We start from the raw sequence: 120,708 nt of genomic DNA on the forward strand, positions 1-120,708 counted from the left end.
CCTTGAGACAATTGAGACATGGATTGTCTATGTGTGCCATTCAAAGGGTGAATGGGCAAGACATAGTATTTAAGTGCCTTTAAGTTGAGTGTGTCAAGAACTGCAACGCTTTCCCGTGTGTATCCATAATGGTCCACCACCCTAAGGGCATCCAGCCAACTTGACACAACTGTGGGAAGCATTGGAGTCAACATGGTTCAGCATCCCTGTGGATCGCTTTTGACACCTTGAAGAATCCATGCCCCGACGAATTTAGGCTGTTCTGAGGTCGAAAGGTGGTGCAATGCAAAATTAGGAAGGTGTTCCTAATGTTTTGTACACTCAGTGTAGCTCATTCATAGGGGTTGTTGTTAGCCATATGTAAGTCAATGGTTGTTACATATTTACAACTTTACAGAGCTTACAAAATAACATTTTAGAAATACTGTACCCACTGGACACAGACATCAGTTTAACGTCTAGTTTAGATTTACATTCGGTTGAGTTGTCAACTAACATGAATTCAACTTGAAATCAACACAAAATGTCACTATGCCATTGGATCTAGGTTAACAGTTGGGTAAAAAAAAAAAAGTACAAAATGCCCTTACATGGATTACTTTTTGCAAAACCAATCAGTTTCCACATTGATTCAACATCATGTGGAAACAATGTTAATTCAACCAGTTTTTGCCCAATGGTTAGTCTGTACACGAGATGTCACTGTTGCCTCTGACAGTTTATGAATATCATGTTCATGCCAATTTCTTTGTGTCAGACCAGATAGGAATTTGAAAACATGTGTACAATGTACCAAATTATTTAACATCTTTAGGAGGGAGTTCTGGTGGGTTTCCAAATATGTGTTATTTTAGTAAGGATTCTAATACAAAACACAGCAGTAAAAATAGGTAGATAAAAAATATATATATACAGTTGATGTTGTAAGTTTACATACACTTAGGTTGGAGTCATTAAAACTTGTTTTTCAACCACGCCACAAAATTCTTGTAAACAAACTATAGTTTTGGCAAGTCAGTTAGGACATCTACTTTGTGCATGACACAAGTCATTTTTTTGCAACCTTTCGGTTACTAGTCCAATGCTCTAACCACTAGGCTACCCTGCACGTTGTTCATAGGAACTTTTCTTTTTTTCAATCAAAAGAGAGAACTACATTCTGTTAAATGTCTCAAATTCGTCAGTGCATTTATTTCAGTAATGCACAAACTGTTAATCTTATTCATATAAAAATGTAATTGCTCTCATAGAGGTAGAACCCCACACATAACAAAACTTGACATGTTCCTAACAGTTTCTGTAATAACATTGTAATACTATTTGAAAAACCTGAGAGAGATTAAATTAATACATGTATGTTATAAAATGACTTAGTTTAGTTCAGTTCACACACAATGTGATATTTATCCCTGAAAAGGGTGTAGGTTATGTAAACAAACTCTACAAGCCCCCTGAAATGTGGTTGTGATTCAGCCCCACATTTAAACAAAGCTGTCTTTTTTGTTGAAAGTATCTCAGTACTCGTCACTATAAAGACAAGCATGTAATCATACCAAAACACAGCTAAATATAAAAACATGTTTTTTTTTTACAATCACCATGTGCAGAGAATATCCTTGCACATACAGATGTAGGATCTTAATTTGACCTATATTGTAACAGCAAAATAATCCTGCAGTAATAGGATTTTAACGTTTAGTCCATAATGTTGCTTGATCGGTGGTTAGGCTATTATGCTGGCCAAAAGTATGCTACATGAAAATCAAAATACTGTTAATATAACCGTTGGTTTTCAGTGAATTTATGTGAACCAAGAAGCTCATCTGCATTTCCTGCAATGCAGGAAAATCTCAGCAAAAAACAATATTGATCAAATTAAGATCCTACATTTGTATGAATGCAAATAACAGATGGGTGAATTTATCAAAATTCACACAAAATGCATACAAACATACACACATTAATGACCTGAGTGGCATTGATTCTATTATCATATAAAATTAGAAGCAAACCACTGGATTGCAGCCATTTCTCAAACTGAGTCACTGCTAAGTACAAAGAAAGGCACTGCATTTTACACTTTCTCTGCATGGCACTATAGACCACATTTCATCACCAAAGCCTTCAAGTTATCTCTTGCAGAAGTTGAATGTTCTTTAGAATATTTTCTGAGTCTTGGTGGTTCCTTTCAGAACAATGTAAGGCAACCCCAGGACCCAGTTGTCATTGGGCCAGTACTGAAGGCTTGGCAGGGAGGAGGGTATCTCATAGTTGGCATCCAGGTAGGCTATCAGGGTGCTTGCGTAGGCTACAGCCATCACAATCAGAATGTGCCTAGAGAGTGAATAGACACATGTCAGTTATACATGGTTTGTTTGTGATTCACAAAATCAAAAATAAAATTGTTCCATCTAACTTCTATTAACATCATTGTTGTTGTCTCCCCTACTCTTACCAGATGCCATGCAGGTAACAGAAATTAAGCTTTTGCCAGAAGCTGCATCCGAAACGATCACTGATCCAGCAGGAGATGGCCAGCACCCACAGGCCAACAGCAGACCAGCATAACCGCAGCACCTTCGGGTCAGTACAGCTGTGTGTGAGGAAAATAAAGGGAAAGACAGAGAGACAGAAAGCAGTTATTTGATAGCAGTTATCAGACAGTGGAGTGATAGACAGTAATGTACAGTGCAATAATGGGAGTTATTGCCTTACATCCTCATCTCCAGACCCAATGAGTAGATGATGTGGAGGGCAAAGCAGTTGAGGAGGTAGGCATTGGCAGTGGGTTTGACAAAGGAGCATAGGGTGGTGACAACAGTTATCATCATGACCAGCCGGGAAAAAGTTGTCCTGCAGGGGGCGAGAGAGAGAGGGTTAGGGGTGGGTAGGAGACATAACATTAACTTGAAGACAGTTGACAGGTATCACACGGCAGCACAGAAAACACTGGAAGGTAAATAAATGGGGACTATTGAACTAGGGGCTAGTTTTATAGTTAAATTGGGATTATCTTCACACTGTCTTAACAGTGTTAATGGGAGAGTCATTCAGAATGCCAGGGAGCCCCTCTCTCCCACTGGCTGGTGAATATAGCACACTGCAGGCTGCTCCTGGCCTGGTTGTCCGGCTCCTGGCTTAATATGGCTTCTGTTTCAACCTAGCGTGCCCTGTAAAAAGATCCTGTCATTGTCTCCTGCCTTATTAAAAGCCTACAGTACGTACTGCCGTTTGGTCCATACAGAAAGAACAGCCGCATGATCCTGTAGCAGGGAGATCTAAACACAGGTGGATGCTGCTCAATGGTTGCATTAAATAGAGACAGGAAGGCAGCACACGGTACCCTACTTCCAATATTCAAAGACAACATTTTGTCTGCAGAAGCCTCGACCAGGAGCAATGGTGACCAACCTGTCCTTGATGAAGGAGGGGAAGAGCCTCCGTGGAAACCAGAGACCATAGCAGAGCCCCAGGACCCACAGGATGGACAGCTCATCCAGCATCTGGCCCATGAAGCTCAGGGTCATGTGGAAGTAGGCAGAGAAGAGACCTGTAGGGAGGGGACACATGTTAATGCCCCGTTCCTAAATGGCCCCCAGCCCCTACCCAGTATCAATTGGGAAGAGGTTAAGAGCTATTATTGAATTCTGAATGAACTGAAAGCACCCTGATGAGGCCACCCTTGAAGTGGAGTTATAACTGAATGAAGGTTGGCCTGCTGTTTGGAAAGGAGAGTGAAGACACACCCACAAAGATCATCATGGTCCAGACCAGGTGTACCGCTAGGTTCCTCTCCCTGGCGTAGGGGTGCAGCAGGTACAGCATGATGGGGGAGATCACGAAGAAGAACAGGCTGCTCATCTGGAGAAACAGAAAGGACTGTTCTAAAATAAGGATTCACAATGTAATGTAGTGTGTGATGCACCTGTCCACTACATCTATCATCATTGTTGTCATACAGGATGGTCCACAACAGATACAATACAAGAGTACAGCAGACAAGTGAGTTGCAATGTAGTTTCAGAAAGGTACATTTCTCAGCTGGATATTGTAAGAAATAAATCATGTACACTTACAGTGTTGAAGTACTCCACTATGTTTTCAGAGTGCCTGTAGTTATCCTCACACCAGTCCAAATCGGAGCTTTCATAGGCGAACAGGCCTGTCATCTTCTCACTAGAATAGAACCCTGTGGGGGAGAAAGAAAGAGGCCGTTATTTTCTGTTGCATTCAGAGCTTCCAGCATAGAGCACAGTATGACTAACCATGTGGATGTAGCCTTTTTCAAAGACTCCACATGCTGATCCACTTTTCAAAGACATGAGGGACTGGCTTTAGTGAAATGTCAGTTGTCTGTTTTTTAAGCAAATATCCAGGAGTGGATGCCTTAGCATGGGCTTCTTCAATCACAGTCACCAAAATGGTTGCTTCAGTGTTGCTTATGTTGTCCTGAATTATAGTGCTACATCCAGCCGGCCTGTTGGAGTGTTAGCAGCATGAGTAAAATGACATATTCAATGATAGTAAATATAATTGAAATCAACTAAGTTGTTCAAATATGACATTTAAATGGGTTACAAACAGAGTAGGATGGCCTGTCAATGCTAAATGTTCTCAGCTGGATATCCATCCATGTTTTATCCATCCATACTGCAATCATGGCATGCTTTAAAATAATTGTCTTTGAGCCAAAGTAAATATTATCTTAACATTGTGTATGCAAGTAGGTTGCTTAGTAGGTGGCATAAGACCTTGCATTGAAAGACTCAAGAAGACAAATCATCATCATGAAATAATGTCATCATCAAAACATCTGTAACCTGTTGTTATAACTTATATATTGTCAACAAAACAGCATGCGTTCATATGGAATGTATGCAGACACTATATGACCACCATCTCAGGAGACATAAATATAGAGCTTACCTGCCATGTTGTAATCCAACTACAACTACTCAACTACTTTCCTCTCCAAGTGGCAGGTGGATTTTAAGTAGGGGACAAATGCTCCAGATCCTGTTGCACGAGTCTTTACTGTGACATCACGCCCCGGTGTGGCAGGAAAAGCCACTGTGAAACTGACATTCCCAGGTGCCTTTGTTATAGTACAACCCGTCAGTTCAGAATTTGGATTAAAGTTGAATGGGAACCAAATGCACATGGGTGCATTTTACGCATGAACGTAAAACCTGATACCCAACCTCAGCAACACGCAACGCATGATCAAACAAATTTAACTAAAACCTACCATATTACATTACCATCATTACATTATTCCTAATTCGCCATCCTTTGTTTGAGATTATAGTTTTAGAATAGACCGAATACACACCTAATGGCAAAAGCTGTGGCTATTCATATTCTCTATAGCCAGGTGTACCAGCGGGCATGGCACAAGCACACGAGCGTGAGGCCACATTGGTCATATGTCACCTCAATGCCCTTTGCTTTTGACGGAAGGCATAGGTAGCCAATCGTTCCTTACCCGCTGTTTGCCATTGTATTATTTATGTATTCTAGAAGCAAGAACATTCCTGACAATGTTAATTGAAACAATTATTTGCTATTTTGCTATTGTGCTATTATGCCATTTTACAAGGAGGTGAGATGGCAAAACTACAAGTCAGTCAAACAGCACAGACACCTGGTATATATATATTAGAAATCAAAACAAATAATGGAAGTCATTACTTCAACATGGCTTAAACTGCATGTATAATCCCCACACAATCCCAACATATTGCTATTCATTAAACAATGAATATAGGCCTATGCTGGTTTGGAATAGGATGAGGGCCAAAGAGCCCAGACAATTCTACAGCTGTATTTTCATTTTAAGAAGTCAGGTTGGTGATATAAAGCTCCATGGGGAATTAGGTCATAGTTGAGACCAGCTCTACTGGTCTGTCTGTGGATCATCAGAATAAGCAGGGGATCCTGCTCAGCAACTACACAGTCTCGTTATTGTGACCTCCACAGGTACTAATGACAATACTCAATTATTAAAGCAGTAGCCTACCATGTATGTTTAACATGTACCTCATAGTATGGCTGTATTCATTGAGTATGTAGTCTGCTCATATGATTTCTTTATTCAGACGAAGGGTACTGCTATGGGATACCCTATGGCTCCTAACTGTGCTAATTTGTATGTGGGTTACATTGAGAAACAGTCCATTGTTAATCCTCTCCAAAATGTTTTCTTGCCTGACATTACAATTTAGAAACCGTACATTGATTATGTTTTTGTTCTATGGAGGGGTGATGCAAAACAGCTCCAGGCGTTCCATGCTTTTCTAAACTCTTCTTCTGAGCACCTGAGATTTACTATGTAATCTGACATGTGTCAATCAGTTTCCCTGATCTTCTGATTTTGTGTGAGGATAATGTTCCAAACACTGATCTTTACAGGAAACCTACTGATCCTAATCTTTTGTTTATGGCTGATAGTTGTCACCCGCTTCCCTTGAAAAACAGTTTGCGCTACAGCCAATTCTGGCGAATCAAACGAATTTGCAAAGATTTCGAAATAAATATGGCTGACACGCAAAGACAATTCAAGGAGAGGGGGTACAAAAATGGTCAGATTAATACTGCCATTGAGAAAACTCAATACAAATCGAGACATGATCTATTTCAAGGACAGTCTGGCAAAAATAAGCATTCTTGCGTTCTTAGGGTGCCGTCTTTCGGATGGGACGTTAAACGGGTGTCCTGACTCTGTGGTCACTAAAGATCCAATGGCATTTATTGTAAGAGTAGGGATGTTAACCCCAGTGTCCTGGCTAAATTCACAATCTGGCCCTCATACCATCATGGCCTTCTAATCATCCCCAGCACGACGCAACCTGGAGTGCCTGGATACAGCCCTTATCCGTGGTATATTGGCCATATACCACAAAACCCAGAGGTGCCTTATTGCTATTATAAACTGGTCCCAATGTAATCAGAGCAGTACAAATACGTTTTGTCATTCCCATGGTATATGGTCTGATTTAGTTGATTGGTTATCCACTGGTTATTCACTAGGTGCGGTGCATTCGGAAATGGATTAAATAAATAAAAATCCTCATCAATCTACACAATCTACCACATCAATCTACCCCATAATGACAAAGCAAAAACTGTTTTTTTTTTTTTTGCAGATTTATAACAAATAAAAAACAGAATTACCTTATTTACATAAGAATTCAGACCCTTTGCTATGAGACTCAAAATTGAGCTTAGATGCATCCTGTTTCCACTGATCATCCTTGAGATGTTTCTAAAAGTTGATTGGACTCCACCTGTGGTAAATTCAATTGATTGGACATGATTTGGAAAGGCACACACCTGTCTATATAAGGTCCCACATTTGACAGTGCATGTCAGAGCAAAAACCAAGCCATGAGGTTGAAGGAAATGTCTGTAGAGATCAGAGACAGGATTGTGTCGAGGCACAGATCTGGAGACAGGTACCAAAACATTCCTGCAGTATTGAAAGTCCCCAAGAACACAGTTACCTTCATCATTCTTAAATGGAAGAAGTTTGGAACCCCCAAGACTCTTCCTAGAGCTGGCCGCCCGGCCAAACTGAGCAATCAGGGTAGAAGGGCCTTGGTCAGGGAGGTGACCAAGAACCCGATGGTCACTCTGACAGAGCTCCATAGTTCCTCTGTGGAGATGGGAGAACCTTCCAGAAGGACAACCATCTCTGTAGCACTCCACCAATCAGGCCTTCATGGTAGACGGAAGCCACTTAGTAAAAGAGGTGCCTTTTACTGTCATGGGAGACTAGTCAAGACTGGGAGACTAGTCAAGACTGGGAGACTAGTCAAGATCGAGGGAAAGATGAACGGAGCAAAGTACAGAGAGATCATGGATGAAAACCTGCTCCAGATCACTCAGGACCTCAGACTGGGGCGAAGGTTCACATTCCAACAGGACAATGACCCTAAGCAGACAACCAAGACAACGCAGGAGGGGTTTTGGGTCTCTGAATGTCCTTGAGTGACCCAGCCAGAGCCCGGACTTGAACGCGGTCGAACATCTCTGGAGAGACCTGAAAATAGCTGTGCAGCGACACTCCCCATCCAACCTGACAGAGCTTGAGAGGATCTGCAGAGAAGAATGGGAGAAACCCCAAATACAGGTGTGCCAAGCTTGTAGCGTCATACCCAAGAAGACTCCAGGCTGTAATCACTGCCAAAGGTGCTTCAACAAAGTACTGAGTAAAAGGTCTGAATACTAATGTAAATGTGGATTTAAAAATATATATATATAAATCTGCAAAATCTTTAAAAAAAATGTTTTTGCTTTGTCCTTAGATTAATGAGGGGGGGAAACTATTTAATCCATTTTAGAATAAGGCTGTAATGTAACAACATGTGGAAATAGTCGAGGGGTCTGAATAATTTCTGAATACAACTGTATACACTTTTCTACTATGCATATTCAACACTTCATATTGTCAAGACATGTTTTTATACAACATAATTGGTCAAAGATGGAACCACCTGCTGCATGCTTCAGTAACTGTTCCAAAAACTACTGCAAACTGCATCCACACATTGAACATTGTAATGGATTAGCATTTCCATTCTTAACATGTAAAGCTCCCAGTTTCAGTCAGTGCTCACCTGCTGGACCAGTCCTCCCAGCTGAAGAAGAATCTGCTGCACCCTCTCCTGACAACACATCATTCATAGCCATAATGAAGACAGCATTCTTCAAGGGTTACGAGACTTTGAAAAACAAGGGTGCATTCCAGGGTTCATTGTTGATAGCTAAACATGATATAAGAATGTTGGATTAGCATTAGCCTTCAAGCATTCAGTTTCATTTAGTTACACATTGCGTCAAGGAGACCAAAAACAGTATATCAATCATTTCTGTATCTATAATAATTGTCTTTATTATGACCACTGCCACATGACAAAAATATAAATTCTCTGTTAATTTGTTAACTTCAAGGTGAAGTTATTTTACAATCCATAAACTAGTTTTGTAACGAATTCAACATAGCATAACTATTATTTGTAATTACAAGTTTATAACAAAATAACCATGTATATTATCATACATCAGTCAAGCGTTTATGCTCAGTGCACATTGACTTGCAAGAATTGAAGACAAGGAAATGGTGCAGTGGCGCCTCCCAGTGGTTGTATAAAGCAGCAATCATAAGTAGAAACAATATCAAAGCAGCCTCCACACCCCAGGTTCGGTAAAAAGCTGAGGGATCAGGCTGGGGAAATGTAATCACAAAAATTCATAGACAGAGCTATGGGTGCAAGGAATGACCATCCAAGATAGAAAAATGATAATTTGAACCATGTTTTGAGGCTGTATAGTGTTTGTTTACATTTTCTTTGTTTACAAACATTTATAAGTTATATTTTTCAGGACTCAATGGTGGCATATCATTAATGTATTAGTCAACAAAATGGATGTAGAAACTGTTGATTGCCCCTTTAAAGGTAGTATTTACTCAAAGACAAAATCAGAATTTCTGGGATGCTTTTTATTCTACACTTGAGGGCATTACATTTGTTACACGGGTTATCACAAAGCAATTTTTTAAATAATATGCATAAAATCATTGCGTCCTATTTTGAGTTAGCACCTCAAAGCTGTCCTCTTTTGTGAAACTGGAAAAAGAAAGTCACGGTTCTCTGTTTCAGCTAGCTTTCCAACATGCATCTTATTCTGTACTCATATTGTTGTGCAGATATTATAAAGAACTGGTGATGATTCTATTGATACGCTTATAAATCAGATATCTCTTGTAATTACTGTTAGGCTTATATGCAATTCACCATTGCTTTACAGTGGATAGTCATGTCTGTTGTATACATTGTTTGTTGGGCCACAGGACAGGCAGTAATCAGATCTTCTCCACATAGTTCCCAGGGAAGAGTCCTTCCTTGCCACAAAACCTGCCTCTCCACCAGCCTGATGCATCTGCAGGGGAACACAGAGATATGGACAGCTGTGGACTCCATACACAGTACAGTCTTAGAACTCATCCAATACAGGTCTGAGCATGAATTGATGCTGTGAGCTTATTTGGGATCAGCACTTAAAGCATAACAGCCCTGGTGTTGTAGTGCCAAGCATCCAACAAGTTCTCTAGTCTCTTCTGCCTCTTTCTTCTCACCCTTTTCCGTTGTTGAGATGGACACAGTTTCTTAACAAATAGAGAATTGAGTACTATTCTATTCCTTCCCTACGTGTTCCTCACCTTCATTGAGCAGGTCGATGATATCATTGGTGTCGAAGCTGAGCTCGTCTGTGTCCTGGCCAGCATACTGGTACAGCGCCCGGCAACGCGGGCCGGTGGGGCGTGGCTGGGCCTTGGGCCGGCTGGATGGGGCCGGGGGTGGCCGCTGGCTGCTGATACTCCTCTTCCTCTGCATTCTGGAGAGGGGGGGGGGGTGAGAGAGAGAGATGAGAGAGAGGGAGATAGTATATGTTGTGAATACCCACTGTGTGCTCAGTTTATTCAGCTCACCCAGACACGCCCTGGTCAGGCACGTTGAGGAAGTCCAGGTTCCCCTGCTGAGTCTGAGCCGAGCCTCGTCTTGTATTCAGGGAGCCCAGTTTGGGGAGGGCGGCGCTGGGGGGCCGGTTCTGTTTCTGGGGGATGGAGTAGGTTTGCTCTGGCTGCTGGGGCGGTTGAGCACCTCTACCTCTGGGTGCACCATTCTGGTGCCCTAGTCAAAGAAGAGGAACACAGATACCATCAAAACACAAGTATACCATTGTATACCATTCATACACTAAGACCTCTAAGATCTCAACATAATTATCACAGTGGTGGTACACAGTTCACAGTAAGCACTGCAAGTCCATGTTCATGAAGTGAGGCCTGCCAATGACGTAGGAACATATCTGGACCAAATAATGAGTTTACCTCTGCTAGGAGGCTGACTCCTGCCCCCTCCATGGTTCTGTGGAGATCCCTTCTTGGTGGGTTCTGACAAAATAAACATGTAGAGTTTTAAACTATGACATATTAGGATTAACAGGTTATATTATATACTTTACACTGTATTGAGTCAGACTTAGTATTATATACATTATCTACTATATCTATGTCTCTTTTCCACTTCGGTATGTGATTTTTTCTGTTCCTGACACTCACTGGAGGTCTTTGGCAGGCCATCTCCCACGTTGATGGTGAGGGTCTTTCCAGCTGGTTTGATCTCTGCCAGGTCTCCCTGTCCCCTCTGGAACACCACAACACGGGTGCCCCCTCCACCCCAGCCCTCCTTCTTCACCCGGAATTCCAGTCTGTAGAGAGCCACAACAGTGGACATGAATGATATGATCCTTTTTACCAGATGCTTTCATCCAAAGTTAACTCGATCAACTAAACTATGGAGACCACACATAGAGAGTCATATATCAAGGCTGTTCCTATCCAGTATGTGTGTAGTCATACCTGTCGTTGAAGGAGAGAGACAGCTTGTTCTTGGTCACCTCTTCATAGCGCTTACAGAGCAGGCTGAGGAACTCAGTCTTGAAGTTGGACTCTAGCAGACTGTCATACTGAGCCTCATGCACGATGAAGAAATCATCCTGTCTCATACTACAAAGAGAGGGAGAAAGGCAGAAATGGAAAGGTTTGAGGGATTGCCGTTGAGAGAAGACAAGAAGTGTCACACACAGTAGGCCGATATAGCAAAGTTCTTTTTTTTTTACATATCCTGTGTGATCAGTTCCTGTTTATTAATGACAACACTGACCACAAAAGTTCCCAATGGTACTGCCTGGAAATACATCATACTGGACTGTTATATGCTATTCTAAGTCGAGCAGGGAGAAAACCCCTTTACCTGAGAGAGACAGAGTGGATGCTCTCAAACTCCAGCTTCCTCTTTAACACCTCTTTTATCTGTCCCTTCTCTGGCCCCTTCTTCACCTTCTCTCTGCCTATCAGGTAGATGCCCTTGGGAGACAGAATCAGGTCCCTCTTGATGGACTGGAGAGAGAAAATGGGAGGGGGAGAGAAAGAATAAGAGTGAGAATGAGTGTGTGTAAATGGAAGATGGAAGAAGTTAACCCCATGTTGTGTTGTTAACCCCGGCATTGGCTCTCTTTTCCTCACCGCTCTGTAGGGGAGGGACAGGTAGACTCACATTGAACCTGCGGTCAAACTTGTTGACAGAGTCTGCAAAGTCGACTCGCTCCCTCTTGGCCAGGAACTGTCTGAGCTCAGGCCTCTGCTCCAGGCCCAGATAATCTCCTACAAAGTTCCTGTTGATGCTGTTCCTCCTCCGCTCCTTAGAGTTGTACAGGATGTCCGAGGCTGCGGATAACATGCGAGAGAGCGGAGTACATGGTCATTTTAAGTAAGAACCTTCAAGGACATATTCATTGCTGTATATTCATTTTCTGTATTTACATTGATTTATGTATATTCATATTTCTTCCTTGTTTCATCCCCACACACCCCTCTAGGATCATTGACACACTTACCCTCCTCCCTCATCTGTTCATATTTCCTCCTGGCGATATACCTTCTCCAGGCTTTCTGGATGGTCCTGGCGAACATGTCGAATTTCCTCTCCCGCATCTCTTCCAATAGGAAGAGCTAGGAGAGACGGAGGGGAGAGGGAATGCTTTGATCAAAGAAACCCTTTTACAGCATATTGATGAATACCTCACACCTTTTTTGTAATACATTTCATATATTCATTTAAACCGGGAAGACCCATTGAGATAAAAGAAATAACACTTTTCTCAGGGAGACCTATGTGGGCCCCTACCGACTCTGGGGCCTTGACAAAGACCTTGGAGCGCCCCATCTGGTACTGATCTGTGTCCATGTTGACAGAGCGGAGGAGATGCAGGACCCCCTGCTGCTCTCCCCCCCGCCAGCACGGCCACGTCTCTGCCGTCAGGATGGCATACCTGTAGGCCACACACAGAGGGTCAGGCACTGGGGGGGGGGACATACACTACAACCCCCCCCCCCACACACACACACACACACTGAGAAGAGGACACAAAGCAGACACTGAAGGACACCCAGCAGACACTGAAGGACACACACCTAAGAGTAAGTAAGACTCACCTCTGTAGGAACTTATTGAAGACTCTGCGGTAGGCGTAGCCGGCTCGACGTACACGGATGTTCTCCCGCAGCCCAAGGTACTCCACCTGGTGCTTGGCCCTAAACTCACACACATAGTTTCATCATCCCCTTTATTCTGATGTTCCATTTCTAATGTTCCAAACTATGCCGTCACAACTTCCTGCTGAATTCTCTGAATGTTCTGCTATTGGATATTTGGTGTCTGTTGGGGGGGTGTAATAGAGACAAACCGGCTCTCCTCCCAGTCCTTGGGTCTCTTAGTCTCGTTGGGTTTGATACATCGGATATAGTGGGGGGTGCACTTCATCAACGTGTTCACCAGATCATTGGCTTGTTTCTGCAGAGAGAACATAAGAAATGGATATACCACCATGTAGCTACTAATAATCTCAAACCTATGGGTGTACTGTTCCAGTCAGCCACTGAACCACAGTGCTGGCAGTAGAGTTGGGACTGTTACCTTGATCTTAGAGCTAGCAGTAGTGGGCCTGCTCTTCTTGTCCGTGTTGAGGTTTTCAGGGAAGAGGCTGCGGATGAAGTCACTGTGGGAACAAGATGGAGGACCACATTTCCCACATTATTTTCAAGCCTTGGTTGTTTTGAGACACGTGTCTGTTAAGGTAAAGATAGAGGCATACGTACTGTTCACTGCTCTGCATGAGTTCAATGAGGTCAGTAAAAAGCACGTCCCGGTTTCTCTCACAGAAGCCATTTATTTCGTAGGAGACCTGAGGTGACATGAGACATCATGTGTAAATATCAACATTCACACCGACCTTCACACTTCCTTCACCCACATGTCTACCTAACCCTAACCCTAACCCTAACCCTAACCCTAACCCATTGGTGGAACATTCCTTTCTACCTCAGCCTAGAAGTGTCTACATCTATGTGTTTTGAGCGTGAGAAGACTTGTCCTCTCCTGGTACCCACCTTGCCTGCATAGTGGTGGATGACAAAGCCAGAGTTCCAGCTGTTGAAGTGTTCGTGAGTGCCCACCGCCGCCGAGAGCTTCTGGAGCAGGGTGCCATCTGCCCCCTCACCCTTGGCATGCATGGTGGCACACACATCGTCCAGCACACTCATGATGCCTGGCGGGTTCTGGAGGGGATTGTTAGACATTTAGCGTGGTAGCCACAAGCAGAATAAAGACATTTGTGGAAATTCCATTGAGATATTGTCATTTTGGGCTCACCAACTTATTCTCGATGAGGTCACACACAACCTTGTTGTTGAAATACTCAATTGGTGTCCACTTGATGCCTTCCTGAACATACTCTTCCTGTGAGAAACACAGAGAGATAGACAATGCCAATATAATTTTCACAACATCCAAGACACCTCGTAAAGAAAATGAAGAGTGTTGATGTTTGAGAGTGGTTTGTACCTGTTCAGCCTTCAGTGTCAGCTCAATAAATATCTGCTGTAGCTTCTCATTGACAAAGTTGATGCAGAACTGCTCAAACCCATTCCTCTGTCAGAAAGCACACATCCAGATTGAAGACAATGTTATCACACAGCTATGTCTGATCTTGTTATCCCATCAGAGATCAGAGATGTACATGTCTATGTATTTAATATACCATTCACCTGAAATATCTCAAAGCCATATATGTCAAGTACTCCTATACTGTATTCTTCATGAGGTTTCTGTATGGCTTTGTTTATTGCCTGGTAATAGGAGAGGAAGAGAGAGGAGAGTTCATTAGTATGAAATGGACGTGTCACCATTACTGTATTTGTGTCTGTGTGTGTATCGTTGCAGTGTATAGTAAACTCAGCAAAAAAATAAACGTCCCATTTTCAGGACACTGTCTTCCAAAGATAATTCGTAAAAATCCAAATAACTTCACAGATCTTCACCGATCTTCATTGTAAAGGGTTTACAATTACAGTTCATAAACAATTAATGAACAACCACCTGTGGAACTGTCGTTAAGACACAACTAACAGACGGTAGGCAATTAAGGTCTACTGACTCTGATAAACACCAAAAGAAAGATGCCCAGGGTCCCTGCTCATTTGCGTGAACGTGCCTTAGGTATGCTGCAAGGAGGCATGAGGACTGCAGATGTGGCCAGGGCAATAAATTGCAATGTCCGTACTGTGAACGCTGAAGACAGCGCTACAGGGAGACAGGATAGACAGCTGATTGTCCTCGCAGTGGCAGACCACGTGTAACAACACCTGCACAGGATCAGTACATCCGAACATCACACCCGCGGGACAGGTACAGGATGGCAACAACAACTGCCTTAGTTACACCAGGAACACACAATCCCTCCATCAGTGCTCAGACTGTCCGCAATAGGCTGAGGGAGGCTGGACTGAGGGCATGTAAGCCTATTGTAAAGGCAGGTCCTCACCAGACATCATCGGCAACAACGTTGCCTATGGGCACAAACCCACCGTCGCTGAACCAGACAAGACAGCAAAAAGTGCTCTTCACTGACGAGTCGTGGTTTTGTCTCACCAGGGGTGATGGTCAGATTCACACTTATTGTCGAAGGAATGAGCGTTACACCGAGGCCTGTACTCTGGAGCGGGATCGATTTGGAGATGGAGGGTCCGTCATGGTCTGGGGCGGTGTGTCACAGCATCATCGGATTGAGCTGGTTGTCATTGCAGGCAATTTCAACGCTGTGCGTTACAGGGAAGACATCCTCCTCCCTCATGTGGTACCCTTCCTGCAGGCTCATCCTGACATGACCCTCCAGCATGACAATGCCACCAACCATACTGCTTGTTCTTTGCGTGATTTCCTGAAGGACAGGAATGTCAGTGTTCTGCCATGGCCAGCAAAGAGCCTGGATCTCAATCCCATTGAGCACGTCTGGGACCTGTTGAATCGGAAAGTGAGGGCTAGGGCCATTCCCCCCAGAAATGTCCGGGAACTTGCAGGTGCCTTGTCGGAAGAGTCGGGTAACATCTCACAGCAAGAACGGGCAAATCTGGTGCAGTCCATGAGGAGGAGATGCACTGCAGTACTTAATGCAGCTGGTGGCCACACCAGATACTGACTGTTACTTTTGACTTTGACCCCTCTGTTCAGGGACACATTATTCCATCTGTTAGTCACATGTTTGTGGAACTTGTTCAGTTTATGTCTCAGTTGTTGAATCTTGTTATGTTCACACAAATATTTACACATGTTAAGTTTGCTGAAAATAAACACAGTTGACAGTGAGGGGACGTTTATTTGTTTGCTGAGTTTAGTTGTCCCTGACCTCCACCAGGTAGTCAAAGAGTCGTGTGTAGAGGGCTTTAGCCAGGGCGTCTCGGGTATAGGTGGCTTGTTCTTGATTGAGTGTCACATCGATGGACTCAGACTTTCCACCCCACTTTGAGTCCATCTTTCTGCTGGTCAGTTTGTCTTGCAGACGCGTTGGGTCAACGCCCAGTAGATAGGCAGGAAAGGCAAGCACTGGGAGGGAGGAAAAACATACAGAACAAACAGAACACCTGAGCAAAATACATGAATTTCTGCTTTCATTATGGCAAAAGTGTGTTTTGGTGTCTATCCCTGTCTAATATTTTTTCACCTTATGGGGACAGTTGCATTGATGCTTACTTGTGCATGTGGGGCTCTGTGTGCATGTGTTCATGTGAACTCTGTGTGCATGTGTTCATGTGGAGCCCTGTGTGCATGTGTTCATGTGGAGATCTGTGTGCATGTGTTCATGTGAAGCTCTGTGTGCATGTGTTCATGTGGAGCTCTGTGTGCATGTGTTCATGTGGAGCTCTGTGTGCATGTGTTCATGTGGAGCTCTGTGTGCATGTGTTCATGTGGAGCTCTGTGTGCATGTGTTCATGTGGAGCTCTGTGTGCATGTGTTCATGTGGAGCTCTGTGTGCATGTGTTCATGTGGAGCTCTGTGTGCATGTGTTCATGTGGAGCTCTGTGTGCATGTGTTCATGTGGAGCTCTGTGTGCATGTGTTCATGTGAAGCTCTGTGTGCATGAGTTCATGTGGAGCTCTGTGTGCATGTGTTCATGTGGAGCTCTGTGTGCATGTGTTCATGTGAAGCTCTGTGTGCATGAGTTCATGTGGAGCTCTGTGTGCATGTGTTCATGTGGAGCTCTGTGTGCATGTGTTCATGTGGAGCTCTGTTCATGTGGAGCTCTGTGTGCATGTGTTCATGTGGAGCTCTGTGTGCATGTGTTCATGTGGAGCTCTGTGTGCATGTGTTCATGTGGAGCTCTGTCTGCATGTGTTCATGTGGAGCTCTGTGTGCATGTGTTCATGTGGAGCTCTGTGTGCATGTGTTCATGTGCATGTGTGTGTATTAGGCATGTTTGTCTTCTCCCACTCACAGTCAGTGCTCTCCACCTGCCCATAGTTGCCTGCCTCTATGAAGCTGATGTTTCCAAGGTGCAGGATTCCTGTTATGATCTGCAGCCCCTGAGCCTGGTAGGCCTCTGGGATCCCAATCACATTCATGGCTTCCTGTGGACAAAACTCAACACTGATGTCTATGGTCCTGTACAGAGCGCCATTACTGCTGGCCCTGACAACACACTAGGACTGGGAATACACAATAGAACAGTATATTTAACTAATATAAGCCTGTATTATGAATATAAATATGAGTGTCAATTTGTTCCCAGTGCTTCTGTGATGTCTCAATAAAGAAAAAAAATGTGTACTCTGTTTTAAGCCCTGATGGCGGAAGGTACCATTGTCTCCTGAAAGTCCTTGCTGTCGTTGGTTCCGTCCACTTTGTATGTCCCAGACTGGTTCAGGTAGTAGTAGTAGTCTGGAGTCATGATGCCCAGGGCTTCTTTCTGCTGGGGGTTGGCTCCTTCTATTAGCTAAATACAACAGTTCAGACAAAACACAACTGAAAGTTATAGCACATGAATTACATATCAACAATTCACATACAATTATGAAACCCTACAGAACCGTTAAATCTGTGCTGTCGGGTGAGAAAGTCAAACACATTGTCATTGTGGGTTGTTAAGTTACTGCTGGCCTAGCTCGGGGCCTGACTGACCTGGTAGTAGACGTGGAAGTTCCTCTCGTTCTCATTCTGGCTCACCACCCTCGACTTCTCAAGAAGGAAGTTGGAGATTTTACCACCGTCCGGCTCTCCTCCTCTGCTAAACTGGATCTCAAAGTACTTACCCTGTTAGATCAGAACACACACAAAAACCTATCACTCAAATTAGACATGGTTCATTATTCTGACTTTGTGGGCAGGTAGCCTAGTGGTTAAGAGCGTTGGGCCAGTAACCGAAAGAGCGCTGGTATCGAAGCCCTGAACGGACTAGGTGAAAAATCTGTCGATGTTCCCTTGATCAGGGCACTATACCCTAATTGCTCCTGTAAGTAGCTCTGGATAAGAGCGTCTGCTAAATGACTCGTATTTAAATGGGAATGGGTATGTGGCCCTATGCATTGGTAGAATGGAATTATCAGAGCAGTGACACGAGATGTACTACTGCTCTGTACCACAAGATGTACCACAAAATAATATATTTACATTACCACACAGCTGTTGACCCCACTCAGGATTTCACCTCAGCTCAGTCTTCTCAAGCTCTTTCATCTCATTGTGTTGTTCTTCTATAATAGAGGCCTACAGTACATACAGCTGGGCACCTCAGAGGCAGGAAACCCCAGAGGTGACATGCACTCAGCCACAAAGCCTGCACTGTTGCATGTGGATGTGGTTAGGAGTTGAGGCTAACATCTCAGGATCTCAGCAGTAGGGAAAGGGGAGAGAGTGAAAGGTGGCTGTTGCATACTGCTGCTGTGGGTATATAGTCTGCAGAATTCAGATCACCTCTGGTAGAGCACAGGAAAAACAACAGCATCTGTGCACAGTGTATTGTCTATAAGAATAGTTAGCACAGAACTAACAGAAATGATCAGTTTACAGTATCAGTCTTACTTTATTAGCCCACACACAGTGTCTAGAGAGGAGGAGAAAGATGAAGGGAGGCTGATTGCTGTACATATCACTCACAAAGCGACTGGAGTTGTTGTTGCGGACAGTCTTGGCATTGCCGAAGGCCTCTAATAGAGGATTGGACTGGAGGATGATGTCCTTCACATGCTGAGAGACACATACAGAGAAACATCACAATACAGCACATCAGTTTCCTTCACCGGCATTAGTAATGGTAATGCTAATAGTAGTAATAGTAATGCTAATAGTAGTAATAGTAATGGTAATAGAAGTAATAGTAATGGTAATGGTAATAGTAGTAATAGTAATGCTAATGGTAGTAGTAGTAATAGTAATAACAGAAGGTAATACCTGCACTTTATCACCTCCTCCTGATACTTTGGAGATGTAACCCATAATGTATTTTGCAGCCACAGTCTTCCCAGCTCCACTCTCCCCACTGGCACAACACACACAAAACATACAGCCATATTAATGATAACCCTCTAATTTACACTGTATCAAAAAACCTTTTTGGGAAACTTGTTGTGAAGGTGATATTTGGCTGCACATGAGTTTCTGTTTCTTTTATACTAAACAAAAATATAAACACAACATGTAAAGTGTTGGTCCCATGTTTCATGACCTGAACTAAAATATCCCAGAAATGTTCCATACGCATATAAAGCTTATTTCTTTCAAATTCTGTGCACAAATGTGTTTATATCCCTGTTTGTGAGCATTTCTCCTTTGCCAAGATAATCCATCCACCTGACAGTTGTGGAATATCAAGAAGCTAATTAAACAGCATGATCATTACACAGGTGCACCTTGTGCTGGGGACAATAAAAGGCCACTCTATAATGTGCAGTTTTGTCACACAACACAATGCCACAGATGTCTCAAGTTTTGAAGGAGCGTGCTTTGGCATGCTGACTACAGGAATGTCCACCAGAGCTGTTGCCGGAGAATTTAATGTTAATTTCTCTATCATAAGCCGCCTCCAACGTTGTTTTACAGAATTTGGCAGTATGTCCCACTGTTTAACGTATACTGTTTACAGGAAACTCACTCTACATCCTTAGATGAAGTTGAGTGGGAAAAGGAACGGGGTGGTGAAATAAATTTCTGTCACGGACAAAAGAATTCAAAGGGTGTGATGATATTAATTAACAAAAATTTTGAATATGAAAATGGACGAAAAAAAGATTTGGCTCATTAATTTATATGGTCCAAATCAGGATGATCCACAGTTCTTCGAAAATATTTATACCAATTTATTGAACTTTTGATCTAATCATTATGGTAGGAGACTATAACACAGTGTTAAGTACCTCAATGGACCGTAAAGGTAATCACTCTACAAACTATCCTCACAGTGCCCTTAAGGAAATCACAAATATTATGGACACATTAAAAATAGTGGATATTTGGAGGCTAAAAAACCCCGACCTAGTGAGACATACATGGAGGAGAATTAATCAAGCTAGTCGTCTGCAATGTCTCATTAAAGATCTAGATAACTTTTCTGTACTCTTTGGACTAAAACCTAATTATGATAAGTGTACAATATTACATATTGGAAGCGGGTGGCAGCGGGAGGAGGCAGGGAAATGGTCTGTCTGCCCAATATAAAGGATCTAAACTGGCAGAGGCAGGTGGCAGCGGGAGGAGGTAGGGAAATGGTCTGTCTGCCCAATATAAAGGATCTAAACTGGCAGAGGCAGGTGGCAGCAGGAGGAGGTAGGGAAATGGTCTGTCTGCCCAATATAAAGGATCTAAACTGGCAGAGGCAGGTGGCAGCGGGAGGAGGTAGGGAAATGGTCTGTCTGCCCAATATAAAGGATCTAAACTGGCAGAGGCAGGTGGCAGCGGGAGGAGGTAGGGAAATGGTCTGTCTGCCCAATATAAAGGATCTAAACTGGCAGAGGCAGGTGGCAGCGGGAGGAGGTAGGGAAATGGTCTGTCTGCCCAATATAAAGGATCTAAACTGGCAGAGGCAGGTGGCAGCGGGAGGAGGTAGGGAAATGGTCTGTCTGCCCAATATAAAGGATCTAAACTGGCAGAGGCAGGTGGCAGCGGGAGGAGGTAGGGAAATGGTCTGTCTGCCCAATATAAAGGATCTAAACTGGCAGAGGCAGGTGGCAGCGGGAGGAGGTAGGGAAATGGTCTGTCTGCCCAATATAAAGGATCTAAACTGGCAGAGGCAGGTGGCAGCGGGAGGAGGTAGGGAAATGGTCTGTCTGCCCAATATAAAGGATTTAAACTGGCAGAGGCAGGTGGCAGCGGGAGGAGGTAGGGAAATGGTCTGTCTGCCCAATATAAAGGATCAAAACTGGAGGAGGCAGGTGGCAGCGGGAGGAGGTAGGGAAATGGTCTGTCCAATATAAAGGTTCAAAACTGGAGGAGGCAGGTGGCAGCGGGAGGAGGTAGGGAAATGGTCTGTCCAATATAAAGGTTCAAAACTGGAGGAGGAATAAAAATAGCATAATTAGGAAAGTATACCAGTTTCATTTGAGGACCAGGATGTTGACAACTGTGCCATACAGATTGCAAAATAGTTGGGAAGAGATTTTTGATGTACTGATTCCATGGTACAGGGAGTATGAGTTGATATATAAAACAACGCAAGATTCAAGACTTCATGCTTTTCAGCTAAAATTATTATATAGAATTCTTCCCACCAACAAAATGTTGAATATTTGGGGCATAAAATCATCGAAGCTCTGCAGATTTTGTTGTGAGGATACAGAATCAATAGACCATTTATTTTGGTATTGCCTTCAGGTAGCCTGTTTCTGGTCTCAGGTTCAGGAATGGCTGAAAATGCATAGCATTGATCTAAAATTGGCCCTAGAAATAGTACTGTTGGGAGATCTAGAGAGACCGGGTCAGTCAATTACTAATACACCAATACTCTTAGTAAAAGTATTTATTTTCATCTCGCAATCTGTGGATTCTATTCGATTAGATAGATTGAAATTGTACATTAAACATCACAGTATAGTTGAAAGATATGAGTTGCATAGAAACCAGAAGTGGGTGGCCAGCAGAGATAGATGGGATGGGCTGAGGGAAGCTGAGGGTTGGGATTGCTGTGTGAGAGATAGAATGATGGTAAAAGATAAAAGTAAAACAAATTAATAAAATAAGTCAAAATAAAACATAATAAAAAGTACATTTGAATGACACTAAGTGGCAGTGTTTTTACAACTAATGCCGGTTTGCATGAGGCTGATGCTGTGTGGGTGTTTGTACACATGCATATACACACACTTATTCAAATGAACACCTACAAGAACACACACATACATGTAATAGTGCCAGACATGCACACAAACATATACAGTTGGCATTGCTGTTATGATTTCAGTTGTCCTTGATGTCCTTTGTTTTAAATGTATTATTATTTCACATTTTGTTGCATTGTTGTTTGCTGTTTTCTTCTGTCTTTTCCTTTTTTCTCTTTAGTTCATTCTCTTGGTTGTTGGTGCTTGGGGGGTTCTTGGGGGTGGGGAATGGAATTAATTGTAATTTTTATTTTGTTTTTTCTTCCTGGGGGGGACTGTGGGAAGAGTCTCGAATGGTTGAGGAACAGTTATTGGGGAACTGTGGAGGGATCGGGTTCGTTTTTTAACCTGGTGGTAGATCGGTCAACATGCCCTTGAGCAGGGCATTGACGCTGGATGCTTCTGTGTGTCGCTCTGAATGGGAGTCTGTTGGATGACTGGTATGATGTAGAGCGGCTTCACTGCAAGTAGTGTTTCGAATATTCAATAAATACAAATAAAAAATAAAAATAAATAATAATAAAGTATGTCCCACTGGCCTCATAACCAACGACCACGTGTAACCATGTCAGCCCGGGACCTCCACATCAGGCTTCTTCACCTGCTGAATAGTCTGAGATCAGCCACCCGGACAGCTGACGAAACTGTGGGTTTGCACAACCAAAGAATTTCTGCACAAACGGTCAGAAACCATCTCAGGGAAGTTTATTTGTGTGCTCGTCATCCTCACCAGGGTCTTTGCCTGACTTCAATTGGCAAATGCTCACCACGGATAGCCACTGTCACACTGAAGAAGTGTGTAGGTATGTATGGTGTCATGTGGGCGAGCGATTTGCTGATGTCAACGTTGTGAACAGAGAGCCCCATGGTGAAGGTGGGGTTATGGTATGGGCAGGCATACGCTACAGACAACAAACACAATTACATTTTATCAATGGCAATTTGAATACACAGAGATACCGTGACGAGATCCTGAGGCCCATTGTTGTGTCATTCATCCGCCGCCATCACCTCATGTTTCACCATGATAGTGCACAGCCCCATGTCTCAATGATCTACACAATTCCTGGAAGCTGAAAATGTCCCAGTTCTTCCATGGCTTGCATACTCACCAGACATGTCACCCATTGAAAATGTTTGGGATGCTCTGGATCGACGTGTGGGACAACATTCCACAGGCCACAATCAACAGCCTGATCAACTCTATGCGAAGGAGATGTGTCGCGCTGCATGAGACAAATAGTGGTTTTCTGATCCATGCCCCTACTTTCTTTTTTTAAAGGTATCTGTGAACAACAGATGCATATCTGTATTCCCAGTCATGTGAAGTCCATTGATCAGGGCCTAATGAATTTATTTTGATTGACTGATTTCCTTATATGAACTGTAACTGAGTAAAATCTTTTAAATTGTTGCATGTTGCATTTATATTTCTGTTCAGTGTAGTTAGAAAGGAAATGACACACTGATTGAGCTTTGGTTCTTTGTTAGTTCTGAGAAAAGTAGTGAGAGTAAATGTTTTTGGGTAGAATGACGCACATGAGAAGGCCTAAGGTGCGTTAGAGAGAGGCACAGAGATGAACTAGGACTACATACTGCCTGCCAGCAGAAAGAGATAGCAGTTATGACACTGGTATAATAACACACCTGATAATAACACACTGGTTCTCCTGATCAATCATCATGTTCCTGTACATGTTATCAGTCAGGGCGTAGATGTGGGGAGGGTTTTCATACTGGGCCTTTACATGGAGAAAGATGGACATAAAAACGAGAGAGAGAGAGAGAGAGAGAGAGAGAGAGAGAGAGAGAGAGAGAGAGAGAGAGAGAGAGAGAGGGGGGGGGGGGGGGGGGGGGGAGTTTAATATACAACTATGAAGGTAAACAAGGAAGTGAATGGGAACACAGTATAAAGACCAAAGTATGTGTTGAACAATAGGATGGTTTACTCACAGCCCCTTGGTAGAGTTCAATTTCCCGGTCAGTGAAGTAGGGCATCTGTTTGAAAGGGTTCACTGATATCAACACAGAGCCAATATAGGTCTGCACATGACGGTTAAGGGTGTTTCTGGTGAAATCACAGAATATGATATTGAAACAATCACAGCGAAATTGTTGATTATGTAAACTTTTCAAAAAGATAAATATCCCAAACCATACATTAGTTTCATCCGGACTGGATTACACACACACATATAATGCTTTTTTTCACACAAAGAATGAATTAAGTCCCGAATGTGCAGTAAAATATGTGCTAAAAACACGGAAGTGTGCTGTTGAGTCACAAAGTGGATCCAAAAGAGGAACAGTGCAGTCCTATTATTGCATACATTCATGTGTGTCTGCGCATGTGAAGAAGTTGAGTGAGTACATATGTGTGGTAGGGGGATGAGGCAAGGATGGTATGTATGTTTGTTATTGTGTTGTTGCTACTGTATGAGTGCAAACATCAGCTGTGCTCACGAATGATATAGAATGGAAGAACCTAATGCTATGGGCCAGTGGAATGACCTCAATGACCTCAATTCTCAAACGGTTTAAAAGCCATTTGTAACAGTTTTTTGTTTGTGTGTATGTGTGTATGTGTGTATGTGTGTATGCCTATAAATACATCCGTCTGAAAGTGTGTGAGGGGGCAGGTCTGCTCTATTTCTTCTGAAGAGACATTTGTGAGAAGTGATGAAGGTCCCTAACAGACAATGAAACAGGATACGAAGATGTAGTCATCCATGTATCTCTTCTTCAGGTTCTCCACGATGGCGTCTTCGCTGATCTTGGACAGTAGCACCATGTCGTCCACACCACTCTGCTTGACATTCTGACTCTGCCAGTGATACTTACTGCCCTGCAGGAGAGAATGGTCAGGGTTAGGGAATGCACACCCTTTGTATGTGTAATTGAGGCAGAGAGAAAAGCAGAGGTAGATCTATAGATGACCTAGTTCATACTGAATGTGAGCTACAGAACATTCTGAGTGGGAATCTACAAACAGGAGGGGTATAGAAAACCAGAGGAAGTATGGGCCAACTGTATTTGGAAGGCATGTGCACCAGCAGACAACAGAGAGAAGTTTCTCAGCAGCAGGGTCTCTCTGTGTGTAACTGTGTCATTAAGAATGTGACTAACTGTGGTTATCAGTACAGGAAGCTGAGGACAGTTACCAGGCAACGCTCTGTAGATGAGGTGAGCATATGCCAATTTGGCCATCTCTGTGAAGTACTGTTTCCCACTCTGATCTACGACAGTGATAACCAGTAGTTGTGGTATCTATTGAATATGCTTCCTATAGGAGTCTGTGGAATGGGAGGGGACTCAGTTTAAAGTATACCATTGGACCACAGATAGAGCAATGAGACAGATATTTCACAGGATGTATAAATGTGAAGCATCTGGTTCGCGTTTCCACTCACTCCCAAATATGGTGATGAGAGGAAGCCCAGTGGAAGGCAGTGGGAGAAGATGGAGCGAGATGGATTCTGGCCAACATTCTGCTAATTTTCTCATTGATAAAACATTTGATCTCGATACAGTTTTCTGTTTCCAAAACTAGAATCTGTTACGAACAGAGTAGGCTAAGTTTTGTAGGCTTTACCCGTTGCCAAAGTTTCAAACAACTGCATTGTTTAGAAGGAGTGCAAGGGCGAATTGAGTTATTGCACACACGCGCTTCACAGAGTAGGCGTTCCCTAAAATAAATATGCAAATACTTGCTAGAACACACCAATAGGCTGTCACTAGCTCTTGCTTATGCTGCCCACTAGGATGTATTTGCTCCCACTGGAACTGACGTCCTGTGGTCTATCTGGGGTTAGTTATACAAATCTGTGATTGGGCCTTCTTTGGTGATTTCTTTACCCAAAATGAACGTGGTGCATTTTAAAGTAACTGCCAAAAATAAGACCCTCTTTTCATTTTCTGCTCCCCTCCCATTCCTATGCCTTCAATATGATGATGACGTCCACCACATCGTGCAGAGAGTTTCCTGACTTCCCTATCACCACATAAAGAGATGAGTTGAACCCGGTTTGGCCAACGATGTTGTATGATATGATCTTAGCCTTGTTTGGGTTCCCAACGCTGTTTTGTTTTGTTTTGATGTGGATCCTGAAAATAGGTCTAACATGATTACTGTGGTCTGAGTCCCAACTCTCTCAACCTTCTAGTGATAGAGGAGAAGGTTCTAATACGAATGTATATTCCAACCCCAGTGAGTCAGTCAACTCTCTGGCCAATCAATCAATGATATTCAATTACAAATAAGCTACCATGAACATTAGATAGTGTAAGAAAACAAGCAGTACTTCAGTCCTTGAAGGCCGGTATTGCATCTCTGTTGTAAAGAATGATACCCACTTTTCATGTGAACAACCTGAGTAAGGCTGTTTGTTTGTCACACCTTTCAGACCACAATCCATACGTATTCTGCTCAGCACTCAGCACTACTCAGCACTACTGTGAGTGAGTCAGCCTGTTGTAGAAAAAAGTTGTGACAATGCATCCAAAATCAATCTATCAATGAAAATAGTCTTATTGTAAGCTTACTCAACTATCTTAGAAAATCTTTTGTGTGTTTGCGCATCCAGCAAGAGGCCGGATCTGTGCTTGGGAGTCTGTGTGGGGAGGAAGTATTGTGTTAGAAACTACAGGCCCCTCTGTCTCTCTGTCAGGGCTGCTGCACTTCCCTTCTCACGGCTCACCACTACATCTTGTGAAACCCTGTCCACTTTTCAACCCGTCACTGCTGCTCTTCCATTCCAGACAATACTACAGAACTTCTTTAAACAGTTCACCCTCACATTTACATTTGAATCCAGAGCGACTTGCTGTTAGTGCATTCATTTTAAGATACAGTGCCTTGCAAAAGTATTCGGCCCCCTTGAACTTTGCGACCTTTTGCCACATTTCAGGCTTCAAACATAAAGATATAAAACTGTATTTTTTTGTGAAGAATCAACAAGAAGTGGGACACAATCATGAAGTGGAACGACATTTATTGGATATTTCAAACTTTTTTAACAAATCAAAAACTGAAAAATTGGGCGTGCAAAATTATTCAGCCCCCTTAAATTAATACTTTGTAGCGCCACCTTTTGCTGCGATTACAGCTGTAAGTCGCTTGGGGTATGTCTCTATCAGTTTTGCACATCGAGAGACTGACATTTTTTCCCATTCCTCCTTGCAAAACAGCTCGAGCTCAGTGAGGTTGGATGGAGAGCATTTGTGAACAGCAGTTTTCAGTTCTTGCCACAGATTCTCGATTGGATTCAGGTCTGGACTTTGACTTGGCCATTCTAACACCTGGATATGTTTATTTTTGAACCATTCCATTGTAGATTTTGCTTTATGTTTTGGATCATTGTCTTGTTGGAAGACAAATCTCCGTCCCAGTCTCAGGTCTTTTGCAGACTCCATCAGATTTTCTTCCAGAATGGTCCTGTATTTGGCTCCATCTATCTTCCCATCAATTTTAACCATCTTCCCTGTCCCTGCTGAAGAAAAACAGGCCCAAACCATGATGCTGCCACCACCATGTTTGACAGTGGGGATGGTGTGTTCAGCTGTGTTGCTTTTACGCCAAACATAACATTTTGCATTGTTGCCAAAAATATCAATTTTGGTTTCATCTGGTTTCCTTCTTCCACATGTTTGGTGTGTCTCCCAGGTGGCTTGTGGCAAACTTTAACAACACTTTTTATGGATATCTTTAAGAAATGTCTTTCTTCTTGCCACTCTTCCATAAAGGCCAGATTTGTGCAATATACGACTGATTGTTGTCCTATGGACAGAGTCTCCCACCTCAGCTGTAGATCTCTGCAGTTCATCCAGAGTGATCATGGGCCTCTTGGCTGCATCTCTGATCAGTCTTCTCCTTGTATGAGCTGAAAGTTTAGAGGGACGGCCAGGTCTTGGTAGATTTGCAGTGGTCTGATACTCCTTCCATTTCAATATTATCGCTTGCACAGTGCTCTTTGGGATGTTTAAAGCTTGGGAAATCTTTTTGTATCCAAATCCGGCTTTAAACTTCTTCACAACAGTATCTCGGACCTGCCTGGTGTGTTCCTTGTTCTTCATGATGCTCTCTGCGCTTTTAACGGAACTCTGAGACTATCACAGTGCAGGTGCATTTATACGGAGACTTGATTACACACAGGTGGATTGTATTTATCATCATTAGTCATTTTGGTCAACATTGGATCATTCAGAGATCCTCACTGAACTTCTGGAGAGAGTTTGCTGCACTGAAAGTAAAGGGGCTGAATAATTTTGCATGCCCAATTTTTCAGTTTTTGATTTGTTAAAAAAGTTTGAAATATCCAATAAATGTCATTCCACTTCATGATTGTGTCCCACTTGTTGTTGATTCTTCACAAAAAAATACAGTTTTATATCTTTATGTTTGAAGCCTGAAATGTGGCAAAAGGTCGCAAAGTTCAAGGGGGCCGAATACTTTCGCAAGGCACTGTAGCTACAGTGCCTTGCGAAAGTATTCACCCCCTTGGCGATTTTCCTATTTTGTTGCATTACAACCTGTAAATTAAACTGATTTTTATTTGGATTTCATGTAATGGGCAGACACAAAATAGTCCAAATTGGGGAAGTGAAGTTACTTGTTTAAAAAAATGTAAAAGAAAAACAAACAGAAAAGTGGTGTGTACATATGTATTCACCCCATTTGCTATGAAGCCCCTAAATATGATCTGGTGCAACCAATTACCTTCAGAAGTCACATAATTAGTTAAATAAAGTCCACCTGTGTGCAATCTAAGTGTCACATGATCTGTCACATGATCTCAGTATATATGAATATATATTTATGAACATTTGAACATCTTGGCCATGTTCTGTTATAATCTCCAACCGGCACAGCCAGAAGAGGACTGGCCACCCCTCATAATCTGGTTCCTCTCTAGGTTTCTTCCTAGGTTTTGGCCTTTCTAGGGAGTTTTTCCTAGCCACCGTGCTTCTACACCTGTATTGCTTGCTGTTTGGGGTTTAAGGCTGGGTTTCTGTACAGCACTTTGAGATATCAGCTGATGTAAGAAGGGCTATATAAATACATTTGATTTGATTTGATTTGATATATACACCTGTTCTGAAAGGCCCCAGAGTCTGCAACACCATTAAGCAAGGGGCACCACCAAGCAAGTGGCACCATGAAGACCAAGGAGCTCTCCAAACAGGTCAGGGACAAAGTTGTGGAGAAGTACAGATCAGGGTTGGGTTATAAAAAAATATCAGAAACTTTGAACATCCCACGGTGCAACATTAATTCCCTTATTAAATAATTGAAAGAATATGGCACCACAACAAACCTGCCAAGAAAGGGCCACCCACCAAAACTCACAGACCAGGCAAGGAGGGCATTAATCAGAGAGGCAACAAAGAGACCAAAGATAACCCTGAAGGAGCTGCAAAGCTCCACACCAGAGATTTGAGTAACTGTCCATAGGACCACTTTAAGCCGTACACTCCACAGAGCCTGGCTTTATGAAAGAGTGTCCAGAGAAAAATAAGCAAACATGTTTGGTGTTTGCCAAAAGGCATGTGGGAGACTCCCCAAATATATGGAATTAGTCAGATGAGACTAAAATTGAGCTTTTTGGCCATCAAGGAAAACGCTATGTCTGGTGCAAACCCAACACCTCTCATCACCCTGAGAACAGCATCCCCACAGTGAAGCATGGTGGTGGCAGCATCATGTTGTGGCAATGTTTTTAATCGGCAGGGACTGGGAAACTAGTCAGAACTGAAGGAATGATGGATGGTGCTAAATACAGGGAAATTCCTGAGGGAAACCTGTTTCAGGCTTCCAGAGATGTGAGACTGGGACAGAGGTTCACCTTCCAGCAAGACAATGACCCTAAGCATACTGCTAAAGCAACACTCGAGTGGTTTAAGGGGATACATTTAAATGTCTTGGAATGGCCTAGTCAAAGCCCAGACCTCAGTATAATTGAGAATCTGTGGTAGGACTTAAAGATTGCTGTACACCAGCGGAACCCATCCAACTTGAAGGAGCTGGAGCAGTTTTCCCTTGAAGAATGGGCAAAAATCCCAGTGGCTAGATGTGCCAAGCTTATAGAGGTATACCCCAAGAGACTTGTTGTTATTTCTTGTTTGTTTCACAATAAAACATATTTTGCATCTTCAAAGTGGTAGGCATGTTGTGTAAATAAAATTATACAAACCCCTCAAAAATCTATTTTAATTCCAGGTTGTAAGGCAACAAAATAGGAAAAATGCCAAGGGGGGTGAATACTTTCGTAAGCCACTGTAGGTGAGACAACAACATATCACATATCGTAGTACATTTTTCCTCAATAAAGAAGTTGTCAGCAAACTCAGTGCTAGTAGGAAAAGAAAGAGCCAGGGTTAGACCTTACCCAGCTCCTCAGGAACAATAGTCCCCTCTACTGCTGGTTTTCACATTTGATAGGACTCTTTTTAATGCTTTTGATCAGTATTGTCATACCTACATGCACTTTCTCTCTCATGTCTTGTTAACGTCATGAGAATACAATCTCTGGTTAGGAGAAAAACAGGTTGTAGCAGCAACAGATACGTTTTATTAACGACTCCATAGTGTACATCACATTCTTACACAAATGTGAGGACATAGGATTCAATCAATGCTTCTTTCCCTCTTGACTAGAAACACTCACCATAACCGGAGTGGATGCTAGCAGGGCTTGTCAGTCAAAAGAGGAAAGGACAGCATGTTCTCCATTTAAGGAGTTAGAGTCTCTACTACTTGATGTCCACTGCCTCCTGTTCTGCAGCACTTTGTTGTATGATTGTTGTTGACAAGAGTGATAGAACACAACAGTTATCCATTTTCCTTTCATCATCTGGACATAAAATGAACACACACTGAACATCACTGTGCTTCCCTGTTGGTTCTAAGTCAGCTGTTGCCAGGCTCCAGAGTGTGATAGGTGCCAGCATCCGGGCATAATGTGAGAGCCCACTGTACAGCTGAGTCAAGTGACCTCAACCTAACATATAAGGCCATGTTCTTCAGAAAGTCTGTGAGATAGAGGAGACCATCACAGGAGGCTGTTGAGGGGAGGATGGCTCATAAGGGCTCATAATAATGACTGGAATTAAATTAATGGAATGGTTTTAAACACAATGAAATCATTTGCTTGATGTGTCAAAGCTATTCCATGAATTCTATTCCAGACATTACTATGAACTCGTCCTCCCCAATTGAGGTGGCACCAGCTGCCTGTGCTCAGCATATACAGTAGATGGAGAGGATAGACGAGTCCTAGTGAGGAGAGTCTTCAATAGTCTAGGTATGTGTGTGGTGTGTTACCATCGTGCCGGCGGTGCGTGTGCCCCTCTTCTCCCACGGTCCTGGACCAGGTGTTCAAAGTCCAGACTGTGTGTGTCGGTAATCCCACACTAGCCCCTTCACAGCACGACCATCACAGTCAGGAAGTCTCCAGCACACACAGTCACACAGACAGAACAGCCACCGAGAAGACTTTAACATTCAAAGCGTTCAAACGTACTTCCTCATACTCCCACAGACCCAGAGCGAAACAAGAACTGCTCTGCCACAGACTTAAGAGGACACACACACATAGATACAGACACACACACACAGACACACAGGTACAGACACACACACACAGAGGCACACACACACACACTCATCCTATATCTATAGGTACCACTTCTACTCTGTTGCATTTTCAATTCTTCATTTAGCCATGGTCTAAATGTTTAGACCTAATTAACAGTCAATGTTGATACTGCTAGGGGCTGTTATATCATACATTGTTAAAGTCCATAACAAACTCAATCTTTGATACAGACAGTATTTTTATATCATGAATAACCCCTCTATAACATACCAATAATTTAACTGATGGCACTTCTGTGTTTAATTTCACTTTACATGACGCTTCAGTTGTTTACTAACTACTCCACCTAGACTGTGGTTAGTCTCTCATCTTTCAAATCTGAAAGGCTTGCAGTGAATGGCACTACACCCATAACGAACTTTAAAACGTTTAATTAAAGAGACATTTTAAAAAGGGGTTTTACATGACATGTTCACCTCTGATTTAGACACTGTCTCCTGTATTCCTGACCCTGAGTTGGCTCTAGAACATGTATCCTCCATGTTAATTCCTCTAGCATATTAACATGCCCATTTTAAACAATACAGCATCAAAGATAGATCTAACTCTTGGTTTTCTTCTGTACTATCTGAGCCCATTTAGATGAGAAATCAGGCCTTGGCCAAGGCAAGAAAAACTGACTCTGCAGTGGACAGTGGTCTGCTAGTACTTCTAAATTTTGGACAACAGTAAATGCACTGATGCATGCAAATTCCTCTTCTTCCCTGCCTTAGGAAGTTCTGTCTGACTCTGGCATCAAACTGAGGAGAAAGTGATAAGTGATGCTTTTAATAAACATTTTACTTCGGCAAGCTTTTTATTTGAAAGAAACTGTGGCTTAATTGACCCTGGTCAGTCAATCGACTGCTCTTCCCTCTGTTCGCCTCTAGCTGAATCGACGGTTAATTGTCAACTTCTAGTGAATCTTTGTTTTCATTTCAACAATTTACTATCTGTGGTGCTAGATGGCTTGCTAAAGATTGATGTAAAAAAAAATCCAATGGGGCTGATATGCTTTTGTCACATTCTGACCTTAGTTCCTTTGTTATGTCTTTGTTTTAGTATGGTCAGGGCGTGAGTCGGGTGGGTTGTCTATGTTCCGTTTTCTATGTTGTGTTTTGCGTTTGGCCTGGTATGGTTCTCAATCAGAGGCAAGTGTCGTTAGTTGTCTCTGATTGAGAAACATACTTAGGTAGCCTTTTCCAACTTGTGTTCCGTGGGTGTTTATTTTCTGTCTTTGTGTATGTCACCAGACAGGACTGTTTCGGTTCGTATCATTCTCGTTGTTATTTTTGTTTTAGCGTTCTGAGTTGAATGAATATCGTCATGAACACGTACCACGCTGCGCTTTGGTCCGATCCTTGCGACTCCTCGTCAGAAGAAGAGGACGAGCGTTACAGCTTTTTCAATTTTTGCTGCAGCTCTCTGCCCCCCTGATTGCTGAATCATTAACCCATATTTTTTTACCTGATGATTATATCTGGTACTATCTCCAAGGTTTGGAAGGCGGCCCATTGTACTCCCCCTTCACAAAGCCGGTGACCCTTGTGACCTAAATAATTATAGCTCTATTTCTAAACTTTCTGCCTAGCTAAAATATTAGAATCCTTGATTAATTCTCAGCTAAGATCTTTCTTATCTTTGAAATGTATCCTAAATTTACATCAGTCAGGGTTTAGACCAGGTCACAGCACTAGCTCTGCTAGATCCCTAGCTATAAATTATGTGGTTAACTGTATGGATAAAAGACAACATTGTGCTGCCCTCTTCATTAACCTGCCAAAAGTTCTCGACTGTTCATCACGCAGAGAATTTCCTCAATTGGCCTAGACCAGGCTGCATGTATTACAAAAAAATGTATTGACCTGAAATTAGTATTGAATGCAGGTAGAACTAAGTACAGCGCATTCAGAAAGTATTAAGACCCCTTCACTTTTTCCACATTTTGTTACGTTACAGCCTCACTCAAATGTATTAAATTTAAAAAATCCTTGTCAATCTACACACAATACTCCATAATGACAAACCGAAAACAGTTTTTTTTTTTATAGAAATACAGAAATACCTTATTTACATAAGTATTCAGACCCTTTGCTATGAGCCTCGAAATTGAGATCAGGTGCATCCTGTTTCCATTGATCATCCTTGAGATGTTTCTACAACTTGATTGGAGTCCACCTGTGGTAAATTCAATTGATTGGACATGATTTGGAAAGGCACACACCTGTCTATATAAGGTCCCACAGTTGACAGTGCATGTCAGAGCAAAAATCAAGCCATGAGGTCGAAGGAATTGTTCGTAGAATGGCGCCGGAGAAGAAGGCAGACGTTTTACGTGTCCCCAACCAATTGTGTTTTTTTGTTTGTAACTTATTTTTTTACTTATTTTGTACATAATGTTGCCACTACCGTCTCGTATGACCAAAAATAACCTCTGGACATCAGGACTGTGATTACTCACCATGGACTGGCAGAATTTTTTTTTTCCTTTAACAAGTCTGATGAGCCCGACGCGAACGATATACTGCTTTCTCGGGAACAAGCCCAGATCCCCGTGATTTGCATGAAGAGGAGGCGGAGAAAAAGAGGCCAGAGGGTGGGTTGCCTTCTGAGAATTCGTAGGCGATCGAATAAACCCCCACTTCCTTCCACTCTGCTAGCAAACGTGCAATCTTTGGAGAATAAAATCAATGACCTATGCGCAAGATTAAACTACCAACGGGACAACTGTAATATCTTATGCTTCACGGAGTCGTGGCTGAACGACGACACCATTAACATACTGGTTATAAGCTGGTTATATGCTGTACCGGCATACTGGCAGGATAGAACAGTGGCGTCTGGTAAGACAAGGGGCGGAGGACTATGTATTTTTGTTAATAACAGCTGGTGCACGATATCTAAGGAAGTCTCGAGCTATTGCCCGCCTGAGGTAGATTATCTCATGATTAGCTGTAGACCACACTATCAACCTAGAGAGTTTTTATCTGTATTTTTCATAGCTGTTTACATACCACCACAGTCAGAGGCTGGCACTAAGACAGCATTGAATGAGCTGTTTTCCACCATAAGCAAACAAGAAAACGTTCACCTAGAGGTGGCGCTCCTAGTGGCCGGGGACTTTAATGCAGGGAAACTTAAATACATTTTACCACATTTCTATCAGCATGTTAAATGTGCAACCAGAGGGAAAAAACTCTGGACCACCTTTACTCCCCACACAGACACACATATGAAGCTCGCTCTCCATTTGGCAAATCTGACCATAATTCTATCTTCCTGATTCCTGCTTACAAGCAAAAATTAAAGCAGGAAGCACCAGTGACTAGATCAATAAAAAAAAGTGGTCAGATGAAGCAGATGCTAAACTACAGGACTGTTTTCTAGCACAGAATGGAATATGTTTTGGGATTCCTCCGGTAGCATTGAGGAGTACACCACATCAGTCATTGGCTTCTCCACAGTGACAGTATGTACATACCCCTACCAGAAGCCATGGATTACAGGCAACATCCACACTGAGCTAAAGGGTAGAGCTGCCGCTTTCAAGGAGCGGGACTCTAACCCGGAAGCTTGTAAGAAATCCCGCTATGCCCTGTGATGAACCATCAAACAGGCAAAGCGTCAATACAGGACAAAGATCGAATCGTACTACACCGGCTCTGACGCTCGACGGATGTGTCAGGGCTTGCAAACCATTACAGACTACAAAGGGAAGCACAGCCGAGAGCTGCCCAGTGACAAGAGCCTACCAGACAAGCTAAACTACTTCTATAATCGCTTCGAGGCAAATAACACTGAAACATGCCTGAGAGCACCAGCTGTTCCGGAAGACTCTGTAATCACGCTCTCCACTGCCGATATGAGTAAGACCTTTAAACAGGTCAACATTCACAAGGATGAAGGGCCAGACGGATTACCAGGACGTGTACTGAGAGCTATGCGCTGACCAACAGGCAAGTGTCTTCACTGACATTTTCAACCTCTCCCTGTCCGAGTCTGTGATACCAACATGTTTTAAGCAGACCACCATAGTGCCTGTGCCCAAGAACACTAAGGTAACCTGCCTAAATGACTACCGACCCGTAGCACACGTCTGTAGCCATGAAGTGCTTTGAAAGGCTGGTCATGGCTCACATCAACAGCATTATCCCAGAAACCCTAGACCCACTCCAATTTGCATACCGCCCCAACAGATCCACAGATGACGCAATCTCTATTGCACTCCACACGGCCCTTTCCCACCTGGACAAAAGGAACACCTACGTGAGAATGCTATTCATTGACTACAGCTCAGCGTTCAACACCATAGTGCCCTCAAAGCTCATCAATAAGCTAAGGACTCTGGGACTAAACACCTCCCTCTGCAACTGGATCCTGGACTTCCTGATGGTCCGTCCTCAGGAGGTAAGGATATGTAACAACACATCCACCACGCTGATCCTCAACACAGGGGCATCTCAGGGGTGCATGCTCATTCCCCTCCTGTACTCCCTATTCACTCATGACTGCATGGCCAGGCAGACTCCAACACCCTCATTAAGTTTGCCGATGACACAACAGTAGGCCTGATCACCGACAACGATGAGACAGCCTATAGGGAGGTCAGAGACCATGACAAAATCCTATTCCCGCTCAGGAAACTAAAAATATACTAAAAATATACTTTGTTTAAAAAATGTTTGGTTACTACATGATTCCATGTGTTATTTCATAGTTTTGATGTCTTCACTATTATTCTATAATGTAGAAAATAGTAAAAATAAAGAAAAACCCTTGAATGAGTAGGTGTGCCCGAACTTTTGACTGGTACTGTACGCATTACCACAACCGTTCTCAGGGATGGCTAACTCTGGAAATTAATTTGGTCTCTCCTGAGTTAACTAAAAGCTGATTTACCTTTCTTGCACCTTACTTGTGGAACAAACTGTTCTTAAATTTGGTGCCTCTAAGCAAATTCAGAAAGCTGATTGAGGACCCTGTTACTGATGAATGTGTTTTTCATAACTGTTTTTCTTTCTGCTTGCGTTTTGTATGTATATTTTGATGTGTCTTCTCTGTCATTTAGGTAATTCAGTGCTCATCTGTAAAAGAGACCGTGGTCTCAGTATGACTCCTGATAAAAAAAACGTTGAATTAAACTAAGCTCTTCGGCTCTTCACTGACAAGTAGAGATTCACAGTGTTACTGCAAGTGCAGTGGGCCTCAGATCAGCACAGTTTAATCATGAGTATAGAGTATATTGCTGAGAGATGGGGCTCCTTGCCTTCAATAGCCTCCTCATTCTGGGTGAACATCAGCATACCCCAGAAGGCCCCAAGTTAAGCTCTGCTATGATGCAGGGCCTGAAACGTAACATGTCAGTGGTGAGGATGACTCATGCCAGGCCTCGGTAACCATCTGCAGATTTCCCCCAATCAGGAAGAGCCTAAAGCAGACATATCACAACCTCAGTGAGGAAACACTAGCGTCATTATTTTCCATGACATCTATGAGATACAGAAATAGATGGATGATCATTTGATGATCTAGCTTTCTGTCTGGGCCAGGGGTTTCCAGAGGGAGAGAGGCTAAAGCACACAATGCTCAATGCATTTATTAACAATGCACCATATTTATTCACTTTAATATGTTCATTTCAATGGTTGTACATGGGGAACGGGGGAATGTTTCTGTAGTAATTAAAACAGTACATATCTGTAACAATAAGCATCTGAAAACAAAACAATATTGTCCCTAATATTTGATAAAATGGTTTGCCTCTGAGGTCACACCATGACCATAGACAGATGGTTCAAAATAGAAAATGTAGCTTACATATTTAGACAGTCAAATAAGACAGTATGTTTTATTAAAACAGTATTGTTATGGTTTTTGTGAGATAGTAAAGTATCAGTCAGTGTGCTGACACCCAGTTTTATAAGAGACTGAATGTTTGGTAACTTATGTCTGTCCCATACTGAGTTACTGTAGGTAAGGAAATAAAGGGTTAACTTCTCCTCTTCTCACAAACTTATGTAGCACCTCAACAAAAGCACTTTATATTCACCAGAATGACAACAAATAATGACAATAATTAGCTAAGAAATAGCACCATTCCAAAGCACCATCAGGAGAGTAATAACAACCTAGTTACTCCAACAGAAACCAGAGCGGTCATATTGCAAGGGCTGGTTCTTGGTGTGAGCTCAGTAGATGGATGGATGTGGAAAAAGGCCTTCGCTGTACATGCAGCATATTAAAAACCGAAGTTAACTGGCTGACCATTAAAGGCGCAGCAGGGCCCTGCTATCAGACAGAAGGACCACTTAAGACCAGAGGACATGTGAGGGTCTCTGTTCCCATCTAATCGGTTGTTGGAAGTGTTTCACTCAGTGATGGACACTTTTTCACTCACTGTATACGTGACTAGTACAGAGAACCATGTACCATTTTTCACATTGATGAGGCCACGGTACATTTGCCTGTATCTAAATGTGTACAGTAAGGGCTACAGTATAAGAGATGTGTTGAGGTTAGCTGCTAGATGTGAACTGAACCGACCATTGACCAGCCCTTGCTGGGTCCCATGACAAGACAGTGGTGAGTAAACGGTTATGAGCATAGACCGGACCGTGGATGGAGAACCTTAGTATTCAGTAGAGTCGTCGAGACAAGTCCCAAATAACTAAACATACAGTATCCTTATGAGTAGCCATACTTTGTGCAAATCAAACCCTTTTCAAAAAGCATAATATTAATAAGAATTCATAAAGATTTAGTTCTGAGACAAAGCATTGACAAGATAACAAAGAAGACCACGTGAGTTGACACCAGCCACCAGATAACTAACATTAACATTTGGTAAGTGATAAAGTATCAGGTAAATTTCATTTGTACAGTGTAGATTGTGTACACATAGAGCAACGTCTGTAAATATACAAGTAAAGGTCCGTATGGACAGTGTCTCAGGGTAAGATTGGGCCACTTAATAAACAGCAGAGAAACGTAACTAAGCTGAACAGAGTACTTTGGCCAGTCCTGTGGCCAGCATGGCAATGGTAGTAGCACCAAACGCTAATAAGGATATAAGGACATAGAAACAGCGGTATCCCAGCAGCCCATCTGGTCTTCACAGCAATGCCCCCACAGCTGGTATCAGTTAGGGCAATTTCAGAGTGGGGGATAAAAGCACAGTTCTCTCTCTCACCCTCCCCTGATGTCAGAGAGGCTGCTCTGTGGTGCGATGGCTTGTCAGTCCCTCCCCCTGTGGAATGTTCAGCTCAGGCGGTCTGGTCTGGTCCCGCTGGGGATGACTCCGAGTATGGGTCTGGTTCTCACTCTGGATCAGGGGTCAATGTCCTTGGCAGGTCTTACAGCACATCTGTCTGAAGTAGGGGCGGCTGCAGAACTTAAACCTGAGCACTAGGGGGCAGTACGCCACTGTGTTCACATCTTTACACTCTGGAAGGGAAAAAAATATTAAAACATCTTAAATGGATATTAAGCTAGCAGGAAAATATAATGAGAAGGTCATTAATACAGAGTTGAACTTTGACCTTCAGGGTCACCCTCAGGGATGTCCATGGGTAGGCTGCTGAGGTCACATTTGCTCTTGCACTGCTGCATGGCTGCCGGGCGCAGGAGGTCTGGGCACTCATTGGACGGCTGGCCGGTGTGTACAAGACACTGCACAGAGCGCATCTCCTGACCCAGACCACAATTGGCTGAGCACTAACATAGAACGGATAGAGAGCGAGAGAGAGAGATAGAGAGAGACAGGTCACAAAACTATGAGGACATAGTAAAGACGGACAATAGAGCACTTTATAAATGTATTAGTAATTTCATTATTTTTTTATTTTTCTCCCCAATTTCACAGTATCCAATTGGTAGTTACAGTCTTGTCCCATCGCTGCAACTCCCGTACAGACCCGGAAGAGGTGAAGGTCGAGAGCCATGTGTCCCCCGAAACACAACCCAGCCAAGCCACACTGCTTCTTGACATAATGCCTGCTTAACCCAGCCACACCAACGTGTGTGATGGGACAAGTACATCCCAGCCGTCCAAACCCTCCCCTAACCCGGATGACACTGGGCCAATTGTGTGTCGCCCCATGGGTCTCCCGGTCGCGAACCAGGATCTCTAGTGGCACAGCTAGCACTGTGATGCAGTGCCTTAGACCACTGCGACACTCAGGAGGCCTACTATACAAATCTAAACAGGAAAGATTAACATTGATGTATTGAAGTGAAGAGGAAATACTAGACAATCAGTCAAGGACCTACATACACTAAATGACCAAAAGTATGTGGACACCTGCATTTCGAACATCTCATTCCAAAATCATGGGCATTAATATGGAGTCGGTCCCCCCTTTGCTGCTATATCAGCCTCCACTCACATAAGGCTTTCCACTAGATGTTGGAACATTGCGGCGGGGACTTGCTTCCATTCAGCCACAAGAGTGTTAGTGAGGTCGAGCACTGATGTTGGCAATTAGGCCTAGGTCACAGTCGGCGTTCCAATTCATCCAAAGGTGTTCAATGAGGTTGAGGTCAGGGCTCTGTGCAGGCCAGTCAAGTTCTACACCAATCTCAACAAACCATTTCCGTATGGATCTCACTTTGTGCACAGGGGCATTGTCATGCTGAAACAGGAAAGGGCCTTTCCCAAATCTGTTGCCACAAAGTTAGAAGCACAGAATCGTATAGAATGTCATTGTATGCTGTCGCATTAAGATTTCTCTTCCCTGGAACTAAGGGGCCTAGCTCGAACCATGAAAAACAGCCCCAGACCATTATTCCTCCTCCAAACATTAGTTGGCACTATTCATTCAGGCAGGTAGCATTCTCCTGGCATCCACCAAATCCAGATTAGTCCAGTCGGACTTACCAGATGGTGAAGCGTGATTCATCACTCCAGAGAACACGTTTCCACTGCTCCAGAGTCCAATAGTGGCAAGCTTTACACCACTTCAACCGACGTTTATCAATGCGCATGGTGATTTTAGGCTTGTGTGTGGCTGCTTGGCCATGGAAACCCGTTTCATGGAGCTCCCGACAATTATTGTGCTGACGTTGCTTTCAAAAGGAAGTTTGGAACTCAGAAGTGAGTGTTCCAACCGAGGACAGACAATTTTTATACGCTGTGCGCTTCAGCACTCGGTGGTCCCAATCTGTGAGCTTGTGTGGCCTACCACTTTGTGGCTGAGACGTTTTTGCTCATAGACGTTCCCACTTCACAATAACAGTACTTACAGTTGACCGGGCAGCTCTAGCAGGGAAGAAATATGACGAACTGACTTGTTGAAAAGGTAGCATCCTATGACGGCGCCACTTTGAATGTCACTGAGCTCTTCTGTAAGGCCACGCTACTGCCAATGTCTGTCTATGGAGATTGCATGGCTGTGAGCTCAATTTTATACACCTGTCAGGAACAGGTGTGGCTGAAATAGCCGAGTCCACAGTTATCTTTCTCTCTCGCTCAAACGTTAAAGCACCAGACAGAATACATTTCCTACTACAGTCGGTCCTACTACTGCGACATTCAAATGTTACATTTTTTTATCTGAAATGCAGCCATACACATCAACATCGTTGTTTTATATACAGTTGAAGTCTAAAGTTTACATACACTTAGGTCATGAAAACTCGTTTTTCAACCACTCCACAAAATTCTGTGTCATTTTTTCAACAATTGTTTACAGACAGATTATTTCACTTATAATTCACTGTATCACAATTCCAGTGGGTCAGAAGTTTACATACACTAAGTTGACTGTGCCTTTACACAGCTTGGAAAATTCCAGAAAATTATGTCATGGCTTTAGAAGCTTCCGATAGGCTAATTGACATCATTTGAGTCAATTGTGGATGCATTTCAAGGCCTACCTTCAGACTCAGTGCCTCTTTGCATGACATCATGGGAAAATCTAAAGAAATCAGCCAAGACCTCAGCAAAAAAATTGTAGACCTCCACAAGTCTGGTTTATCCTTGGGAGCAATTTCCAAGCACCTGAAGGTACCACGTTCATCTGTACAAACAATAGTATGCAAGTATAAACACCATGGGACCACGCAGCCATCATACCGCTCAGGAAGGAGACGCGTTCTGTCTCCTAGAGATTAGAGGTCGACCGATTATGATTTTTCAACGCCGATACCGATTATTGGATGACCAAAAAAGCAGATACCGATTAAAAATGCATTTGTAATAATGACAATTACAACAATACTGAATGGACACTTATTTTAACTTAATATAATACAATAAAATCTATTTAGCCTCAAATAAATAATGAAACATGTTCAATTTGGTTTAAATAATGCAAAAACAAAAAGTGTTGGAGAAGAAAGTAAAAGTGCAATATGTGCTATGTAAGAAAGCTAACGTTTAAGTTCCTTGCTCAGAACATGAGAACATATGAAAGCTGTTGGTTCCTTTTAACATGAGTCTTCAATATTCCCAGGTAAGAAGTTTTAGGTTGTAGTTATTATAGGAATTATAGGACTATTTCCCTCTATACCATTTGTATTTCAGTAACCTTTGACTATTAGATGTTCTTATAGGCACTTTAGTATTGCCAGTGTAACAGTATAGCTTCCGTCCCTCTCCTCGCTCCTCCCTGGGCTCGAACCAGGAACACAACGACAACAGCCACCCTCGAAGCAGCGTTACCCATGCAGAGCAAGGGAAACAACCACTCCAAGTTTCAGAGCGAGTGATGTTTGAAACGCTATTAGCGCGCACCCCGCTAACTAGCTAGCCATTTCACGTCGGTTACACCAGCCTCATCTCGGGAGTTGATATGCTTGAAATCATAAACAGCGCAATGCTTGATGCACAACGAAGAGCTGCTGGCAAAATGCACGAAAGTGCTGTTTGAATGAATGCTTACTAGCCTGCTGCTGCCTACCACCACTCAGTCAGATACTTGTACGCTTGTATGCTCAGTCAGATTATATGCAACGCAGGACACGCTAGATAATATCTAGTAATATCAACCATGTGTAGTTAACTGGTGATTATGATTGATTGTTTTTTATAAGATAAGTTTAATGCTAGCTAGCAACTTACTTTGGCTTACTGCATTCGCGTAACAGGCAGTCTCCTTGTGGAGTGCAACGAGAGGTAGTTGGTTATAGTGTTGGACTAGTTAACTGTAAGGTTGCAAGATTGGATCCCCGAGCTGACAAGGTGAAAATCTGTCCTTCTGCCCCTGAACGAGGCAGTTAACCCACTGTTCCTAGGCCGTCATTGAAAATAAGAATGTGTTCTTAACTGACTTGCCTAGTTAAATAAAGATTAAATAAAGGTGAAAAAATAATAATTCTAAATCGGCCAAATCGGTGTCCAAAAATACCGATTTCCGATTGTTATGAAAACTTGAAATCGGCCCCAATTAAATCGGACATTCTGATTAATTGGTCGACCTCTACTAGAGATAGACACTTGTGTGAAAAGTGCTGAATAAAATAATAAAAAAGACATAAGAAAAATAATTGTAGGCCTCCACAAGTGTGGTTCATCCTTGGGAGCAATTTCCAAACGCCTGAAGGTACCACGTTCATCTGTACGAACAATAGTACGCAAGAATAAACACTATGGGACCACGCATCCGTCATACCTCTCAGAAAGGAGACGCGTTCTGTCTCCTAGAAATGAACGTACTTTGGTGTGAAAAGTGCAAATCAATCCCAAAACAACAGCAAAGGACCTTGTGAAGATGCTGGAGGAAATAGGTACAAAAGTATCTATATCCACAGTAAAACGAGTCCTATATCGACATAACCTGATAGGCCACTCAGCAAGGAAGAAGCCATTGCTCCAAAACCGCCATAAAAAAGCCAGACTACGGTTTGCAACTAACTGCACATGGGGACAAAAGGTCGTACTTTTTGGAGAAATGTCCTCTGATCTGATGAAACAAAAATAGAACTGTTTGGCCATAATGACCATTATCTGAATAGGTCTATCGGACAATTTTCTTGGGTCACTATAACTATATCTATTTTGACAATTGGATTGGTCCCCTCTACCACACGGAACCCCACTAATCTACCGACGGAAACGCATGAGGTGGCTAAAAACAGACCATCCTCTGCTAGCTTGCTACCGATGGCCCGGCTAGCTGTCGGAATCGCTGTGACCCCAACCAACCTCACTACTCACTGGACCCTTATGATCACTCGTATAAGCATGCCTCTCCTCAATGTCAATATGCCTTGTCCATTGCTGTTCTGGTTGGTGTTTATTGGCTTATTTCACTGTAGAGCCTCTAGCCCTGCTCCTATACCTTATCCAACCTTTCAGTTCCACCACCCACACATGCGATGACATCACCTGGTTTCAATGATGTTTCTAGAGACAGTATCTCTCTCATCATCACTCATTGCCTAGGTTTACCTCCACTGTATTCACATCCTACCATATCTTTGTCTGTACATTATACCTTGAAGCTATTTTACCGCCCCCAGAAACCTCCTTTTACTCTCTGTTCCGGACGTCCTAGACGACCAATTCTCATAGCTTTTAGTCGTACCCTTATCCTACTCCTCCTCTGGTGGTATAGAGGTGAATCCAGGACCTGAAGTGCCTAGCTCCACTCCCATTCCCCAGGCACTCTTTTGATGACTTCTGTAACCGTAATAGCCTTGGCTTCATGCATGTTAACAATAGAAGCCTCCTCCCTAAGTTTGTTTTATTCACTGCTTTAGCACACTCTGCCAACCCTGATGTCCTAGCCGTGTCTGAATCCTGGCTTAGGAAGACCACCAAAAACTCTGAAATCTCCATCCCTAACTACAACATTTTCAGACAAGATAGAACGGCCAAAGGGGGCGGTGTTGCAATCTACTACAGAGATAGCCTGCAGAGTTCTGTCCTACTATCCAGGTCTGTACCCAAACAATTTGAACTACTACTTTTAAAAATCCAACTCTAAAAACACGCCTCTCACCGTTGCCACCTGTTATAGACCACCCTCTGCCCCAAGCTGTGCTCTGGACACCATATGTGAACTGATTGCCCCCCATCTATCTTCAGAGCTCGTGCTGCTAGGTGGCCTAAACTGGAACATGCTTAACACCCCAGCCATCCTACAATCTAAGCTTGATGCCCTCAATCTCACACAAATGATCAATGAACCTACCAGCTACCACCCCAAAGCCGTAAACACAGCACCCTCATAGATATCATCCTAACCAACTTGCCCTCTAAATAAACCTCTGCTGTTTTCAACCTAGATCTCAGCGATCACTGCCTCGTTGCCTGCATCCGTAATGGGTCAGCGGTCAAGCGACCTCCACTCATCACTGTCAAACGCTCCCTGAAACACTTCAGCGAGCAGGCCTTTCTAGTCGACCTGGCCCGGGTATTCTGGAAGGATATTGACCTCATTCCGTCAGTAGAGGATGCCTGGTTATTTTTTTAAATGCCTTCCTCACCATCTTAAATAAGCATGCCCCATTCAAGAAATTTAGAACCAGGATATAGCACTTGGTTCTCTCCAGACCTGACTACCCTTAACCAACACAAAAACATCCTATGGTGTTCTGCATTAGCATCGAACAGCCCCCGTGATATGCAACTTTTCAGGGAAGTTAGAAACCAATATACACAGGCAGTTAGAAAAGCCAAGGCTAGCTTTTTCAAGCAGAAATTTGCTTCCTGCAACAAACTCAAAAAAGTTCTGGGACACTGTAAAGTCCTTGGAGAATAAGAACACCTCCTCCCAGCTGCCCACTGCACTGAGGATAGGAAACTCTGTCACCACCGATAAATCCACTAAAATTGAGAATTTCAATAAGCATTTTTCTACGGCTGGCCATGCTTTCCACCTGGCTACCCCTACCCCAGTCAACAGCACTGTACCCCCCACAGCGGCTCGCCCAAGCCTTCCCCACTTCTCCTTCTCCCAAATCCAGTCAGCTGATGTTCTGAAAGAGCTGTAAAATCTGGACCCCTGTAAATCAGCCGAGCTAGACCATTTGGACCCTTTCTTTCTAAAATTATCTGCCGAAATTGTTGCAACCCTTATTACTAGCCTGTTTAACCTCTCCTTCGTGTTGTCTGAAATTCCCAAAGATTGGAAATCAGCTGCGGTCATCCCCCTCTTCAAAGGGGGAACAGTCTTGACCCACACTGCTACAGACCTATATCTTTCCTACCCTGCCTTTCTAAGGTCTTCGAAAGCCAAGTCAACAAACAGATTACCCACCATTTAGAATCCCACTGCACCTTCTCCGCTATGCAATCTGGTTTCAGAGCTGGTCATGGGTGCACCTCAGCCACGCTCAAGGTCCTAAACGATATCATAACCGGCATCGATAAGAGACATTACTGTGCTGCCATACTCATTGACCTGGCCAACGCTTTCGACTCTGTCAATCACCACATTCTTATTGGCAGACTCAACAGCCTTGGTTTCTCAAACGATTGCCTCCCCTGGTTCACCAACTACTTCTCTGATAGAGTTCAGTGTGTCAAATCAGAGGGCCTGTTGTCCGGGCCTCTTGCAGTCTCTATGGGGGTACCACAGGGTTCAATTCTTGCGCCGACTCTTCTCTGTATACGTCAATGATGTCGCTCTTGCTGCTGGTGAGTCTCTGATCCACCGCTATGCAGACGACACCATTCTGTATACTTCTGGCCCTTCTTTGGACACTGCGTTAACAACCCTCCAGACGAGCTTCAATGCCATACAACTCTCCTTCCGTGGCCTCCAACTGCTCTTAAATACAAGTAAAACTAAATGCATGCTCTTCAACCGATCACTGCCTGCATCTCCCCGCCCGTCCAGCATCACTACTCTGGACGGAATACGTGGACAATTACAAATACCTAGGTGTCTGGTTAGACTGTAAACTCTCCTTCCAGACTCACATCAAACATCTCCAATCCAAAGTTAAATCTAGAATTGGCTTCCTATATCGCAAACAAAGCATCCTTCACTCCAGCTGCCAAACATACCCTCGTAAAACTGACTATCTTACCGATCCTCGACTTTGGCGATGTCATTTACAAAATAGCCTCCAATACCCTACTCAATAAATTGGATGCAGTCTATCACAGTGCCATCCGTTTTGTCACCAAAGCCCCATATACTACCCACCACTGCGACCTGTACGTTCTCGTTGGCTGGCCCTTGCTTCATACTTGTCGCCAAACCCACTGGCTCCAGGTCATCTACAAGACCCTGCTAGGTAAAGTCCCCCTTATCTCAGTTCGCTGGTCACCATAGCAGCACCCACCTGTAACACGCGCTCCAGCAGGTATATCTCTCTGGTCACCCCCAAAACCAATTCTTCCTTTGGCCGCCTCTCCTTCCAGTTCTCTGCTGCCAATGACTGGAACAAACTACAAAAATCTCTGAAACTGGAAACACTTATCTCCCTCACTAGCTTTAAGCACCAGCTGTCAGAGCAGCTCACAGATTACTGCACCTGTACATAGCCCATCTAAAATTTAGCCCAAACTACTACCTTCCCCTACTGTATTTATTTATTTAGCTCCTTTGCACCCCATTATTTATATTTCTACTTTGCACATTCTTCCACTGCAAATCTACCATTCCAGTGTTTTACTAGCTATATTGTATTTACTTCGCCACCATGGCCTTTTTTTGCCTTTACCTCCCTTATCTCACCTCCTTTGCTCACATCGTATATAGACTTATTTTTCTACTGTATGTTTGTTTTACTCCATGTGTAACTCTGTTGTTGTATGTGTCGAACTGCTTTGCTTTATCTTGGACAGGTCGCAATTGTAAATGAGAACTTGTTCAACTTGCCTACCTGGTTAAATAAAGGTGAAATAAAAAAATAATAAAAAATTATGTTTGGAGGAAAAGTGGGAGGCTTGCAAGTCGAAGAACACCATCCCAACCGTGAAGCACGGGTGTGGCAGCATCATGTTGTGAAGGTGCTTTGCTGCAGGAGGGCCAGGGGGACATCAAAAAATAGATGGCATCATGGAGGAAAATTGTGGATATATTGAAGCAACATCTCAAGACATCAGTCAGGAAGTTAAAGCTTGGTCGCAAATGGGTCTTCCAAATGGACAATGACCCCAAGCATACTTCCAAAGTTGTGGCAAAATGGCTTAAGGACAACAAAGTCAAGGAATTGGAGTGGCCATCATAAAGCCATGACCTCAATCCTATAGAAAATGTGTTGGTAGAACTGAAAAAGCGTGTGCGAGCAAGAAAGCCTACATACCTGACTCAGTTACACTAGCTATGTCAGGAGGAATGGGCCAAAACTTCACCTAACTTATTGTGGGAAGCTTGTGGAAGGCTACCCGAAAAGTTTGACCCAAGTTAAACAATTTTAAAGGCAATGCTACCAAATACTAATTGAGTGTATGTAAACCTCTGACCCACTGGGAATGTGATGAAAGAAATAAAATCTGAAAGAAATCTCTACTATTATTCTGACATTTCACATTCTTAAAATAAAGTGGTGATCCTAAGACAGGGAATTTTTACTTGGATTAAATGTCAGGAATTGTGAAAAACTGAGTTTAAATGTATTTGGCTAAGGTGTATGTAAACTTCCGACTTCAACTGTAGCTTAATAACACAAGATAGATATTGGTCTCCGCTACGACATACAAGTGTTTCCGAAATGCAGCCTCAGGCTACACCTAAACTATAGCCTACTGTCGTCTAACAAAACTAATTTTGATTATTTTACTCCTGAGGCAAAACTGGTCAAATTAATATCCTACACCTGTAGGAGGTCTAGTTAAATGAGAGCATAGTTCAATACAGAGCAGAGCCCATGTTAACCCCAGCCTTACCTCTCCCCAGGGCCCTGTGACCCACAAGGGGGGTGGGCAGCGCTGCAGGTTACAGCGCACCCTGGTGGTGGGACGCCCATACTTGGGACACTGGGACTCTGGCAGTGTGCCTCCACTCTCCCCCCTCTTACACAGAAGGACACGGTGCCTGAACCCTGGACCACAGCTGGGATTACACTGGGGGAGAGAGAGGGATGAGAGTGAGAGAGATGAGGGAGAGATTATTCAAATCAGAGCTCCAGCCTCTATAGCCCCAGAGCACACCAGAGACCAGTACATAATCCAACCAGCAGGTGGCATTGGTTACACACAGAAATGTTGAATAGTTACAGAAAGTATCGAGGTAAGCAACTTCTCTCTATTTCAAGAAATCTCTAGATTCTGCTTGTTAGTTTAAAAAAAGTTAGATAGGCTTCTGGGGGTATTTTGGGTGTACCTCTGACCAGTTCAGGGCCATCCACTCTGGGGGGCAGGTGTGGTTGTTGCAGGGCTCAGTGAGGGGTGGTCCTGGGGGGGTACAGGCGCCGTCGTCCTGCACCTTCTCCTCTGTAGGAGAGATCTTCCTCTTACACAGCACCTCTCTGGTCCTCAGGCCCCCGTTACAGCTGCGACTGCACTCAGACCACTCCCCAGACCCCCAGCTGTGGGAGACACACAGACAGACAGGGAGGGCTTGTTCAGCAGGATCTCACACACATGTACATACACACATGATAGGTAAAAACTTATTCTGCGTATATAGTCATAAGGGCCCAATCAGAGGAGCTCCAAACACGCAGTGGGACAGATACATTGACACTCACCTTGGGGAGCATGGCTCAGAGTTGCAGCCTCGCTTCTTGTCTTTGGGTTTGCTCTTCTTGTCACAGAAGTGGTTGTAGACCACGGAGTGATCAGCTTGCTTCTTACACACGACCTGCTGGATCTGAGCACCTGACAGAGAGAAGGAGAGAAAAACACATTATAAAACAGCGACAACTCTTTTGATCATTCCTCTGATGCAGCTCACACTGTGTGGCTCAGTTGGTAGAACACGGTGCTTGCAACGCCAAGGTTGTGGGTTCAAATCCCAGTGGACCAGTATGAAAATGTATACCCTCTACTGGATAAGAGTGTGTGCTGAATGATGTAAAAGTGTAGAACTTGTACAAGCACTTTTCCTCTTGCTTGTTTTGCTGACATTAGGGTCAAGGAAATGTGCTTTTAAACAAAGTCAATGAGTTTATATCAAGCTAGTTACTTTGGATCATTTACCCGCAACAGAAAGAAAGCAAAAGAAAGTGTGTGTAACTTCAAAGTTGGCTTCAGCACGAACTCCTGCGGTTTCACCAACCCCACAGTACCTCTGTTCATAAACATTCCATTCCCATGTTTCCCCAGGGTCAGTGTTACGTTAGGAAAACTCTCAAAAACTATTTTATGTACCAGCATGTGTTTGTGTGTGTGAGAGAGGGAATATGAGAAAGCCGTGGAGAAAGTGAGGGTATGCACTGTGCATGTATGTGCCTGAGTGAGTCAGTGAGTTTACTAGAGCGGTCAATAGACTGTCTATATGGAGGACCCAGCCCTGCCCAGCAGATAAATGGATCATTAGTAAAACACAATGGGTGTGTCATGACGACCATGATGGTATTTTTAGCCTCAATAATATGAAATGAACATGGGATAAGAGATTGAACTGCATGAATAAAAGTCTCTGTGCATTTCTGAATCAAATAATATCAATCAAATCAATCAATGAGCAATGATAGAGCCAGAGAAGAGTACAGTACAGAGTTATAGAGCCAGTAGTGGTGGTACCCCCAGCGCAGAGTGCGGAGCAGCGGGACCAGGATGTGTAGTGCCAGGCGTATCCAGTCAGAGGGTCTCTGTTGACTGGAGGGTTGAAGCGGTAGTGGATCCCTGGGTTCTCGTCCCTCACCAGCACCTACACACACACACCAACACATACACACACGCATGTCACGTATGGTATTCCATAGAATAATTACCGTTACACACACAATAACACACACAGCTAGGCCAATACCATGACGATGAGGGTCATGTTGGTGGGCCCCAGGGCCTCCAGGGTCTCAGGCTCATCAGTGGGTCGGCGGTAGTGGAAGGTGGTCCCTGTGATGTCGAACCTACGAGGGGTGTCGATGGTCAGCTTCCCATTGATGAAGTACTGGTCCCCTTTACTCTTCAGCACTATAGCAGAGAAGGAACGAGAGGATGTCTGACTGCAAACGTGTTATATGTTCTAATAGTTCTAATAACAGCGATACTGATGTGCCGATGCACTTACATTTTCATTTCAGTTTGAGTGTGAATGCACACTATAGAATCCAGCATGACAGAATAACACATTGTGTGACACAGAAGAGACATGAACTCTCACCTAGGTAGTTGAGGGAGATGTTGAGCTCCTGAATATGAATGAAGGTAGATCCTTTGGGGATTCTGACCACCTCTTCATAACCTGGGATCACACACACACACACACACACACACAGACAGAGGAGAAAGGCAATGTGGAAGTTTTATTCACTGACATACTGGAGGGAGAATGATGTATAAATAGTGTTTTACTCTGTGGGACTTCAATGGAATAAACAGAGCCTTCGGATTCCAACCAAATTCCTGGGCAGCGTTCAGTAACCATGTTTGAAGCCAGGCTGTGCTGTCCAGCCAGCCACCACAGCCCTGTAAATAACTTCAGTCTCACAAAAAAAAATGTTTTTTAAATAATCCATTCCAATGGTGCGACCGCTGAGGAAAGAAGAGGCTTGACTTTTGACCCCTCTCTGGTGCAGCAGTCAGTGCAGTGAGTAAATTCAGTAACCCGGCTCTGTACTTGCGGTTCCTGGCAGCTGGAGAGGGAGAGGTTTTTCTGTTAACAATCAGGGGCCTATGTGGTAAAGAGAGCCAAAGAGCAATAAACCCCTGGCCCTCAACCCCTGAGTAACCCTCCACCACAACCAAAGTTACAGACTAGACAGACTAGACAGAATGAAAGAGAGAGAGGATAGACTCGACAGATGAAGAGAGGAGAAAAAGAGAGAACCTAGAAAGATAGATGAGAGAGAGAGCGTCTCAGACCTCAGATGGAACTAGTAAGGTTTCAGAGGCAGGGGAGAAAATGGCACCATCGTCACTCTTAGGTGTGAATCTCTAGATAGAACATGCTCAAAACACCAGCCCATCTGCTGTACTGCTTGGTTAGTGAATGACAACAAACACCATTTAAACCCTCCTGGAAGTGAGGATTGGTCTGCACCTCAGAGACTTAAAAAACCCTGTAGACATGACTGCTCTGTGGCTCGTAAATCAGCCAGGAACCAGAGTGTAGGCCCAGGCTAAGGCTGTTGCTGAGCCCAGGCTAAGGCTGTTGTTGAGTGTGGTCCCAGCCACCGAGCTGTGGCCACCCCAGGAGGGTGTGTTCACTCTGAGGGTTGCAGAAGGGATACCACTCCTGCAACCCACACCTAAAACTGCCTGCCACATGCCCCCAAACGGGCACAAGAGAAACCCCACACTCCTTCCTCCCCCGCAGCCTTCCTCCCCCACAGCCTTCCTCCCCCACAGCCTTCCTCCCCCACAGCCTTCCTCCCCCACAGCCTTCCTCGCCAGTGGAAAAGAAAGCCCAAGGTCTCCATATTGTGGTGGCAGAATTTGGAGTGAGCTGTTGTAACTTCACAAGGCATATGTTCAGTGTTGGACTGTGATGTTATGCCTTCCATAGACTCTTGGTATGTCTGCACCCTGACACAGGGCAACTGTTCTGGAACTGTTGCTGTGTTGAAAGAAATGTTGTGTAAACAATATGATAGTATGATCACCTCCCACCATATAAGGGTGGACATGTAAATATTTATTCATTTCAGGTCTTCCTTGTGAAATCAGAGGTGGATCTCCCCTGCAGCTGCTTGTATTAAATGGGTTTCTATAATATCATGAAATAGTCTCTGCCTTAATCTTTGGATGGGGTTTTCCACAACATTTGGTGCTGTGACCCGGATGAGAGCGACCTGACTTTTGATCCGTTTTGCTCGGCTTGGACTCTAGACTTCCCTCTGGCCACAACAAAAATAATTAAGAGACCTTATTTAAACATCTGAGGGATTTTCCAGCAGAGACTTCATGGTAAAAGATCTCGTCCTCCTCATCCACAAAATGTAGGAGTTCAATTTGGCAGAACTATTTTCCTATAATAATGAATCTCACCGGTGGTAGGTAGAACCTAAGGAAACTGGTTCAGGGATCTAAGGAAACTGGTTCAGGGATCTAAGGAAACTGGTTCAGGGATCTAAGGAAACTGGTTCAGGGATCTAAGGAAACTGGTTCAGGGATCTAAGGAAACTGGTTCAGGGATCTAAGGAAACTGGTTCAGGGATCTAAGGAAATTGATACAGAATTGTATTACAATCACATGTAGAACCTAAGGAAATGGGTTCAGAGGATCTAAGGAAACTTATCCATGGTTAATATTGATCAATAGTGGGTATTTGGAGTTTAACCGCACTTTAAAGTATTCTGAGTTTGACTATGCTTTAAAGCCCACATAATCACACGATAGCCTACAGAAAAAGTATTCGGAGTTTGACCGTACTTAAAAATAAACAATATTATTCAAGTGTTTGAGAAGGCATTAGGGTTAGTGCAGTATCATGTACCTGCAGGGTGACGTTAGGCATTATGGTTAGTGCAGTATCATGTACCTGCAGGGTGACGTTAGGCATTAGGGTTAGTGCAGTATCATGTACCTGCAGGGTGACGTTAGGCATTAGGGTTAGTGCAGTATCATGTACCTGCAGGGTGACGTTAGGCATTAGGGTTAGTGCAGTATCATGTACCTTCAGGGTGACGTTAGGCATTAGGGTTAGTGCAGTATCATGTACCTGCAGGGTGACGTTAGGCATTAGGGTTAGTGCAGTATCATGTACCTGCAGGGTGACGTTAGGCATTAGGGTTAGTGCAGTATCATGTACCTTCAGGGTGACGTTAGGCATTAGGGTTAGTGCAGTATCATGTACCTTCAGGGTGACGTTAGGCATTAGGGTTAGTGCAGTATCATGTACCTGCAGGGTGACGTTAGGCATTAGGGTTAGTGCAGTATCATGTACCTGCAGGGTGACGTTAGGCATTAGGGTTAGTGCAGTATCATGTACCTGCAGGGTGACGTTAGGCATTAGGGTTAGTGCAGTATCATGTACCTTCAGGGTGACGTTAGGCATTAGGGTTAGTGCAGTATCATGTACCTTCAGGGTGACGTTAGGCATTAGGGTTAGTGCAGTATCATGTACCTGCAGGGTGACGTTAGGCATTAGGGTTAGTGCAGTATCATGTACCTTCAGGGTGACGTTAGGCATTAGGGTTAGTGCAGTATCATGTACCTTCAGGGTGACGTTAGGCATTAGGGTTAGTGCAGTATCATGTACCTGCAGGGTGACGTTAGGCATTAGGGTTAGTGCAGTATCATGTACCTTCAGGGTGACGTTAGGCATTAGGGTTAGTGCAGTATCATGTACCTGCAGGGTGGCGTTAGGCATTAGGGTTAGTGCAGTATCATGTACCTGCAGGGTGACGTTAGGCATTAGGGTTAGTGCAGTATCATGTACCTTCAGGGTGACGTTAGGCATTAGGGTTAGTGCAGTATCATGTACCTGCAGGGTGACGTTAGGCATTAGGGTTAGTGCAGTATCATGTACCTTCAGGGTGACGTTAGGCATTAGGGTTAGTGCAGTATCATGTACCTTCAGGGTGACGTTAGGCATTAGGGTTAGTGCAGTATCATGTACCTGCAGGGTGACGTTAGGCATTAGGGTTAGTGCAGTATCATGTACCTTCAGGGTGACGTTAGGCATTAGGGTTAGTGCAGTATCATGTACCTGCAGGGTGACGTTAGGCATTAGGGTTAGTGCAGTATCATGTACCTGCAGGGTGACGTTAGGCATTAGGGTTAGTGCAGTATCATGTACCTTCAGGGTGACGTTAGGCATTAGGGTTAGTGCAGTATCATGTACCTGCAGGGTGATGTTACCCACTGCTCTCTAATAGGACCACAAGCCTTCCAACTGTCACTATGATGGAATCGAGACCTCTGGAGTGTCTATAGGCTGAGCCTACCACAATCCCTCGACAACGGCTTGGTTTTCTTGGAGATGGTGATGGCTAATTCTTGTGCCTGGCATCATCTGTAAGCCTGGCTGGGCTGTATCAGTTCCCCTGACATGTTTCCACAGAATTAATCACAGACCATTAATCAGGGCCAAAGTGTTTAGACTGAAATAGGTACTGAAATAAAAGGTCATTATGCACCTACAGGAGGGAGAGAGGGAGGGAAAGGGGTTGGCAGGGCAAGATATTCACCAGTAACTCTATATGATTAACTGGTACAGTATGCAGATCATGCAACTAGAAAGCTTGCATGTGAACAGATAATTATACATTACTTTCAAAATGTCTGAGGTCCACTAACTCACATTGCAAGGCAGTAGTCCAACACATATTTAGCTCATGTCAGAATCCAAATGCATGCACACATTGTTTGAATTTCCATAAAACTATTTGGTTGCATAATCCTTCGATGGATCTCTCGAACTTAACTAAATCTCATTCTCAGAAAGTTGCTGGAGCTCCCTGGTCCAAAACACAGGCCCTTTCTTCTTTGACATTTTATTTGTGTTTTTCAGTTTTATTCCCAAGTCTAATTGAGAGGTATGTGTTATTGGCCTGTTCTAGAAGTGGTGTTGGAGGGAGCAGAGAGTTTGAGGACAGAGAAACGCAGCAATCAGGGTCTTTTAAAGAGAGAGACGTGTCCTGTTGCCAAGTCTTGGAACAGAACAGTCCCCCCAGTGTCTGTCTGTTCACGCCTGCCCAGCCTGAGAGAGAGGCACACTACCACCCTAACTGTAGAGACCATCATTGTGCAGTAAGCATCAAAGAACAGGGTTAAGATTCCTTCCTAGCAGTATTGTGGTGAATAGACTTCTGTTCTGTATACTAAACTGTACCTCCTTCAGGCAAGGAGTCATTGAAGATGCCCTCTATGGCCTCACAGTTGCTCCCGTCACCCCCGCAGATACGGCAGCGGTCCTCCCGCACATCCGAGCCCAGGATCCGGTCACAGCCCACGTGCTGCTGGGAGACAAGGGCCATAGATCAGAGGGTGCAGGCAGAGGCACACAGACACAGACACTAGCCCCTATAGAGAGCAAAGCAGAACGCACACTGTCCTTTCAGCAACAGAAGTGAGGCTGATTGAAATGTTTCCCAGGTGCCTAATGAAAATACTGACACCACAGGATGTCAACAACACACCCTCTCTACCTACAGGAAACATTCCTAAGACACAACCTGTACTAAGCTGTGACATACACACGTACCCCACCAGACATGCCACCAGGGGTCTTTTCACAGTTGCCAAATCCAGAACAAATTGTACAGTATTATATAGAGCCATTATTGTATGGAACTACGTTCCATCTCATATTGCTCAAATGAACAGCAAACCTGGTTTTAAAAAAACAGATGAAGCAACACCTCATGGCACAATACCTCTCCCCTATTTGACCTAGAGAGTTTGTGTGTATGTATTCATATGTAGGCTGCGTGTGCCTTTTTTAAATTGATATAGTTTTGACCTTGAGCTGTTCAGGAAGAGTAGCTCCTGCTTCGGTAACAGCTAATGGGGATCCTAATAAAATACAAAAAAAGACCAAATAGCAACAGAAGGTTCAAGCCAACACAAATGTTGGTCTAAATTAACTCCTGCCCTGTACAGTAACTCTAACATGTGACTGGATGGATGGAGCAACCCTGGGGCACTTTAAACCCTGTTGACCCAGGCAAGTCTAGGTTCCATTAACTATCAATGTGGAAGCTATTTCCCCTTAGTAATAGCAGGACTTGTTCCAGGCCGGGCCCTGGCCCTTCAGTTCAGACTGGGCTCTGGGCCGTGTCCCCTGGTGAGCCTGGGCCAGGCCAGGCAGCCAGCCTGCTGCAGCCTGCGCATGTGTTTCCAAGCACACACACCTCTCTCTCCACTAACTCTCCCTCGCTCGCTTCAAATAAATCTCTTACTCTCTGGATCCTAACCACCATGAGGCTGCAAACAATACTTACATTTTTCTCCTCACTGTTTTCTCCTTTTTATATGCACCATAAATATAAGAGAGAGACAGGGGGATGGGACAGAACCTGGGAGATAGAAACTGAGAAATAATGAGAGAAGGAGAGTATGATAGGGAAAGAAACAGAGTTCTAGAAATCAAGAGATAAAGAGGGATGAGAAGGAAGAATGCCAGAATATGATAGACCCAGAGAGAAAGAGAGAGTGAATAAGAAACAGCGAGTGGGAGAGAGGGGCTGAAGTGAATATATTTAGCAGCCAGCCGTGCAGCCAGCTGAGCTGGAGGGTCACTGAGTTCCTGCTACACAGAACAGAACCAAGTAAGAGAGGAGAGGAGAATAGTTGATAAACAGGCTCCTCTCTCAGTCTGGACAAGCCCAGAGACTTCCACTCACACCCACTTCATGTGCCCAGGCCCTGAGACAACTCCAAACAAAGCCCAAGAGAGGAGAGAGGGATGGCCGTTCAATTGCCTAATGAAATCTAGCTCTGCTCCACATAGCTGCAGGAAACCACAAAACAACAATTCAGATGTTTTGTGGTTTGGTGTCATTCAGCAAGAGTATTTCATTTTTCCCTCCTCCCCTCCCAGTCCAAAGCCACTCTGCTTCTTGACAGGCTCTGAAGCCATCCAAAAACAACAGAATGGGGGAACAATCGGCATTGTTTGTGTGAGCAGTGAGCAACACCATCTGAAAGGCAATACTACTTTAAGAAGACAACCAAGAGGAGAGTTAAATGAGAGGAGAGGACAGAAAGGACGGAGCAGTCTCACCTTGCACTCTCCATTCACACAGACATCGAGAGAGTCGTCCCGACATGGGGTCCCGTCCACCACAGCCGGAGCACGCTCTGTGTAGAAGTTATATCCCTCCGCCAGGCAGTTCAGAGAGCAGGACTTCACTCCACCTGGACAACAGAGCAGCACAGAGAAGAGGAACATGAGACAATAGTTCAATACAAACACAAATAGATCCCGGATTAGATTCTGTAGCAAATTTGGGGTGGGGGGGGGGGGGTGGGGGGGGGGGTAACCTAGAAGTACTTAAACCCACAATCCTACATCTCTTGGTCTACACGTCTCTTGGTCTACACGTCTCTAGGTCTACACGTCAGCCATTATAGAAATAGGTCTTGACTAGATCGCTGGTGTTTTGGCAAGGATGTGACAATATCATCTTGTCAGTTAAGGCTGGGTTTACACAGGCAGAACAATTCTGATATTTTCCACTAATTGGTCTTTTGACCAATCAGATCAGCTCTTTTTCCAATAACAGGGCAAAAGATCAGAATTGGGCTGCCTGTGTAAACGCAGGCTAAGAGCTGTTGGTTTCATAAGTTGTTACGTAATACTCTTGGGTAAACAACAAATACCCAGACTTGACAATACCATCATGTCAGAGGTTTAGAAGAGCTGTGCATTGTTATTTTCATTCATTGTTTGTGATACTCTTGGGTAAACAACAATATACACTCACCGGACAGGTACACCACCACCCCGTTCACGAAAATGGATCGCTCCTACAGACAGTGAGTCACGTGGCTTGTTATATAAAGCAGACGGCCATCAAGGTATTTAGTTACTGTTCGATTGAACATTAGAATGGGCAAAACGAGTGACCTAAGCAACTTGTGCGTGGTATGATCGTCGTTGCCAGGCGTGTCGGATCCAGTATCTCAAAAACAGCCACCCTCCTAGGATTTTCACACACACACGACAGTGTCTATGATTTACCGAGAATGGTGTGACAAACAGAAAACATCCAGTCAGCGGCAGTCCTGTGGGCAAAAACAGCTTTTTGATGAGAGAGGTTGAAGGAGAATGGAAAGAATTGTGCAAGCGGGCCGCAAACAGGCAAATAACTACGCAGTACAAGGCACAGTACAACAATGGTGTGCAGAACGGCATCTCGGAAAGCACAACTCGTCTGTCCTTGTCACGGATGGTCTATTACAGCCGGACAACCACACCAGGTACCACTTCTATCAGCTAAAAACATTGAAGAAGTAGCTCCAGTGGACATGTGATCACCAACACTGCACAATTTAGGAGTGGAAAAACATTGCCTGGTCTGACAAATCCTTGTTCCTGTTGCGTCATGCTGATCGCAGAGTTAGGATTTGGCGTAAGAAGCATGAGTCCATGGACCCATCCTGCCTGTTGTCATCAGTACAGGCTGGTGGTGAGAGGAGCAACTGTGAAGGTCCTATCTAGGATCCCATAGATGGTTGGTGTTTTGGGAAGGACATGAAAATACCATCAGAAATAAGTCAGAGGTTATTGAGAGCTGTATGTTTCATTAGGTGTCAGGTAATACTTTTGGTAAACAACACATACAGTAACATGATTAAGAGCTAGATTGAGTTGACCAGAGAAGCAGCTGGTCCTCTATAGCAGGGGTGGGCAATTCCAGTCCTCGAGGGCCTGATTGGCGTCACAGTTTTGCCCCAGCTAACACACCTGACTCCAATAGTCACCTAATTATGATCTTCAGTTTAGAATGCAATTTCAAATCAAATCAAAGTTTATTTGTCACGTGCGCCGAATACAACAGGTGTAAACCTTACAGTGAAATGCTTACTTACAAGCCCTAACCAACAGTGCAAAAAAGGTATTAGGTGAACAATAGGTAAGTAAAGAAATAAAAACAGTAAAAAGACAGTGAAAAATAACAGTAGCGAGGCTACATACAGTAGTGAGGATATAACAGTAGCGAGGCTACATACAGTAGTGAGGATATAACAGTAGCGAGGCTACATACAGTAGTGAGGATATAACAGTAGCGAGGCTACATACAGTAGTGAGGCCACAACAGTAGCGAGGCTACATACAGTAGCGAGGCTACATACAGTAGCGAGGCTATATACAGTAGCGAGGCTATATACAGTAGCGAGGCTATATACAGTAGCGAGGCTATATACAGTAGCGAGGCTACATACAGTAGCGAGGCTATATACAGTAGCGAGGATATATACAGTAGCGAGGATAAATACAGTAGCGAGGATAAATACAGTAGCGAGGATAAATACAGTAGCGAGGATAAATACAGTAGCGAGGATAAATACAGTAGCGAGGATAAAAGAGTAGCGAGGCTACATACAGTAGCGAGGCTATAACAGTAGCGAGGCTATAACAGTAGCGAGGCTATATACAGTAGCGAGGGTATAACAGTAGTGAGGGTATAACAGTAGCGAGGGTATATCAGTAGCGAGGGTATATCAGTAGCGAGGGTATATCAGTAGCGAGGCTATATACAGTAGCGAGGGTATATACAGTAGCGAGGGTATATACAGTAGCGAGGCTAAATACAGTAGCGAGGATATAACAGTAGCGAGGATATAACAGTAGCGAGGATATAACAGTAGCGAGGATATAACAGTAGCGAGGATATAACAGTAGCGAGGGTATATACAGTAGCGAGGGTATTTACAGTAGCGAGGCTAAAACAGTAGCGAGGATATAACAGTAGCGAGGATATAACAGTAGCGAGGATATAACAGTAGCGAGGCTACATACAGTAGCGAGGATATAACAGTAGTGAGGCTATATACAGTAGCGAGGCTAAATACAGTAGCGAGGATATAACAGTAGCGAGGCTATAACAGTAGCGAGGCTACATACAGTAGCGAGGATATAACAGTAGCGAGGATATAACAGTAGCGAGGATATAACAGTAGCGAGGCTAAATACAGTAGCGAGGCTAAATACAGTAGCGAGGATATAACAGTAGCGAGGATATAACAGTAGCGAGGATATAACAGTAGCGAGGCTATATACAGTAGCGAGGCTATAACAGTAGCGAGGCTAAAACAGTAGCGAGGCTACATACAGTAGCGAGGATATAACAGTAGCGAGGCTATATACAGTAGCGAGGCTATATAGAGTAGCGAGGCTATATAGAGTAGCGAGGCTATATAGAGTAGCGAGGCTATATAGAGTAGCGAGGCTATAACAGTAGCGAGGCTATATAGAGTAGCGAGGCTATAACAGTAGCGAGGCTATATAGAGTAGCGAGGCTAAAACAGTAGCGAGGATAAAACAGTAGCGAGGATATAACAGTAGCGAGGATATAACAGTAGCGAGGCTATATAGAGTAGCGAGGCTAAAACAGTAGCGAGGCTAAAACAGTAGCGAGGATATAACAGTAGCGAGGATATAACAGTAGCGAGGCTACATACAGTAGCGAGGATATAACAGTAGTGAGGCTATATAGAGTAGCGAGGCTATAACAGTAGCGAGGCTATATAGAGTAGCGAGGCTATAACAGTAGCGAGGCTATATAGAGTAGCGAGGCTATAACAGTAGCGAGGGTATAACAGTAGCGAGGGTATATACAGTAGCGAGGGTACATACAGACACTGGTTAGTCAGGCTGATTGAGGTAGTGTTGTAACGGTTTTCGTCCTCCTCTTCTGAGGAGGAGTAGGAAGGATCGGACCAATATGCAGCGTGGTAAGTTTTCATCATTACTTTAATAAACTGAACACTAAATACAACAAGGAACAAAATGTAGATGTAGATATGGTTAAAGTGACTATGCATATATGATAAACAGAGAGTAGCAGTATCGTGTAGCCGTGGCGTAAAAGAGGGGTTGGTGGGCGGCTGGACACAATGCAGATAGCCCGGTTAGCCAATGTGCGGGGGCACTGGTTGGTCGGGACAATTGAGGTAGTATGTACATGAATGTATAGTTAAAGTGACTATGCATATATGATAAACAGAGAAGCAGAATTTGATTAATCAGCTGTGTTTGCTAGGGATGGAGAAAAGTGTGAGACCTGGAGGACTGGAGTTTCCCACCCCTGGTCTATAGGATCCCATCTGCAGCAGCAAGCAGAGACAACACCACCAGACTCAGCATTTTAAATGGCATACACTCTGACTCTCACACCATTTCATTGCTCAAACACATTTACGCATTGCGATTTTGAGCTGCACTGCTGCTGTGTCGAGTTTACAACATTACACAACGTTATCACAAACACGAAAACAAATCGCTTCCACTTCGCTCTTTATTAGCACTTTCAGCCGTGAGGCCTCTTGTTGGGTGAAGACAACACAATTACTCCAGCCATTCCCCTCCATTACTGAGAAAACCCCGGGCTGCTCTAATGTGTCTGCATGGTATTTTAATGGGATTTTGAGTTTTAGGTTCGACACAGTTAGTTTGTTCTCCCACAGCTGTAAGGACTCAGGTGCCAAAGACAGAGAGGAGAGTGGGGAGGTGGAGGGGCTATAGAGGGGAGAGAGCACAGTTTGGATTGCTAACATCAAGAGAACAAGCAGCTGATTGTGATTAAGTCCCCCCTTCACTCCCTCTATCCACACAGACACACAACCCTTTTGTCCCCTCTGCCCCCTCTTTGTCTGTGCCACCCCTCTACCACCTAAGGTCTGGGACTGATCAGGGCTGTGGGTTCTGAGGCTCTTGGTTTCGCTAACAGCACGGTGGGGTCAAACACTCACAACAACAAAAAGGAGAGGGCGCTAACAGCACGGTGGGGTCAAATGCTCACAACAACAAAAAGGAGAGGGCGCTAACAGCACGGTGGGGTCAAATGCTCACAACAACAAAAAGGAGAGGGCGCTAAGAGCACGGTGGGGTCAAACGCTCACAACAACAAAAAGGAGAGGGCGCTAACAGCACGGTGGGGTCAAATGCTCACAACAACAAAAAGGAGAGGGCGCTAACAGCACGGTGGGGTCAAATGCTCACAACAACAAAAAGGAGAGGGCGCTAACAGCACGGTGGGGTCAAATGCTCACAACAACAAAAAGGAGAGGGCGCTAAGAGCACGGTGGGGTCAAACGCTCACAACAACAAAAAGGAGAGGGCGCTAACAGCACGGTGGGGTCAAACACTCACAACAACAAAAAGGAGAGGGCGCTAACAGCACGGTGGGGTCAAACGCTCACAACAACAAAAAGGAGAGGGCGCTAACAGCACGGTGGGGTCAAACGCTCACAACAACAAAAAGGAGAGGGCGCTAACAGCACGGTGGGGTCAAATGCTCACAACAACAAAAAGGAGAGGGCGCTAACAGCACGGTGGGGTCAAACGCTCACAACAACAAAAAGGAGAGGGCGCTAACAGCACGGTGGGGTCAAATGCTCACAACAACAAAAAGGAGAGGGCGCTAACAGCACGGTGGGGTCAAACACTCACAACAACAAAAAGGAGAGGGCGCTAACAGCACGGTGGGGTCAAACGCTCACAACAACAAAAAGGAGAGGGCGCTAAGAGCACGGTGGGGTCAAACGCTCACAACAACAAAAAGGAGAGGGCGCTAACAGCACGGTGGGGTCAAACGCTCACAACAACAAAAAGGAGAGGGCGCTAACAGCACGGTGGGGTCAAACACTCACAACAACAAAAAGGAGAGGGCGCTAACAGAAACAGTGCAACTCTCAGCAAATTCCCTGGGAAACTGGAATGTGGAAATCCTGCAGACTTGCAGAAAAACGGACAGGGGGAGAGGAAAGAGAGGGAGAGAGGGGGGGGGGGGGGAGGGACAGAGGAAAGAGAGGGACGAGAGGAAAGAGAGGGACGAGAGGAAAGAGAGGGACGAGAGGAAAGAGAGGGACAGAGGAAAGAGAGGGAGAGAGAGAGAGGAAAGAGAGGAAAGAGAGGGACAGAGGAAATAGAGGAAAGAGGGAGAGAGAGAGAGGAAAGAGAGGAAAGAGAGGGGGGGAGGGTGTTATTTGTGCACTGACAGGTGCTCTCATTTATTCCATATTCCAGAGCATGCCAGCGACCACACTGAGCTCTCTTACTGGCTGACAAGGCCAATCAATGTCTCAGCACAGAAACGCCAGCACATCTGCACTATGGGCCGACCCAACACATAGCACAAACACGTACACAATGCAACACACATACATCACAACACAGCCATTGTCTCACTTTACTTACCACCACCCTTTAGTCAACACAGTTTCCATGCTTTATAACCTGGCCAGGCTCTGGTCATGTGAGAGTAGAAATAAGTGTTAATTGGGCAAAATTCAGGACCAGGCAGGCAGCACAGTGGAACCAGCTGACAAGTCAGGACCAGCAGTCAAGACAGTGGAACCAGCTGACAGTCAGGACCAGGTAGGCAGCACAGTGGAACCAGCTGACAAGTCAGGACCAGCAGGCAAGACAGTGGAACCAGCTGACAGTCAGGACCAGGTAGGCAGCACAGTGGAACCAGCTGACAAGTCAGGACCAGGTAGGCAGCACAGTGGAACCAGCTGACAAGTCAGGACCAGATAGGCAGCACCGTGGAACCAGCCGACAAGTCAGGACCAGTAGGCAGCACAGTGGAACCAGCCGACAGTCAGGACCAGCAGGCAGCACAGTGGAACCAGCTGACAGTCAGGACCAGGTAGGCAGCACAGTGGAACCAGCTGACAAGTCAGGACCAGCAGGCAAGACAGTGGAACCAGCTGACAGTCAGGACCAGGTAGGCAGCACAGTGGAACCAGCTGACAAGTCAGGACCAGCAGGCAAGACAGTGGAACCAGCTGACAGTCAGGACCAGGTAGGCAGCACAGTGGAACCAGCTGACAGTCAGGACCAGCAGGCAAGACAGTGGAACCAGCTGACAGTCAGGACCAGGTAGGCAGCAGTGGAACCAGCTGACAAGTCAGGACCAGGTAGGCAGCACAGTGGAACCAGCTGACAAGTCAGGACCAGATAGGCAGCACAGTGGAACCAGCCGACAAGTCAGGACCAGTAGGCAGCACAGTGGAACCAGCCGACAGTCAGGACCAGCAGGCAGCACAGTGGAACCAGCTGACAGTCAGGACCAGGTAGGCAGCACAGTGGAACCAGCTGACAAGTCAGGACCAGCAGGCAAGACAGTGGAACCAGCTGACAGTCAGGACCAGGTAGGCAGCACAGTGGAACCAGCTGACAAGTCAGAACCAGGCAGGCAGCACAGTGTAACCAGCTGACAGTCAGGACCAGGCAGGCAGCACAGTGGAACCAGCTGACAAGTCAGGACCAGCAGGCAAGACAGTAGAACCAGCTGACAAGTCAGGACCAGGTAGGCAGCACAGTGGAACCAGCTGACAGTCAGGACCAGCAGGCAAGACAGTGGAACCAGCTGACAAGTCAGGACCAGGTAGGCAGCACAGTGGAACCAGCTGACAGTCAGGACCAGCAGGCAAGACAGTGGAACCAGCTGACAGTCAGGACCAGGCAGGCAGCACAGTGGAACCAGCTGACAAGTCAGGACCAGGCAGGCAGCAGAGTGCCTTTCCACTGGCCTCCCATGAAGCCTCTCGCTTAGCCAGGGTGCTCTGGCATCACAGCCCACAACCCCCCTGTGAGCTGGGAGAGCAGCCCATAGTCTAACATATCACTTTATAGGCACATAGCACAAACACGTACACACAATGCAACACACATACATCACAACACAGCCATTGTCTCACTTTACTTACCACCACCCTTTAGTCAACACAGTTTCCATGCTTTATAACCTGGCCAGGCTCTGGTCATGTGAGAGTAGAAATAAGTGTTAATTATTTGGGCAAAATTCAGGACCAGGCAGGCAGCACAGTGGAACCAGCTGACAAGTCAGGACCAGCAGGCAAGACAGTGGAACCAGCTGACAAGTCAGGACCAGGTAGGCAGCACAGTGGAACCAGCTGACAAGTCAGGACCAGCAGGAAAGACAGTGGAACCAGCTGACAAGTCAGGACCAGGTAGGCAGCACAGTGGAACCAGCTGACAGTCAGGACCAGGTAGGCAGCACAGTGGAACCAGCTGACAGTCAGGACCAGGTAGGCAGCACAGTGGAACCAGCTGACAAGTCCAGACCAGGTAGGCAGCACAGTGGAACCAGCTGGCAGTCAGGACCAGGTAGGCAGCACAGTGGAACCAGCTGACAGTCAGGACCAGGTAGGCAGCACAGTGGAACCAGCTGACAAGTCAGGACCAGGTAGGCAGCACAGTGGAACCAGCTGGCAGTCAGGACCAGGTAGGCAGCACAGTGGAACCAGCTGGCAGTCAGGACCAGGCAGGCAGCACAGGGTAATCAGCTGGCAGTCAGGACCAGGCAGGCAGCACAGTGGAACCAGCTGGCAGTCAGGACCAGGCAGGCAGCACAGGGTAACCAGCTGACAGTCAGGACCAGGTAGGCAGCACAGGGTAACCAGCTGACAGTCAGGACCAGGCAGGCAGCACAGGGTAATCAGCTGGCAGTCAGGACCAGCAGGCAAGACAGTGGAACCAGCTGACAGTCAGGACCAGGCAGGCAGCACAGTGGAACCAGCTGACAAGTCAGGACCAGGCAGGCAGCAGAGTGCCTTTCCACTGGCCTCCCATGAAGCCTCTCGCTTAGCCAGGGTGCTCTGGCATCACAGCCCACAACCCCCCTGTGAGCTGGGAGAGCAGCCCATAGTCTAACATATCACTTTATAGGCTGTGACAAATCATCTAATACTGCCACGGCTGTGTACAAGCCAAGTATACCCATTTCCAGCTAGTTCCACTGTTTGAAAAGTTGTTGAAATCTCTTTTGGGCTCTGTTTGTGCTGGCACCGCTGAAACAGGTACAGTATGTGCTGCCTGTGAGGCTTGCGGATAACAAAGCTGTGGGATGATGGAAAACTCAAACTCCCATGGTACTGTGCTTTGGCAGGCTTGCCTCCAGTCTGAAGCTAAGCAGGTTTGTAGGCTGGATGGCTGACTGACTTGGGGGGCCTGCTGAAGGAAGGCAGCCTGCGAAAGTTGTTGGACCAAGCGCAACAATGTGGATGGCTTATGCCTCAGAAAAAAAATGTATGTGACTGCTAAAACGCTGCACGCTTTTTTTAATGAACTATCCTTGGCTGTCTGAGCCGAGCCCGATGGTCTGCTAGAGGTGTCCAACTACAGGACAGACGGAAAGAGAGAGGCAGCAGAGAGGAGAGAGGAAAGAGCAAGAGAGAGGGGGAAAGAAAGCAGAATAGAGGGAGAAATAGGGAGGAATGTAGAAAGAGAGTGAGTGAGTAGAGAGAAGGGGGCTGGGATGTGTGATATGGCCCTAACGCAGGGCAGACTGTGGCACAACTCGTATTTTAACAGCTGCAAGGGATTTCCATTGTAAAATCAGCTGACTTGATGAAAGGAGCACTTGTTGCCTGGAGTTGGAGAGGGCCCCTCTGTAAGCCATTATGTTATTGGACTGGTAGATTAAAAGCAGCTATGTCGTCGAAAGTATTTATCTTTCGCATCCAGAGCAGCGCTCATCAAGCACAGGAATTCTAGCCAGACAGGAGATTGTCTGCAGCTTTCCCCTCTCCTCGTCTCTCCCCTTCTCCTCTCTTCTTTTCAGCTCTCCCCTCTTCCCTTTCTGGGCCCACGGTCTGGCAGCACTCTCCCCTCTTCCCTTTCTGGGCCCACGGTCTGGCAGCACTCTCCTGCTCAGCTCTCCCCTCTTCCCTTTCTGGGCCCATGGTCTGGCAGCACTCTCCTGCTCAGCTCTCCCCTCTTCCCTTTCTGGGCCCACGGTCTGGCAGCACTCTCCTGCTCAGCTCTCCCCTCTTCCCTTTCTGGGCCCATGGTCTGGCAGCACTCTCCTGCTCAGCTCTCCCCATGTGCTGCTGCACTATTCACTCTCTGTGAACTCCCAGGCAGATGTGTCAGCTTTCTCCATATCTGCAGACTGTCTACAGACGTTTTCAACCTGAAATGACCACCGAGCAGACAGTGTAGTTACCTCTGTAATGATGTATCCCAGTCTGCTGTGGAGGAGGGTGGGACACACACTTACTGTACGCACCTCCTCTGTAGGGTTGCCAGGTGTAGAATTTCCCCCGGAAAGGAACGTTGTCGAAATCGGCGCACTGAATCTCCCGGAAATCCTGAGAGCCTGCAGGACACTCCTGATGACAGACACACAGAGGGGCAGTCAAATCTCAGGCCTCTCAACATCAGACATCCACTTTATCCCCTCCCCTGTCTCTTTTGCTCCCAGCAGTCATTTAAAGTAAGCCTCTACACTCCACCAAACACACACATCCACACACACACACACACTGAGGGAATTAGTTCTGGGCTGGGCAGGCTGCTGTTAATTAGGTCAGTCTGAGAGCTGTAGAGTTGGACCGGGCCAGGATGAGTATGGTGATGGTACTGTAGGCCTCTAAGAGGGAGCTACTTCTCCACTCTGCTCTGCTCCCCCACTCACATCAATATTGCACGATCTGAAGCGCTTCCTCTCTCCCAGACAATACTTTCCACCAATCGTTGGCCTGGAACCAGAAAAGCAGAGGCAAAACACATCTGAGTACAATTGAACAATAACTCCCCAATCACACTGGGCTCTATTCTCCTCCCGCCTGGCTAGCCTCGCTCTACCACCCTGCTTCAATCTCTGACAGTCTGTATTTTTATTACTCAGCTATCCAAGTCAATTAGACTAACTCCTCAGTAAAAACAGAAAAAAGTCAGTTTGCCACGGTCTATGTTGATATCCTTTAATACGGCTGTCATTGTTGCACGTGGGTGATTATAGTGGGATGTTAAAATTATTGGTGGTAGACTGGCATCTATCATCCTCCACAAACAAGTTAGGAAGAGCCAGCCAGACACAACCCAATGGCTTTACAGTTCTACAGTGGCTGTGAATTCACTGCCTACTGTCCGTCCTATGGCCAGAGTTGAGATCCACATCCCCATCCATCTGCAGCACCACTCACCTGGGGCTGTCACAGTGGCGGATGGAGGAGGACACTCCTCCCCCACAGGTACGGCTGCACTCCTCCCAGGGGGTCCAGAGACCCCACCCGCCGTCCACGCCCTCTGGCCGGGTCCCGTAGGCCACACACACCCTCTTATAGCACCACTGTAACACACAGAAGACTAATGAAATAAAAACCAAACACCACCCCCCCCTCATTTCTGCTGATCATGGAACATTCCAGTGCTTACCCCTTTCTCTATGGTATTGGTTTGACAGATGGTTCCTTCTGCAGCGGGTATGCTGCTGGTGATGCAGCGGTTGCTCTTGCTCATGCACCACAGCTCACTGCAGACTTCCTGCAGACACAGGGAGAGCTGTCAGAGTGTGTCCATTTCAGACCATATAGAGACAACAGGCCCTGATGAGCCCAGCCAAGAGGGCCCACTGACCCGGAGCAGACGGCACCAGTGGTTGGTTCAACTACTTCTGGGCTCTGTGGTGCTAATGTATTTAAGGCTTTTACAACGGTAATAACTTATGGCACTGTATTTTATTGTACTGACTGCATAGTATCAATGATAATGACACTATAAAGTACTATTTTGTGCCAGATGTCTGTTCACTCAGCTGTCGGGCCAATAAAATAGACCATCTAATAAAAAGATGTCATACAATAAAGATAGCACAAGACTTCTTCATAAACTCTTCAACATGGGGCCAAAAACCAATGGGACTGGTTAAAAAGAACATGTCAACTCTAGCTAGGAGACAAATAAATAGCAGTATATCCAGTGGCTACTCTGTCTGCCTTCATGCTGCACTGATCACAGTGGGCAGAGAGCCAGAGATATGCCAGAGAGGAGAGGAGAGCTGGCCTACAAACGGAGGAGAGGAGAAACGCATGTCTGCTCTGGAGTAGGGGAAGGCGGGAGAGGACATACGGTGCATGTGGTACTGATGGATCAGAAGATTTGGGTCAGTATAATTTCTACATGGTCATACACATAGTACTGAATGGATCTGTCCATTCTGTCCATTAAAATGACCATACAGCCTTATCAGGCGAGTTAGAAGAGGAAGGTGAGTAGGTACCCCGTATTTACACTGCCGAGACTTCACTCCGTACTGGAAGCGGCACTGCTCGTCTGCATCGTAGGCCTGGCCGGGGGCCGTGGTGGGGTACACAAACTCCTGCTTCGGTGGGACGTTGTTGAGGCATGAACCCATACCTGAGCTGTAGGGAAACAAACAGGAGACTAGAATGAAAACAGGCCCAACAAACATTGACCTCACCCACAATGTACTTAGCTAGTTAATCTATCCCACTGTCCACACAAACCCAGCAACTCCCTTTAATATCCTGTGTATTGGAGGTGAGTGTCAGACTCACTCCAGGAAGTTGGTGATGTAGTCTCGGCTGCAGGCGGACCAGACGAAGGGGTTGGTCTTCATGGTGATGTGTGCAGCCATCAGCTTGGCTGTCTCCTGACTGCGGGAGCCACAGGCGTTGCCCACTCCGTCGTGGTTCATCCCAAACCTGCAGGGAGACAGATGGTACTGCGTTGATATATCTCCTGGGTGACTGAGCATGAGTGCAAAAGTTATTGTGGGTATTGGTGATGTATCGAGTAAAAGGAAATGTTTTGCTCAAACATCCTCTCCCTGTTAAAATCATATTAACACCATGAGTGCGGAACTGGGCCTGTGCAGATTTTAACAGGCAGCAAAGTGTCTCTGTGCTCTGCTCTCTCTGTCTGACACAGACTTCCATATGCACTGTAAAAGACAAGGCCCACCGTCTAGACAGCCCCAGGGTACAAGCACCCCATCCAGTTCAAAGGTACCTGGACTAGCCATTAGGGGGGAGCACCAATGGGTTTGCCACCTGTGAAAATACCTCAGAGGCCTGTGTCCACACGTAGGTAAATGGCACACTCAATTACTTAGTGGACCTTCAAAAATGATACCAAGTCATGGCTTTTGAAAGTAAAATATCAGAGCAAATCTAACAGAATCCTCTTTCATGGCAGGGTATGAAGAGGTTTGGAAATGACAAGCATGTCTAGTGGAGCATGTCCGTTGTTACTCAGGCATACGCCTAGATAAATATGTATGCATGACTAAGTGAGGCAGATCGGCTGGTACGCCAGGCCAGCAAGTAAAACAAAGTGTATTGGAGGGAAGGCACAAAAGCCATGCCTACTGCCAGGCCCGGAGGTAGGCCCAGAATGATAAACGGTACCAGCCACACTCGTAACTTGTTCCACTTGTTATAAATATGACAAAAACAAAGCTATTAACAAGATGTGTATTGATGGAAATAACTCATAGTTATGTAGGTTCTCCCTCTGGTACAGCTCTAATCTAATAGCAAGCTCACACTGAGGCTGGGCCAGTTTAGCCCAGGTCAGCGCAGGGGTGGGGGGTATGGGTGAGAGGCTGGGCCAGTTTAGCCCAGGTCAGCGCAGGGGTGGGGGGAATGGGTGAGAGTCTGGGCCAGTTTAGCCCAGGTCAGCGCAGGGGTGGGGGGAATGGGTGAGAGGCTGGGCCAGTTTAGCCCAGGTCAGCGCAGGGGTGGGGGGTATGGGTGAGTTGGGTGAGAGGCTGGGCCAGTTTAGCCCAGGTCAGCGCAGGGGTGGGGGGAATGGGTGAGTTGGGTGAGAGGCTGGCCCAGTTTAGTCCAGGTCAGCGCAGGGGTGGGGGGAATGGGTGAGTTGGGTGAGAGGCAGGGGCAGAAGCCAGGATAGGGGCAGGGTTTCCTATGATGGGTCACAGGTAACACCAATGAAAGAGTGGTTTATTGAAACAGCCAAGGTCCATAAAGCAGAAGCTGAGCCTAAAGACCAAAGGGTTTGTCAAAGGTGATGAAGACTATAACTGTTACTGGGGCCCTGAATGTGTTCCTGGTCAGGGACAAGTCAGGGCCCCAGTGGTGAGGGACATTAGGGTGATATAGGTGACGTGGGTGAGCGTCTTACGTGTGTCCTATCTCGTGGGCGATGGTGAAAGCTGTGGCCAGCCCGATATCTTCGTTGATACTGCAGCTCCTCTCTGGCTCACACATCCCCCCCACTGGAGCTAGACCTGGGAAAGAGCGACACACAATACGGTCTCTAACATACATGTCAATTCCAATTCATGCATTCTGAAGCACATACAGGGGTGATACAAGTAAAAAATACATACATTTACATGCTTAACTAAAACCTACAATTCTGCATCTACATGTCATTTGAAGACTGTGCTAGTCAGTCATGCAGGTCAGTCATGCTGGTCAGTCATGCTGGTCAGTCATGCTGGTCAGTCATGCTGGTCAGTCATGCTGCAGCAGAGATATGGTAGGTAGGTACTTAATAGGGAGGGAGTGCAAAGTCCAAATGAGGGCAGTTTCCTGAGTCACATCCCCTCCCCTGGCATCGCTAGATTATATACAGTCTGACACTGAAGCCCAGTGCTTCCCAACAAGCAGCCTGTGTGTGTGCAGTGTGTGCCCAGGGTTAGCCCTCTCCTGGGCTGTGCGGGCAGGTTTAACCAAAGGTCCTACCTAGGGTTCCACATGGCTTGTTCTTGTAGATGCAGATGTCGTACCTGGGAACAGGAAGGAAAATAAACCGTTTACTAAAATGAATACTCTGGCAGTCGGTGCGTCCACACCCTGACACGCACTCACACTAAAACATACAGTGGGGAGAACAAGTATTTGAAAACCTGCAAAATCGGCAGTGTTTCCTAAGGTTTGCACACACTGCAGCATGGATTTTGGCCCACTCCTCCATACAGACCTTCTCCAGATCCTTCAGGTTTCCGGGCTGTCGCTGGGCAATACAGACTATAAGTTCCCTCCAAAGATTTTCTATTGGGTTCAGGTCTGGAGACTGGCTAGGCCACTCCAGGACCTTGAGATGCTTCTTACAGAGCCACTCCTTAGTTGCCCTGGCTGTGTGTTTCGGGTCGTCGTCATGCTGGAAGACCCAGCCACAACCGATCTTCAATGCTCTTACTGAGGGAAGGAGGTTGTTGGTCAAGATCTCGCGATACATGGCCCCATCCATCCTCCCCTCAATACGGTGCAGTCGTCCTGTCCCCTTTGCAGAAAAGCATCCCCAAAGAATGATGTTTCCACCTCCATACTTCATGGTTGGGATGGTGTTCTTGGGGTTGTACTCCTTCTTCCTCCAAACACAGCGAGTGGAGTTCAGACCAAAAAGCTCTATTTTTGTCTCATCAGACCACATGACCTACTCCCCTTCCTCCTCTGGATCATCCAGATGGTCATTGGCAAACTTCAGACGGGCCTGGACATGCACTGGCTTGAGCAGGGGGACCTTGCGTGCGCTGCAGGATTTTAATCCATGACCGCATAGTGTGTTACTAATTGTTTTCTTTGAGACTGTGGTCCCAGCTCTCTTCAGGTCATTGACCAGGTCCTGCCGTGTAGTTCTGGGCTGATCCCTCACCTTCCTCATGATCATTGATGCCCCACGAGGTGAGATCTTGCATGGAGCCCCAGACCGAGGGTGATTGACCGTCATCTTGAACTTAATTGCGCCAACAGTTGTTGCCCTCTCACCAAGCTGCTTGCCTATTGTCCTGTAGCCCATCCCATCCTTGTGCAGGTCTACAATTTTATTCCTGATGTTGGCCATTGTGGAGAGGTTGGAGTCTGTTTGATTGAGTGTGTGGACAGGTGTCTTTTATACAGGTAACGAGTTCAAACAGGTGCAGTTAATACAGGTAATGAGTGGAGAACAGGAGGGCTTCTTAAAGAAAACCTAACAGGTCTGTGAGAGCTGGAATTCTTTCTGGTTGGTAGGTGATCAAATACTTATGTCATGCAATAAAATGCAAATTAATTACTTTAAAATCATACAATGTGATTTTCTGGATTTTTGTTTTAGATTCCGTCTCTCATAGTTGAAGTGTACCTATGATAAAAGGAGGGAAACCTGCAAAATCGGCAGTGTATCAAATACCTGTTCTCCCCACTGTACATTCAGCAAAATGCACTCAAACATGTCATCACAAACACGAAGACTCTCACACATACACACTCTCCTCTCTCACTGTCGCTTTCTCCCTCCCCCCACTCTCTCTCTCTCTGGCACTAAGCCCTATGGACACATAGCAGACCTGATAAGTAACTGATACGGTCTGAACAATGGCAGGAAATAAAAGGACGGTCACTAAAAGGATGGTTACTTAATTTTCCATCCCTCTTTGATAAAAGTCTTCATATAAAGAACCTGTTCTCACAGACCAAACATCCCAAGATACTCCAAGCTACTAGGAACAGGGGCCCATGCATGGGCAGAGGAGTGTTTTTCAGTGAGTAGTGCTCTGTTGTATCTCTCTGCATGCAGTATTGTGTTTCCACTGCTGTTTCCCCCCTAAATAGAGTGCCTCACTAAACTGCACTTTGCTTCCTTGGCCCAGCTCTTGACTGTCAGATTCAAGGCAGCTGTGCTCTCTCTCTCTCTCTCTCTCTCTCTATTCCATCTCCAGATGCTCAGTTGAACATAACAGCCTAGGTTTTGTCACTCCAGGACCAGACACTAACGCACACTTGGCGAAAATGACAGGCCATGAGGCAAGGAAGGTGTCAGTGAACTTAGAGGCATCTCGAGGGCAGAATATTGAGTCAGTTCTTACTAAAACCGTAAATAAGGATTTGAGCACAATATATTTTGTTTGTCCAATAGACACAGTGGTGGATCATTAAGGAATTAGGCTAGAGAGGTTTCATTATGTGCATCGTTAACCTACACATTCAACACCCGTTCCGCCAATCACATTCTGTTAAAGGGACCCAAAGCACACACATCCCTGGGTCGCTACTCTTTTCAATTCACTGCAGCTCGTGACTGGAACGAGCTGCAACAAACTCTCAAACTGGACAATCTACTCATTCAAAGACTCATGAACACTTACTGACATTTGTGGCTGCTTTGTGTGATGTATTGTGGTCTCTACCTTCTTGCCCTTTGTGCTGTTGTCTGTGCCCAATAATGTTTGTACCCTGTTTTGTGCTGCTACCATGTTGTGCTGCTGCCATGTTGTTGTCATGTTGTGTTGCTGCCATGCAGTGTTGTCATGTGTTGCTGCCATGCTATGTTGTGGTCTTAGGTCTCTCTTTATGTAGCATTGTGTTGTCTCTTGTTGTGATGTGTGTTTTGTCCTATATTTTTATTGAATTTATTTTTAATCCCAGCCCCTGTCCCTGCAGGAGGCCTTTTGCATTTTGGTTGGCCATCATTGCGTATAAGAATTTGTTCCTAACTGACTTGCCTCGTTAAATACAAATGTAAAAAGTCAATTGACAATGCTAGAGGGTGCCTTTCAGTACTTAGATCAGTATTCTGTCTTGAGATCTGTGCACTTCTCTTCAAATTTTCACAACATTTTCCCATTGGCCTCAATTAATGCTTTACGCGAAAGTCAAGAGTTGTGAACACTGAATCACTAAGAATGTTCCGGTGCTGTAAGTGCTGACCTGGTGATGAGCACGGCAGTGTCGTGGTGAGCGATGCCGTTGTCTGGGATGGCGTTCCCATTGCCATTCCGGTTCTGGATGGATTTCTGCCACTTACAGAAGCTGTCCAGGGACTTCCCTGCATGGTGGTTGATCTCTAGAGTCGGCTGACAGAGACAGAGAGGGAATACTGAAATCAACATATTCAGGAACAGAGTACAGTGAAATAATCAAATTACAGTATGACCACTTTTACTATCTGCCACCACCTGACAATCATTTATAAGCCAGAGGGAGTAATGAGACAGACATTCCCCAGGTGGTACAATAATTAATTTCCCCTACATAAACAGAATTGATCAGTACAACCATAGCTGTGCAATGAGCCTAGTATTGGGCAGCCCAGCCCTCTGCCACGAGGCTATTGAACTGGACTGATGAGGACAGGAGCTTCTACTGCTTTGCTGTCCCTCTGCCATTAGCCGCCCTGGCAGGGGGAGGGAATACTCTCCTGGCTGCAGCTGAGTATGCTCGTAACACAGGAATGCACATGGTGATGACATAACTAGTAATTGTCATATCCCACAATCCATCTCTGGGCTCAGTGGGCTGGCTGGCCTGTTTTGTTTTCCAAGGGCAGTTTTCAGCTGGAAGTCTCTGCTCTGGGAGACAACTTTTGGTGTTACCCCAACTTCAACAGACCGAACGGCAAGAATAATACTAATACTACTGCTAATGATCATGACACTTGTTTATTTGTCAGATGACATACTGTATACTCGGGGCAAATGTCAGGGGCTTATTTGCAGCTATCTGGTATGAATCAAACAGGTTGTTAGCCCCTTAAACTCGTGGAAATGGCCCATATGAATAGGGCCAAAATGAAATGTTTCTTACAGAAGAAATATTAAAACCATATGCATGACCATGGTAGCAATTGGTGAAATTATCAGACCAAAAGGTGAGGACACAACAGTTCACCTGACAAGACTGAGTCCAAACATTACACTGTTGATTTTATGTGCATTTGACATTTACTGTACTTTTCACAGCATTTGTCAATAATGAAATCTTAAATACCCTGGATACATTCAGCAAACGTAATAAGAATTGAATATACAGTTTGTACTAGGTAAGAAAAAACAATTACAAGGGTTTGAGTGAGAGGTCTCACTGGTGTCTCCAAGTGGCCACACACCTCTCCAAACTGCACAGTTCCTAAGTCATTGCATTGCACTTTTATGGCTCAAGGAAAGAACCTTCCACTCTAAGGCTCTTTATTTGTAGCTCTCCTAGCTTTACTATTGAGGAACTGAAGCAAGAACACTTATAGATTTTTGTTTGGAACACAGACCTGCGTCCCCACCATCACACGATTACTGTTGTTTACACAATCCAAACATTTTCATTATACTATAAATCACAGTCTGGGTCAAGTGGGCATCATTTGAAAGCTTACCCTATTGTCAACATGGCTATCTGAGTAATAAAATGCAATCTTACAGTGTTAGGCTTTCAAAAGGCACTTTAGACAAGCAGATTGTAATTTTGGTGTGCATAGAAAGGAGTCAGGAGTTCATTCAGGTGCGTGTTCCACCTCAAACTTTCTTCACAATAGGACAAAACAAACTTTTATACAACGGCTGGGTCTAATGCTGAATGCTGATTGGTTAAATGCGCATTCCAGCCGGTGTCTATTCCACAAGTTACCACCACTATGACATTAAAATGCCTATTTACTCTGTTCCATCTGACTGCGCAATCCACTGTCTCATCAGCCCAGCCAGGCACTTTATAAACTTGATCTCCACTATAAAAAGCATCTAGACATTATCTCACATGTCTTTTAGAGTAACATTTAGTTTTCAACAACGGAGATTTGTAAAAACCTTGCAGTCTGTCTCTCCGACATTCGCAACATTGTTTCAATATTTAAATTCGATCTCCTCTCCCGTAGTAATGAACATGTAGGGGTCAGGGTTCGGGAAGAGACAGATAGGCAGGCAGCGTTTCTCAGCCAGTTGAAATCCTGAATCAGCTGGCATCATTTTTATTGGTTATATACAAAGAAATGTCAATTGAGAAAATGTACAATGAAACAAAGTGCAGCTAGTTTGCAGTCTTCCCAGCTTCAGTTTGAAAAGATGTTGTTAGATGTGTTGTTGGCTAGCTCCTCTGAACAACAGTATGACGAGAGAACACATTTTCTTTGCCAGGCGAAATCGTGCCTCATTACCTCATTGTTATGGATGTGTCAGCTTAAACAAATGCAGCTACTGTGGCAATGGAACGGTTTGCCAGCCCTCGACCTTGTCTCGGGGCTAACAACACCCGTACCAGCAGTTCCAAAAGAATATTTACTAAATAAACTAAAGTAAAAATATATATAAAATACATCTCTGTGAAGCGGAGAAATTGAGCTCTGATGTCATGTGTAGCATGTACAGCCATTGTCTTCCAATTAAGGCGCTAATCAATGACTAAATCTATCAATTTCAACCTGGGCATATACAGGATGACAGGGGCTGTCAACCGGAGCATATACGAGATGACAAGGGCTGTCAACCTGAGCATATACGGGATGACAGGGGCTGTCAACCTGAGCATATACGGGATGACAAGGGCTGTCAACCTGAGCATATACGGGATGACGTGGGCTGTCAACCGGAGCATAAACGGGATGACAAGGGCTGTCAACCTGAGCATATACGGGATGACGTGGGCTGTCAACCGGAGCATATACGGGATGACAAGGGCTGTCAACCTGAGCATATACGGGATGACAGGGTCTGTCAACCTGAGCATATACAGGATGACAGGGGCTGTCAACCGGAGCATATACAGGATGACAGGGGCTGTCAACCGGAGCATATACGGGATGACAAGGGCTGTCAACCTGAGCATATACGGGATGACAAGGGCTGTCAACCTGAGCATATACGGGATGACGTGGGCTGTCAACCGGAGCATATACGGGATGACAAGGGCTGTCAACCTGAGCATATACGGGATGACGTGGGCTGTCAACCGGAGCATATACGGGATGACAAGGGCTGTCAACCTGAGCATATACGGGATGACAGGGTCTGTCAACCTGAGCATATACAGGATGACAGGGGCTGTCAACCGGAGCATATACAGGATGACAGGGGCTGTCAACCGGAGCATATACGGGATGACAAGGGCTGTCAACCTGAGCATATACGGGATGACAGGGGCTGTCAACCTGAGCATATACGGGATGACAAGGACTGTCAACCGGAGCATATACGGGATGACAGGGGCTGTCAACCTGAGCATATACAGGATGACAGGGGCTGTCAACCTGAGCATATACGGGATGACAAGGGCTGTCAACCTGAGCATATACAGGATGACAGGGGCTGTCAACCGGAGCATATACGGGATGACAAGGGCTGTCAACCTGAGCATATACGGGATGACAAGGGCTGTCAACCTGAGCATATACAGGATGACAGGGGCTGTCAACCTGAGCATATACGGGATGACAAGGGCTGTCAACCTGAGCATATACAGGATGACAGGGGCTGTCAACCTGAGCATATACGGGATGACAGGGTCTGTCAACCTGAGCATATACGGGATGACGTGGGCTGTCAACCGGAGCATATACGGGATGACAGGGGGTGTCAACCTGAGCATATACGGGATGACAGGGGCTGTCAACCTGAGCATATACGGGATGACAGGTCCTGTCAACCTGAGCATATACGGGATGACGTGGGCTGTCAACCGGAGCATATACGGGATGACAGGGACTGTCAATCGGAGCATATACGGGATGACAGGGGCTGTCAACCTGAGCATATACGGGATGACAGGTGCTGTAAACCGGAGCAAATACGGGATGACAGGGTCTGTCAACCTGAGCATATACGGGATGACAGGGTCTGTCAACCTGAGCATATACGGGATGACAGGGACTGTCAACCTGAGCATATACGGGATGACAGAGCTGTCAACCTGAGCATATACGGGATGACAGGGTCTGTCAACCTGAGCATATACGGGATGACGTGGGCTGTCAACCGGAGCATATACGGGATGACAGGGGCTGTCAACCTGAACATATACGGGATGACAGGTGCTGTCAACCGGAGCATATACGGGATGACAGGGGCTGTCAACCTGAACATATACGGGATGACAGGTGCTGTCAACCGGAGCATATACGGGATGACAGGTGCTGTCAACCTGAACATATACGGGATGACAGGTGCTGTCAACCTGAACATATACGGGATGACAGGGGCTGTCAACCTGAGCATATACGGGATGACAGAGAAGGTGAGTTGGAAAGGTTATTAGACTGCCACAGTACCTTCACTGCAAACGCACTAGTAATACCCTTTCTAATGCCCTTTGAAGCTTATAATGTTCACATTAGGCCAGAGAGTGTAACCCTGTCCTGACCGCATGCCGTTAGCAGCACAGTGCCGTGGCCTGGCTGACCTGCTGGACTGGACAGGGATCAAGAACATGACGTGACATTCATGTCAACCACCAGGCAGCAGGTGGACAGAACACTAGACCACAGTGACGCCCGCCTGCACCGGCTTCATATTTAGCTTTTTATTTGCACTTTTCTAGGGCACTAATGTACGTCATAGCAACAGCCCGAGAGGTCACCAGCAACAACAAGTGCAGTCATGGCTGGGCCGCCTGGCAGGTCACTCTCTCTCCACCACCGCAAATGGCTCCACTTACAAGACATTTTCTGCTGGGAGCAGGGGAGGAAGGACACTTAAGCCAATAATTTGACACAAACAAGGAGCTCATAGATGCTGGCCTAGACAACAGGCTGGACTGAACTAGGAGTGAGATGCAGAGGGGAGGCAGGGTGGATGGATGCAGACCCCATTGAAAGGCAGAGGTTTCTCCGGGATGGGTCTAGAAGAGAATACCTGGTCCTCCATGAGCAGGATGAGACGGGTCACCACGATGTTCACTGCGTTCCCCAGGCTAGAATCCTGGAACAGTTTGGCAACCTGACCTCCAGGGAAACAAGAAAAGACCAGTCTTAAAAAGAGCTGACATCATTCATCACTACCACTTACAACCTAGAAACTTTAATTTCTTCTGTTTGGGATTTTGTGACAGGATGGATGCATCCTGGTGTGGAACAGTAAAATAAGGCCAACCATTTATGAGTGTGTGCTTAGCCATCTGATGGACAGGGTGTGAAGTGATACCCTGTGAAGCAATACTACTACACATTATGACCTCGACTACACTATCTGTAGAACCATTCAATAAAGTAACAACAATCCTAGACTCAATCCTAAACACAGACAAAGTGGACAGGACAAGTATTTTCCAGGTTTTCCACCCTGCCAGTTGTAGTGATCTGGCTCGATGTGAAACTTACAATATTCATGACAGCCAGGATGTACTGCTCGATGTCCCGGCGGCCGTGGTACCCCACCATCATCTTGTCGGCCACCACCAGTGTTTCTACGTAGCGCTCTCTGCTCACAGACCTCTTCAGAGGCAGCTGGCCTCGGCCGATGGGGTTGGGAGGTGTCTTCAGAGTCCTCTGCCACCAGGCCATACCTTTCCCTGGCTTCTCATCTGAAGAACAGTCATAAAGAGGGGTTAATGACATTGAGAGAAGAGAGGATACACCACCTGAGAAGAGTGACATTAATGTGCATGTATTAAAACCAGGTTATTATGTCCTGTAAACTGAGACTGCTGTACAGCCGATATCATAAACGACTGTTTGCTGATCTAATCGGTAACCCGTGAAACATGAGAGTTTGAAGGGGCATGTTGTACCCAGGACCCAGACAGCTCTACCTACCGATGACCCCACAGGATTGGTCCATGTACTGGTGGCGAAGAGATGACCTCTTGTAGACCACATGGGGGCGGCTCTCCCCCCTCGTGAGGTTTTCGGGCGGGGTCAGAGGCTCGATGATATACTCCTCACCCCCTGCCACGATCACCCCCTGCTGGAAAAGTCAGGGAAGCAGAGGTGAGCCAGGGGCCCTCTGAAGGCTGGTGGTGACAGGACAAAAATTGACATCTCTGGTAACTGTCAGGCCTATTACAGTAGCACACTGGAGGTCTCTGTCTGTCTACAGCCAGTCTCTAACATCTCACCTCCCCTCAATGGATACAGTACAGTACTTAACTATCCCTGGCCTGGGATGATAATCATATCAGTTTCTCATCAACCTGGGCCTAAACAAGCACAGGCCCTCACCTCTCCCAGACATGTCTGTAGGTCAGATACATAGGGAGAATGATCCTATCTGAGTCTTTCCACAGAGAGGAGACAGGGAGACACTTCCCCTGATTAGATATCTTGGCTGCAGCCTCTGAGGTCACAGTGAGTGTTTCCCCCCTGGCCCTCTCTAGTCGCTACAATAGCAGCACACTTTCACAGTGCACCTAATCCTGTAATGTGTTTAGTGATGCTCTCGTGGACACACAGCGGATTCCCTGCTGAATTAAGTTATGCTAGTCTGACCACAAGTAATTACGCGTAGGGCTTATTAACACTTTGTGAGCAGATTTAATCATTGGTTGCATTTAGCCCTGTTATTATGGGCCCAATTAGTTATTAGCTGTAAAGGGATCACAAGAATAGATTGATAAGAAGAATGCTTTCATGTGTCAAAAGGCAGATTGGAATTGTGTCATTTGACTGATTTTATTATTTCAAAAGGGTCTGCTGTGGGCGGAGGTGCTAGCTGGCTACTGGATGGTCTGGACGTCCAGCTGTGAACATGCCTTAGTGACATTATGAGTTGTGACCAGCAGGGGAAGTCTGGTGATAACAATGGGCTTTGGTAATCCCTTGTTTACACAAGTGCATTACTGCTCCAGAATAGCATGTGGTCCAGACAGGTGCCCTGGTCTAGTCCAGGATCCAGGGTCAGAGCTATCCTAGTACACAGAATCATAATGTTACACTCAGAGGGAGAGGATTCCTCTGGAGCTCCATTAGCCCTGGGTCCCCTGAGGCCAAGGACAGCAGAACATGACAACAGAGCAACAAGACAACAGGCCAATTAGTACAACAGGCCAATAGGACAATAGGCCAATAGGACAACAGGCCAGTGGTGCTAGCAGTACTAGATGGGTCAGGTTCTTACCAGGCCATTACAGTTGCTGAGAGCCACCTTGCTAGAGTGGGGCTGATCCTGCAGATGGCCTACATAGAGACACTGAAGGGCGTAAGGGTGGCTCCAGGCCAGACGCCCCCTCCTCCAGTACTCTACACGGAACTGACGGGACAGCAGGCCCCCCTGGAGGGTCAGGTTGAGGAGAAAGTTGGTTGTGGGGGTAGAGAGCTGGTAGTACAGCTGGGACAGGTCCTGTTGCTGGTCCTCAGCACTGCGGCGGCTCCGCCGGTGGTGGTTGGGGCTGTCTGCACCCCCATCCCCTGTGTCCAGGGTCTCGCCCTGCGGCCCCACGCGAACCGGGATGGCAATCTCATACTGGCCCAGGCTAGACAGGAACGTAGCTGTAGAGAGACAGAGAGAGGAGACAGAGCACAAACACTCAGTCAATGATATTTCAAATAAACTTTGGTAGAATATACAGTATGTGCATTATCATCACGGCTTAAAGCTTATGAGGACAGGCCTCAGTCAGTAGTGACTAGTGGGATTCTTGAGGACTTCTCAGTCCACGCTATTCCTCCCAAGGCTGTCTCCATAGCAACCCTGAAATCCTATACTTCCTATCTCTGGCTGCGGGCCCGGAGATTTATTGTCCAAACACGGTGCTCCAAACACTGCACTAACAGGGGAAAGGTCAACAGAAATTAGCCCAGTTTTCATCAAGGCCTTTTGCCTTGTTTTGTGGAAAAACAGCCCTCCCCACTGAGAGTAAACAGGCAGGGATTAGTGTCTGTACCGTGAGTCCGGACCCAGGCTCTCTGTTTATGTGGCCAGGCCAGCTTAAATAAACAGCAAGCACCATTAGAGGCCCCCTCCAAACCCCTCCTACCCCATTTCACATCCTTCAGCACATTCTGCAACAGTCAGTTATATGAGCTTTGAATTCCTCTACAACAACATTTCAGACAATTGCCCCACATAAAAAGTGGTATTTTCATGGTATTTTCACAGGGTCAAAAGTATCTGGCCCAGGAAAGCCTCCTGGAGGACTGGAGGGGACTCGGAGGGCAGCGGTCAGATAAAGTAGACCAGTCAAATATTTGGAAGGACTTAATGAGGCATATTTTCAAAAGTGTACTGTACCCCTACTCTCCTCTCCTCTATTGTTCTACAGCTATACAGCTGCTCCTCGTGCCCTCCCTGCTCTGTGCAATAGCTCTCTCTCTGCAGCGCAGCAGTAATCTGTCCAGCAACCTGATAAACCTGTCTAATTAATGAGTGAGGCAGCTAGTGGCCTGACTGGGCTTCACCACTGCTTCCATAAGGCTACCATTCTGCTGCCAGCCCCCTCCCAACGCACTGTGCCCACATGTACAGGGTACTTCAAAGGGGAAATATGGCTGGTACAATGGAAAATAGGGGAGCGAAGTTGGCTAACTACAGTATAAGTGTACAGTAGGTCCTAGTCTGGTCTGAAGGGTCGCGTGGCGTCTGATCCTCTCCCAGGTCCCCTACAACTGATGGAAAGCTGCTCCCAGCTCTCTAGCACCACAGGACGAACCACTTCTCTAATTCTTTTGATCTATTATCTAATCACTAGGATGTTGAGGAAACTATTATTCCTCACCAATAAACCCAACCGGTAACAGAGAGAGGCCCATAAAATAATAGAGGTCTGCAGAGTGTTCACCTTTTGTAAAATAAACTGTCATAAAGCACTACCCAGGGTTCAGTTTATTTTAGCTTTCAGAAGAAAATAACCTTAATTAGCCTTTTTTTTAAAAGAGAAGGAAATGAGAACAGTGGCCTTTTTACTGTAGCGTTCCCAGAGAGGAGCTTCTCTCTCTCATCCATGCCTGGCTGAAAAAGTCAATCTCTGCCTCCGTTACCATAGGGCCCTGTCAGCAGTTCCTCTGCTCATAACGCTGCTCTCAGCTCTGCCTGCCTGTCTTGCTCTCTCCCTGTCTCCCTGTCTGTCTGTCTCCCTTCCTGTCTCTCACCCTGTCTCGCTCCCTGTCGGCCTGTCTGTCTGTCTCCCTTCCTGTCTCCCTCCATGTCTTTCTCCCTGTCTCCCTGTCGGCCTGTCTGTCTGTCTCCCTCCATGTCTCTCTCCCTGTCTCCCTCTCTATCGCCATGTCTGTCTCCGTGTCTGTCTCCCAGTCTGTCTCCCACTATGTCTACCTTACTGTCTGTCTGTCTGTCTGTCTGTCTGTCTGTCTGTCTGTCTGTCTGTCTGTCTGTCTGTCTGTCTGTCTGTCTGTCTGTCTGTCTGTCTGTCTGTCTGTCTGTCTGTCTGTCTGTCTGTCTGTCTGTCTGTCTGTCTCCCACTATGTCTACCTTACTGTCTGTCTGTCTGCATGTCTGTCTGTCTGTCTATATGCCTGTCGGTCATGCCTCTGCCTGGGACAGTTGACTGGCTGAGTTATGAGGCCACGTTGCGGAGCCTCAGTCTCAGTCTGAGAGAAAGGTTATATATACACTCCATGCAATGGTTTAATAACACTAAACTAAATGACTTAATGCCACTACCACGATGGCTTACCTCATTATTCGCTTATTTCAAAGAAATAGGGAAATAAAAAGTTTTCCGAAAAAGCCCAACTCTCCAACTACGCCATGTCTACATATTTGTCCTCTCCTTCTTTTAAATAAACACAAAGCATAGCCAAATAAACTCTGCAGCTTGTCATGAAGTGCAGCAGCAAATATAGACAGATAGCCCCCCATTTTCAAATGTTCTGTTTTTGTTGAAAGGTTTTAATCTAGAATGACTGAAAGGGGTGACCATTCTCAGTTAGATAACAACTGACGCTTGACCAGAAGTCAATATCCATTGTAGGAGACTAGCATGTAGGAATCTAACAGTGGTGCTGAAATGTATAACACCAGACGTACTGTACTAAACAGCCTGCCCTGCATGAATTTCACAGCCTTAACAAATTAAGCATTGACCTACTTGTTGCATTTTCTAGTGAATACTTGTGACAAAAGATAACTCATAAAAATGATTACCGTCCATCATCAACGGAGCTGGTTTCAGTTTTGGGTTAGAAAGGTGTTCTTCTAGAGCGTGTTTAAACAGAGGAGATGAATGAATGGTCCTGTGGTGGTTTTCAAGGAAGCAGTGTAGCAAACTATTGGAAACAGATGACTTGCAGGGTGCAGAGGTTAAGCATAAGAAATGCACAATCAGTGCCTTGTTCTGTAATGGACACTCTGGGTATTTATGTCCGAGCCTAAAGGGGATTGGTCTAGCTGAGGAGAGGTGAGGGGGGCGCGTGGCTCTGCGTCTCTGGAGTTGATTTGTGAGAGCAGGGTTCAAGTTCAGCAGGGCTACTGCCCTGGAGAGTTGCTCAGCTCAGAGGAGGCCCTCAACACTGTATGGAAGAGTTCAATGAACAGGTCCGTTACCTCTGTTCAACTGTCTAAGTGACTGGAAATGTTGAACCACTTTCACAGTCCAGAAGAGGGGATAATACCAATTCCCCAATGAATATGACAGTAATAATAACATAATCATAGTGTGTATTCATGACAAACATTGACACAGTTAAACATTTCCATGTATGTCAAACAAAAGAGAAGAAAGTAGTCGGCTCACCGTGTGACTGGGTGAACTTTTCAGCAGTCTGACTTTCTGCGACCTCGGTGGCAACCATGACGATGATGACAACAATGCAGGCCAAGATCCTCCATACCGTTTCCATGGTTACTACAGCAAGCTTCAGTGCAGTCCCCAGGCCTCTGTCCCAACATGTCTTCTGCCCTCTGATGCCCCTCGTTCACCAGTGGGACGCAGCGAACTCACGGGCCATAGCAGCAGGATAGACCTCTAGAGACTGGACTGGAGCACTCTGGACACACAGCCTCTCTGCTTCTCTCTCTGGTAGGACCAAAGTCAAAGGAAGATGGAGAGACTGCCTCCGAGTATAGCGGAGTCTATAATGTACTGTGGCCTCCCTGTGGAAGAGAAACAGGTTAGTGTGAGGGGAGATTGGGGGAGGGAGAGAGAGAGCATGAGATCTCCCTGACCCAAATGGTCCCCATCTGACAACACAAACATATCTAGTCTGTAGTCAGTGACTCACGAACAGCCACCTCCCGCTGCGTCTTCAGTTGATCAATCACTCCAGGAAAACACTGGCTGACAATCAAGGGACCAGGGTAAGCAAGTCTCGACCTGGGTGCCCTGTGTCTCTTTTAGTCTTCTGCTCACAGGAAAGAGAAAGGAAGGCATTGATCTTTTAAAACGCTGTGCTTAGGCTGAGAGGAGCTGGAAGTGGGTGTTATGTCAGTGGCTGTGGGGGAAAATTACCCAATTTGAGACAAGCAGTGGGTTACTTCCACACTCACTGTTGGCCTCATGTGACCTGGCCACATCACAGGGAAGAGGCAGTCACACACAGCGAGAATAGGCCATTAGCCATAGATCAGGCTTTTTGGGGAGATTAAAAATAGCCTTTAAAAAAGCAACATTGGTTCTTATTACATCACAACACTAAAGATGTCCCATCCCCCATCACACGTTGAAGTGTACAGAGGAGTTAAAAGCCTGGATGATGAGTCCTATTTACAGTAACATTGTGACATTTGTTCCTAAGCCTTTTTGGCAATGTCATTGAGAGGCCCAAACTTAATCTTTGATAACCTTCCCTCAAGCTACACTGCCTACCCTGCTCCCTGCCTCTATCATTCTTTCAGTGTGTCTGGGTAGAGAACAGAGAAGAAGCCACACTGGCCCAGATGGCTGGCGATAAACCAACTGCAGGCAAAGGTAACCGGAAGCAGATGGGAAACGGTTTGGCGACGAAAGTGAGGAAACAAGTAGCCTCCTGACAAAACAAATATGAAAAAGGGAGTGCAAAGCTCAAGGGGCTGTAAGAGAGACAGAGAGAGAGAGATGGGATAGCCATTCTTAAATACTACGTGTGCGTGGAGAGAAGGAGAGAGAGAGAGAGAGAGAGAGAGATGGGATAGCCATTCTTAAATACTACGTGCGTGTGGAGAGAAGGAGAGAGCGAGAGAGAGATGGGATAGCCATTCTTAAATACTACGTGTGTGTGGAGAGAAGGAGAGAGCGAGAGAGAGATGGGATAGCCATTCTTAAATACTACGTGTGTGTGGAGAGAAGGAGAGAGCGAGAGAGAGATGGGATAGCCATTCTTAAATACTACGTGTGTGTGGAGAGAAGGAGAGAGAGAGAGAGAGAGAGAGAGAGAGAGAGAGAGAGAGAGAGGGAGAGAAGCAGAAATAAACAAGAATCTTTGCACCTTCTGAAAAAAATGTAAGCTTTCTCAGTGCCTGGATTAAGGTTCACCTCTCTGACTGCTTTCTGAGTTCTGTAGATCACTGCACATATCCAGCTCCAGAGACAGCCTGGCCTGAAGCTTTGCCATGTTGTGTACACCATATATTATATTCATTCATCTAGCTAATGAACAATGATTCATTTGTTCAAGCACAAGTAAGACACAACTGACCCGGCCCATTTGAAAATGAGCAGCTGAAGCTTTTCACACTTATAGTCTGCTCATAATCAGACAATGCTGACTACCATACAATCTACAGACGTAGCTGACATAGTGGGATAGAAGGACGCTTAATGTGCCTCTGGTTTCCCTGCAGTGTAGTGGTTCACAGTACAGTACCGTACAGAATGGGGTCCTAAAACAGTGAGGCGGCTTTGTGTTCCCACTTCCCTTAAATGTGGAGCAACTGTAAGCCCCTCTCCTCTCCATCTCCACAGCCCTCACACTTTTTGCCCTTTCCGCCCCCTTCCTCAAGGCTTTTTTCAGTCATTTCCTGCTTGGCCAAACTCTCCTATATTTTCATTACTTCTTGTTGGAGTCTCATTTTATTGTGGGGTTATTAGACTTGCAGCAAGATATCAAATGTTTTCATTAAAACTCTTCTTCATCTTGTTTACTTAAACAAAGCCCACATAATCAGCCCTCCTATCATTGCCTTTGTGTCTTTAAACAAAGCTGCTTAAAAGCTTTACTGACTGTCTTCAAGTTCTCTCTACACTCACTAAATCATTGTACACTCACTAAATCATTGTACATTCACTAAATCATTGTACACTCACTAAATCATTGTACACTCACTAAATCATTGTACACTCACTAAATCATTGTACATTCACTAAATCATTGTACACTCACTAAATCATTGCTCAATTAAGAAACATGACAAAAATCAGGTAATTTGTGAATTTGTACTATCTCTTGAAAGGGATTTTGTCATTTGTCTTTGTGGGTCTGTTTTGTAGCAGTTTTCCTTTGGGAAAAAAACTCAATGTGTTTGTCATTCGGCCAATACAACCATAATCCTGTAAGTACTGTTGGCATTTTATAATATACATGTAATATATTCAACTTAGCAGACGTTTTTATCATTTCCTTAGATGAGTACCTCTGATCATTTTGAATGCCTAATTGTGGCAATGGCGAGTTCAGAAATTGGAATGGGCTGTATACAGCTCAATTACAATGGGTCAGAGTGCTTTTTAAAAGCAAGACAAGGAGGTATTTGTGGACAACAGTAGAAGAGACATTAGACAGGGAGTTGTAAATTGCAATTTCAGGGTGGGCCAAAGTCATAATGTAGTCTGGACCATAAGCTTTTCAACATATCTACTGGATTGGAGAAGGCAGTGAAGAGTATGTTTTTGCAGACTATGTATAGTGACCCTGCCAGGAACTGTACAGACAGGCAGAATAGACCACACTAATCAAACCCATATGACTTGCTCAATGTAAAGGCTCTCTCTAGGAAATGCTGCTCCCCTGCTCAGCTCCTAACACCACCCTCTGTGTGCTCCTCTGAAGAAACCACTATGATTGTCTACTCTTCCTGTCACTCCTCTCTGATATTAGACTTACTCTTTCGATGTCTCATTTGTCATTCCTATTCGAGTAGGGGAGTGTGGCATCTTTATTGTACTGTAAACACGTCAACACTAAGTGAAAGATGGGAGCTCATGCAGCACATGGCCTAGATACTTGTTTCACCCTGACAGCAGTCACTACCTCAGAAGTGGTGTAGAAAAGCAAGCTCAATTGACATGACTCCCCCATGTTAAGCCTTGCACAAGAAACAACAGATGAGGTGATACAAATAATATGGAGAATAAAGGGAGGGATCTCAGTCTAAAACACTGTCCTGAAAAAAAAAAAAAAAAGTGGGAACATAAACAACTTGGCTTGTCAGACAGCCAAGGATGCGCACTCTGAAAATGAGCTTAAGTCGAAGACAATATTTTGTGAGAGCTGGCTTGGACTCGCTGAGTCAGCCAACAACTCTTAAGAGTGTACAAAAGAACATAGGCAGTTTAAGTCTTGAGTTTCACATTTCTCATACTACACACACCCAGAAGACAACAACAGACCACAGATTTGTCCATTTGCCTCAGCCAGTTGAGAGACCTAGGAACCTCACATGCTGATTAAACACTGCCCAGCCCTACCATGGTGAAAATATTGGATATGAAGGGAATTCACAATATGAACAAAACATCAATCATTTTAGTGACAGATTCTTACCATAAGTTTTTTTAATTAACCCAGCAATAGCAACATTTGAGTTTTGTTACAAAAGAGATCACTAGCCTAATCAGCAACAGGTCACTTCTGGGTCAGTGTCATAAATCTGTTTATTGCTTGAGGAAGAGGAAGTGGTGGGCACTGATCTGCAAGGGAAAAGTACAGTATGGACTACTGTACCAGATATACAGGAAACACCAACATTAAGTGTCTTAATAGGGCAATGGGCCACAAACCAGAACAGCTTCAATGCACCTTGGCATAGATTCTACAAGTGTCTGGAACTCTACTGGAGGGATGCGTCATTCTTCCATGAGAAATTCCATCATTGGTGTTTTGTTGATGGTGGTGGAAAACGCTGTCTCAGTCACTGATCCAGAATCTCCTATAAGTGTTAAATTGGGTTGAGGTCCAGTGACTGAGATGGCCGTGGGCATATGGTTGACATTGTTTTCATGCTCATCAAACCATTCAGTGACCACTCGTGCCCTGTGAGAGCATAGTCATGGTAGCCAAAATAATGGCCTGCCCAGCATTTTTATACATGACCCTAAGCATGATGTTAATTGCTTAATTAACTCAGGAATATGTTACATCACTGTGTTCTCCGTGCAATGCAACTCCTTCAAGGTACTTTTTAGTAAAAATATTTGTTTGATGTGTGTGTGTGAGAGAGAGAGAGAGAGAGAGAGAGAGAGAGAGAGAGAGAGAGAGAGAGAGAGAGAGAGAGAGGGAGAGAGAGAGATCACCCAATCACACAAATATTATTCAAACACTGAGAGTGCAGTGGTCCTGAAGACTCCCCTTCTGCCTATTCATTGCCCAACTTTTGCTGGAGCAATGCTTTCTCCCCACCCGGCAGAAACCCTCAGAACTATGTGGATTAACTGCTGCTGCTGCTGCCTGGAATCAACCAAGCAAGATCCCTCATCGCCCACATGGGTTCAGCTTTATAAATAAATAACGGTCCTCACTTCACTTAACTGAATCTAACAAATGGGGGAAAATGTCTGGATCCTTGACAGTTTCTTCATTATAACCTCAATGCAATTAAACAAGGAAATATCCCCCAATAATATTGTTAATTCAAAAGATTTTACTTTACTGAGAAATCAACACCATGACAAAATGCCACGTTCTGACTACCTGATAATTCCATGCAAATGTTCGAGTTGTGCAAAATTACTTTAAATAGCTGGAAAATCGATATGTAAGACTTCGAATGAAGTCGTCAACCATTTTTACGGAATCGACTGTAATCTCATAACATAGACAAAAGTGAACACTAGGTTTATGAAATGTGAGTTTAAAAGAAGTTTCAAATTAGGGTCCAGTACCTTTTCCTTCTCCCTGTCCAAGTTCACTATGGTCACCTTTCAGGGTTTCTGGTGTCTTTCTCTTGGTTTACTTCAAGACGTGTCAGTTCCCTTGAAAAGTTATGTCTGTATTGAGCGGATGATCGTACAGTGAGTGGACCTCTCTTGCTCCCAGGGTCTCACTGCCACAGATACGCGCTGGATGCCTGCGCGCTCGCTCTCACTGTACTAAACCAGGAAGTAAAAATGGTAATGGCCGCGTCTGTACACTACGCACAGAGGAGCTACACCAAAGATTTTTGCCGATACCGTGCTTCAGAAAACGAAGGGCCCCAAGAAGGGGATGTTTTAAAACACAACTGTAACCAAAATTCTGCAATAACATATGCATACATTAATTTTATTCTTCATGGTCGACTTATTTTATAATATACTAGTTCAATTAAAACATTTAGGCTACATGCTTTCTTTGAAAGAAATGCGACTTCCCTAATAGTAATAGCCTAATAACGCAGTTTACAGCTGTCTCTTAGATTGGACTCTAATCAAAATAAACGTTCTATAACAGTGACCATGTTATTTTTTGGGGATGCCCAATTGATTCGGAGTTTGGAAATGAAAAAGTTTGTAAAACCTAAATAGTATTTCAAATATGCATAGCTAGCATACTGTTGAAGTCAGAAGTTTACATACACCTTAGCCAAATATATTTAAACTCAGTTTTATCACAATTCCTGACATGTAATCCTAGTAAAAATTCCCTGTCTTAGGTCAGCTGGGATCACCACTTTATTTTAAGAATGTGAAATGTCAGAATAATAGTAGAGAGAATGATTTATTTGAGCTTTTATTTATTTCATTCCCAGTGGGACAGAGGTTTACATACACTCAATTAGTATTTGGTAGCATTGCCTTTAAATTGTTTAACTTGGGTCAAACGTTTTGGGTAGCCTTCCACAAGCTACCCACAATAAGTTGGGTGAATTTTGCCCATTCCTCCTGACAGAGCTGGTGTAACTGAGTCAGGTTTGTAGGCCTCCTTGCTCACGCACGCTTTTTCAGTTCTGCCCACAAATGTTCTATGGGATTGAGGTCAGGGCTTTGTGATGGCCACTCCAATACCCTGACTTTGTTGTCCTTAAGCCATTTTGCCACAACTTTGGAAGTATGCTTGGGGTCATTGTCCATTTGGAAGACCCATTTGCGACCAAGCTTTAACTTCCTGACTGATGTCTAGAGATGTTGCTTCAATATATCCACATAATTTTCCTACTTCATGATGCCATCTATTTTGTGAAGTGCACCAGTCCCTCCTGCAGCAAAGCACCCCCACAACATGATGCTGCCACCCCCGTGCTTCACGGTTGGGATGGTGTTCTTCGGCTTGCAAGCCTCCCCTTTTTCCTCCTATCATAACGATGGTCATTATAGCCAAACAGTTCTATTTTTGTTTCATCCGACAAGAGGACATTTCTCCAAAAACTACGATCTTTGTCCCCATGTGCAGTTCAAAACGTAGTCTGGCTTTTTATGGCGGTTTTGGAACAGTGGCTTCTTCCTTACTGAGTGGCCTTTCCTGTTTATGTCAATATAGTTTACTGTGGATATAGATACTTTTGTACCTGTTTCCTCCAGCATCTTCACAAGGTCCTTTGCTGTTGTTCTGGGATTGATTTGCACTTTTCGCACCAAAGTACGTTCATCTCTAGGAGACAGAACGCGTCTCCTTCCTGAGCGGTATGACCGCTGCGTGGTCCCATGGTGTTTATACCTGCATAATATTGTTTGTACAGATGAACGTGGTACCTTCAGGCATTTGGAAATTGCTCCCAAAGATGAACCAGACTTGTGGAGGTCCACAATTTTCTGAGATTTCTCTTGATTTTCCCATGATGTCAAGCAAAGAGGCACTGAGTTTGAATGTAGGCCTTGAAATAGATCCACAGGTACACCTCCAATTGACTCAAATTATGTCAATTAGCCTATCAGAAGCTTCTAAAGCCATTACATCATTTTCTGGAATTTTCCAAGCTGTTTAAAGGCACAGTCAACTTAGTGTATGCAAACCTCTGACCCACTGGAATTGTGATAGTGAATTACAAGTGAAATAATCTGTCTGTAAACAATTGTTGGAAGAATTACTTGTGTCATGCACAAAGTAGATGTCCTAACCGACTTGCCAAAACTATAGTTTGTTAACAAGAAATTTGTGGAGTGGTTGAAAAACAAGTTTTAATGACTCCAACCTAAGTGTATGTAAACTTCCGACTTCAACTGTATGCGTCTGAAAGTGGGCTTTGTGAAATAGGTGGGTGTATGGAAATCTATAACAGCTAATTGGGCAGATTGGTTGCCACTCAAGACCGTTTTAGAAGTGGCTGCTTGCTGCTTCCTTGTAGCATTTTACCTAACCCTAACTAACCCTTTTCCTAACCTTAACTGCATTGTCCTAACCTGCTAGGTTAGTTCTCCTAACCTGCCATGTTAATTATCTTAACCGGCTATGCTAACCTGCTACGTTAGTCCTAACCTCATTTTGAATGCCCTGACTTCTGCAGAGGCCGTATCACTATAAATGCTGCACAGCCAATGCAGACAACGGATTGACCATGCAGCGCCTTTAAGATGTTAAGCAGTACTCCCTAAAAACACCCCACTTCGATACAGCTATGACTTTTCGTAGCAGGTTAAGCATATGGTTAGGGTTAGCGAAAATGTTCTCCTAACCTTCTAGGAAAAGACACTTGTATCGAAGTGGCCTGTTTTTAGGGAGTCCTGATGTTAAAGCAGCATGTCCTATTAATTTGAAAGATAAAAAATAAATAGGTATTTTAATCAGAGTATTAATTGATCATGACCTTACCCGATTAAGATAATCAGAGTAAGGCATTTACATTACTAATACCATACATGTAAACCCTGAATGTGGTTGAAACACACTGCCTAGGTTAGGCTGCCTAATGTTGGCCTGGTGGGGATATTCTTATTCTTCAGATTAGATGCTGTCTGGTGGTGATAGTTGCTGTAGGTGCTAATATGGCCTAATAGTAACAAATAAAATAACATTTTATTTTTCCCATGCTTCATAAACAACAGGTGTAGATTAACAGTGAAATGCTGATTTACGGGCCCTTCCCAGCAACACAGAGAGAAATAATAGAAAAGTAAAACACGTAATAATCTATACCTGGTGTACCAGCACAGAGTCGATATGCAGGGGTACGAGGTAATTGAGGTAGAAATGTACATATAACTATAAATAAAGTGATAATGAACAGTAGCATCAGCGTATGTGATGAGTCAAAAAGTTAGTCCAAAGAGGGTTAATGCAGATAGTCCGGGTAGCAATTTGGTTAACTATTTAACTAACTATTTAGCAGTCTTGTAAAGGGCCGTATGCATTACCCTTTGTAGCGCCTCGCGGTCAGATGCCAAGCAGTTATCATACCAAAGCCGGGACGCAGCAAGTCAAGAGGCTCTCAATAGTGCAGCTGTAGAACCTTTTGAGGATCTGAGGTCCATGACAAATCTTTTCAGCCTCCTGAGAGGGAAGAGGCATTGTCGTGCCCTGTTTATGACTGTGTTGGTTTGTTTGGACCATGATAGATTCATGTGGACACCGAGGAACCCGCTCCACTACAGCCCTGTTGATGTGAATGGGGACATGCTCGGCCCTCCGTTTCCTGTAATCCACTATCAGCTCCGATGTCTTGCTGATGTTGAAGGAGAGGTTGTTGTCCTGGCACCGTACTGCAAGGTCTCTGACCTCCTCCCTATAGGCTGTCTCATCGTCGTAGGTGATCAGGCTTACCACCGTTGTGTCGTCGGCACGCAGTCGTGGGTGAAGAGGGAGTACAGGAGGGGCTTAAGCATGCACCCCTGAGGGGCCCCTGTGTCGATGATCAGCGTGGTGGGTGGCCCATCAAGAAGTACAGGAACAAGTTGAAGAGGGAGGGAGGTGTTCAGTCCCAGGGTCCTTAGCTTAGTGATTAGCTAGCTTGGAGGGCACTATGGTGTTGAAAGCTGAGCTGTAGTAAATTAGCAGCATTCTCACATAAGTGTTTGTCTTGTCCAGGTGGGAAAGGGCCATGAGGGGTACAATAGAACTTGCGTCATCTTTGGATCTGTTAGGGAGGTATGTGAATTGGAGTGGGCTGTCTCATTGGTACTGTAGTAAGATGGCACCGACAGATTTGGCAGTTCTGCTTCTAGCTCCTAAGCAACTTTGCAGTATTTATTTTGTTGTTGTATAATTTCTTACATTATTAGTCCAGAACATTTTTCGTGTTTTACACACAGCAGGAAATAATTTTGGGATATCAGAGCGGCACAAGCATTTCGCTACACCCTCAATAACATCTGCTAAATATGTATATGTGACCAATTCAATCTTATTTTATTTGGTGTGAGCCATGACCAGCCTTTCAAAGCATTTCATGGCTACAGTTGTGAGTGTTACGGGGCGATAGTCATTTCGACAAGTTACCTTGGCATTCTTGGGCACAGGGACTATGGTGGTCTGCTTGAAACACGTAGGTATTACAGATTGGGTCAGGGTGTCGCACCCTGATCTGTTTTACCTGTCTTTGTTTATTGTCTCCAACCCCTCCAGGTGTCGCCCATCTTCCCTGTTTCCAGTTCGTCTTGTCTGTCACGTTTACCAGCATTTTGTCCTGTCAGCTCCTGTCTTTTCCCAGCCTCTCTTTTTTTCGCCCTCCTGGTTTTTGACCCTTGCCCGTCCTGACCCTAAACCTCCCGCCTGACCACTCTGCCTGCCCCTGACCCTGAGCCTGCCTACTGTCCGGTACCTCTGCCACTATCTGGATTTCCGACCTCTGCCTGACCTGACACTGAGCCCGCCTGCCGCCCTGTACCTTTGCCTCTGTTTGTGCAATAAACATTGTTACTTCGACACGGTCTGGACTTGGGTCTTACCTGATTCCTGATACAGGGAGAGGTTGCCAGCTGGTCAGCGCATGCTATGAGTATGTGTTCTTGTAATCCGTCTGGCCCTGCGGCCTTGTGAATGTTAACCTGTTTAAAGGTCTTACTGACATTGTCTATAGGGAGTGTGATCACACAGTCATCCGGAACAGATGATGCTCTCATGCATGGTTCAGTGTTGCTTTAATCGAAGCGAGCATAGAAGACATTTAGTAGACAACTGTAGTAGTAACAGCAACTTGCCAGTGTTATTATCCTACTTAATTCCTTTGCATGTCTCCTATGCATATTACACATGCACTTGACTTGTTATTAGTGGTAGTAGTTAGGTCTACCTGAATAGTTAATCCAGACCGCCCTCTGTAGGTGATTTTGAGGGCATGCACTAGCCCTGTTCTGACATGTGGCCTCCAACAAAGAGATATCTGAAATGGAATGCTGTTCCATGTAACCATTAAAACCTCCACCATAGCCTCGCTGCTGGAGGGCCGTGGTCGACAGTTGGATACAGAAAACTGGGTCAGCTGTGTCAGATGGTTGTAAATATTGAAATGGTGCTATTTTTTTATTTCTGCCTTTTCATGAAACAAAAGGTAGTATAGTAGAAAGGGTTTCATGTAGCTGAGGTGAGGAAGTAGCTTAGTGAAGATTCCAGGGCTGTATCAATCAACCCACATAGTTTTCCTGAACCCCCACTCGTGCCCTCACTCAGCAGTGCTGATGCATATTCTCTGTCACCTATACAGATTGACAGACTCAGCAGCTCTCTGTCTCTGAGGCCAATCTACTAAGATCTCTGACTTCTTTCCTCAGTTCCAGTGAAATAGTGTATGGTGAGTCCATCTCATTTAAAAAAACAGTTCTGTCTTTTTATTCACTTATTTTCAGTTGAGGAATTAGGATGAATCTCTTTTAACCAAATCAAGGATTTTGTTTCGGCTGTATTTTGGAGATGGAAAAAAGATCAAGTTGAAAGTCTATTACTTGAATGTACTTTGAAGTATACAATACAATATTTTAGACTGCATTTATATCAATAATATATGTAAAAATGTTCCTTTTCTATGACTTGTTTCCTTATAACCAGTGTCTTAAACAGATTTAAAACTGTTAATATGTTTCTATTAGAAGAGTTTGTGCTGTAACACAGGCAATATGGGTTCACCACAGTGCGCAAAGACATTCTAGCTGTGGCTTCAAAAGTAGAGATTATATTTATAAATAGTTGCTTTCATTGTGTATATGAATAGAAAACCAAAAGGGGGTAGGATTTTCAAGTAGACACACCCGTGGTTCATGTGTGTCGTTACTGCTTGTAATTTTCTTTTGAATTATACTGTAGATTATATTTTGAGACTTGCTGGCACTTGTAATCAGACAAATATGACAAAATAGGTTACTGTGCTTTGTATGAAAATAAGGGGCTGTATTTTTACGACGTTTTAAACAGACTCATTCTCAACTAGACGACAGACTAACCTTCATACTTCTTTGAAATATTCTGAACATAATGCAGTCCAGTAATGGGTTCTATAAGAATCTATAAGAAACAACTTGATTGGCCTGTTGGGATAGAGCCCTGGTTTAAACCTTACTGGCCAAACTGTGCCTTGACGATGTGTGGCTGACTTGGGCAATTTCATTCTATATATTGGCTAACTCATTACAGAGGTGCCACAACCCAGATCACTAAGACTGATGTGTTGTCGTTCCAGGGAGAATTAGAGAGTTAGGGGTCACAAAATACTTGATTACCCTCTTGGGTTTGGTCTTAAGCTCGACTGGCTAAATATGGCTGGGTGAGGGGAAATTGTCAGCTACCCAGCAAGTCAAGCATTTTGCAAGCTGCATGAAACAATAGCAGAACAAGAAATTAAAAAAGCTTGATTTGAAATCAGCAATAGTCTTCTACGTTTACGAAAAATATGCGCATTAAGTCCCTTATTGATTTTCCATTGAAGTAAGCAATTTCTAAATATTATTTGTTTTCTAGGTAGCAGTCTCAGCCACATACTTTAAATTAACTACTTATTAGAGTCTTCCACCATTTTAATGTATGTTTGTTTGTAGGCCTATTTGTGGTTGTTTCTGCAAACACTGTAGGTGTTCTTAAGCAACATTGTGTGGTCTCTTTGTTCTCTAAAGGCCTACACCACTATATAAAAAACAACATTGCCGCATTGAACACATTTATATTTAGTAGTAGCCAAAGCGATCCCTAAAAATAGCTAGGTATTGTGTATCTAATGATTTAGGAATGTTTTTGTTAGCATAACTTACAGAACAGATCATGTTTCTGATATAACGTTTCTTTTCAATCATCTTCTGAACACTCTAATGGCAAAACATGATGGGCTATTATTTATATGACTATGATTACATATGAAATACATGGCAAATATGTATTATTGTTACAGATCATGGCCATGTGCCAACGACTGAATTTTGCAAAGCTGAGTTTACTTCTTATAGTTGATTATTGTAATAGCTAAACCAAGGGCCCTCTATCGTTTTATCGTTTGTGGTACAGTGGACAAAGCATTTCTATTGTAGAGCTCACAGTCACAAGTACTTGCATGGGAAAAGTTGTGCGTCAGAACACAGTTCTGCTATCTCTCCGCTCTTTAAATCTATGGCCTTCAGCCTGCCGAGAGGACCTGGGACTCCTCTAAGGGTCGGCCGGTTCAACCGTCCAACCTGCTGGTACTGTATGCCCTATATTGGCTCAGCTGTAAACCCCAACCAACCTCCGGGCAAAGCACTACTGAGAATGCAGGGTCTACCAGGGGAGAATATAGGCCTACAGCTGGTTTTGATGTGAGTTTAATGTCTTGTGGGAAAAAAGTAATTTTGTTGGAATGTAACGTTTGAATATTAACAGCATGGGTAATGTTTGTAGAAGTGTATTGGAAAAAGTGCTGATGCAGTTCAATATCCACCACACTGTCAGTCTCTGTTTTGTAAAGTAACATCTGGGTTGCTCTATATATTGTTAGTGAAATTTGTCTTGGTTGGTTTGTTTTCCTTATGAAGCAGTATAACATTCAAAAATAGTTTTATTAAGCAATAAGGTCTGAGGAGGTGTGGTATATGGCCAACGTACCACGGCTAAGGGCTGTTCATGTCTGTATATTGGCTATTTCTAAAAGAGATTACAAACTAGGTGGTTCGAGCCCTGAATGCTAATTGGCTGAAAGCCGTGGCATATCAGATCGTATACCATGGGTATGACAAAATGTTTGTGATATACTGTATGGCTAATATACCACGGTCAAGGGCTGTGTATCCAGGCACTCCGTGTTGCGTTGTACATAAGAACAGCTCTTAGCCGTGGTATATTGGCCATAAACCACACCCCCTCGGGCCTTATTGCTTTAATATATAGAGTATTCCCTTATCAGAAGTTTATCTCCATTTAGGTTTTCTGTTCTGGACTGGAAGGAAAGAAACATCAGGGAAGAGAATTGGGGTGGTCAAAAGCAAACAGCATATTTATGCTCCGATTACTGAGCTAGTGGTGAGACATTTATGGTTTTGTCTATGTGTTCACTCATAAATTCAGGGAACTAGAAAAGAAAATGTGGACATTTCCTCGTCAACAAGTCTCTTGTTGACAATACATCTTCTTCTCTGACAGATTGGTTTTTATGCTCAACATCTTTCCATTTGCATGGGAACTGACTTTCATGGCTATTCTCAAGTGGTTGAATCACAACACAGTTTTAAAAGCATAACACAAACATAGACACACATAGACAAAGATGACCCAGTCTTTACCTTCGCCCTCCTTTTGACATATCTCACCTCATAGAATCCTTTCACAAAGCACAGGACTTCATCTCTAAAGCAATACATCAAATATTGGCCATGGGCCATAAGTTTGCACTTTTTTACAAGAAAAATGGGAATGAAGAGTTCCCATAAGGAGCTGCTAGTACATTGTGTATCATGTAATAAACTGAAGTTTGATTTTAGCAGTTGATTCAAACTACAAACCAAACCAAGGAAAACCACCCTGACCTATGACTCACACCAGCAGTTGACATTTTTGATTTGCTAAAGCTTCCATTTTCCAAAATGAGGCTGTCAATTTAAACGGAAAAGAGGAAGTTATATGAAAACCGCAAATAGATAACTCAGTACATCACTATGCTAACTGATTCAACTGTTTATTTTGCCTGCCAGACTTCTTTTATTTCTGCTTCTGTGCGTGAATATCATGTCATCTTGATAGTTGTCTGGTGTGCGTTTAAAAAGTTATGATACTCATCTGTGTCTTACCCACCAACAGGCATTTTCCACTTGTTATCAAATAAAGCTACCTCACAGCAGAGCAGACACCAGCTGCTTTGATGGTAATTGCACAGACTGCAGTCTACACTTCTTTTAAATTCTCCTGATAGTCAGAATAAAGCACAAATTAGTTTAAACAAATACTGATGGGGGATACAACGGAAATATTTTGTTTTTGTATTTTCATGTGTCTATAAAGGACATTTGTTTTCATAATCTTCATTGAAATGTGCAGCAGTGTGTTGAACAGCTCAGGGAAAATGTGAGAAAGAGCAGCACCTGTTCAACGTAAGAGTGAGAAACTGAAGACTTGGAGAAGGAGGATGGGGGCGGGTGCATTTCCTGTTGTGGCTGTGCTTAACACCAGTCTGTGCCGGTGTAGAGAAACACGCATAGCCTACTATTTCTCTCACTTACTGCACCCAGAACAGCCCAACCACACAAATACCCCAGATACTCCTCTGGATCCCTGAGATGGAGTTTCTGATGAAGACTGTAGACTGTCATCAACAACCTCAATTAGAGAAAAACTACGATCTGGAAAACATACTGTAGTTAGCATTACTTATGGTCATTTGAATATTGTGAAAATAATAATGCATTATTATTTCCATTCTCTCTCTGTATAGATCTTTAATCAGGAGCTTCCAGACATCTCCAACCCTTCCAACTGAGGAGTCTTCCCTCGTACTTCCTGAGGAGACTCAGACATGGCGACAGACCCTGCGACAGAACTGCCATTCTTCTACGGCAGCATCAGTCGCTCGGAGGCTGAGGAGCACCTGAAGCTGGCAGGCATGGCAGACGGGCTGTTCTTGCTGCGCCAGTGTCTGCGGAGCCTGGGTGGCTACGTGATCTCCCTGATATGGGACCTGGACTTCCACCACTACTCTGTGGAGAAACAACTCAATGGCACCTACTGTATTGCGGGTGGCAAGCCCCACTGTGGGCCAGCGGAGCTCTGTGAGTTCTACAGTAAGGACTCAGATGGCCTGGTGTGCAACCTGAAGAAGCCCTGTCTGCGCTCACCAGACAACCCCATTAGAGCAGGCGTATTTGATAACCTGAGGGACAACATGCTGAGGGAGTATGTACGACAGACATGGAACCTGGAGGTGAGGGTTGGCTGAAGAATAGGCAGCAGGGTCACACCAACAGCATCTCTGATGCCCTGTAGAACCTTGGCACGAGTAGGATAACTGATGTTAGTCTGCTGGCCCTGCTGGCCCTGTGTAGGCTCAGGTTGACTAACTGTCTGTCTGTGTTCAGGGGGAGGCCATGGAGCAGGCCATCATCAGCCAGGCCCCACAGCTGGAGAAGCTGATCGCCACCACTGCCCATGAGAGGATGCCCTGGTACCACGGCAAGATCCCTCGCCAGGAGGGGGAGAGGCGACTCTATTCCAGGGCACAGCCAGACGGAAAGTTCCTGTGAGTCATTTAATATATTTTAGTTCAATTCCATCCAAAAGTCCCTGTCGTGGTAATTCTTACACAGGGACATTCAAAGTCAATCTTAAATTAGTCATTATTTACAATCAGCGCACTGGAGAGGTTCCAACAAACTTGATGCACCATAGGGAACGTCTGTCAGGAGCTCTAACGGGGCAGTCCCATTAGTTCCCTTATACACAAACATATATATTAGTTCCCTTATATACAAATATAACAATTTACATCACATCCCAAAACACTCACAACAATGATTATAATGTTTTTTTCTCATCAGAGTCAGAGACAGGGAAGAGTCCGGCACCTTTGCCCTTTCTTTGGTGTACGGAAAAACGGCCTACCATTACCAGATCCTACATGACAAATCAGGGAAGTACTCCATGCCAGAGGGAACCAAATTTGACACTGTGTGGCAGGTAGACTCTTCTGTCTTCTTCAACAAATTGGTTCAAATTTATTATGTCTGCTACCTCATGTTAAAGTTAACCCCACTCTCCCTCCCTTCTACACTGCAGCTGGTTGAGTATCTTAAGATGAAGCCTGATGGGCTAGTGACAGTTCTGAGGGAACCATGTGTGAACCGCAACAATGCCAAACGTAATGAACCAACATTTTGTTCTCAAGTGAATCAAAATCATCACATTCTTCTTCTCCTTTCACAAAATGTGTCCCCTGTGCAATTTAATTAATTGTCTTATTTTTCAAATCCATTTTCAGAGACTCCGGTTGTGCCCTCAGGGGTGAGTGTCAAGAACATTTTATAATTTATCCATGGTAGATACAGTACTTTCCAAATTCATTCACACAGATCTACTGAATACAGTACATTTCTTTCAGAGGTTGTCCAGAACAAATAGATACACACCGCCACCTGGAGGTAGGTCACTAACATTACAACAGACACCCATGGCCTTTCCACCAAAATCCACATCAAAAAATTATTGAACGTGTCTTTATGTCATTTACCTGTGGTTTGGCCCTTTCTTACAGTACCTCTGGGGGGCTCCACGGAAGTCAACACTTCGCCCCCCACAGACCGTCAGATGCTGCCCATGGACTGCAGTGAATTTGTCAACCCTTACCATGACCCCAATGACCTGAAGAAGTTCTTCATCAATAGGGAGCAGCTGATGATTGACGAGGTGGAGCTCGGCTCAGGCAACTTTGGCTGTGTCAAGAAAGGAGTTTTCAAGACAAATAAGTGAGGGGGGGTGGGGGGTGCTGCTTCTTGGATGAATGAAAACAAAACATCAGAACCTGAGTTTAGAACCAATAACCTCATGCCTAGAGCCACTTATAACAACTGGTAACTACGTTTAATGTCACAGAGGTGTATAATTATTTTTATTGAGAAAGTGAGCTGATCAGGAAAAACTCTGAACACTAGTTAGAGGCTAACATTTAGAACAACATGGGGCCCGATTGATAACATATCACAAATGATTGTGAGCTTCCAGGGGCCACACGGATGTGGCCATCAAGGTGCTGAAGAGTGAGAATGAGAAGCTGGTGAAAGATGAGATGATGAGGGAGGCGGAGATCATGCACCAACTGAGTAACCCTTACATCGTCCGCATGCTGGGGCTCTGCCAGGCTGAGTGCCTGATGCTGGTGATGGAGATGGCTTCTGCTGGGCCACTCAACAAGTTCCTCTCCACCAATAAGTAAGGGCAATGATTTCACACGTGTAGTACAGTATATCATAAGGCATGTTTTTCTCTTAATAGTGACATTGATCATAGAGAGTTATGGAAATGCAATTGATGATAGCCCTGCTATTACTCAAACAGTGATGATGAGCTCAGCAAAGTGAAGCTAAATACCATGAGAATTGAGTTTATTTGAGTTCCCTTTCTGTCTCTCTACCTCTCAGGGATAAGGTCACAGTGGAGAACATTGTGGGGCTGATGCACCAGGTGTCTATGGGAATGAAGTACCTGGAGGAGAAGAACTTTGTGCACAGAGACCTGGCAGCTCGCAACGTCCTGCTGGTCAACCAACAGTTCGCCAAGATCAGTGACTTTGGCCTGTCCAAGGCTTTGGGTGCTGATGACAACTATTACAAGGTAGAAGTCTCTTGCATGTGTCATGTGCTATAATGTTAAGTTGCTCTGTTGTATATAGTTAAATGATGCAGTTCTTCATATGTACATTATTAATGTGGTATGGTAAGCATGTGTGTGCGTGGGTACATAGGCACGCACTGCAGGAAAATGGCCGCTGAAGTGGTATGCTCCAGAATGCATGAATTTCCACAAATTCTCCAGCAAGAGTGATGTCTGGAGCTTCGGTGTCACCATGTGGGAAGCCTTTTCTTTTGGAGGGAAACCATACAAGGTACTATCTGTACAGCAGCAGCAAGATCTATACACAACAAACATTTAAAGATGTATACTGCTGCCTAGTGGTTAGAGAGTTGGGCCAGTTACCGAAAGGTTGCTAGATCAAATCCCCGAGCTAACAAGGTAAAAATCTGTTGTTCTGCCCCTGAACAGGGCAGTTAACCCACTGTTCCTAGCCTGTCATTGTAAATAAGAATTTGTTCTTAACTGACTTGCCTAGTTAAATAAAGGTTCAATAATAACAGCCTCCAACAACAGAGCTGTTGAGATGATCTTCATCTGTCTTTTTACCACATGTGATCAGAAAATGAAAGGTCCTGAGGTGATCAGTTTCATTGCCAGTGGGAGCCGCATGGAATGTCCATCTGGATGTCCAGATAAAATGTATGCTCTGATGAAGGACTGCTGGACATACAAGTAAGTGAGAAACCAGAGACCTATTCATTTTCACACCACATGCTACTAGACCACACTGCTGCCCAAAGGAGATCCATCAAGTCTAAAGTGTCTGATCTTTCTCTTCTCAGACACGAGGACCGGCCAGGCTTTGTGAAGGTGGAGGAGCGCATGCGAGGCTTTTATTACTCTATATCCAACAAAACTCTGCCTGAGGGGACCACAGACGCTGCTGAGCCTCTCAAATAGTCCAGGGACAAGATACACTCTGTCCCCGCACCACACAATGCATTCTTTGAGACAGACAATGAGCCTCTTATGAACTGGGAACAAGCTGACGGCTTCAGAAACAGGCAGCAACAGTAAACAGCTAAACAAGCCTTATTGACGCAAATGTGAGTCTGTAATGAAAGTAATTCATATTACAACAGCCTTTTTTATTAGCTCAGGACTGCATCATTTGTTGGTTTGAATGTTTTGGAAGAAACTAAAAAAAAATGGTACATGTTAGAATTGTAAAACTGCATATTGAAAGTGTAATTCCCTGAGAATATAATTAGGTCTAGTGTGAATTCTGTTTCTATTTATGTGCTTTAGCTCTCTATACATTTGTTAACACGTCATGATGAATAAAACATGTCACAGAATATGGTGTATGTATATCAAGTAATTGAAGAAATTACTTTTTAATAAATTATGAAAAAGACTTTAAGATCAGAAATATGGGATTAATTTCGTTTTTGAGTTGTGAAATTGTCTACATTTTCACAATATCTGTTACCAAGTTTGTCACTTCCACGAGAGATTGACATTTTCACAACACTTTAAAATCGAAAACTATGAGGAAACGATTAAACCCATAGCTATATCATCGACACAACAGTCTTGCTTAGATTAATATGATGTCAAACAATTCACTTTGTTTGAATTATCAAAATACTTATCATATATCATTAGGCATATCATTAGGCTACCATTAGGCTACCAGCCTAATGATAGAGTTGTGCACGCCTCATTGAGGTGCGCCACTCTGTCCTCGGGCGGTGTACAGTGACGTCTGATCAAAGGAAGTTGGGGTTTTTTTTGGTAGGGAGGGGCTTATTTTTGTTTCCTAATAAAGTATAGACTTAGCGCTGTGAGTCGTATTCTTATACATTAATCATAATGTAGCTTTTGTTATACATTTGAAAACGATTAGCAAAGTTTATTTTATTCAAGGGAACATCGCTAAAGAAGGCTCAGTAAAGCGGAACAAGTAAGTGGTGTCGCTAAGTTCGGGGAAAGTGGTTGGGAGACGAATTTCGTCACCGTCAGCTCGGTAGCAATTTACTCCGTTATGTTTACGTGAAATGTAATAATGATCAATATTTTGATGAGAAGGTTATGCTTAGCTTTATTATGCGAAAAGCAACAAGTGCGATTGATGTCCTTTTTTTCACGTCATGAATAAACTTCGTAGCCTCGTCACGCGCCCTCATCGTTCACGAAACCAACATTAGCATCAGCGCGCAGGCTACCGCAATGCTACATCATGTACTAACTAGCTAGATTTAAGTTTTTCACTTTTGCCTTCGACCACTTTATACTTCTGATGTCAGCTGTCTAGATATAGGCCTATAAGTAACTTCAATATATGAAATGGCCTTATTGTCTGAGGTCACTTCATAAAATCGTGCAAGGTTGTCCATGCTGACTCGCTTGGCTGAACCAGGCCGTAAAGTAAATGTGACAAATGGGAAATGACTCGTTGCAACATTGTAACCACATTCTAATTAAAAACCTCACTCTCTGCAACATGGTAACTATCTAGTCTACTCTGTAACAACACTCACTTTTGTAACATTGTAACTGGTTGGTGTTATTCTTCTCTAAATTGATGTAGACAGACTTCCATGAACCTACTACTCTTATGACAGCAGTCATGGAAGTGTATTTTTATGGTTTGGTAGTTAAATATGGTTAAATAGTTTGATTATGTGATTATTAATCAGTGCTTAAACATGATTTATGAATAGTTTTTTAATTAGTTAATTGGAGCTCAGAAATGGACAGAGACACCACAAATGCTTACAGTATTATTCATTCATACCAAACAGAACTAATGGTGATGCAGATTGTTTTAACAAAGTATCCGTCAACAATTTGGACACACCTACTCCTTCAAGGTTTTTTACATTTTTTAAAAGTATTTTCTACATTGTAGAATAATAGTGAAGACATCAAAACTATGAAATGACACACATGGAATGATGTAGTAACCAAAAAAGTGTTACACAAATCAAACTATTTAATATTTGAGATTCTTCAAAGTAGCCACCCTTTGCCTTGATAATGGCTCTTGGCATTCTCTCAACCTGCTTCATGAGGTAGTCACCTGGAATGCATTTCAATTAACAGGTGTGCCTTGTTCAAAGTTAATGCCCTGGAGGGTAGGAGCGTTGGGCCAGTAACCGAAAGGTTGCTGGATCGAATCCCCGAGCTGACAAGGTAAAAAAAATTGTTGTTCTGCCCCTGAACAAGGCAGTTAATACACTGCCGAAGCCATGGATGTCACACCTCTCTGATTCAGAGGGTTTGGGTTAAATGCGGTAGACACAACTGACTAGGTATCCCCCTTTCCCAGTCCGGAAAATTGTAAGAACTTTGAAAGTACCTTCAAGTGCAGTCGCACTTGAACTGGCTCTCATGAGGACCGCCACAGGAAAGGAAGACCTCTGCTGCAGAGGATAAGTTCATTAGAGTTACCAGCCTCTGAAATTGCAGCCCAAATAAATGCTTCAGAGTTCAAGTAACAGACATCTCAACATCAACTGTTCAGAGGAGACTGCATGAATCAGGCCTTCATGGTCGAATTGCTGGAAAGAAACCACTACTACAGAACACCAATAATAAGAGGCTTGCTTTGGTCAAGGAACAAGCAATGGACATTAGACCGGTAGAAATCTGTCCTTTTGGTCTGAGTCCAAATTTGACATTTTGGTTCCAATCGGCGTGTCATTGTGAGATGCAGAGTAGGTGAACGGATGATCTCCACATGTGTGGTTCCCACTGTGAAGCTTGGAGGAGGTGGTGTGATGGCTTGGGGGTGCTTTGCTGGTGACACTATTTAGAATTCAAGGCACACTTAACCAGCATGGCTACAACTGCATTCTGCACCGATACGCCATCCCATCTGGTTTGGGCTTAGTGGGACTATCATTTGTTTTTCAACAGGACAATGACCCAACATACCTCCAGGCTGTGTAAGGGCTATTTGGCCAAGAAGGAGAGTGATTGAGTGCTGCATCAGATGACCTGGCCTCCACAATCACCCAACCTCAACCCAATTGAGATGGTTTGGGATGAGTTGGACCGCAGAGTGAAGGAAAAGCAGCCAACAAGTGCTCCGCATATGTGGGAACTCCAAGACTGTTGGAAAATCATTCCAGGTGAAGCTGGTTGAGAGAATGCCAAGAGTGTGCAAAGTTGTCATCGAGGCAAAGGGTGGCTACTTTGAAGATTTCTCAAACTATAGTTTGATTTGTTTATTACTTTTGTGGTTACTACATGATTCCATATTTGTTATTTCATAGTTTTGATGTCTTAACTATTATTCTACAATGTAGAAAATGTTTTTTTTTTTAAAGAAACCCTTTAAATGAGTAGGTGTGTCCAAACTTTTGACTGGCACTGTAATGTAAGAAATAAATTGTGGGCCTTGTTGGCATAGTTGTGGTTAGAGCTTTGGACTAGTAACCGGAAGGCTGCGAGTTCAAATCCCCGAGCTGACAAGGTACAAATCTGTCGTCCTGCCCCTGAACAGGCAGTTAACCCACTGTTCCTAGGCCGTCATTGAAAATAAGAATTTGTTCTTAACTGACTTGCCTGGTTAAATAAAGGTAAAATAAATAGCCACACCAGATGGAATACTGCTGAATTTGACAATATGGCATCTATGTGAATCTGACACTGTCAATTATTCTTTCTACCCCTCTCAGATTTGACCCTTCAACAGTCTCAGGACTAACATCATCTGTGAGAAAAATAAAACCAGTGTGTAACAGCTCCACTGTTGTTGATTTCTCCTCCATCTAACCAGTACATAATTATTTAAGACATAAACAAACTGCCACATGCAACAATGTCCATGGCCCTGAAGCAAGTCTTCAACAAGGACAGGACATTCCGGCCGAAGCGTAAGTTTGAGCCCGGGACACAGCGCTTCGAGCTGCACAAGAAGGCCCAGGCGTCTCTGAATGCAGGCCTGGACCTGAAGCAGGCGGTAGCACTGCCCCATGGAGAGGACCTGAATGACTGGGTAGCCGTGCACGTGGTGGACTTCTTCAACCGCATCAACCTCATCTACGGCACCATCAGCGACTCCTGCACCGACCAGACCTGCCCTGTAATGTCTGGAGGGCCCAAGTACGAGTACCGCTGGCAGGATGAGCACAAGTACAAGAAGCCCACAGCCGTTCCAGCCCCAAAGTACATGAGCCTGCTGATGGACTGGATTGAGGTACAGATCAACAACGAACACATCTTCCCCACCAACGTCGGTATGTACAAATAATGATAACTAGGTACATGGGCTGGGATCAGCATTGTGATAAATGGGTTTAATGTTTTGGCAGAGTTACAAAAGAGAATCTTGATAGGCTGAATTCCTTGAGTTTGCTTTGTCATTACTAAGTGCAACAGCAGTATTTGTTCATCTACAAAGAGCCAGAAATTCTTAACCTTCCATTCTTCACATCCTCCCACCACACAACTTGGTATCTGACTAGCTGTAGAAACAGCCAAGCAATAGCATTAGAAATTGGTCACAGAATCCACAGTAGGGTATAAATAGGCATGGCATGTGCACATGTCCCTGGAATTGCATTGTTAAAATGCAATTAGAATAGCGTAAATGGATGGACTTCGTCTATTGCAGACCTGCCAACATGCACGCATTTTGCGTACCAACTACGCAATTCTCTGTCCATGTAAGCAGGTACGAGATCCGAGTTAAAAGTACGCAGAAATTAATAGGGCCTGTATTTTTTTAAATGTAATTTTAATAAAATATATCTACTGAGAAAATCTAACATCTCAATTCTCGAGCTGCAACACACAGACATGTACGGAGTTTGTGTCAACGGACATGGAGATTAATACCTCATTATTCGACGTAGCTACACCGTGTCTGTCCCTCCTGTTTGTTGTGATACTGAGTTTGCCGACTGTCAGCTGTACGTAAACACAGGACAAATCCATTTTCGACTCCGTGTGTTGTGGAAAGGTAAACACTAATTGTTTCAAGCTAACCTTAGCGAAAATAAAATGAGCATTCAGTGCCAGCAGTTCACACGCATTTGCTAGCGCTATAAATAAAATTTAAATACGAAAAATAACTGGTCGCATTTGTGCGATTAGTTGTATTTTCCACGTAACAGTACGAGGATCACCCAACCTGATATATTGTAATTGTAATTATGTTCCACGTCACAAAAAGCATTACACAAGTATAATACAAAATAAATCTAAACATATATATTGGCATTAAATGGAGTCGGGAGTTTAGAAGACTGCGCGAAGAAGGATTGAGTGTCCGGTTTTAGCTATAGAGGCAATGCTTCTAAAATGCCTTTGCACTAGATTTGAGATTTTATCAACTTCGAAAAGGATGTATGCGCTGCAAAGAAATAAAATAGGCACCTTTTACATAGGCTGAAACACCGGACTCTACTAGCGAACGGCGTTCAGATTCCCTTTGCGGTAGCCTACTTAAGCTTTGTGTAGCTAGTTTGCGTTCTGTGTCGATGCGATCATTTATTTTTGTGTTTTCAAAATGATTTTGCTTTTAGTGTTGATTAGGAACCATGTCTAAAAAAAGCATCAGACTCACAAACAGCGTGTGCTATGGGAAGTAAACTCAAATTTGCAGGTACTCTAAAAAGTTGGACAGGGTTGGCAGGTCTGCTATTGGATGGATGAAGGAAAATATGAATAATCTGTCCTGTGGTCATTTAAAGGCTCACATATCTCCAAGTGATACAAGCATGATCCTGTGATGCACAAAAAGTTGAGAATGAATCTGACAAGTAGACTGATTCAAACACACATGGTTGAGAGCATGACTGCTTTTGTTTACTTTACATGTTTCAGGAGGACATGTCTTCATTTTTTTGTCATCTTTTGTTTTGTTTTTGAAGGTACTCCCTTCCCCAAGACCTTCATGCAGGTAGCTAAGAAGATTTTGTCTCGCTTGTTCCGTGTGTTCGTCCACGTCTACATCCACCACTTTGATCGTGTGAGCCAGATGGGTGCAGAGGCCCACGTCAATACCTGTTACAAGCACTTCTACTACTTCGTAACAGAGTTCAACCTCACAGACCATAAGGAGCTTGAGCCACTGGTGAGTGAGGAAAAAATAATTGAATTGTCTATCTTGTTGGTATGTGAGCTGATAAAACAATTGCACACGCTTATAAAGGCAAGGATACCTTTTAATTTCCATATAATTTCTTTGACATTACATGGCTTTTGTGTAAAGGAAGCTGCCTTTAGTTATGTCTGTTTTGCACCCTAGAATTGTGATCTTTACGAGCACATTTTTGTGCTTTTGCTATAATAATATTGCTAAACTACAACTCCTGTCTCCTACAGAAAGAGATGACATCACAGATGTGCCACTAAGGGAGCGCCACTGACCACTTGACACATTCCCCCTTGAAGACTAGTTCCGTCCATGTAGAAGAATGAAACAGGAAACGTAAACCAAATCTAAAAGAGTCTTTATTTTTATAAACAAGTACTGTAATCTATTTTAACCATGTAGGTCTTTTTAACCAGGAACCTTGTAAGGCATTCTGTTCCTTTTAATGTTTTGAGCATTTTATCAGAGCACAGTATTAAGAGATCTTTCTTTTTTAATTTGAAGCTGAATCATTCCTGTCATTTAGTTCTCATATCTTAAAATAATATATGTATGTTTGTACATATCTAAGATTGTAGTATGTGGTGACATTAAAGATACTCATTCTATGTTCCTACTCTAAACTCAGTGTCTTATGTTTAATTATAGAATGGGTAGTTTGGATCCTGGATGATGATTGGATGAGCAGCATTTGAAGCCTTGTTGTATTACCATTGTTATTTTTCCAGAATATACACTCAAACTAATATATTGTTTGTTAATTAAATCTATGGCATTGTTTTGTAAAAGCAATAAAATAACTGAGAACAAAGCATGTAGAGCGAGACCAACTAACATAATAAACCAGTCGTGCAGGTCTTAAGTTGGTCCACAAGGTGGCATAAAGACCACAAAAATATGGCTGGTGTAAGGGTTGTGGAGTTAATATGTAGCTGGAAGCCCATTCAGTTTAATATACAGTGCCTTGCGAAAGTATTCGGGCCCCCTTGAACTTTGCGACCTTTTGCCACATTTCAGGCTTCAAACATAAAGATATAAAACTATTTTTTTGTGAAGAATCAACAACAAGTGGGACACAATCATGAAGTGGAACGACATTTATTGGATATTTCAAACTTTTTTAACAAATCAAAAACTGAAAAATTGGGCGTGCAAAATTATTCAGCCCCCTTAAGTTAATACTTTGTAGCGCCACCTTTTGCTGCGATTACAGCTGTAAGTCGCTTGGGGTATGTCTCTTATCAGTTTTGCACATCGAGAGACTGAATTTTTTTTCCCATTCCTCCTTGCAAAACAGCTCGAGCTCAGTGAGGTTGGATGGAGAGCATTTGTGAACAGCAGTTTTCAGTTCTTTCCACAGATTCTCGATTGGATTCAGGTCTGGACTTTGACTTGGCCATTCTAACACCTGGATATGTTTATTTTTGAACCATTCCATTGTAGATTTTGCTTTATGTTTTGGATCATTGTCTTGTTGGAAGACAAATCTCCGTCCCAGTCTCAGGTCTTTTGCAGACTCCATCAGGTTTTCTTCCAGAATGGTCCTGTATTTGGCTCCATCCATCTTCCCATCAATTTTAACCATCTTCCCTGTCCCTGCTGAAGAAAAGCAGGCCCAAACCATGATGCTGCCACCACCATGTTTGACAGTGGGGATGGTGTGTTCAGCTGTGTTGCTTTTACGCCAAACATAACGTTTTGCATTGTTGCCAAAAAGTTCAATTTTGGTTTCATCTGACCAGAGCACCTTCTTCCACATGTTTGGTGTGTCTCCCAGGTGGCTTGTGGCAAACTTTAAACAACACTTTTTATGGATATCTTTAAGAAATGTCTTTCTTCTTGCCACTCTTCCATAAAGGCCAGATTTGTGCAATATACGACTGATTGTTGTCCTATGGACAGAGTCTCCCACCTCAGCTGTAGATCTCTGCAGTTCATCCAGAGTGATCATGGGCCTCTTGGCTGCATCTCTGATCAGTCTTCTCCTTGTATGAGCTGAAAGTTTAGAGGGACGGCCAGGTCTTGGTAGATTTGCAGTGGTCTGATACTCCTTCCATTTCAATATTATCGCTTGCACAGTGCTCCTTGGGATGTTTAAAGCTTGGGAAATCTTTTTGTATCCAAATCCGGCTTTAAACTTCTTTACAACAGTATCTCGGACCTGCCTGGTGTGTTCCTTGTTCTTCATGATGCTCTCTGCGCTTTTAACGGACCTCTGAGACTATCACAGTGCAGGTGCATTTATACGGAGACTTGATTACACACAGGTGGATTGTATTTATCATCATTAGTCATTTAGGTCAACATTGGATCATTCAGAGATCCTCACTGAACTTCTGGAGAGAGTTTGCTGCACTGAAAGTAAAGGGGCTGAATAATTTTGCACGCCCAATTTTTCAGTTTTTGATTTGTTAAAAAAGTTTGAAATATCCAATAAATGTCGTTCCACTTCATGATTGTGTCCCACTTGTTGTTGATTCTTCACATGTGGCAAAAGGTCGCTAAGTTCAAGGGGGCCGAATACTTTCGCAAGGCACTGTATGCCATTAACCTCATCCTAGACTTATAGATCCATTGAAGGGGATACGTAGAGCTTGTGACATGATTCAGGGTAATTATCTGATTTAAAACGGTTATGCAAGAAACAGTATGGAGTGAAGGAAGACAGCAACTTTGTTGTAAATGTTTTCTTCTGTCCTCCATAATTGCTCAAACTAAGAAGGAACACTACTTGGCCTTTGCCAGATAGGCTTGAGCACAGTGGTCTGGGGTGGATTAACAGGCCATGATATTTCATAATGAACAGTATTATGTCACAGCCAGGGAGAGTTAAAGGCAAGAATGATTTTCATTCATAACCTGTCCTATTCCTTGTCGATGGGGACAACGTATCAACGTAACCATGACCTGAACCCACTTGACTTGAGCTAAATGAATCCAAGGACATCACATGGAATTCACTTTCTTGGATGAGTAGGCTCCTCAAAGGCAGGTCGATCGGTTGTCAATCTGGTCTCAGAGCATTTTGTATTCTGTATGTAAATCCGAGACTCTCCATTTAGTATGATATGTTCTGTTTCGTGTGATTACGTAAGACCAGGGGTGGAAAAAGTACCCAATATTCATACTTGAGTAAAAGTAAAGATACCTTAATAAAAAATTACCTAAGTGAAAGTCACCCAGTAAAATCCTACTTGAGTGAAAGTCTAAAAGTATTTGGTTTTAAATATATTTAAGTATCAAAAGTAAATGTAATTGCTAATATATATATATATATATAAGTATCAAAAGTAAAAGTAGAAATTATTTCAAATTCCTTTTATTAAGCAAATCAGATGGCGCCAAACCACAATTTTCTTTTTAAATACAGCTCGCCAACACAGACAAAGTATTTTTGTGTTTAGTGAGTCTGCTAGACTTGTCAGTTTGGGGATTTGAACTTGCAACCTTTCAGTTACTAGTCCAACACTAACCACTAGGCTACCCTGCAAGTTCTCTTTAAGTATGTAAATTAGACCATTTTCCTGTCCTGCTAAGCATTCAAAATGTAACAAGTACTTTTGGGTGTCAGGGAAATTGTATGGAGTAGTAAGTACATTATTTTCTTTAGGAATGTAGTGGAGTAAAAGTTGTAAAAAATAAATAAAAGTAAAGTACAGATACCTAAAAAAATATAGCGACTTAAGTAGTACTTTAAAGTATTTTTACTTAAGTAATTTACACCACTGCATAAGATAGATGGTTACTTAGTAGGGAGTTGGTCAGGATGGGTGGGCGTATAATGTGAATGTCTAGCAACCCAAAGGTTGTGCGTTCAGATCTTATTGCTGCCAACTTGATCATTTTAGCTAATTACCAACTTTTCAATGACTTAAATGTTAGCTAACCCTTCCCCTAGCCTTAACCCGTTTAACCTAACTTTAACCCTAACACCTAGCCTAGCTAACATTAGCCATCTAGCTAGATTTTGTAACATATCATACGGTTTGCAAATTCTTAACATATAATACAAATTGTAATTCATAACATACAGTATCATACAAAATGGGTGATTGGCAACCACAAATTAATACATACCATATGAAATGTAACACATCATACTAAATGCAATGTCTTGGATTTACGTCCAGAATAATACAAAATGCTCTGAGACCAGGTTGCAAAACCTGGAAACCACCTTTAATTCAGGCTGTCGTGCCAAGAGTACCCACTGGCCATGTTACAGGAGTACATGACCTCTAGCTGTGAGGGGAAGAGGATTATTTCTATCTGCCCTCGGTCAACAATATTACATAGCAGGTTCTAATCAAAATTCTCTCTGCATCTGCTTGACTATGTAGTCTCAGTGCCAACTCACAAGAGTAATTTCCCCTCATTCTTCCCTACAGCCACCATGTGACTGGTCTCCCTGCGTGAGCTACGTGTGAGACCGAACGGAGATGATTTGACTCATCTCAACCTGCTTGTTTTTTTTTGTGTGAAATGTTTTAGACCAGACTGGACTCCACTCGACATTTGGAGAATTGGCATGAAAAGGCGGAGTTTCAACTGGATCAGGGCGGGATCAAATTAAAGAATTTCCGTAGCACCAATCAAACGTGAATTTACTCAACTCTGTCTGAGTTGTTGCAATGACAATGTGCTTCTGCTGTTTTTAATGCAAATGTCATTGTTAACACGGTGGATTATGTGACTCGGCAAATATTAGGCTGTGAGTGCACACCCTAACGGTTTCATGACTTGCAAGTCAGTTTGCCTCATGTATGGTCCTCCTGTATTATCTCGCAGACTGAGTGTCATTTCAAATGGTCTTATTTCAATTAGAATTAAGTTCTAATTGAAATAGGATCATATTCCTGTTACATAGTAGGATATTTCAATAAAACATGTGCTTGGGATGTCTGTAATATTTAGGACTTTAGGACTAATGAAATATTCTCAAATGTACACAGAAAGGGATCAAAAGTGTCAATTTGGGTTAAAGTAGAATTTGGTAGTGACAGTATACAGTACTTTATTGTGTATGTATAAATATGTCATACTATTTCATTAAAAACAGCTGACAACGTCACGAAAACCATGCGCATGCTTCAATGGGGCAAAAGTCCTTGTGTTGTTGTGATTCTAGATGGCCGGATAACTAGCAACAATGACAAGAAGTTTCATGTGTGGAATCGTGGGTGACTCGTTTCAGCTAGTTCTATCTTGTTCTTTATACCATGTCTTGTTTTAAGGTGTTTTGACTGATGTCACTTCTATGCTAATATGTCTCATATTCGCTAACTAACCAACAACTGTCAGGATATATTTGTGAGACAAGTGCTAATCATTGTGCAAATGTATTTACAGTATGTTTTCAATAGCCTAAAATCGAAGACAAAATATGGTTTACGTTGACAACAATACCCAGTCTGTTTTTCCCATAGTTGCGAATGAGTCGCTTTTGTTGCTAAACAACCATCCCATCGATCTATGCTACTCATTAAATAATTTCCTTCACAATTTGTGGTTCTACTTAAATTTGAAGCCCCAAAATATATATGTTTACTAGATAAGTACAAGGATAGGTACCATATAACTACAGTGTAGGAACATATTATTAGGCCAACATAGTAATTACTAAAGTTGCCTGACATGTAAGATAACACATATATAACATGTACCTGAATACCATGCAAATACAGTTTTAGGGACAACGCAGGGAATTCTTTCAGTTAAGGTTGTCTGTTGGTTGAGCGGTTGGTCTGGACTAGTCCGACATTTAAGTGAGATCTTCAAATAATATACAAAATTCCAAACACTGCAGTCCTAAAGTGAACTGAATATATATTAATTTCACAGCACATTTGAGCAATTGTTCATGTCCTTAGTGGGAATATCTTGGAGAGAGTATTGGGTGGGATGTATCATGTGTGGTCTCTGGAACCTATAGCTTAGTGATATGTGTACTTTTGGTGCTATTATGTCTTTATCCTAAAGTGTCATTGGGACTTGTAAAGGTGCTATTTGGATAACATGTATTGCTATAATAGTATTTTATTTTGCTTGAAAGTTGTAGTGTTTCCTTTCCTTTAAAGGTGGCCATGTTTTCAAATGTTCTGGGAACCTCATTCTAAGAAAAAGTGTGTGTAAATCTTCACCATGTGACGTTGATCGCTGACTCCTTGGAAAAACCCAGCAGCCAAGATGAAACAGAAGAGGACTGCTAACTGCAGCACACTCATCTCTCTTGTGCAGAGTAATAAGCATGTGTGCACACATTCACACACCTACGATACATACACACGTATTTGTATACCTCACAGACACACGTGACGTGCATAACTGGAGATGTTGACCCCCCTGAACAAAACATTTTGAGGGGGGGGGGTTTAATTCCTCTACAGTACTTAGTGTAGTTGTAGGCCTAATGTATGTACATACTTGTTAATACTTACTGTAAGTATGTTGTTTAAATCAATTAACCTGTTATGAATGTTGTCTTGAGCTACTACACATAAAAATTCCAGCTATTCTTTTACTTTTCCTGTTGAAAATATTCCAAGTATAAATACAGTAATGTACACACATTTAATGGGGGAAAAATTCAAGGATTTGGCCATTCAAGAAGTTTGCAGAGGTTGGTAGTTAATGTATTGTGCACGTTCTGATGCATGTCAGTCATACATCACTCAGGTGGTTGCTACACACTGGTGGTGAATGAGTAACTCATACTTATGACTGTAGCACACAAAAGTGCTGTATAAATGCAATCCATTATTGTTATCATCCTCTCAGCCACACCTCCTGATCTCAGCCAATCCGTGAGCAGGCAGAAATATCCCCTCTCTGAAAGACTACCCCCTGGGATGTTGTTATTGGAATGAGGTTGCCACTTGAAGCCTTTTACTATGCCCCTGCTACTGTTACCCCATAGTGCCCCTCCACAGCCCCATGGTTTGTTTTCCAACCTAACCTTGAATTGCATCATGTGGTCCTGGCCCTACTGAGTAGCAGCCAATCCCTTTACATAATGTTTGCTGCAGTTTAAGGCCCAAGTATATGGGCCAAAATCCACTGAGGGCCCGGGGAGAGGGAAGGAGAGAGAACACAGTCACAAGATGTTCCTGTTCTTATAAACAAGTCCTACAAGGAAAATAGCACATACAGTAGCAAGTGTTTCATGGCCACATAGTAACAATAGGCAAACAACAGAAAGAACATGGTCTACAGGTTTGGGTCATGGCAATAATTCAACATATTTTGCACAACCATTAAATAAACAGATCAATTATTTTGGGTGTGGCATAGGCTACAGTGCCTTCAGAAAGTATTCACACCCCTTTACCTTTTCCACATTTTATTGTCTTATAGCCTGAATTTAAAATTGATTTTGTGTCACTGATCTACACACAATACCCCATCATGTAAAAGTGGAATTTGAAATGTCTTGGGTCAATAAGTATTCAACCCCTTTGTTATGGCGTCCCTAAATACATTCAGGAGTAAAAATGTGCTTAATAAATCACATAATAAGTTGCAAGGACTCATTCTGTGTTCAATAAAAGTGGTTAAAATATGTTTTTATGAATACCCCAACTCTGTAGCCCACGCATACAATTATCTGTAAGGTCCCTCCATCGAGTAGTGAATTTCAAGCACAGATTCCGCCACAAAGACCAGGGAAGTTTTTTAGTGACTTGTAAAAAAGGGTACCGATTGGTAGATGTGTAAAAAAAAAAAAAAAAAAAAGCAGCCGCTGAATATCCCTTTGAGCATGGTGAAGTTATTAATTAAACAAATGGAATACAGTTAAGCACAGGCAAAATCCTAGAGGAAAACCTGGTTCAGTCTCCTTTCCAACAGACACTGGGAGACAGATTCACCTTTCAATAGGACAACAACCTAAAACACAAGGCCAAATCTACACAAATCTACAATATTTTGCTTACCAAAATGACATTGCATGTTCCTGAATGGCCTAATTACAGTGTTGACTTAAGTCAGCTTGAAGATCTATGGCAAGACTTGGCAAATCTATGGAAAATGGCTTTCTAACAATGATCAACAACCAACTTGACAGAGCTTGAAGAATAAAACCAAAAAATGATGGGCAAATATTGTACAATCCAGGTGTGCAAAGTTCTTAGAGACTTAACTAAAAAGACACAGATGTAATCGCTGTAACTTCTAAAATGCATTGTCTCAGGGGGTTGAATACTTAACTAGTTGTATTTTTCATACATTTTAATACATTTGAGAAATGTTCTTCCCCTTTGACATTATAGAGTATTTTGTGTAGATTGTTGACCAAAGATGATACTTAAATCAATTTGAATCCCACTGTAACACAACAAAATGCGGAAAAGTCAGTGGGTATGAATACTTTCTGAAGGCACTGCATGTAATGAGTGACTTTATAGAACTTGCTAAAGCTCGTTCTTAAACATTGTGAGAAAGCAATCCATTGCACATGATCAAAATAAATGGGGTGCCTCTTTTACTCATTATGTCAATGTTGCTTAGGCCTAACGGGAAGATACAGTAGCTAAATGTATTGTATACTGCTGCATAAATTATGTCATATGTATATGTATACTAATATAAATACAGATATGTATACTGTAGCAAAGAAAGTAATACTAAGTGTATGTTGTGTAGTAAGCTGTTAGTAGCCCATGTCCCTCACCCTAAGAATTTGGTCTATTTTCCCCTCTTAATTTCACCTACTGTTCTGACTTAGTGATGCACATGTAGCCTATAACCTGTTTTAGAGAAATGTAATCATTGAATATTGTAAGAGCTTTCATTGTTTGCTTATATGCCCCCTTAATTTATCCTACGGTTCTGACTTGGTGTACAGGGAGAACACTGTAAGAACGGCCCATGTTCTGAATTCTGTCGCTGTCTATGTCAGTGCGGAACAAATAGTTATATTGACTAAGTCCGTCTTAGCCCGCACATTAATGTCTTAATCGAAATTATAGATTGCCACTTATCCGCTTGTCGTCCCTTTATACCATAGTTTGTACATCTCAGTTGTCAGTAGAAACCACATTTGTTTAATCAAGTCAGCCATATCAGCTATGTTTTTTTAAAAGGCAGTAAATGAGGCTGAATGAACTGTTTCACTGCCAGACAAGGCTCCGCTGATAGCCAGGCGTAGCAGTGGTAAGGTTTTGGCACTGCTGTTGGGACTCTGCTGTTGGGACAGGTTTATGTAGGCCTTAACAGTTTGTGTGCACCGTTTGTCACCGTTATAGTGCAATTAATGTATTGTTTCGTGTTGTGTAGTGGTGGCATGCATCCCAAATGTTTGTTTTTTTGTTTACCTCAGCAAGATTTACATGCTAAAATTGCCACTGGATCAAGGGTCCTATACTACTAATATTTTACTGTGCTCCTCGATTCTCCATCAATGAATAGCCCTGTATATGACATGTATGTTGCACTAAACTAGTGTGTGTGCGTGTGTGTGCATTCACATAAACTGAGTATACCAAACATTAGGAGTACCTTCCTAATACTGAGTTACCCCCCCCCCCCCCCCCCCCCCCCCCGCACCCCGCACCCCCCCAAACCAGCGCTGTTTCAGTTCTTGACACAAACCGGTGCGCCTGGCACCTACTACCACACCCCGTTCAAAGGCACATAAATCTTTTGTCTTGCCCATTCAACACATACACAATCCATGTCTCAATTGTCTCAAGGCTTAAAATTCCATATTTAAACTCTCCTCCCCTTCATCTGCACTGATTGAAGTATATTTAACAAGTGACATCAAAAACAGATCACCATTTTCACCTGGATTCACCTGGTCATTCTATGTCGTGATTCCCTATTGCAATTTGTCATCGCCAGCCTGCCTAAGTAACAAGGATTAGTTAAATGCATAGGCTATTATCCGTAGAAGTCCAGTCACTGTAAGAAGAACTTTGTTACACTCGGTAAAGACACAGAAACATCATTCCCTGAGTAGGATAACTGTCTGGCTGCAACTTTTTATTTAGAATCAATGTGAAAAA

General features: G+C 44.1%; 5 protein-coding genes across 17 annotated transcripts; 2 read left to right on the forward strand and 3 right to left on the reverse strand.

Annotated features, from left to right (window-relative positions):
- Positions 1–1,162: 1,162 nt before the first annotated feature.
- acer1 (alkaline ceramidase 1) lies at positions 1,163–5,074 on the reverse strand. Its single transcript, XM_021603957.3, has 7 exons — positions 4,927–5,074; positions 4,077–4,189; positions 3,747–3,861; positions 3,412–3,550; positions 2,716–2,853; positions 2,456–2,593; positions 1,163–2,334 (listed from the first exon to the last, which is right to left on the reverse strand). The coding sequence occupies exons 1-7, from the start codon at positions 4,931–4,933 to the stop codon at positions 2,157–2,159; spliced, it is 828 nt and encodes a 275-aa protein (XP_021459632.1). The 5' UTR covers positions 4,934–5,074; the 3' UTR covers positions 1,163–2,156.
- Positions 5,075–9,487: 4,413 nt separating this feature from the next.
- Positions 9,488–31,895, reverse strand: myo1f (myosin IF). Of its 3 annotated transcripts, none has more exons than XM_036978117.2 (28): positions 31,584–31,895; positions 24,978–25,109; positions 24,218–24,307; positions 23,912–24,006; positions 19,347–19,434; positions 19,053–19,142; positions 18,078–18,209; positions 17,758–17,892; positions 17,395–17,527; positions 16,309–16,505; positions 14,672–14,752; positions 14,469–14,555; positions 14,277–14,363; positions 14,015–14,182; positions 13,724–13,809; positions 13,542–13,623; positions 13,312–13,418; positions 13,061–13,159; positions 12,753–12,897; positions 12,463–12,577; positions 12,123–12,292; positions 11,820–11,965; positions 11,426–11,572; positions 11,126–11,274; positions 10,895–10,957; positions 10,493–10,694; positions 10,223–10,398; positions 9,488–9,942 (listed from the first exon to the last, which is right to left on the reverse strand). In XM_036978117.2, the coding sequence occupies exons 1-28, from the start codon at positions 31,584–31,586 to the stop codon at positions 9,866–9,868; spliced, it is 3,282 nt and encodes a 1,093-aa protein (XP_036834012.1). In that variant the 5' UTR covers positions 31,587–31,895; the 3' UTR covers positions 9,488–9,865. The 3 variants fall into 3 exon arrangements, with proteins under 3 accessions (XP_036834012.1, XP_036834013.1, XP_036834015.1); XM_036978118.2 differs by having other exon boundaries at positions 30,928–31,826; XM_036978120.2 differs by lacking the exon at positions 18,078–18,209 and having other exon boundaries at positions 31,584–31,861.
- Positions 31,896–37,490: 5,595 nt separating this feature from the next.
- Positions 37,491–91,149, reverse strand: adamts10 (ADAM metallopeptidase with thrombospondin type 1 motif, 10). Of its 8 annotated transcripts, none has more exons than XR_016496252.1 (25): positions 90,900–91,142; positions 85,620–85,978; positions 82,049–82,419; positions 80,749–80,899; positions 80,314–80,516; positions 79,850–79,933; positions 74,946–75,091; positions 72,000–72,043; positions 71,434–71,539; positions 69,846–69,992; positions 69,548–69,689; positions 68,704–68,811; positions 68,472–68,617; positions 67,961–68,024; positions 67,553–67,655; positions 57,571–57,704; positions 55,678–55,801; positions 51,063–51,143; positions 50,709–50,872; positions 50,452–50,606; positions 49,483–49,612; positions 49,116–49,320; positions 48,680–48,856; positions 39,435–39,609; positions 37,491–39,339 (listed from the first exon to the last, which is right to left on the reverse strand). XR_016496252.1 is itself a non-coding variant. In XM_036978114.2 (25 exons), the coding sequence occupies exons 2-25, from the start codon at positions 85,723–85,725 to the stop codon at positions 39,230–39,232; spliced, it is 3,357 nt and encodes a 1,118-aa protein (XP_036834009.1). In that variant the 5' UTR covers positions 85,726–85,978; positions 90,900–91,149; the 3' UTR covers positions 37,491–39,229. The 8 variants fall into 8 exon arrangements, 5 of the variants coding, with proteins under 5 accessions (XP_036834009.1, XP_036834010.1, XP_090091763.1 ...); XR_016496251.1 differs by having other exon boundaries at positions 67,544–67,655; XR_016496253.1 differs by having other exon boundaries at positions 79,850–79,938; positions 90,900–91,104.
- Positions 91,150–96,242: 5,093 nt separating this feature from the next.
- Positions 96,243–105,025, forward strand: LOC110524376 (tyrosine-protein kinase ZAP-70). 4 transcript variants are annotated; one of them, XM_021603962.3, is made up of 14 exons: positions 96,243–96,655; positions 100,114–100,177; positions 100,745–101,230; positions 101,385–101,545; positions 101,844–101,982; positions 102,082–102,163; positions 102,284–102,306; positions 102,404–102,443; positions 102,557–102,767; positions 103,024–103,230; positions 103,440–103,632; positions 103,763–103,903; positions 104,213–104,325; positions 104,436–105,025. In XM_021603962.3, exons 3-14 carry the CDS (start codon positions 100,826–100,828, stop codon positions 104,551–104,553), a joined length of 1,833 nt encoding a protein of 610 aa, XP_021459637.2. In that variant the 5' UTR covers positions 96,243–96,655; positions 100,114–100,177; positions 100,745–100,825; the 3' UTR covers positions 104,554–105,025. The 4 variants fall into 4 exon arrangements, with proteins under 4 accessions (XP_021459637.2, XP_021459638.2, XP_090091766.1 ...); XM_021603963.3 differs by lacking the exon at positions 100,114–100,177 and having other exon boundaries at positions 96,491–96,655; XM_090235639.1 differs by having other exon boundaries at positions 96,552–96,655; positions 101,844–102,163.
- Positions 105,026–105,163: 138 nt separating this feature from the next.
- Positions 105,164–111,327, forward strand: mob3a (MOB kinase activator 3A). Its single transcript, XM_021603964.3, has 4 exons — positions 105,164–105,559; positions 108,282–108,842; positions 110,481–110,683; positions 110,935–111,327. The coding sequence occupies exons 2-4, from the start codon at positions 108,425–108,427 to the stop codon at positions 110,962–110,964; spliced, it is 651 nt and encodes a 216-aa protein (XP_021459639.1). The 5' UTR covers positions 105,164–105,559; positions 108,282–108,424; the 3' UTR covers positions 110,965–111,327.
- The last annotated feature ends 9,381 nt before the right edge of the window (positions 111,328–120,708 follow it).

This window comes from Oncorhynchus mykiss, chromosome 5, assembly GCF_057628025.1.
Source record: "Oncorhynchus mykiss isolate SJ-2025 chromosome 5, ASM5762802v1, whole genome shotgun sequence".
Lineage (NCBI taxonomy): Eukaryota > Metazoa > Chordata > Actinopteri > Salmoniformes > Salmonidae > Oncorhynchus > Oncorhynchus mykiss.

Bases quoted from the DNA above. Each gene is read 5' to 3' on its own strand.
- acer1 (XM_021603957.3), bottom strand. The intron at 3,862-4,076 runs GTAAGTGTACAT...CTGTTTCTCCAG, and splicing joins TAGTGGAGTACTTCAACACT to ATGAGCAGCCTGTTCTTCTT. The intron at 2,335-2,455 runs GTAAGAGTAGGG...TTCACTCTCTAG, and splicing joins TGTTACCTGCATGGCATCTG to GCACATTCTGATTGTGATGG.
- myo1f (XM_036978117.2), bottom strand. The intron at 13,624-13,723 runs GTACGTATGCCT...TTGTTCCCACAG, and splicing joins CTCATGCAGAGCAGTGAACA to TGACTTCATCCGCAGCCTCT. The intron at 11,275-11,425 runs GTATGACTACAC...GGCTCTCTACAG, and splicing joins TCTCTCTCCTTCAACGACAG to ACTGGAATTCCGGGTGAAGA.
- adamts10 (XM_036978114.2), bottom strand. From the start codon at position 85,725: ATGGAAACGGTATGGAGGATCTTGGCCTGCATTGTTGTCATCATCGTC. The intron at 50,873-51,062 runs GTGAGAGTTCAT...TCTCTGCTATAG, and splicing joins CATCTCCCTCAACTACCTAG to TGCTGAAGAGTAAAGGGGAC. The intron at 50,607-50,708 runs GTATTGGCCTAG...GTGTGTGTGTAG, and splicing joins ACATGACCCTCATCGTCATG to GTGCTGGTGAGGGACGAGAA.
- LOC110524376 (XM_090235640.1), top strand. From the start codon at position 100,826: ATGGCGACAGACCCTGCGACAGAACTGCCATTCTTCTACGGCAGCATC. The intron at 101,546-101,843 runs GTGAGTCATTTA...TTTTCTCATCAG, and splicing joins CAGCCAGACGGAAAGTTCCT to AGTCAGAGACAGGGAAGAGT. The intron at 103,633-103,762 runs GTAGAAGTCTCT...GTGGGTACATAG, and splicing joins CTGATGACAACTATTACAAG to GCACGCACTGCAGGAAAATG.
- mob3a (XM_021603964.3), top strand. From the start codon at position 108,425: ATGTCCATGGCCCTGAAGCAAGTCTTCAACAAGGACAGGACATTCCGG. The intron at 108,843-110,480 runs GTATGTACAAAT...TTGTTTTTGAAG, and splicing joins CATCTTCCCCACCAACGTCG to GTACTCCCTTCCCCAAGACC. The intron at 110,684-110,934 runs GTGAGTGAGGAA...TGTCTCCTACAG, and splicing joins ATAAGGAGCTTGAGCCACTG to AAAGAGATGACATCACAGAT.